Genomic DNA, 111527 nt, shown 5'->3' with positions numbered 1-111527 from the left:
GGTGCCGGGCGCCGCGAACGCAGCCCTGGGACGAGGGTGCACGCGGGCTGCGCCCGAGCCCCCGCGCGGCCCCGAGAATGAAGTCACCCGGCTTAAGGCAGCCCCGAGCTTTGTCTGTGCCAAGTCCGGCCGGACCTGCCCGGGGTCGGTGCCTCGTTTTGTGGCCGGGATCATGGACTTGGATTTATCGTTATTAATGATGATGATGATTATTAATTATTATTGTGGCTGTCTTTCTAGAAAGGAAACATGGATAGCTATCAATGTGGCATCCTTTCAAGAAATATTTTTAGGCAGATCTTGCGCGCTTGGAAGACTTTTAGACTCCCTAGCAGGGTCGAAAAAGAGTGTCACAGTTCACTGCATATTTTATCAGCACATCATGTGTGTGACAACTCATGCACAAAAGTTTGCACACGTTTCTTTGCATGTGGGATTGATTGCTTCATAGGCAGGCCCTAAAAGTTGGCTCGAGGGGAGGAAAGAAATGAGTATTGTACAGAATTTGCTGGAGGGCAGTCAGAATATCTTTGAATACGAGACCTTTTGGAGATGTGGGACGTTTATTTTGTAGTTGCCCTTGTGATCCAGGAGCACTTTTTATTGTTATTTAACACCTGTTTGCAAACAAGAAGTATTAAGAGTGGAGTAGTAAGGGTGATTCATCCTCTGTGCCAATATGAGATATATATATATATATATATATATATATAATTTTTCCCTCACTGGTGAATTTGTCGTCTTTTTGTGACTGTATACGTGGACAGGTTCTGCCTCTTATCATTTTCATATGGGTAGGTAGAATGTATTTGATACACTGCTGGTCACTGGGATACTTAATAAAGGCATGGGAATGATTTTGCTCCTGGGTAGAATAGATTCTTCAGTGAATATTTTGAAGAGTTTCCTTAACTGACTAATAATTATATTTGAATTGCTACTGTGGATTTCCAAGATTAATACAATTCCCCACATGTTTAGGGTAGACTGTTTTCTAGATCACTTGGGAAAAGGCATTTTCTTCTTTTTCCTGAAGATTACATGAGATTATTTCCAGGCACAAAGCATTTAAGAAAATGAATGGTGAGCATAGTTTTCCTTAGAATATGAAAATAGATAGTGTTTTTAAATAGCATTTCAGTCATGAGGTTGGCTTGCACATCTATTCATGAATGTTTTGTGTTTCTGCTTTCTCCTGCTCGTTGTCTGCATAGAGATCTTGGTCTTTTGTTAATAATGATGTTGGGAATAAAGTAAAAAACCAGTTCTTATGTATCATAGAGGTAACAACTCAAAGAAAAAGCACTTTGCAATCAGTGAGATAACTTTAGACACAATGGAATCACAACTGTTGAATTGCTTTTCTCAGGAAAAGGTCTTAGCTTTGTGTTAATTATTAGGGTGTTAGCCCCTATGAATAAAGTTTAAAGCAAGAGCAGCCTTTGATGCAGAAATGAATGGTGAGATGATGTCTTCGGCAGCAGATGTTTTGATGTGAAATTATTCATTTTAAGGCGCCTTCCATTAAGTGAAAATATGAATGAGTAGCATTCAGTTAATTACTATCATGATTCAATTAAAGCAGCGGATCGCAGGAGCACCGTTTCACCAAGGAAGTCAATTAAACAGTCGAGTATTTCATTAGCTACATTGGAAATTTTTCTTTCTTTCTTTTGAAAGTAGAGATTTACATTACAATGCAAGACTACAGTGGGGTAATATTTGAGCTTGTACATTTACACATAGTGAGCAGGGCCCATGGAGGGGACAGGGACTCAGGATCATAGCTATACAATATTTCCTTCAGCAAGTGCAATCCATGCTTACTATCTGGATGACTCTCATAGTAAGATAAAGATAGAAGCTAATGCATAAATGAGAAAGATATATATATATATATATATATATGTATATGTATTTTGTGTGTGTGTGTGTGTGTGTGTGTGGTACTCAGAGTCTTGCACTTGGCTAGGAAGGCACCTATCACAGGAGCCCTTTTTTCCTTTAGTTATTTTTCAGGACAGGTCTTGAGAGTTTTTGCCAGAACCAGCCACAGACTGTGATCTTCCTACCTATGTTTTTTGTGTAGTTGAAATCACAGGTTCGTGCCCTCATACCTGAGTTACTGACTGAGATAAGGTCTTGCTAACTTTGTTCTGAAATCATGAACTTTCTAATACCCACCTCCTGAGTAGCTGAGATTACAGACATAAGCTGCTGTGCTGGGCCCCAGGGAATGAGATTTCTGTACTCCCCTTGTACTTTTTTCCTTATTATCTCTCCTACTTAAGGTTTGTAATGACTGCTAAATGTGAAGTTCAGCATTCCTTAGCCTCTGAAAAGCCTGTCCTGTCTTTTAGAAACCAGCTCTCTCATTTAAACAGAAAATGTTGTGCATTGTTTTCTTCCTTAAAGTATTTAAAATCTATGTCTCACAAATTTCTTTGTAATGCTGTGGGAAAAGCTACAGTGCTTTAAAAAGTGGACCATAGCTATCCTTTTTATTTAAAAGAAGTATTTTATTTTTGTGGTGCTGGATGGAACCCCAGGGTAGGCACCTTGAGCTGCCCACCTGGCATCACATCCTTTACAACTGGGAAACTTTTCATCCAGAATCCCTTCAAACTCTGAATGGTAATTACTGTCTTCTATTTACATATGAGGTAACTAAGATTTTAAGAAATTTGATAACTTTGAGAAGTTGCACAGCCAGTAAAGGCTTTTGGTTTCCAGTATAAACTTATTTTTCTCCAATGAAGTTTTTCATATATCTTGAATAATTTTACCCTTTTCAAGTATACCACTCAGTGCGTCTAGGATATTCATACACTTGTGCAAACATTCCCCTGATCCAATTTCAGGACATTTTCATCACTGCCAAAGTAACCTCTCATACACACTAGCAGTCAGTGCCCAGTACCTCATCAACCTAGCCCCCAACAGCCACTAATCCGCTTTCTGGCATTTCTTGGAAATAGTCTTTTGTACCTGGCTCCTTTTAGGTAGCCTGTGTCCCCTTTTATTCATGTCAGAATGTCGTTCCTTGTTATGGCCAAATAGTATTCCACTGTGGGGATGCCTATTTATTCACCAGTTGGAAGGCATTTGGGTTTGTTGCACCGTTTGATTACTAGGAATAGTGCCGTGTCCATATATTTGTTTTTGTGTGGACATGTTTTCATTTCTTTTGAGCAGATACCCAGGAATAGAATTTCTAGGTCCTATGGTAACTCTGGGTTTAATGTGTTGAAGAACCAGTCTGAGTTTTTTGAAATGTAAATCTTCAGCTTTTTTTCCTTCTACCTTGCTAATGAAAAAGAAACAGAAGAAAGAGAGAAAGAAGTGAAGAACAAAGTGCTGCCACTTCATTTTTGCCAGACTTAAAGATACTTATATCAATCACAGCCAACCCAGTGACTTGGTGCAGACCTTATACTTAGCCCCATAGGTTGTAAGAGTTTAGCATTTAGAGAACTAGCAGGTAATCTCATCTCAGTGTTTGCTTTCTTAGTTAGGCCTTTGGGCTTTATTGCCAAAGTCCACCCAGGAACCCAGATGTCAAACCCGTAAATGTGGAGCTAGGTAGCTGAAGTAGGAGCCTCTACTCTGCTGCCCTGCTGCTCCAGGGCTTGTGGTCTGTCCTGTTGGTGTTGCTGGGAGGTTATTCAGCTTTTGCTTGAGCTGTTCCAAGATACTGGGAACGTATTACCTCCCTATGTAACCCATTCCTTCTCAGGACAGTGCAGACTGTCATTCCCTGTGGGCAGTCGAGCTCTGGCCCCAGGTTTGCTTCCTTGACTCCATAGAGAATGAGTTTAATCTCCTTTTCCGTATTACAAGGTGGTCACGTGTTTGGATGCACTTGTGATAGCTCTTTCACGGGTCTTTTAGCTAAGACATTTAAAAAGCAGCCATAAGTCTCCATAAGAGACAATTTTATCATCCTGGTTTGCAGCCTGGACATTTCTTTTTTTTGGTCTATTCACTTTTTAAACTTGAGGCACTGGATGTGATATTCAGGTACAGTTTTCAAACAGAGCAGGTTCTTTCACCTCCCCTTTTCTCTAGTCTATCCTTATAATGTGGCCTAAAATCATATTGGCTCTTTCACTTGTCATGTTTTATTACCTATTATTATTGTTATTATTTGTAGCAATAAGGTTTGATCACCTAAAATTGTTTTTTTTATCTGAATCGCCTAAAATTCTTGTATGTTTTATATGTATTAAGGCCATTTCCTTTCTTTTCTAATCTTTAATAACTCTGTGTGTGTGTGTGTGTGTGTGTGTGTGTGTGTGTGTATGTGTGTATACAGGAGCTTGAACTCAGAGCTTCATGCTGTCACTTGGTTTTCTCTCAAGGATATTAGTACCAGCCAAACAGCTGGATGGAGTATGGATCAGAAAAGAGAAGTACTATTTTGGTTTCTGGTGTTACAGTCTGTTCATACTATAAAACTAGTGCAAGCTTTAATCAGGGATAATATGGAAAATTGTACATTAAAGCGTTGTGCTCACTAGCAAGGAGTTCTCCTCAAGGACTTAGCATCTGTGGTTATCTTGTACTATTTAGAGAAAGTACTTTTGGGAAAAAATTAGTATTTATCTTCAAATGATTATTTATCTTTGAATAATTCATGGAGCATTCTCAGTATTAACAAAATGCCTTTAGAGACATTGCTAATGAAAAAGAAAAAGGTTGCTGCAAACCCTCCATGGCAGGTGATTGTTGCGGATGCCTCGCATCTCGGCCTCATGTCTTTCTGACTAGGAGGCAGCATACACAGTTCCCATTCTGTTGAAAGTAGTCCTTGTTTCCCCAGAGCCAGGGCTGCCAGTGGCCTTCCACTTCAGCAGTGGTAAATGCACATCTTCTATAGTTTGCTTTAAAGAAATAGCTTTTTGGAAGAGAACTATTTCTCTTCCAATTAATTAAGTACTAAGTTAATTATTAATTAGGGAAACACACTTCCAATGTTGTCGTGGCCTTTACTGGACAATAAGTAGGTGTGGAAAAGGACTAAGTACTTACTTGTTTCTTGATTATATTTAAACTCTATCTTGATTAGGGACCCTCCTGGTAGGGGCAGTCTGGCCTGTGGCGTGTGCTGTATCCAAAGGCAGGAGTGTGAGCCAGAGCCTGGGACCTGTCCACAGTGGGGGTCTAGCAGGAGCTGCCCTTCCCTGGCTCTGCAGTGAGAGAGGAGAGGGCGTTGATCATTTACCAGGTGTGGCAGTGATCCCCACCCCCCTCTCCATCCTACACCCTCTGCAGGGAGCCCCACTATCAGCAACCTCTCAGAGGCGAAGGGAACAGAGTTACTGAGGCCCCTGTGGTGAGGCCTGGTATGAAGAAGAGAGGGCTTCAAGGCTGATGCCTAGAGCTGGCGCAGGGCCATTGTAAATGTTAAATGCACAATTTCTTGTGGAAACAGTAGATTTGGCCTCCACCTCACACCTCAGTTGGCCCCAAGGATTCTAATCCGAAGTCTCTGGCCATGCTCCTCTGCTTTAGCTCCAACCCTGCTTGGTTTTCATCTAGGGTGCGGTTCAGATCAGAAGGCAGCCTCCGCCCTCAGGCTGGGCCCCATCCAGGCCCTTCCTTTGTTTTATCAGCATGGATGTGGGTACCACCGGGTACCAATGGCTGGCCCCTGTAATCCTAGCTACGCAGGAGGCTGAGATCTGAGGATCATGGTTTGAATCCAGTCTAGGCAGACAAATCAGTGAGACCCTTATCTTCAGTTAACCACCTAAAATCAGAAAGTGGGAGTGTGGTTTGAATGGTAGAGCACCAGCCTTGAGTAAAAAAAGTACACATACATACACACACACACACACAGAATGGGTACCCAGGACCCACAGGACCTGGTCTTTAGAAAGTGCTGTTAAAACAGTGCTGTTCTCACGGCTACTGAGTGACCACTGGACAAGAGGGCTGCGGTGGGTGCTGCTGGTAGAAGACCAGGGAATGGCTTCCTCAGGAGGCTGACCTGACCCATCTTCCACCACAGATGGGTGGAGCCAGAGAGGGGAGAAGGCAGCCCACGCCTCTGGAAGTGTGTGGGAAGCCAGGGTGGGAACTGAGCGGGAGCCAAAAGGCAAGGGGTAGAGCGCTGGTGGTGAGGCGAGGCCAGGGTGGGGTTGAGGGCCTGGGAGCAGCAATGTGTGGGGAGAACGTTGAAATAGAATGACTGGATCCGATTTTCTGTTTTTCTTTTCAGAGACTAGGACAGGGTCTATGGCTCAGGCTAGCCTTGGCCTCTAGGGTCCCAGCCATCCTCCTGTCTTAGCCTGGAACTGTAGCTGCCTGTCCTAGTGCTGTTCTGAAAGCCTTTACTCTCCAGTGGCAGGGCAGGCTGCAAGACGGAGTCAGAGGCCGCAGGGCAGAGGGGAGCGATGAGTTTCCGGAGAAGGTGAGCGCGAGCTTCCGGAGACACAGGGAGAACATGCCACCTGCACTTGGGCTCAGAGAAGGGAGAGGGAGGAATTGAGACAGGGCCTGGACTCTGGATCCTACAACCAAATAGAGCTGTGCTCACAGATGGGACATAGAGGATGGCGAGGGGAGGATGGGCTTAGTGTGGAGGGAAGGGCCTGTGGGCGTGCCTGTGAGGCGCAGAGCAGTGGGATGAAGGCTGTGGAGTCCAGAGGAGCTGCACTGGAGTCGACACATTTACTAGCCATCATTGAAGCTCCTGAGAGAGAGCAAGAGAGCTTGTCAGAACAGTCTGCAGCTCTCTCTCTTCCCCCTTTGGCACGCCAGGCTCTTCAGGATGTGGCTCTGCCTAGCGCTCCCAGCTCTTCAGCTTCATCCAGATGCAGTGTCCTACCTCCTCAGTAGGGCGAGACACCCTGCCTGACCATAAACTCCTTTCCCAGATCATCTTTGTATCTAAGTCAGTCACAGTGCCTGGCACGGGATGGGTTTCTTGGCGGATGTTCACTGAGTCAACTCAGGAACTATCTGTGTTGTCTTGTGATGCCTTCTAGACACATACAGGCTTGACACCTCCCATGGGACATATGGACTGGAGGAAGGACGGACACTCACACCACCCTCCTCAACATCTATGTATACAGTTATGCATTATGTATCACATGTTACATCTTCATATCAATGTGCTAGAACACGTGCATGCACTTGGCTTTCTCCCTCATCCAAGAACTGGTAGACTTAGGCATTCAGAAGACAAGTATTCTGGACCAGATTGCCTTATCACTAAGCCCCAAATTCTTGAATATAGGATGAGGCGATAAGCCCAGGAGCCAGGCTCTTACACTAACACACAGAAGGCCTCTAGATGGACACTTTGTTACTTGAATAATAAGTAGAAACATTTGCAGAAAGCATTTGGTGGTTTTGTAGTCTTCACACACATTAGTTTCAGCCAGTCGTTGACATGGTGAAGAAGTGTTTGGCAGTGCCAGCATTCTTAACAGTATAAAGTGATTTGACTTGTACACCCCCAAAGAAGTTATGTAAAAGAAGCTTACATTCTTTAAAAAATGTTTCAGGGCTGGGAAGGTGGCTCAGTGGTAGAGCGCTTGCCTTGCATGCATGAGGCCCTGGGTTCGATTCCTCAGCACCACATAAGCAAAAAAGAAAAAAGCCGGAAGTGGCGCTGTGGCTCAAGTAGTGGAGCGCTAGCCTTAAGCTGAAGAGCTGAGGGACAGCGCTCAGGCCCAGAGTTCAGGTCTCACGACCAGACCCAAAAAGAAAAAAGAAAGTTGTTTTAGTTGAGAAATGGTTGAAAGGAATTAGGGCTCATGTACACACACACACACACACACACACACACACACACACACACACACACACACACACACACGAGGAAGTCTTGAGCTTATAGATGCTCTACCATTTGAGTTACACATCCAGTCCTTTTTACTTTTGGTGCATTTTGAATAGAGTCTCATATTTATTCTAGTGCTGGCCTAGACTGCAATCTTCCTATTTATACTTCCTATGTAGCTGGGATGACAGGCATATATGGCACACCCATGCCTGTATGGTCTTTCAGACCTTTATTCAGCTGGCCTTCAACTGTAATCCTCCTGATCTCTGACTCTGGAGTAGCTAGGAGATGTGAGTTACTATGCCAGGTACATTATTGTATATTTTATTCCCCATTTATAGGCATTGTAAACATGGCAAAAATTGTTCAGGAACATGACTTAATGGTGATGCTGCATGTACAGTGGAGTCGCTTGTAATGCTTACCCTTCCCATGGGTAAACCACTCCCTGGACAGCAGGAGTGATAATGGAGATAATCATGTACTAGCGTGGCTTCACCAGATCATCCCTCAGAAAGCAACTAAGCAGAATTGCCCATACACCACTGCTCCCAAAGACTGACATCTGCTTGCTATGTCATTTCTTTGCTTTTCTTGAAAATAGTCTTTTATCTAGTGGTTACAGTTTAATTGTTAAAAAAAAAATAGGTGTTCAGATTGCATCTGGTACTTATTATGTCTAACAGCATAGGGTTATTTCCCAGCCAGAGCTTGTGCTGTTTTGAAGGTAGGGACCATGTCTCATTCATGTTTATCTCCTTGTTGCTGCAGTGTGTGTGTGTGTGTGTGTGTGTGTGTACAAGTGTGTGAGCATGTGTACTTATGTGCATCTCTGTATACACATATGTGAATATGCCTGATTGTATACATGCATGTGTGAGTATATTACATGGCACACAATGTGTGTGTGTGTGTGTGTGTGTCTTACAGTGAAGAAGAGAGGACCCTGCTGTTATGGGGTGCACACGAGGCCTTAGGCGTTGGTCTGAACATTTTCTGGATAGCCTCATTCCTCTTTGTGGCACTGCTTTGAAATGGGTGCTATGATGGTCTCCATTTTGGCTGATGGGGAAACAGAAACCTCAGATATTTAGCAGCTCAGTCAAGGTAGGTTTTTACATTTCAAAGCTGACATTTGAACCAAGTGTTCTGGCTCCAGTGTCTAGCCGTACTATACACTCAGTTACCTTGGTTGAAGGAAGATGAGTGAACAGACGAGGAAGATGACTCTGTGTGTGTGTGTGTGTGTGTGTGTGTGTGTGTGCGTGTGCGTGTGTGCCCCTGGCCTCTGGAAACAGCACACACGCTGCCAGTTCAGAGCTGATGTCCTTTCACCTGGATTGTCCCGGGGTCTTGGAACAAGTTTCTTTGTTGCTATGGTTAGGGGTGGTTTAGTGTGTCCCCCAAAGGTTCTGTGCTGAACTTGAGTCCCCCTTGTGAGATATTCAGAGGGGAGAGACCTCCTCTGATGGTGGTATTTAGAGAGAGACTGGGCCTCTGGGAGGAGACTGAGATTAGCCAAGGTCCTCAGCGTGGACCCATGACTGAGGCCTGCTGGCTTCATGAGAGGGAGGGAGTAGAAGGAACACACCCACACATTTGCACTTCCCATCTCTGCCACATAGTGCCCTGTGCTGCTCTGGGCTCAGCCAGCAAGGCCACACGCAGTCCTCTCCACCTTGTATCACCAGACTGAGATCCAGAAACTAACCTCTATTCTCTGTAACCCACCAAGTCTGTGGGTCTGAGACAACTGACTGCCTGCTTGCTTTCTAATCATACCATTTCCTTTTTTTTTTTTGGTCACGGGGCCTGAACTCTGGGCCTGGGCGCTGTCCCTCAGCTCCTCAGATCAAGACTAGCTCTCTATCACTTGAACCATAGCGCCACTTCCTGTTTTCTGGTGGTTCATTGGAGATAAGAGTTTTACAGATGTTCCTGCCTGGACTAGCTTTGAACCTTGATCCTCAGATCTCAGCCTCCTGAGTAGCTAGGATGACAGGTGTGAGCCACCTGTGCCCAGCTTTCCATGTTTTGTTTTGTATTTTAAGAACAGAGGCCTTCTTTATCATTGAAGAGCTCCAAGTCCCACAGATTTAGCCTTGCTTGGGGCCCAAGTCACAGCTTGGTGGTTCACCTCCCACCCACCTCACTGGCCGGGGAAAGTAGCAGCCTTTCCTCCTAGGGATCTTTGCATCCAGCCGCCTGGGCCTCATTGTGTCTGAAGGCACTGCTTCTCACGTCCTGTGCCCCCCTTCCCACCCCTCTTCACTAGCTGCCTTCTCAGCCTTTAGACTGAGCCTGCCTACACAGGAAGCTGTCCCCAGTGCACATGCCACTCAGCACAGTGGAGGCTGTGCTCTGAGGCCTCGGCCACTGCCACCCCAACCGTGGCCAGACCAGGAGTTGCTGGGAGACAGCACGCTGCTCATGCCACTCTGTGGCCAGGACCTGCTCGTTGGACAAGAGCATTCGTTTCAGAGTGGCTCTTCATGGGCAGCATTTCAGTCTATGGAGGAAATTTTAATACTCTGGGGCTGAGAGGTGAACCTCCTGGTATTGCATATGCTGACAACAACCAGCCAACCAGAAAACAAAAAAGAAATAAAGCCGGACGTCCTGGATTAGTGCACTCCCTCCGCCCCCCCACCCCCATGACCCAGTGTTGCTGACACTGTCCATTTCTCTGTTAACAGCTCAAGTTCTTCCACTTCTTCAGTGGCTTTATTCCATTTACTTTTTTGCTTTTCTCAGCAAGGGGAAAAATGTGTCATTGTGGCAAACACATGTGCTGTAGATTATAGCATGTTAACATTGTTTAAGTGTACAGTTGAGTGGCGTTGAAGATACTCATATCATTATCTGTCCACAGAACTGTTAGTGATCCCAAGTGGCGACTCTTCCCCATTAGATACCACTTCCCTCTTCTCACCTCCTCCAACTCCCGGCTGCCATTCTACTTTGGCTCTGAATATGTCTATTCTAGGGATCTCACATTAAGTGTGATCATACAGAATTTGACTTTTTGTGAGTGGCTTATATTTCTCTCTCAGAACCCCATTTCAAAAGATAGCTTTTGTGACATTCTAGAATCCAAAATTGAACATCTAACTTAAAGATTCAAAGCCCAGGGAAGAGTGAGATAGTTATATATGCACACAGGCTGTGAAGATGACTAACTCCCGCATGCCCACATACGCTGTAGCACCTGTGTTCAGCCTGTGTGAAAGATCAGAATCCCAACTCTGGATTCTGGTAGTAAAAAGTGTGTTCCTTCTACCAGGGTAAGGCCAATGTGATGCTATACTGCAGAAGGGACATACTGCTGGGTGCCAGTGGCTCACATCTGTAATCCCAGGTACTTAGGAGGCTGAGATCTGAGGTTCATGGTTCAAAGCCAACCTGGGCAGGAAAGTCTGTGAAACTCCTATCTCCAGTTAACCATCAGAAAATGGAAAGTGGGCCGGGTGCTGGTGGATCACGCCTATAATCCTAGCTACTCAGGAGGCTGAGATCTGAGGATTGTGGTTCAAAGCCAGCCCGGGCAGGAAAATCTTGTCTCCAATAAACCACCAGAAAACTGGAAGTGATGCTGTGGCTCAAGTGGTAGAGCACTTGCCTTGAGCTGAAGAGCTCAGGAACAGTGCTCAGGCCCAGGGTTCAAGCCCCACAACTGACCAAAAAAAAAAAAAAGGGACATACTCCCTCTTCCCCTCCATCCCCATCTGTCTGACAAGCAGAGGGGTGAGTAGTGTCTGGGCCTGTTCAGGAGGTGGGGGAAGGCAGGATGAGATTTGAGAGCTGTTAAGAGAAATGATGAAGGGCATATGTTTGCTACAGAAATTCCATGACATGTGCCTCTGGGCACCAGTAACATGCATTCTCTCCCAACTAGCTAAGAATCTAAGAAAGGAAACAGCAGATGCAGGACCCAGGACCTAGGGAGGATCTGGACTGGAGTCTTGGAATATCTCTGAGGTTTTTTTTTTTTCCTTTTTAAATTGCTTCTGCACATTTGGCACAATTCTCTAACATGAATGTCTGATTGGAGTGTTTCATTCCCAGGACCATTTAAAAAGATAAGCAGGCATAAGCTACACATGTCCAAAATGAATAAGTAATTCTGGAGAATTAGCACAAAAGATTACATGCATTTCTTTCAAGATCCTCAGCAACTTACCACAAATTACTTTTGCAGGGGTTGGGAGTGTGGGCTTTGGAGACAGAGGCAGATCTGGGTTCCAATTTTGGTTCTGCATTTGCTATGTGATGGTTAACCTGGCCTTGAGCTTCTCTGCTGGAAGGAGGGGATCTGGTTCTGAGGGTTGGATGAGGTGACTCTGTAGGCAGAAATGGTGGTACCTCAGATGTGTACATTTAAGGGGCATTGCATAGGGAGACTGTGACAGAAACTTTGCGGGTGTGTGTTGAGCCATTTGGTTAGAATGTAGCCCTCCATCCCTCCATGCAGAAGGTGCAACTCCAGAGAGGGGCACTTACCAGTTACCAAGCCTGATGTGGACTGGGCTGTGTTTCCAAGCCAAGAGGCACACACCCCTGAAAAGCGTAAGCCCATTCTCTCTTGCATGTGGTCAGCAAGAAGTGCTATGAATAGCTAGAATGTTCCTTGAAGGTAGGTACCACATTTTGCCTCTTTTTCTTTTTGGTAGTGCTAGGGATTGAATTTATTGTCTCATACTTGCTAGGCAGGTACTTTACCACTTGAGCCATGCTTCTAGCCCTTTCTGTCTTGTCTGTCTTTGAAGTTTTTATACCTGAGCCACTGTGGCTGTGATCCTCCTGCCTGTGCTTCCCTGAGTCATTGGGGATGACAGACACATGCCACTGTGCCCAGCCATTGGTTGAAGTGGAGTCTCACAAGTTTTCTTTTGCTCAGGCTAGCCTCAGAGCTCCATTTTCCATCTCTCCCTCCCAAGCAGCTGGAAGTACAGCCTGTGTTACTGCACCTACCTGCCTTTTTATTTCACTCCTTCCATCAGTCTGCATGTGGGTGCATTAAATGTTGTTGAATGCAAAAGCAATTTTGAATTTATACAGAGGACCACGCTGGCTTTATGTTATCATGAAAAATGCAGAGAGAACTTATAGATCTGAAAAGCTTTGCAGTCCTACCAAAACCATTTCTTCGTTGTGAGTAGTAGTAAAATGTCACACATTTGTCGGTGGTCATGCCTCTCGTTGCTATCGATTGGACTTTCCAGGATCCTGGATAATACATTTTTCCTGGAGAAAATAATAATCTCACAAGATTATTTAAGGATCCCCTAGCATTTTCTGAAATTATAGTTCTCCTTATCTTCTACTTAAATGTCTTATTTTCCAAGTTTCTATATTTTGACTTTGGTCTTCAGGCCACATCCTGGGTAAAGTGGCTTGCATTTTTTTTAATTACCTCAAATCCCAGTATGATGTATCTTAAAGAGGCAGCTGGGTCACTGCTGACTGTGCACTGTGGAATCCTGCTTCTGTCGCGTTCCATTCGGCTGAGCCATGCCCAGATGTGGGGTGCAGTGCTTAGGCCAGGACCCTGCTGGGCATCTGGGGAACCTGTTGGTACTCTACCTGTTTTCCAGGTCCCTCTCTAGCCTGAGGTTCATTAGACATCTTGAGATCCAAGAAACAGCTCCCGAGTCTGATACACAATCCTTTATTTACAATTCAAATTTGGAGACCTCTGAAAGCCAAAGTTTTTGGTAATTTATTTAGCCTGACTTGAAATTATTTGGTGGAGAAACAAAAATTTCCCTGAGTTGGAACTTTTAGTGATTTCTATTGATTTCTGATTTCTTTTAGGGTGATTGTTTTTATTTTTCTGTAGAGTTGTTTGTGGTGCTGGGGATAGAACCCAGAATCATTTTTTTTTCTGAACATGGTATAGAACCCAGAATCTTAATCATGCTAGACAAGTATTTCCCACTGAGCTGCACCTCAGCCACCACGTAGAGGTATTTTTGAATCTGGTTATAGGTAATGCCCTAAGCCCTTCTGGGGGTATTGATAGTATCTGGTGCATACACCATACTTTCATTCTAAAGTCTCAACTGAATCCAGGAACATTTTAGGACCCATGAATTCGAGGGAGGGCTTGCAGGCCGATATGTTCTGACAACCTCAGTCTTGAGCCCATGCCCAGTTCCTAGGGTGGCACCGGCTGGTACTTGGCACAGTCAGGTCTTCCACCGATGTCACCTGTGGACACTGGCTGAGACTGGGGTGGTGGTGTTCACATGGAAATCTGGCAAATAAGTGGGGGGTGTCCCTAGGGAACCATAGGTCCATCACACCACCACCCTATCATGGTGACCTTTTGAACGATCCAGGCAGACAGACTGCCAGTCTTGTCCTCAGGAAGTGAAGTTCAGGAAGGTCCTGTTGACTTTGCTAAATGCATTTGCTCTTTCCTTCCTTCCTGCTTGGTTCAGCAGGAATTTGTGTGTCCACGAGCAACAAAACCTGCCATGGGGCTTATGAAAAGTAAGGGATACTTCCTGTCTGCTTAGCATCTACACATACAGTTTTGCAGTTGTGTCAGCAGTCCAGCAGGCAGGGTGGTACTGGGCTTGTATACAGATGGGGAAACTGAGGCCTCAGTAATATTTCCAGATTTGTAGATTCCAGTACTCATGTGTTTCCCCTTCTGCCTTTGCAGCTCTCAGAATTGTTTGTTGATTCCAGTGCATTTTCTGCCTTCTAAGACATACCTTTCTTCATCATCCAGTCCAAATGAGGTGGTTTTTGGTTCTATACCCAGGGCAAACCATTTCACCTGGCTGAGCCACAGTTTTCTGGACCATAGAGAGAGGTTCCTAGTCCTTTCAAGTCTGAAGTGAAATAATCTAGGTTTTGTGAACTGAAAAGCTCTATCTGGTGATGAATGTTCAGATGTAGGGTTAATATACAATAAGTAATGTGTGTGTGTGTGTGTGTGTGTGTGTGTGTGTGTATGTGTGTGCATGCACACATGCACACACATGCATGCCAATCCTGGGGCTTGAACTCAGGGCCTGAGTACTGTTCCTGAGCTTTTTTTGCTCCAAGCTAGTGCTCTGCCACTTGAGCCCTAGATCCACTTGTGGCTTTTAGTGGTTAATTGGAGATAAGAATTTTGTAGACTTTCCTGCCCAAGCTGGCTTCGAGCTATGATTCTCAGATATCAGCCTCCTTAGTAGCTAGGATTACAGGTATGAGCCACTGATGCCTGACAGAATGTCTTTTAAAATTGCTAGAATAGTAGCTCTTAACTGTTCTTAACACACACACACACACACACACACACACACACACACACACAGAAAAGCCACCAATAAATATATGAGATATATAAGTTTGATATATTAGTTTGATTTACTCATTTCACATTGTGTAAATATATAAAAACATCACATTTTATCTCATAAGTAATTTGACAATTTAATTGACAATTATTACTTGTCAAAACAAAACAAGACTCCAAGCAGGGTGTTATATACCTGTAATCCTAGCTTCTTGGGAGGCAAAGGTAAGAGAATTACAGTCCAAGACCAGCTCTAGGCAAAAATTGAGTCCCTAATTGGCTAGGGATGTGGTTCTAGCCTCACCCTTCATACTACTAAAGAAAAAGAAAAAACAGCCATTGGATAACATGATGAGGTAGTAAAGTATTTCCCAAGTCTCTTTCTCTTCCTCCACAGCCAGATATTCTATGCAGGATCCTCTCAGTGTACTGAGTTCACTTCTTATGCAGATTGTTTTGGAAAATGCATCGTTAGGCGATTTATCATTATGCAAATACCACATAAACTAAGACAACTGCATGGGACCAGTGGCATAGATGGGGGTCTGTTGTTGGCCCAAAGATCGTTCCTTGTGTGGCACACGACAAGTTACCTCCATACTCTCTTATCTGACATGCTGAAGAGCACAGCTCCCATTGACTTCATTCATTCACTTCTGAGAACTCTGCATTGTTTAGTTTACTATGTGGAGCAGAAGTATTTGTTGCAATTCTGCAGTCATGAGAGATATTTGTGTAATATTGGCCATTAGGCCTGCTGGGATGGCTGGGTGCATGTGTAGTTGTGGGGTTCCCTCACTGCATCTGCCACTGTCCTTGGTATGTGGGGTCCTGACTGAGGACATTCACATGGCTGTGCCTTTGTGACACTCAAACAGGTGGTTATTGACTAAAGGAGGTCTGCCAGGGAGTGTTTTCTAACCCAGATCTAAAGATATCTGATGATTCTTTTGTGAATCATGTCTCAATTCCTTCCTCATAGGCTTTCACTGGAACGTATGGGGCCTTCTGGACAAGGCAACAGCACTGAGGGGTTTGCTAGAGTTTCTCCCTGCTATAAACCTCGCCGTGACCCCTCTGGGCTGCAGAATGCACCTCCCAGCGTGCCTTTGTCCTGTTCCCCTCCCCACACAATTGGCTCTACAGTTGGTCCCCTCCTCCCAGAGAGACTTGCAGTGTCAAGATTTAGGGGAGGCTTAAAGTGGGGGAGGGAAAGGGGTGCAGCCTGCTCTACAGGGTCGACAAAAGCTTCAAGGGTCAGGGAAATAATAGAAACCTTTGAACAGAGGCTCAGAATAGTTTGAGTTCCTAGTGTGCAGTATCGCAGTTACCAACTGCTTTGGTACAGTTCCCTTTCTGTTAGCTAAACATTCTAACATGGTTTTGCAAGCAAGTGGACAGATAAAGTGCTCCTAAGTACAGTAATTCTCTTTTCTGAGGCATTGCTAACGAGCAGAGAGTGGGCCAAGGGACTACAAACCACACGATTGCTAATGCGTCCTGCCAAGAAATCTGTTCCACACTCTGTCGGCTCCAGCTCCACGTCTTTCTTCTTGGGGCGGAGCCCTTTGGAAAGAGTAAAAGAGTACTCTCTTGGCCCAGACTTTTTGTTAGCTAGCTACCTTTCTGGAGGAAAAATGATTAATCTTGTTATCTTGAGCGAAAGGATTATGGGTAGGGCTGAACCAGTCTTGTGTTCTTTGAAATACCAGCCCTGTGATAATTCATTTCTCAACAGAGGGCAAAACAAAGCACTGCCTCATGCAGAAGAAAGGCTGGCTTCTGATTTAAGGGGAAAACAAAACAGCTGCTTAGCTTCTAAATCATAGTCTGCAAGGCAAAAATGTGGATGCTCTAACATAGAGAAAGCACATAAAAGTGGTGGTTACAGGAAGAGGTAATCTAACAAAAATAACTATTTTTAATTATTAAAACCATAGAGATATAAGAAGGCTGTCAGTTTTGCAGGTTGTTATACTTATCCAAATCAATAATAGTTATCAGTGATTCTGTCAATACAGTGGAGCTCAGGCTTGAGACAAATTGAATATTTATTTTTGTGACCTGGAAAATAGGATCCAAGAAACACGTTCATGTCTGCTATAGGGTTGGAGTCAGCTGCCAGAACATGCCTTGCCTGCCTGGGAGCCCTCCCCCAGCAATCCGGTACTTCACATTGCCTGCTGGGATCTAGTGGGGATGAAGACCCATCATTTACCTTCTTCAAGGTCCTGTGTTACAGCAGCCTCTTTGAGCTGACACTGCCCTTTCCCCAGATAGTAGAAGGATAGGGCAGGGAGAGCTGTCATCACCATAGAAACCTAAAGCTATGAAGATCCTAAAGAGATGCAGGACCAAAATTCATCTCAGAAAACAACTAAAATGAAAATTAGCACTATAAAGCATCTTAAAGCTGAGCCTTGGTTCATAACTATAATCTTAGCTACTCAGGAGGTTGAGATCTGAGGGCCATGATTCGAAGCCAGCTTGGACAAAAAGGTCTGTGAAACTCCTATCCTTCAAACAGTAAAAATCCAGAAGTGTGCCAAGTGCTGGGGCTCATGCCTATAATCCTAACTACTCAGGAGGCTGGAACCCGAGGATCAAGGTTCAGAGCCAACCTGGACAGAAAAGTTCATGAAACTTTATCTCCAGTTAAAAAAAAAAAAAAAGCTGGAAGTGGAGCTGTGGCTCAAGTGGTAGAGTGCTAGCTTTGAGCAAAAACACCCTCAAGGACAGCATCAAGGCCCTGAATTCAAGCCCCAGGACTGGCACAAAAAGAATTTTAAAAAGTCAGAGATGAAAGTGTGGTAGTGGGTCAAAACTTGATTGTAAAGACCAAGCAGGATTGCAAAGCCCTGAGTTCAAACTTCAGTACACACACATACACACACACACACACAATAAAGCATTTTTAAGTTAATAGGTCATAAACCACAGAAGAGGATGGATTGAATCATGGATTATGCTAAAGTAGTAGCTAAAGCTATGTACTGCGCTGACCATTCAGAGGCTTGCATCATGGTTCATCCGAGGTTGCTCAGGTTCCCCAGTACAGTGAATCCCACCCCAAGTGTATCAGCTTTCCCAGGTTACACACTGAATCCTCAATGCAGGAGGGTCATCATGCACATGTATCTCACTGGTCATTCTTCTTTAAAAACTAAACAAAATTATTAGTGGCCATTATTCTTGCAAAGACAGATGCCTGGCATCTGTGCCAAGGACTGTGCACAGGTAATCATTACTTAACCCCGGGATTCCTGGGTTCTACTGAGTCAGAACAGCTTGAGCCCTGAGAAGCAAGCAGACTGTCTCTATGAGGCATCCAGAGCCTATATTCAAACTGTTCTGATTCTAGAACTATGTAGAACTCAGCTTACAGCTTGAGCATTGCCCAGTCATTATGTTGTTGGTGAGCCTGAATGTTCCCTTGGCTAACCTGAGACAGTCAAGGCTTTTGTTTTTAGAACTGTACACCTTCAGATATAATAGTGATGTATCATCTTGTACTATGATTAGCACTGATTTGTTTTAGAGAAAATTGTAATTGATCTGTTTTCTTCTATAAACAATGGTTTCTTTTCACTTATCTTTGTTAAAATGGGGGGGGGTAAGTAGATAAAAGTTTGTTTAGATCGCTCTCTGTAGTATGTCCTGCAGTTTGATTGGCTGGCAGGGTTGGAGATTAGTAGAACAGCTCATCAGGGATCAGAGGAGGATAATTTCCAGTTGCTCTTTGTTGGGTTTTGAAAGCTAAGGGGATTTTTAGGGTGTTTGTGACATTTCTTCTTTATCCTGTTTATGATTTGAAAGACAATCACTTCAGTGCCTCTGGCATTGATTCTGCAATGAAACCTTCCAAGCTGAGCAGTTCATGCTTTGTGGGGAGGAGAGGGGGTTTGAGGAGACAGGGTCCTGATAACAGCTGAGGTTCCCAGCGCAGATGCTAAACCTTGTTCCTCATCCCAGCCTCCCCACTTTATTTCTCAGTCCCACCTTCCTTTGACTTACTCTGCCCTTTTCTTCAGGAAGATTGTTATTGATACCAATGGGGGCCTGGCAGGTTTGCCTGAGGGCAGGAAGATCCACTTACTCAGGTATGATGAACTTCCCACAAGGGTCTGTCTGCAGGCTGGCAGGCACTCTTTATGTTGTTGAAGATGAGGGAGATTTAGAGGCCACTTCCAGTTTTCTGGTAGTTAATTGGAGATAAGAGTACCCTGGACTTGCCTGCCTGAGCTGGCTTTGAATCGTGATCCTCAGATCTCAGTGTCCTGAGTAGTTAGGATTACAGGCGTGAGCCGCGAGTATCCGGCAACCAGACATATTTCTAACTGCTGAAGTGTACAGCCATTGCCCAAGAATGGGAAGAAGTCCATTACTGTCTAGGGTGGGGTGTGTGTGTGTGTGTGTGTGTGTGTGTGTGTGTGTGTGTGTGTGTGATGTGTATCTGGTTTATTTTTTAATTAATAATTTATTTTTTGGGGGGGGTCTGGTCGTGGGGCCTGAACTCTGGGCCTGGGCGCTGTCCCTCAGTTCTTCAGCTCAAGGCTAGCACTCTATCACTTGAGCCACAGCACCACTTCCGGCTTTTTTCTTTTTGCTTATGTGGTGCTAAGGAATCGAACCCAGGGCCTCAGGCATGCAAGGCAAGCGCTCTACCACTGAGCCATCTTCCCAGCCCTGGTTTATTTTTTAGACAGAGTCTTGCTGTGTAGTATAGTCTGGCCTTAGATTTGCTGTGCAGCCAGGCTGGCCCTGAATGGATGTCTCCACCTGTAGTACTGTGTATGGAAGGATCCATTCTGATGGAGAGACATGGCACTGTGATCTTTTCACTGCATACCCTTTGGTTCTTGGCCTGTGATCCATCTTGCATTTGAATGGCTTTTCCCCTATGAATGATTTTGTATCACAAGCTCTACAAGCTTTGGCCACTGGAGAAATGTGTATTTTCCCAGTCACACAGGTCTTCTGACACTGTAGCATGCATCATCAAACAGCCCCATGGCTGACAGCCCCAACAATGTTATTCAAACAGTTCTGAGCATGGAAGCTGTCACATGTATGGAGCAGACATGTTTTCCAGAGTGCTGATAGCTTTTTCTGGAGAGCTCATATTTTATCATTGACAGCAGACACTTGTTATTTTTCTTAAAGTGACAAATTCACTTCATTCATTGTTGAGAGAATGATCACAGAAGGTGCAAGTGTGGATAACCACAATTTGTCCATTATCTGTTTGCTTCAGTGACAGTGACGTCCCCAGAGAGAAAGCGTGCACAGTGTACTCCTCCGGCATAGCCTGGACTCAGTGACACGTGGCAGTGTTCATAAAGACACATGCTCAGGGTCTTAGCTGAAATCTAATTGATGCTCTTCCCGCTCCCTCAAAGGAATCTTGGCTGAACTTCCACTTTGAAGGCGAGGGCGGTAGAGAAGAGAGTGAGGACATGGCGTCCTGACCAACACTACCATCCACCACCACTTGGCACTATTGTATGAGCACCCACACCATGGTGCAGGGAATATAAGTTTGTATTATTACAAAGATGTCTTTGATCTCATGTACTTCCTAAACAAGTCTCAGGAACTGTCAGGGTCTGTGGACTGTATTTTTAAAACCACTGTTCTAGATATTAAAAACTGTTAGTCGTTTGACACACTCCCCGGGGGTGGCCTAATGCCAGGAAGCAGGTGAGATGATGAGGGCACTTGGACTTCAAGGAGGAATCGAGTAAACAGATGGTACAACCATGGCAAGCACAGGGATGCTGTGGACACAGCAAGGAACTTGCTGGGGGCTGTTTCTAGAAGGAAATGATTCCTGCTGAGCGTGCAAGGATGGAAGTACATGAGGCCAGGTAAAGAACCAGGTGAGAGTTACATGGAGCTGGAATGTTGAGGGAAAGGTTGTCTCCAGTGAAGATGTCCAGGGTGGACTGAGATGGGGGGGTGCAGGGAGGTGTGGCTGGGATTCCAGTAGTAGAGCTAGCAGTTCAGATGACGACTGAGATCGTGTGGATGAGGTGCCCAGGGGTGGGCATGGGGTGAGCCAGCCAAGCATAGCCACACCACTCACATAAGGAGATACCAAGACAGGTCAGTGGGATTCAGAGGAAGGACAGCTAAGACCTGGACCTTCCTGGTCCATCAGACCTCCAGAGGAGAGCAGAGGAACATGTAATGTTCGTAACTCTTCAACTAAGCATCTGGATGTGGTCCAGACATGCTTTTAAATGATAATATTAGACATGATACTTTATGAGCGATACATCCCATATTATAGATATTTTGTTCCTTCACTAACACAGATTTTAAATCTGTAAAGGGTGGTGAAAAATACCAATTAAGATTTATGTTTTCTTTTCCTACCAGAACATTTTCCTTTTAAGAAGAGGGTGGGCTGGAAGGGTGCCAGTAGCTCATGCCTGTAATCCTATTTAGGAAGCTGAGATCTGAGGGTGCCGGTTCAAAGCCATCCTAGGCAGCAAAGTCTGAGACTCATCTCCAGTTAACCACACACCAAAAAGAAAGCCAGAAGTGATGTTGTGGTTCAAGTGGTAGAGCACTAGCCGTGAGCAAAGCAGCTCAGGGAGAGCACCCAGGCCCTGAGTTCAAGACCTAGGATTACCGCCCCTCTTCCCCGCCCCCCGCCCCCCATACACACAAAGGGTGCATCTGCTGAGCCCAGTGGCTCTTACCTGTAATTGCAGCTATCCAGGAGGCTGATATTGGCAGTTTGCTTTCAAGGCCATCCTGGGCAAAAAGATCATGAGACCCATTTCAACCGATAAAAAGCTGGGTGTGGTGGTATGCACCCATCATCCTAGCATGACAGAAGTAGCGCAGTTCCGCCAGACAGGTAGAAATTTGAGACTCTATCTCAAAAATAACCAAACAAAAGGGCAGATATAAGGCCCTGAGTTCAAACCCCAGTGCTGTTAAAAAAAAAAACCAAAAGGTTGGCTCTTTTCTCTTTTCTCACAGTTCTCCAAATTTTAACTCTATCTGAACACCATATCTTTTTTGAGGGGGGTGAGGAGAGAAAGTAGGGGCTAACACACACCTTCATTTTATCAATATGCTCCTAGTTTGATGATTCCTGGCAATGCATTGTATGGTGAGTTGTCTGTCTGTATTCGTGTGGAGGAATCCTGAGAAGCCCGCCAACTTCTCACGTTGCAAGGTGTGGAGGAGACCTGTAGGAGGGCCCTACACAGCTGGGATCTTGGATGGTGGTGATTTTTTTCATCTTTTGTTTTTGCCATGCTGGGGTTTGAACTCAGGGGTCCACACTTGCTAGACAGGTAGGTATTCTACTCATTGAGCCATAACCCAGCCCCCTTTTTTTGCTTTAGTTATTTTTTAAGGTCTTGTGTTTTTGCACAGCTGCCTCAGACTGCAATCATGATCCTCCTTCCTGTGCCCCCCACATTGCTGAGAACAAATGTAGGCACCACCATGCCCCTCTTATTTGTTGAAACTTCCTGGCCTCAAACCTTGATCCTCCCAATCTCAGCTTTTTGAGTAGCTGGGATTATGAGCCACTATGGCCAGCTAAGATCTCGCTCTTAGATTGCAGAAAGAGGCCATGGAGGGTGACTAGGGCAGATCTTGACATGGCAGCACCTGCTTTCTGTTTTCTGTGTAAAGACAATTTGTAGAAAGTCAGTGCTCCACTTAGTTAGATAAACATGAGACCAGAGATACAAGGTAATTATTTTCTCATTGACCTGACCTGCTTTGAGCAAGCTAATTCCTAACCGCAGCTTATGTACCTTAACATCCGATAAGGACTGGGTCAAGTCAGAGGTGGGCTGTGCATCGCCGATTAGTCTCCATCAACAGTTGTGGCACAGTTCATGTCTAAGCAGTTGCCACGCAGTGAGCTGGAGCGGGTGGGTAACAAAGGCGGTGGCACGACCCACTGGTCCATGGCAAATTTCAGCAGTGATTGTTAGCAAGCCCACCCACCTTCCTGCAGTGGGATCATCTGCCTTAGACAGGGGCTGGGCGGTGATTGGCAGGGCTGTGGTAGCAGGGGAAGCCCAGGTAAGCTTTTAAATCTCCCCTGTGTTCACAGAGAGCTCATTAAATGTGAGTCTCAGCAATGCTGTGAACTTGGCTCATCATCTCTAGTGCTCCGGTTAGGGCGTCCAGTTCAGTGTTGAGTAGCTTGTTCTGGGTGGTAGAACTCAAGAGTGCCTCTGCTTACCGCAGCAGGCCTTCTGCTCCGGCAGGACGGACACACAGGCTCTCAACTCCAGTCTCCACCGTGTGACAAGAAAGGATGAAATGGAATAGGGCCAGATCTGAAAATCCTTTAGATTAAGATCTACAAGTGCATTCCTTTTTGCTAGTATGTGGGCTTTGTAATGTGCATCTGTGGCTAACCGCAGGCTGTTAGCAGCAAGAGTGTCTGCGGTCAGCATGGGAGAGTCCTCACCAGGTGGGGGCAGGGAGTCCAGCCGGTCCCAGCACAGCTTCCCTGCTGCCATGCTGTCGCTGCAGAGCCCTGAGTAATCAGACAGCCTGGTGCTCAGAAATGAGGGATCTGCTTGCTCTTTTCCGAACAAAGGCATTTAACTGCCTGTGAGGTGGTGGAGACTGATGGCCATAGAAGCTGTGCCCTTGAACTGGAGGATAGATGACCTGCATCCTCAGTACCTGCATCCTCAGTGCCGCTGGGACTCCTGTTCTGGGGGGGGAGGGTAAGGGGGAGGAGAGGGGTGTCTATTTATTTATTTTTGTAAGTTCCACCTTAAGGAGATCTTGCTCTGTTTATTTGTTTTGTTGTCTTCTGAGCCACACATCCAGCCCCCATGGCTCTGTGTTAATGGTGTTTTGAATATGAAATGGAGGAATTAAATATATGAGAACAAGCACATGGGGGGAGGGGCTGGTATCTGATGAACCATAATATTCCAACATTCCATTATTTGAACAATAGTAGTAATCCCTTATGCTTGTAATGTTTTCACAGCGCTCCACAGATACCGTTTGAATGGTAATCAGTTAGGGTTACAAATCTCCACTCTGAGGAAGTTGAGCCCTTAGCTAGAGGGTGTGGGGGGCGGTAAGAGGGGGATGAGGAAACAGATCTTCCCTCATCTCTTCCTTTGGTTTCTTTACTTCATATTCATTCATGTTTCTTCCCTAATCCCTCCCCAAACGTTAATCTCCCTCTCTCTCATTTTCTTTCTTAGCCTCTCTTGGGCTGGAACTTTCAAGACTAGTTAGTGTGGCACCTACATGTGTCTGTTTTGAATTAAAGTGCCACTCATCCTCCTGTACTGTCAGGAATGTCCCTCATGAATGGCCAGCTCCTTCTAGTGGTGGACTTGGGGTGAAAGCCCACCTGCTCCTTTCCTTCATTGTTTCTTTGGGCTGTGTTTCAAGCTGCTGGGACCCCTTTTTAGCCTTTTCTTATCTGAATAACTTTTCTTTTTGGCCCACTTCACCCCACCAGACATTCTGGTTGTCACAAGTCCAGTTCATCTCTGTTTTCTGGGTCCATGCTGGGCATCAGCGCTGGGGAGGTGTGGTTTCAGCAGAGCCATCTTCCTCCAGGAGCCAAGCAGGGCCATCCGCTTCCTAGTGTGTGCCTCTTCGTCCTGCTCCGGCCAGGGTAGGGTGGGGAGGCTGCTATAGGTAGGCTAGCCTTTAGGAGACTTCCAGCAGAATAGCATCTTATGCTGGTGCCAGTTCTGGCCAAAGCAGCAGTTCCCCCCTCCCTCATGCCCCCAGCATGGGTGATACCAACCTTGCCCTGGTCACACTGCAGCTGTGTCTATCAGAGCCAGTGACTTCTGCTGGAGTGCAGTACAGCCAGAGAGCTGCAGCCTGGCCTCACAGGACCTGGACTGGCCCTTGCAGGATCCTGGACATGGTATACCTCTCTGAGCTGGAGTTCCAGGGATTGAGATCGTCCACCCTGACCATTGTGTACATTGTAAGACAAATGAGCCAATGTGCGTGCAAAGGCTGGACTCAAAATCCCGGGAGGAGCATGGATTTACTTATTCCTCCCATATGCACTTATTGAGTGCCCTGGCAGTGAGGAAAACAAGCCACAGAGGCCCTTACATTGTGGAGGGCGACAGAGAACAAGTCAGCAAGTCAGCAAGACCCTGACCTTTAGTGACCAGTACTGAGGAAACTTCAAAGTAGCTGGGGGACATAGCTGCTCACATTTGCAGTCAGTAAGACAAGATCTGTGTAGTAGAGGCAGTTGGCCATCGTGCAATCCTGAGTATTCTTCTACTTAAACTGGAACCAGCCACCAGCTAGAAGCCTCTAAGAAGCTTCCTCTGACTGTCCCAGGCTAAGATGACAATAGCTGTGGTTGAAGGAGTAACTGTAAGGTGTCAAAGACTTCTCATACATGATCTGGAATCCTTCTCCTCTAGATATGAAGTGCCACCCTCTTGTAGTGCCAGGGATTGAACCCAGGGCCTTGTACATGTTAGGTAAGTGCACTGAGATACACCCCAGCCAGCCTTTTCCCTCCCTCCCTCTCTTTTTCCTTCCATCCCTCCCTCCCTCCCTCTTGCAAGGCAAGCGCTCTACCACTGAGCCACCTTCCCAGCCCTCTCCATTTTTTTTAATAATTTTTTTTCCCCAGCAGTACTAGAGGTTGAATTCAGGGCCTTGTGTGTGCTAGATAGGTGCGCTACCACTTGAGCCATGCTACCAGCTCTAATTCTGATAGCTTATTTTGATATAAGGTATCAGTTTTCTGCCTGGATCAGCTTGGACTGTGAATCTCCCATTTGTGCTTCCCAGGTTACTGTGCCGCATAGAGTCTTGTGATTTTTTTTCCCTTCTTTTGCTTTGACTAGCCTCTTGCTAGCCACTATGCCTGGCATTAAAACCCTGGGCTTGAACTGGAATTCTCCATTCTCAGCCTTCCAAATAGCTAGGATGACAGAGATGAGCTATGGTGCTCACTTGTGCCACTTTGCACAGCAGCAGAAGTGCCTGAGGCGCCAGGGGACGGGGAGAGCTGAAAGGTTCTCCTGGGCTGCATGGGGTCTGCTGGGCCCTCCTGTCACATGGAGCAGTATTGGGAGGCCAAGGTGGGACCGCTCCAGCCATCCCAACCACACTGCCCTGTGAGGGGGCTGTATCCTTATCAAGCCATTATTTATCTTTGTTAAACAGAGCACTTGAGGTGCGTGAGAGAGGAAGAAATGGTATCATCTGCTGTAGTCTGGGCCTCTGTTATGGGCCAAACACTGCGTGGTGTTCACCCAATTTTCTAAGCGTTGATTCTTGCCATTGTAAACCACAATATTCACAACCATGCACTGTAGCTTGAGCCTTCCCAATCCAAAAATCCAAACTACAACGTGCTCTGAAGTCTGAAACTTGTTGGGCACTCACATGATGCTCCGAAAGTTTGGGATTTCCTAACATTCTAGACTTCGGAATTTCAGGTTGGGAATATTCAAACATCCCCACATCTAAAAACAAGCAAACAAAACACCTCCAGACTCTAAAACATTCTTGATCCTAACTGTTTCAAATAAGGGCTGTTCAACCTATTCCCATTTGCATAGTGCACTATTTGTCATGGGTGCATTAGAAGTTGTATGTACATGGCATTTGTCCTCCCAGGAACATAAGAGGCAGCTGGTATGGTGCCTAAAGTGATCACGTCACCAATAACTCATAGATCCCAGGAATTGACCCCTGCCTGGCAGGCATCTCAATCAGTGCACTCTCTGTTTCACCTTGCTGCCTCTGAAGACCCACGACCCAGATGGTCTGGGTAACTCTCAGGAACCTGTGTGAGGTCCGGTTTTCTGAATCATGTTTGGCCCTTGGCAAGTAGAACACTGGAATGTGTAGCATGGAAAAGAGCTGCCGATGGCTGGGAAGGAAAGTGGAGCTTGTAGAGAGGTTGCCAGCCAGACCTCTACATGGCGTGCGTCACACCACTGTGGGCTCAGCTCCAGCTCTGATTAGATCGTGTCTACTGTGTGCCTGTGCAGTCAGGGTGTAGAGTGTGACCGTTATCTGGGAGATAGTCACCTGATATCAAGGTGGACAGATGCTCACTGCCTGGCACAGTTACATCCCACTTGTGTAAACAGATCCCAGTTGCCCTGTGCAGGTGAGCAGGTGCCGAAGCTAGCAGCTCAAGTTAAGATGGAAGCTCTTTTTTTTTTAAAGTCAAGAGGTAAATAAAATATACCATTGTTTTCAGACTATTAACAATACATTCAAAGTGAACATTTCAAAAGCCCTAAGATAAAATTCTATTTAGATAAGTTGTTAGAAGTGCAGAAACTAGAATTATTTCTCTATCATTTCTTCCTTCTTTCCTTTCTTCTCTTCTTCCTCCTCTTCCTTCTTTTTCTTCTCCTTTTCTCAGTACTAGGGCTTGAACTCAGGGCCTTGAGCTTGCTAAAACTAGTGCTCTTCCACTTGAGCCACACATCCAAGCTAAAGCTGTTCTATAGTAAGTGATTTGTGAAGCTTTCCTTTGTGCTGCAGTCCTAGTCCAATGTGGTCTTTGACAGGAGTCAGAGACAGTGTCTGGTCTTGTGCTGTGAATCGGTGACTTGTTGGTGTTAGTCTGTGTGGGTTAAAGCGAGCTCTGGGCTTTGTTGCTCAGGAGCTGATCCCTCAACCCAGCTGAACTGAAGTGTGCCATTGCTCATCAGCTCAACACCAGCTTCTGAACACTGGACAGGTTAAGGACATCAGATGGCCCCCACTGCTGCCCAGAGGTCTCCAGCAGAGCTGCTGAGATTTATTACCTGTAGGAATAGATGGGAGAAAATCCATTACAGCTCAATGACTCTGGCAGCATTTGCAAAGCACTAGGATTATTTCATCTGGGAAAATGTCAGCAAATCTCATCTACCCATCTATCTGTCCACTGAGGTCACAGTGATGCTGTTTTCAGTTGGACATTTTTAGAATTCAGGGACAAGCCAGTCTTGTCTTACTTATTCTTTGTGTTGTTATACAGTTCTGAATTGAAAATGCAAGGTTGCACTTCAGAAGCTGTGTAGCATTCACCACAGTACTATGCTGGCTCAAACTCATTAACAGGTACATGTGCCTTCTCTAAAAGCTATTCTTGGGGAACAATCCAGAAAGACCATATAAATGCATGATTCTAGCACTGGTGCAGTGGCTCACACTGCTTGGGAAGATACTGGCTGGATCAAAGTTTGAAGCTGACTTTGGCAAAAAGCGAGAGTTCCTCTCTATTAATAAGCTAGGTGTGGTGTTGTGTACCTGTGAGCCCAACTACCAGGAGGATGTGGGCTGACACCTCCAGGGAAAATGTACAAGGCCCTATCTGAAAAGTCACTGAAGTATAGAAGGTCTGGGGATATGGCACAGATAATCTAGCTTTTGCCTAGTAAGCACTAGGCAAACATCAAACATCAAAACTTAAAAAAAGAAAAGAAAAAGAAATAAGTTTCTGTAGTATGGATTCTTTTTGTGTTACCCAGTTTTCTGTCACTATGCCAAAATACCTGAAGTAATTATCTGATAAGGAGAAAAGGTTTGTTTGGGCTCATACTTTGGGGCTTCCAGTTAATAGTGACTAGCCTAGTTGCTTTGGGCCTATGGCTCACCACAGCATACCATGGTAAGAGCACATGGCTGAGCAAAATAGCCCGCCTTGGGACCAGAGGAGGAAAAGACTGGTGTCCCAAATGACTTTCAGACTTCATTGTTCTTTGCATGGGGCAAGGGGATCCCTCTTGACTGGTAGGGTCCAGTGGGAGTTAGGCTGCCATGCCTGGTAGCTGACAAGACTCCATGATGCTTACACTTTAGTTGAGAGATGTGGAGAATAAAGAAGCCAGAAAGATAATGATAATTCACAGTGCATGCTATGAAATAAGTCAGTGAGATAGAAAGTAACTACTTTTTATAAATAGGCTCTTGCTTTTTGCTCAGACGTAGAGTAATCCTATTTGTGCTTCCTGTAGAGCAGGGGTGACAGATGTGTGCCACTCTAGCAAGCTTTTGATTAATTGAGATGAGGCTTCCTGAACTTTTTGCCTGAGCTGGTCTCTCAACTCTGATTATCCCAATCTCAGGCTCCTGAGTAGCTGGGATTACAGCCGTGAACCACTATACCTGGCCAAATAAGGTTTAGGGAAGATTCTTTAAAGAACTTCAATTTAAGTTGAGAGCCGAAGAACATAAATTGGGTCCTTCAAGGAGCTGGTGAGAAAAGTACCATGCAAAGGCGGTAGCAGGCACCAAGCTCCAGGGCAGGAAGAGGCCTATATGGCTGCAGCTTGGGAATGAAGGTCAGAATGGCAAGGAGGGCCCTTGGAGCCTTGTAAGCCTGCTAAGCCGTTAGGAACTGGGGTTCTGGATAAGCAACCATGACTGCTCCAAGAGTGTGCTTGTCAAGCAGACATGCCCACTCAGTGCCCCGTCCTTCAGATCCAGACAGATGGGTCATGTGGCTTATGGTCATGTGACTGACCACGTGTCCATCAGCATTGCTGGAGTAAAAGCTGGAAAGCCAGCTGAGTGAATATGCAGGGCTGAGGTGTTCGAAGCATACACAGACAGCCCACTCACTTCTCAGGTTCTCTGCTGTGTTAGGGAAAAGGAAATAGGTTGACCCGCATGTGAAACAATCTAATGCCAATCAAGACCACAGTTGAAAACAAGAAGCATGGAGATGGAGAAGCAAAGACTCATAGTACGAAGAGTTGTAACCCTGGACAACAAATGATTTCATGTGATTCCGTGTACAAGCTGTTGCCTTTGGCTTGTGAATTGTGTTACGTTCAAGCCACATGTTAGCACTTGTTCCTAAATCTGCTCGTGTGATCCTTTCCTTCGGTTTAGATGACAGTGCGTCTGCCGCCAGCAGCATGGAGGTGTCAGACCGCATTGCTTCTCTGGAGCAGCGAGTCCAGATGCAAGAAGATGACATCCAACTGCTCAAGTCCGCGCTGGCTGACGTGGTTCGACGGCTGAACATCACAGAAGAGCAGCAGGCTGTACTTAACCGGAAGGGACCTACCAAAGGTAGGTGTTTGTGCAGCGTCATGGGCAGTACTGCTCTTACGGAAGATTCCTGCTCATCAGAATATACCACATATTAATACTGAGACACACCCCAAACTCAGAATCACAATTCAGCATCTTAGCCTGGCCAAAGGAATCCCACCAGGTAATGTTTTTTGATGTGATAGTACTGAACTGTGCTGCCCATGGGTATATATTTATAGGTGGTTTTTAAAAGTCCTTCGAATCACAGAATGGGACATCCAAATCAGCCACCAAGAATGCAGTTAAGATTCCCTGGGCAGATCTTGAGAGAGCTGGCAGAAGGCATGGTGCTTCTTCACATCCTCCATGGAGGCTGCTCCATCTAGAGCATTTTCTGGTAATTCTCATCTCTTCTGTGTCCTCAGCTTGTACTGTCATGGAGTGAGGTCCAGCAAACAGTCACTCGGATGCCATGTGGGAGGCCTTGGGTCTGGGCACAGTGGGGTGCCTGGCACTTCCTCTGCGGAGCTCAGAGTCCTGACGATGTTTCTAGCTAACTTACCTCTCCTGGCTGGTAAGCCACACAGGCTGTGCTTTCTGCTTCTTTTTCTTTTTCTTTTTATTCAGCAGCACTGAGGGATTTGAACTCAGGGACTTACATGCTTAATAGGCAAGCACTGTACCTCTTGAGCCACACACCTAGCCTTTTTTTCCAATAGAATCTCATGTTATTTTGCTCTGGTTGACCTGGGGCTATAATCCTCCCACCTTTGCCTCCCTTGTATCTGGGACCATAGGCTATGCCACCAGGCTTGGCTTAGAGTTGAAGAGAGATCTCACTAACTTTGTGCCTGGGCTGGCCTTAAACTTCTATCGCAAATGCTGTCTCTTCTTCATGAGTAGCTGGGATTACAGGTGTGAGCCAGTGTTCCTGGCCCCTTCTGTTTCTTTGAGGGCTTCTCTGCCATCCATGGGGACATAGCCCAACCCAGAGATCTCTACTAGTGGATTTCTGGCAAGTTAAGCCATTGTTTCAATCCCCAGAACTCTTCTGAGGATGAGGCATAAGAAATAATACTTGACTTAAGAAACTTCTTAGGGACCCTCTTAAAGTATTAGAAATGAAACACCTCATAAATCCCCGCCCACTCAGTATCAGTACCCTAATGTCTGCATTTGTGTGCAGTTCTCATGATTTGCTGGGACTCGTTTCTGGACTGTGCTTCATCTTGAGAGCAAAATCCCTCTGCTTGTCAAACATTCTGAGACTGAGGCCTGTCAATGTCCCTTAAAGAATGTCTTCCTTTTTATTTGGGTTTTCCTTAATCAAAAGAAGATGGTCTAATATCCTCTGATTAGCTCTTTCTCAAATCCTGGCTGGCTGTGTTTTCACACATCTGGAAGGAAGTGTCCTTCCTTATCCTTCCTTTAGAGGTGTGGGCAGTCCCATGTGAGATCCATGTGTTCTCTCGATGTCTGTATTTTGAAAAATTCTTTAAAGTAATCTTTTTCTCCTTTTATGTTACAAAGCAATTGGGGTATTTTAAAATAGAAACCAGGTTATTTTAGGTATTCTTGACCTACTCAGCATTCCAAAAGTAAATCTGATGACTACCATATCCCAAAGGGCACATTGGAAGTACTTGACTTCCACGAAGCTTCAGAGGTTTTTTTAAAATTTTATTTTATTTTATTGTAAAGGTGATTTACAGAGGGGTTACAGTTACAGAAGCAAGGTAAGGAGTACATTTCTTGTCAAACATTGTTAACCCCTTCCTCATTTTCCCCCACCTTCCCTTCCCCCTGGAGCTTTAGACTAAGTTGGGGAAAAGACAATATAAGTGGCATGAATTAATTTTAACAAAACTTCTGAGAGAAACAACATTTTCATAGTTTTAAAAATATTACTTTCAGGGGCTAGGAAGGTGGCTCAGTGGTAGAGTGCTTGCCTTGCATGTATGAGGCCCTGGGTTCAATTCCTCAGCACCACATAAGAAAAAAGAAAAAAGCCGGAAGTGGCGCTATTGCTCAAGTGATAAAGCGCTAGCCTTGAGTTGAAGAGCTGAGGGACAGCGCCCAGGCCCAGAGTTCAGGCCCCATGACCGGACCCCCCCCACCAAAAAAAATATTACTTTCAACTGGGAGAGATCAAGGAAAGGAATGTACTCCTTACCTAACTATAGGTCCTTTGTATATGACTTTTCTAATAACAATTTTTTTTGGGGGGGGGTCTGGTCGTAGGGCCTGAACTCTGGGCCTGGGCGCTGTCCCTCAGCTCTTCAGCTCAAGGCTAGCGCTCTACCACTTGAGTCACAGCGCTACTTCCAGCTTTTTTCTTTTTGCTTATGTGGTGCTGAGGAATTGAACCCAGGGCCTCATGCATGCAAGGCAAGTGCTCTACCACTGAGCCACCTTTCCAGCCCTCTAATAACAATTTAAAAAATTAAAAATATTCTTTTCCTAAATGAAAAAAAAAAAGCCTGGGGTCTGGAAGCAGGCTGGAGAATAGAAGATGATGAAGACTACAAGAAAGTGGGGGAGGGGCGTGGTGGCCCTACTGAGCACACCACGTTTCCTACTCTGTGCAACTGGTTGCCTGGTGCAGTAAATTGGGGTGCAGCAGATGAAGGTGGTGGGTAGCCCCTGTATCAGAAGCCCTGGGTGCTCTCTCTGAAGTTCACAAAGCTGCCCTGTGGGTCATGACGTCCTCCCCTCAGTCTGCATAGCTGGTACCCTGCTGTCAAGGATTAGCAGGGGATCTTCTAGACAAGATAGGTTTTAGGAGAGCCTCCTTTGGTTTTTAAAAGATCGCATCATGGCAGGTTAAAAATGCTTAGGTCAGAAGAATTTCAGATGTTTTTTGAAAGATTTTGGAATATTTGCATATACACAATGAGCTCTGTTGGGAATGATACCCCTAAATTCACTTAGGTTTCCTGTTACCTTATACACATAGCCTGAAGAGAATGATGTTGCTTCATGTCTGTTACTGTAATCAGTTCCTAAAGAGGAAAAGCTTTATTTTGGCCCATAATTTTGGAGGTTTCAGTCCATGATTGGAGAGCAGTGTTGGTTTAGACCAGAGATGAGGTAATACATCTGGGCACAGATCATGGCTGATCTGCTCAGCACATGGCTGGGAATTGGAAAAACAAAAGGAAGGGGCTGGGGCTCTATAGTTGTCTTCAAAGGTGTTTCCCCACTGACCAGCTTGATGCCTGTTGGTTTTGATGCCACCTCTTCATGTTTCTACCGTGTAGGCCTTTGGAGGAGATTCAAGTAACTGAAGCAACATTATACAATACTTTTTGCGGCCTGCATTTTTATTGCAACCTGTCATATGAAATCCAGTGTGGAATTTTCTACCCTATATCATGTCAGTTCTCAAAATAGTTTCAGGTTTTGAGCATCTGGAGCTTGGATCAGGAATGCTCAATCTGTTTTACTGGTATCACTTTATAATATTTTGGCTTTCTGTCCTGATATAGATTTCAAGCAGACTGGACACATAGCATCCTAATATTTAAATATTAATAGCTTATTCTCTACAAGTTTAGGGATCAGAAAATTAGGGTTCAGTGTTGGACTTTTAGGTGTATACCTTTGTGCCATGTGCCTAGTAAAGCAGTGATGCCTGTGCCCCAGGAATCAGACCCTGAGCCTTTCACCTGTGAGCACAGGGAGCTGTCCAAGTGTTTAGCACCTGATACATGGCTGTGACAGCCCCTGTTCACTCATTAGCACTGACTAGCTTCAGTACTTTCTGTGAGTCCACCGACAATCATTTGGATCAAATGAGCAGTTTGTTTCTCAGACGTACTCACTTGGAAGATCTGTCCCTTGATATTTGTACAAAAGACAGTGGCTGGCCCCAAAAGTCAAAGTAGCATATGAAGCCAGGTGCCTGTGGCTCACGCCTGTAATCCTTGCTACTTAGGAGGCTGAGATCTGAGGATCACATTTCAAAGCCAGTCCATTAGACTCTTACCTATCCAAAAAGCCTGTAGTGTATCTATGGCTCAAGTGGTAGCAAAAGCTTAGGTACAGTGCTGAGTTCAAGCCCCAGGACTGTCATGCACACCCAAACACATGCACACACAAGTGCATGTAATTAAACAGGAAGTTGCTCAGAGGTACGCAGAGAAAAGAGATGTTTTAGTCAGCAAGCAATGGTTCTGTTCTGTGTCGCAAATGGGAATTGAGAGCATTGTCTCTGATCTGAAGCACCACATAAACTCATCTTCATCTGAATGTGAGCACAGGATATGTTGATGGATCCCTCTCATAGCCTTCCTCATTGCTCTATGTCTGTAACATATAGCTGCTGGCACACACAACAGAGACTCACCCATAAGACAGGCTGGAGATTCAGGAGCAATCGCTGTTTCTGCTGTGACTTCCATCACCCATAGCACAGAAGATGAAGCTACATTTTCAGGGATCATTCAGAGAATTCTGGGAGAGTACATGTCTACCAGTGGCAACTATGCAAGTGTCATAGGATCCACTGCAGGCTGGTCAGGAACCAAGAATGACCAAATACACTGCTGAAAGGAGTCACTGGCTGGTAGGTTTGAAGCTTTGACAGTACTGGGCTGCTGTGAACCTTCAGATAAACATCTCTTCACTGGGAGAGATATAATGGAAGTTTTCTCAAAAATGAAATTGCTAAAAAAATAAAATCTGAATTTGCTCCACAAGGGCTAAAAAGTTTGTTAAATAGTTAAATAGTTTGACTTACAGGGACAAATTGTTCAGTTGAAGAATTGACCTACAGGGACAGTTCATTCAATTGATCCAATAATTCTTTCCCAGGACAGTACTTATTGAAAAAAGATGTCATGACTTCTGATCTTTGACCTATTTTTATCATTCTTTGTGCCACTTAACTAGGATAACAGTGACTACTGGTCTCAGGAAGGTGCTTTACCAGCAGACTGCGTTCCTGGCTCCCTGAGTCAGGCCATGATGGCCGCACCCTTGGACACACAGTCCATTCAGAGCAGGTGACATTCTGCATGCTCTCCCTCCTCGGCAGTGTATTCTAGCTCCTGATTGATCAGCTTGAACTAATTATCCAGCTGTTTGTTACCAGCAACTACTGCTGGTAAAGTAAACCCAGTAAATACTGGGTTCAGTATTTACTCCATCTCCGTGTCAGCTCTCCAGGTTTTGCTTTCTCCTTTTTCTTCTTCCTGTGGGAGTTTTTTTTTTTGTTTGTTTTGTTTTGTTTCAATTAAGACGCATCTAACAGAAGAACCTCAGCCTGCAAAGTTAGCTTTCCTCGTGCTGAGCTTATGTTTGGATTCAGCAATTTGTCATGTTGCAGTTGTGCTGAATTTGGGTTTCCAGACAGCAGAGGAAAGAGAATCGAACAGTTTATGGAGACACATGTTCCTAAAATTCCTGCTAAAGGTGAAGCTCTTCCAGATGTGATTGGAGCAAGGCCATACCCAGAGCTAGCAGAGTACAATGCACAAGATCTCTTTTAGGGGTACATTATGGCTATAAACACAGACAAATTCTTGGTGAAGGGGTTTACCATGGAGACAGATGGGATAGAAACAGTAGAGGGTGGCAAGCAGCTGGGGCAAGGTCAGAAAAGTGTGATATTTCCACACAGTTAAATCCTATATTGTCATTAAAAATGTTTGTGTTGCAGCCAGACATGGTGGCTTACACCTGTAGTCCCAGTACTTGGAGGCCAATGGGAGGATCATGTGTTTTAGGACAGCCTGGGCTACTTAGTAAGACCCTGGTTCCCCACCCCCGACTCCCTACAAAAAAGCAAAGTTTGTTACCAGTAACCAGAGAAAACATATTTATGTATTGCAAGGACATGAAACTATATACTAGCATTTCAACTAAAGAATAGTATATGCAAACAAGACTGGGATGAAATATACCAAAGGTCAGACAGATTTTTTTTCTAAAATATGATTATAACTTGCTTCTTTTTTATACTTTTAGTTTGTTTCTAAAAATTTTGTGGTATGTATTCCTTTGTAAGCAGGAGGAATCACTGCTTTTTTTTTTTCCTGCCTGTACCAGCACTTAAACTTTGGGGGCCTCAAGATTTCTCTCGCTTGCTCCTGGTGGTACTCTACCACTTGAGCCACACTTCCAGTCCAGCTTATAGCTGATCAAATGGGAATAGAGTCTGGGGACTTTTTGGTCCAGGCTGGCTTTATTTTGTGACTTCCTAGGTCTTAGCCTCCTGTCATAAATCACTTCTGTCTTACTATTGAATCTGAAGTCAACAGTAGGGGCCAATGTAAGGAGACTGAGGCCCACTCCAGCGAGACCTCAGGAGGAAGAGCAGGTGTGGTTTGTGGTTTATTTAATCACAAGTCTGTTTTGTGCATATCCAATTTCATTGCAGTGCTAAAATATTTTTTTAATTCTCAAAGTGATGTACAGAGGGGTTACAGTTACATAAGTAAGGAAATAAGTACATTTCTTGTCAAACTTGTTACCTACCCCTTCCCTCATTTTTTTCCCACTTTCCCTCCCCCAACACTCTCCCCAGTGCTGCAATATTTGCATGTAAAATATAGATTAATATCAATCATTCTTTCATGTAGTTGGCATTATCCATTTTATGATGTGGTAATCTGTAAGTAGTTCAGATTTCTTATTCTAAATTTGACTTCATCATTTAGGCTGCAATTAGGAGCTTGTCTGAATACTTTTTTTATTGGTCCTATACATGAATGGATCCATTAATTATATATAAATGGCCATATTTAGAAGTATATTTATAGGTTTATATAGTCCTAGAGAATAATTACATATCAAGAATTATATTAACTTTATAGATGATTATATTAATAACTTCATGAATTAATAGATGAGAAAATTACTAAGTAGAACCAAAGTCTTCTGTTAGAGATCATTAAGCAAGTGAGCCCTGTCATTCCAAGACATGGAAGCCCTGTGACCTCCTCTGTCTGCCCCCACAGCCTGTCCCTGGGTGGCTGCAGAGTGGCTGTGAGGAGCCTGTGTTAGCTTAACACCTCTCCCCATCCTCACAGTAACACGCACAGCCACCATCTGTCACCACCGCTCATCAGCCGGCCAAGTGCTGGATTCAGTGGCTTTGCTCTGTCACCTTGTGCCATGACTCTATGTTCCATGTAGCAGGTACAATTATGCCACCTTACTGATCAGGAAGCAATCTGCAGGAGGCCAACTACTTCACCCCAAGTTTCACAGCTGTCTGAGACAGACCTGGGACCTACCCAAGGCCCTGGCTGAACTAGAACTCTTTCTGCCATCCCATCTGTTTCTCTGTGCATGAGTCTTAGCAATATTGCTTAAATTAGAATCATTCCGATCAAGCCCAAGTGTTTTCTAAAAATCTTTGTAGTAAAGGTGATAAACGGGGGTGGGGGGTGGGGGGACTACAGTTACATAAGTAAGGTAATGAGTACATTTCTTTATAAACACTGTTACCCCTCCCTCATTTTCTCCCGCTTACTCCTCCCTACTCCCTCCCCGAAGTTGTATAAGATCATATATAATGAAGTGTATCGAAGTGAACTCCAAGAATTGGAAACAAGAGGTTCTTATTATGTTATATATGCAGTTATTTCTACTTTTTCTGTTTTAGTTTTCTGTACCCTTTGTCTTGTATATAAATTTATCTGATCCATGGAAGGGAAAGGGAATGACAGAAACAGCAGGACAAAGGATGAACTACTGTGACAATGATACTCACTGGACACTTAAGTTGGAGGCCAAATAGTTAAATGAGTAGATGTATGACTTGTTTTCCCTCAAGGTTTAATTGGATTTGTAACATATTCCAAATAGAATAGCTCATGACAATGCCCCCTTGTACAGAGTATTGAACGGAGCATGAGGTCTCCTTGCAGATTTTATTAGATAGGTATAACTAACTAAAACTTTTAAGTTTGTTTGCCCACAGTGAGATGAGTGAATAATGATAACGCCCCCTCCATTGCTCCACTACGAGGGAAATGGCTTTCTTCCTCTCTCTATCTCCTGCTCTCTCTTCTCATCCCCCTCAAACTGTTGAGTTACAGAAAAAGCACTTCTCTCTTTTGCTGTTTCAGGCAGAACACACCGATGTCATCTGTTTTTCTCATTGCTCTCCCCTGTTAGATGGGTATTTTTCATGATTTATGGGAAAGGTTTAGTAGGTGGTTTTAGCCTTTCAGAGATTAAGAAAGATTATTTTGCCAGGTGCCAGTAGCTCACACTTGTAGTCCTAGCTATTAAGATCTCAGGAAGCTGAGATCTGAGGATTGGGGTTTGAGGCCAGCCTAAGCAAGAAAGTCTGTGAGATTCTTATCTCCAGTTAGCTATTAAAAAAAATTTATATGTTTTAAGACAAATCCATGACATCACATCATTTTATTCAGAAATAATTATATGTTTCTAAGGTAAAAGGACTTTTAAATAAAAGGACAAAATACCATTATTCTTACATTTTTCCTGCTGGTGCTGGTGGCTCATACCTGTAATCTTAACTATGCAGGAGGCTGAGAGCTGAGGATCACGGTTCAAAGCCAGCCCCGGCAGGAAAGTCTATGAGACTCTTATCTCAAGGTAACCACCAGAAAACCAGAAGTGGAGCTGTGGCTCAAAGTGGTAGAGCACTAGCCTGAGCAAAAGAGCTCAGAAACAGTGCCCAGGTCCTAAGTTTAAGCCCCATGACCAACCGAACAACAAAAATTCTTATCATCATCAGATATCAAGTCAGCATTCAGACTCCCTAACTGCCTAAATTAATTATTTGTATTTTCCTTTGTGCCAGCACCAGGGGTTGCACTCAACTTTCTTTCTTTTCTTTTTTTTGGGGGTGGGGGTCCGGTCGCGGCAAGCAAGCACTCATACTTGAGCCATACCTCCAAGTCCAGTGCTTTACTGGTTATTAGAGATGGAGTCTCACGGGCTTTTGTTTTTTTGGCTGTGCTGACTTCAAACTGCGACCCGCCAGGCCTCAGCCTCCTGAGTAGCTAGCATTACAGGCATGGCCACCAGCATCTGGAGCTAGTGCCTTTTTTTTTTTTTTGCCAGTACTAGGGCTTGAAGTCTGAGCTTTGTTGCTGAGGGCTAGTGCTCTACCACTTGATCCACAATTCCACTTCCAGCTTTTTTGGGTTAAATTGGAGATAAGAGTCTCATAGTGTTTCCTGCTCAAGCTGGCTTTGAACTGTGATCCTTAGATCTTAACCTCTTGAGTAGCTAGGATTTTTGGCATGAGCCACCAGCACCTGGTGATATATTACTTTCAATAGCAGTTTTATTGGGCTAAAATTCACATATTTTACCCTTTTACTTTTTTAAATTAACTTTTTACTTGTGAAAATACTGTACAGAGGGGTTATAGTTACATGAGCAAGGTAATGAGTACATTTCTTATCTAGCATTGTTGCTGCCTCCTATGTTTTTCCCCTACCAGCCTTTCCCTCCTGCCTCCTCAGCTACACTCCCCCCACCTCACTCCCCAAAATTGGAAAGTTCATTTTTTGACATAGCATCTTGTACATCTCATTGTTGCAGTGGGTCAATCTGTATCAATCTGTATCCCAAAAAACAATTTGTTTTTTCCCTTCTCCTCTCCAAATTATACCAACATCAAATACAGTAAAAACAGGGGTTATACCATGGGGGAGGGATGTACAAAGCAACAAAAAAAATCACATGGTACCTTATAAATACATTAGAAATAATAGCTAGGAAGATAAAAACCACTTGTGTCCCCATCTTGGGGTTCATTTCGCTTAACATCATATTATCTGACCTTTTCTTTTGGGTCCGGTCATGGGGTCTGAACTCTGGGCCTGGGCGCTGTCCCTCAGCTCTTCAGCTCAAGACTAGCGCTCCACCACTTGAGCCACAATGCCACTTCTGGCTTTATTCTGCTTATGTGGTGCTGAGGAATCGAACCCAGGGCCTTATGCATGTGAGGCAAGCACATTACCACTGAGCCAACTTTTCAGCCCCATATCTGACCTTTTCTGAAGCTTGTCCCAGACATATACTAGTCAATGCAAATAAGGGAAACCATGGGGCCTCTGTTTCTTTGGGCCTGGCTTACTTTACTTAATATAATTTTTTCCAAGTCTTTCCATTTCCTAACAATGGGGCGATGTCATTCTTTCTGATGGAGGCATAGAATTCGATGTGTATACCACATTTTCTTGATCCATTCATCTATGGATGAATGGGTTGGTTCCATATCTTAGCTATGACAAATAATGCTGCAATAAACATAGTTGTGCTGGTAGCTTTAATATGGCCTTGTTTGTGATCATTTGGGTAAATGCCCAAAAGTAGGATTGCTGGGTCATAGGGGAGCTCTATGTAGAGTCTTTTGAGGAACCTCCATACTACTTTCCAAAGGGGTTGAACAAGTTTACACTCCTACCAACAATGCAATAGGTTTCCCTTCTGGCCACATCCCCTCCAGCATCTGTTGTTATTAGAGTTCTTGATTCTAGCCATTCTAACTGGGGTGAGGTGGAATCTCAATGTTGTTTTGATTTGTATTTCATTTGTGGCTAGAGAGGTTGAGCATTTCTTCATGTGTCTATTGCCCATTCTTACTTCCTCTTCAGAAAAGTTTCTCTTTAAGTATTTAGCCCACTTATTTATCGGGCAGTTGTTTCTTTGAGGATTTGTTGTTTGGGGGATTTTTTTGAGTTCCAAGTATATTTTAGATATGAGACCCTTGTCCGTTGTATGGCTAGTGAAGTTCTTCTCCCAATCCGTGAGCTTTCTATTGATCTTGCTAGCTATGTCCTTTGCCATGCAGAAACTCTGCTGCTTCATGCAATCCCATTTGTCTAACCTTTCTTTGATTTGTTGTGTTTCTGGGTCTCTATTAAGAAAATTTTGGCCTGTGCCAAGGAGACCTAGGGTTTCTCCTATTCTGTCCTGTAATGTTTTCAGGGTGTATGCTTTGGGTTTTAATATGCTACCAATTTTATAAAATCATTACCATTCTTCAATTGTAGAAAATTTTTATCACCCAAAAAGAAACCCTGTACCCATTCACAATCATTTTTGATGCTTTCTTCCCACTCTGTCCCATCCCACCCCTCCCCCAATCCCCAGGCCTTGGCAACCACTAATCCACTTTGAGTCTCTGTGGATTTGCTGCCCCAGCTGTGTTCTGTGAGGACTCCTGCAACACATGGCCTTACTTCTCCATCTTCCTTCATTAGCATAATTGTTTCCCAGGGGCATCCATGTTGTAGCATGCATAACTTCTTTTTATGTCTAAGTAATATTCTGCTACATGCAACATCTTGTTTATTCAGTTATTGGTTGCTGGGCAATAGGTTGCTAGTAAATTACTTTGTGAAGTCAGTTCACTTACCCATTTTTCTGCAAATATTTCTATCATATGGAACTCTTTTTTGTTTGATTGTTTTGTGCTAGTACTGGGACTTGAATTCTGGGCCTTGCACTCTTCCTCAGCCTTTTCTGTTCAAAGCTGGTGCTTCACCACTTGAACCACAGCTTCACTGCCAGCTTTTTGGTGGTTAATTGGAGATGAGACGCTCATGGAATTTCCTACATGTACTGACCTGCAATCCTCAAATCTCAGCTTCCTGAGAAGCTGGAATTCCAGAGCCTGGCTGGAATTCTTAACATTACAGGATTCTTGCACTACTAGACCCAAGCTGTAAAATATAAATGAAAACATTACATGATGGACAGATCATCTGCCTGTTGGACAGTATATTACAACTTTAGCATTTTGATTATTTTCTTTTTTGACAGTACTGGCGTTTGAATTTAGGGCCTCACATTTGCTAAAAAAGTGTTCCACCATTTGACCTACATCTCCAGCCTTTTTTTTCTTTTTTAGTGACTTTTCAAATAGTTATGTGTTTATGCCTAGGCTAAGCCTCAGACTGATCCTCCTACCTACACCCTGCCACACTGGAACCACACTATACCTGGTTTATGGATTGAGATGGAGTCTCACTAACTTTTTTGCTTGTGCTGGCCTTCAACCTCGATTATTGGGATCTCTGACTCTCAAATGGCTGGGATTACAGGCAGATTGATAGCTGTTTTTTTTTTGTTGTTGTTTAAAGTTTTAAAGGAAGTATTAGGGTTTCTAGCCTGCTATAGATCTTCATACTTCTAGTACAATAGGTACAAGGTGACTGACACCGTCTGCTGCCCTGTGCCTTATCCTGGAGGCCACATGGTGATACAGGGGCTCATCCTCGAAGAAAGTTGGACTGTTATTTGCTCAACCAGCCCTGAGCGGCCTTTTCTGCGGCATGTGGCTTCATGTATCAGGCATTTTGTACTTTTCCAGGATAGGACAGGTTCCTCAGGGGTTTGAGTCCTCATCCTGCACCCCATTTGCTGCCTCCCATTGCCTGGGAAGAGGTACAAGAAGTGTCAGTCCAGGGAGAGGATATATATCAAGGTTTTCTAACTCTCCTGGTGTGGTTGCAGCTATGGGCTCTGCCTTGGGTCCCCCACTCTTCCTGACTGTAACTTAAATGCTGCATTCCATTCTTTTCACATAATACTCAATCTCACTCTGATGTCCAAAAGGAAGCATTTTACCAGAGTATATGCAGCACAAGATATTAGCCACACTTTCCTGGTGCCTCCTTTGTGCCAGGCACTTCCCTTCCTCATTCCCAGCCCTCACAACAACCTGCAAGGTGGCATTGTCTTCTTATTGTAGAAAGAAGCTGGGGAGTGAGCTGGGCCGAGGCCCTCCTCCACTCCATGGTTAAGCCAAGGTCCCAGTAAGCCCAGTCCTGTCTGCCTCAGGAGCATTTTCTGCCCCTGAATCCTAGGGTTCCAGCTTTCTTGCTGGCCCTCCACTAAGGACACTCTTGACCGAACATTTATCATGCTCCTTTTTTCTGCGGAGTTCTCCTTCTCTGTTTTACCTTGAAGAACAATTAAAATGTTACTTGAAAAAAGAAAAACTCTTTCATTCACCAGAGTACCATCTGGAAGCTAGGGATTCATTCATTCTTCTCTACTCCCAAAGAGTAGGAACCTCCACTAGTGTGGTTTCTCTTCTTTGCTTTATCTTTTTTTTTTTTTGTCGGTGGTGGGGCTTGAACTCTGGGCCTGGGCGCTGTCCCTCAGCTCTTCAGCTCAAGGCGAGCGCTCTACCACTTGAGCTACAGCGCCACTTCCAGCTTTCTGGTGGTTTATTGGAGATAGGAGTCTCATGGTCTCTCCTGCCCGGGCTGGCTTTGAACCACGATCCTCAGATCTCAGCCTCCTGAGTAGCTAGGATTACAGGCGTGAGCCACCAGCGCCCGGCTCTCTTCTTTGCTTAAAGGAGCATTTGTCTGAAAATTATTCACTACAGCCATTCTTTCTTCCTGCCATCCTACTGATCCATGATGGGCACTCAGTCGGAATGAACACTGAAAAGTCAGCTTTCTGGCACTGTAACAAAATACGTGAGATAATCAGCTTAAAAGGAGGAGATGATTATTGGAAGGTATGTTTTCAGAAGTTCTGGTTCATGATTGCTTGACCCTGTTGCTTTGGATCTGTGGCAGCATGGGAGCACATGGTGGAGGAGGCCTGGTCACCTCATAGAGGCTAGGAAGCAAGAGAGTGTACAGGAGACCAGAGTCACAGCATCCTCTTTAAGGGCCTGCCCTGAATGACCTACCTGCCTTCTCTCAGGAGCTACCTCTCAGTCCTGCTGCAGGCAAGGGACCAAGCCTTCAGCACTCAGGCCTTTGGAGAGGAATTCATGTCCAAATCACGGCAGACACTAGGAGGTCTTTTTGCTTCTCCCAAAGCCAAATTTGGTTGGCTTTTAGTGGCTAATAGTTTTTTAATATGGTAAGATGAGGAAAACATGGCTGAATGTCATGTGCACATCAGTGCTTACTAAGTTGTGGGAGCTGCAGGTGCTGCAGCTGTTAAAGAAGCCAGTGGTAATAAAACTTCAAGGGTTCCATCCAGATGGGAGTACTAGACAAAATTAGACCTTGACAAAGTGCGGATCTTTCCAGCTTCTTCATTCAAAGAGTGGTCCTCGTGTACCTTACCCTTCCTCCCTTCTCCCCCTCCACCCTCGCTTCCCTTCATGGGTTCTCAGCAGGATTTCAATAGTCTGTCTGCTTTTGATGCTACTCTGGTGTGTGTGTGTGTGTGTGTGTGTGTGTGTGTGTGTGTGTGTCAGAGAGAGACAGACAGAAGCAGACACAGACACAGTGAGACAGAGACAGAGACAGAGATACTAGGCAAATACTACTGAGCCACATCCTCAGCTTGACTCTATTATGTTTTAATATAAAATTTATTATACACTCTGGGAAAGCCTGCTGCATGTGCTTAACTTTTCTTACATCAACTTTTTAAATCCCATTTCCACCTGTAGGAGAAGGACAATAATCAGATTATGAGACTGGATTTTGAAGCTGTAACTTAAGAATTAACAACTTAGTCATGACCTTGAAAGGACAAAATAATGTCTCTTAGAAGCAAGGTTTGTATTACCGAAATCTAATGAGCCCATTTCTCAGTCATTCTATGGAAGGGCATGGTGTTTGCACATAGCCATTCCCATGCTTCCATGGGCTTTAGTCTCCTGCTGCTCAGGCCAGCAGGTTCCTCAGCCTCCTCTTCCCTTAGGATTGAGAGATGGGGATTGGAAAGAAGCGGGAGGGAGAGAAATCAGAGTTTTTCTGCCTTTGGCAGAAGGAGCCCTTGGCCCCTTCTACATGAGTCCTTCAGCTTGGCCTGTCCCTGTATTGAAAGTCCATACTGCTCCTAAAGCCTGTGTTTCTTCCAAGGTCACACACCTGCCCCCACCCCTACCCCCTCTGCCCGTCAGGGTTGAGAATGTGACAGTGTCCTGCTAAGGGACAGAGCCCAGTCTGGGCTTTGGAGCTGGATATGGAGTCCATTCCAGCTGGAGTATGTGAATGGAGGAGGTGTGGCTCTAACAGGATGGTGTGAGTAGTTCTCATGAACAGTAGTATATAACCAGGCAATGCAGACTCTCTTAGTATATAATCAAGAAATGCATGGGCTGGGAAGGTGGCTCAGTGGTAGAGTGCTTGCCTGGCATGCATGAGGCCCTGGATTCGATTCCTCAGCACCACATAAGCAAAAAGAAAAAAGCGGGAAGTGGCGCTGTGGCTCATGTGGTAAAGTGCTAGCCTTGAGTTGAAGAGCTGAGGGACAGCGCCCAGGCCCAGAGTTCAGGCCCCACGACAGGACCCAAAAAAATTAAAAGAAAAAAGAAAAAGAAAAAAGAAATGTAGACTCTCAGGCCCTCCTTGGCCTAGATTCAGGGGGATTGGCCCCTGATCCTTAATGCACCCTCTATGTACATTCTAGGCACACATACATCTGAAAAAAATCTCAGAGGCCTGGACACCCATGGCTCATGTCTATAATCCTAGCTAGTCAGGAGGCTGAGATCTGAGGATTGCTGTTTGAAACTAGCATGGGCAAGAAAGTTTGTGAGACTCCTATCTCCAATTAACCACCAAAAAGCTGGAAGTGGAGCTATGGCTCAAGTGGTAGAGCGCTAGCCTTGAGCAAAAATGCTCAGGGACAGCACACAGGCCCTGAGTTCAAGCCCCTAGACTGACTTGAGAAGGTGGAGAGAGGAAGGGAGAGAGGGGGGTGGAGGGAGGGAGGAAAAATAAAATTGGATGGAGAGAATGAGATCAAAGCACAACAGTAACTGGCAAAATGGAGTGTTGGCGCCACAGACTTGGAAGATGAGGATGCAGCCCCCACCCCCACCACTGCTCCTCAAGACCTTGTGGCAAAATGAAAGTTGAACCAGGCATGTTAATGCCAATCAGATCAGATACAGTGTGTTTCACAGTGTTAGCACTCTGCCTAACCCAAGTGTTTGAAAGCTGCTGCTAGCTTTATTTCAGCTATTACATTGCTGCCCTGGTGCTCTGTAGCAGGTGCAGCAGGCTACCCAAGCCAGTGGGGTTTGTTGATGGAAGACAAGAGCATTAGAGATTTGTCTGGACAGAGTCAAGAGAAGCAGATGGCAGAACTGCAGTACTAGGTGCCAGGAAGCCACCAGGAACTGGAGAGATGGTACAGCAAGAATGGAGGCTGTGCACCGGTGGCACATGCCTGTAATCCTAGCTACTCAAGAGGCTGAGATCTGAGGATTGTGGTTCCAAGCCAGCCTGGGCAACAAAGTCTGTGAGACTCTTATCACTAATAAACCACTTAGAAAACTGGAGGTGGCACTGTGGCTCAAGTGGTAGAGTGCTAGCCTTGAGCTGAAGAGCTGAGGGATAGCACCTAGGCCCAGAGTTCAAGACCCACAACTGACCAAAAACAAAACAAAACAAAACAACAAAAGGAAGAGTACCCATGCTTACTGGGCCTTTTACCAGTAGAGACTCATTCTCTACCAATTCCAGAGACCTAAATCCCCAAGCCAGTGTCACTGGGCCAAAAATCAAGGTGTCCACAGGGCCAGCTCCACACATGCTCATGGAAGCCTGCTCTGAGACTGGCTCCCTGCTGCTAGTAGTTTTTGCATGAGGACACACTCATTGGAGTTAGAGATCATAGAATCCATTTGGTCTCATCTAATTCCTTCCTTTATTATACCTTCAAAGACCCAATTTCCAAATAAAGTCACATTCTGAGGTTTTAAGTAGAACCTGACGCCACCCCCACCCCCTATCTGTAACCTCTTCTCTTACAGTGAGAACCTGGCCGCTGCCTTCCTCTTCCCATACTTTGCTGCTCTGTCCCAATAGTGAACTGTGGCCTCTGCTTTGCTAACCCATCTTATGATCACAAAACTGCTTCCTCCTGTCTTTTTCTACAGTCTTACCTGTTACAGAGGTTCCTCTCCCCCACAGTTCCCCTCGCCTCCTCTCAGAGGTGAGAAGGGGTGTCATGTATTTGTGACACAATTAGATTCTGTGTGTGTGTGTTTGTGTGTGTGTGTATGTGTATTTGTATCTGTATCTATCTGTATTTGTATCCGTATCTGTATGTGTATCTGTATCTGTAATGGGGCTTGAACTTTGGGCCTGGGTGCTGCTCCCAAGAGCTTTTATACTCAAGGCTAATGCTACCACTTTGAGTAACAGATTCACTTCCAGCTTTTTGTGGTTAATTGGAGATAAGAGGCTCACAGATTTTTACTGCCTGAGCTGGCTTCAACCCATGACCTTTAAGTCTCAAACTCCTGAGTACCTAGTCTTAGTTGCGAGACACTGGCAGTTATATTCGTAAGAGATTCACTAGATTCTAACTGGCAGTTAGATTTGTGAGGGGAGGGGGAGGGAGAGAGAAATTGTGTGTGTGTGTCTGTGCGTGCGCGTGCGCGCGCCAGTCCTGGGGCTTGAACTCTGGGCCTGGGTGCTGTCCCTGGGTGCTGTCTTTTGCTCAAAGCTAGTGCTCCACAGCATTAGCTAGCCTTGACTAGTGAGCCACAGCCCTACTTCTGGCTTTTTCTGAGTAGTTAATTGGAGATGAGAGTCTCATGGACTGCCTGGGCTGGCTTTGAACTGCAATCCTCAGATCTCAGCCTCCTGAGTAGCTACTAGGATTATAGGCGTGAGCCACCAGTGCTTGGTTTAGATTCTTTGTTTTGTTTTTTTTTTTGGGTCCGGTCATGGGGCCTGAACTCTGGGCCTGGGCGCTGTCCCTCAGCTCTTCAGCTCAAGGCTAGCGCTCTACCACTTGAGCCACAGTGCCACTTCCGGCTTTTTTCTTTTTGCTTATGTGGTACTGAGGAATGGAACCCAGGGCCTCTGGCATGCAAGGCATGCACTCTACCACTGAGCCACCTTCCCAGCCCCCTAGATTCTTTTTCACGATCTGAATTCCTTCATGGGGTTCTCCATCTTCAACTGGTCTTTCTTCATAGACATTGAAGGTCACTCTTGCGCCGGGCGCTGGTGGCTCACACCTGTAATCCTAGCTACTCAGGAGGCTGAGATCTGAGGATCGCGGTTCAAAGCCAGCCCAGGCAGGAGAGACCGTGAGACTCCTATCTCCAATAAACCACCAGAAAGCTGGAAGTGGCGCTGTAGCTCAAGTGGTAGAGCACTAGCCTTGAGCTGAAGAGCTGAGGGACAGCGCCCAGGCCCAGAGTTCCAGCCCCATGACTGACAAAAAAAAAAAAGGTCACTCTTGCATGAAGGTCTCTGGGCTTTGACTATTACCCTGTTCTGTGTCCACCACACTGTATGCTATCGGTGTTTCCCACACTTCACCTACTCAGCCCTCCCCCAGCCTCTGGCAACACAACCATCATCTGTCTCCCATCTTTATATTACCTTCCATCTTTAGATTCTGCATTCTAGATTGTCCTGTAAGTAGAGCCACTCACACATGCAGCCTTCCTTCCCTCACATAGCAATGTGGACTTAAGACTCATCTGTGGGTTTTTTTTATATCACTGCTTTATATCACTTTAATCACTTTCTATCATATGGTGCCCTGTGTGGATGGACCAGATCATTTATCTAGTTACCTATTATGGGATATGCTGGTTGATTCCAGTTCTTGACAATCACAAATAGAGCTGCTGTAGATATTTACATGCAGGCTTTGTAGACGTTCATTTTTCAGAGCGTTTGAGTAATACCCAGTGTCAGCCTGATTACTGGATCATATAGTAAGGCTATTTAGTTTTGTAAGTAACTGCCAAAGTGGCTGTCTCACATCTTGTTCCCAGCAGCAGAGAGCACTGGTGTTTGTCTTTTGGATTTTCGCCATCTACATCCAATAGGTATACAATGAGACTTCTCATTGTTGCTTTTATTCACATTTCCCTAAATGACAGAGAATGGTGGAGCATCTTTTCATGTGCTTATTTGCCATCTGTGTGTCTTCTCTGGTGAGATTCTTTTCAGATCTTTTGGCCACTTTTTTTCTTTTCTTACTGTTGAAGTATAAGAGTTCCTTTTATGTTCCCACATAAATCATTTATCAGATATAAGTTTGTAAACAACATTTCCCCCCAATCTATGACTTGAATATTCATCCTCTCAAGTTGCTACTGCAAAATATAAAGGTACTTTTTGAACCCACACGATTTATTTTTCATGTGTGGAACATATTTTCAGTATTGTATTTGAAAATTTATCATCAAACCCAAGGATATTTGCTACTAAAAATTTTACAGTTTTGCTGTTTTCACTGATTTTGAGCTAATTTTTATGCTGGGTATATGGCTAGTGTCTAGATCCATTGTTTGAGCACCATTTGTTGAAAGATCATCTTTTCTTCCCTGCTGGCTGAAAGGTCATCTTTTTCTCCCCTGCTAGCAATTAAAATTGACATCTCGCACTAGACATACTGGCTCATGGCTGTAATCCCAGATATGTATAAGGTAGCGATGGGAGGATCACAATTCAAGGCCAACTAGGGCAAAAAAAGTTAATGGAACCTATATCAGAAACAAACCAAGCACAATTTACATGTTTGTAATCCCACTACTCAGGAGGTAAGGGTAGAAGGTTCATAATCTAAGGCTGATTCCTTGGAACAAGTGGGTGAAAAATAAACCAAAGGCGAAGAGTTGAAGGGGTGACTCAAATGGTAGAGTTCTGATTTTTTCTTGTGCTTGTCTTACAGCAAGACCACTGGTGCAGACCCTGCCTCTAAGAACCACTGTCAACAATGGCACTGTGTTACCAAAGAAACCCAGTGGCTCCCTACCATCCCCATCCGGGTCCAGGAAAGAAATAACCATACCGGCAACCAAAAGGTAGACTTTTGAAGCACCTCTGTATTGAAAAGGCTCTGTCCTTTCCTGACATTCCACACTGTTTCATCTGAGTTAAAACATAAAATTCAGCCTCTGGTGTGTTGTGGTCAAAAGAATGCTATGCACTTAATTCTTCTTGCTTTAGATTTAACTGAATTGTCTGTAAAATCTCATTGGCTAGAGCCATCCTGTACAATTTCGTATTTTTACTTAAAGGTTCTCTTTCTAAAAACAAATGGGCTCATAGCCTAGGAAGAAAGAGCATGTTTTACCCTTGTCCATACATAGAACATAGCAAAATTCAAATTACCATAGCAGCCTTAAATTTGTTTCTATAAAATTTAGGCAAGCCCACACTTCTACATTATACCTAAGGGCTGTAGATGCTGGTTGTCTGCCAAGTAGATTGCAGTGTGTTCTTCACTTTGCAATGATTATTTATAATTATTTATAATTTATAATTGTCATATTAAAATACTGTATCTCATTGCCAGTGTGAAGTATTAGGCTATAGAAAACCAAAGGCCTGATGGTAATGGAGTGTAGCTAGCCTGGAACAAATCCCTCTGTAGCCTACTCAATGGGAATGCCCTAAAATGCAGAATTTGTGGAGTTCATTGACATGTCAGTGATCCTATGAACACAGAGATGTGGGTGCTCTGAGGGTATCCATGGGCTCACAGACGTCAGTGCTGCTGTAATTTAGAGTAGAAATCAGCCAGCCATCTTTTTATGCCCCTCCATTTCCTTCCGACTCTTGTGTTGAGGTCTCACCTCACCTGCAAGCTGTGAACTGCAGCCTGTTGGGGCTCAGCAGGTTGGTGGTGGATGTTTGCAATAGGTCTTTTGTGAAATATTTTGTCCTGGAGAAGCATGAGGTCTGTGTCCCACTATGTCTCGCTCACAGGAAACTTGGAGCTGCTTATGTCTGACCTGTGTCTAGTTTTTCCCTGACCCAGAGCGCTGCTCTTTGGAGCAGGGTTAACCCAGAAAAAAAAAGTTAGGTTTATGCTCCCTTTCAGGTGACACACAAGAGGTGACCTCAATGACACCGAAGCATTTTATCCCTCACAGGTCTGTGAAAGAAGAGGGAGCCCCCAGGGCTGACACAGGGTGCTCATCCAGCAGTCAGGTGCAGGGGAGAACTCTGCTTTTATTAGGACTCATGACATCATTTTCTAGGCTCTCTTGGGGGGGTTATGGATTGGCTAATTTAGAGAAAGCATGTAGGAAATGGAAAACTCTTCTGCACAAGTCTGGTGCCAGCCACTTGGGTCCTTCATGGGTGGAAGCTTTAGAGTAGTACATTTTTGGATCAGTGAGATGAAGAATAAATGGGCCATCTTGTAAAGGAGAGAGGATGGTTTAACTAGGCCAAAAGTGATGAGGTATGGCTAGGTTTCTAATAAATCATGTCAAGCCGAAGAATGGATGTGGAGGCTGCACATATTAAACGGTTACAACATCTTCAAATACGTATTGTTTGTACAGAATGGACTGTCCTGGCCAAGTAGATACTCCTCTGAGTTTCATCACATGGAATTTCATGGTTCATTTTTTTGTGATTTTAAGAAAATTTGTCTCATAGTGCCTTTTAGATTTTTCAAAACACAATTCTTGGCCTCATTTTACAAGTGTTTATCGTAATCAGAATCATTTGTACGTATAGCCAACACAAAATGACCTTTTGAATTCTAACTGGCAGCAATAAACAAGACTTATTTATCTAGATGTAAAGATAACAAGATTGACTTTTTTCTTTAAGATTCGGGCTTCCATCTGTTATTTTTATTGTGGTGAAAATGTATACCATTTCATCTACTGTCTTAACCATTTCAAAGTATATTCAGTTTCACAGTGTTAAATACATTCAAATTGTTGTTCAACAGATCTCTAGAACTTCTCAACTTGCAAAGCTGGAATCCTGTACCCATTTAACAATTCCCCTCCCCTCTCTTCTCTTCATAGCTCTTGGCAGATTCTTCTTCCCATTTTTTTTTTTTACGGTTTTTTGACTGCTTTAGATAATTCATAGGAGAGGATCCTGTCCTGTGTTCTCCAATGGCTCCATTTGCATGCATGTGTGTGTGTGTGTGTGTGTGTGTGTGTGTCACTTTTTTTTTTTACCCCATTCATCTGTTGATGGACACTGCGTTATTTTATATTTTGGCTACTGTGAATAATACTACAATGAACATGGTATACAACTGCTAGTTTGATGAAGTTTTTTTTTTCCTTGAAATAGGTTGAATTCGGTCAAATGCTTTGTCTGCATCCCTTGAGATGATCATGTGGTGTTTTTTCTGCTAATGTGATATACTATATCATTAGATTTTCATAAGTTAGAGCCATCATTGCATTCCAAGTATAAATCTTACTTCGTTATGTTACAGTCTTTTTAATGCACTGATGAATTCAGTGTGATATTTTGCAGAGGATTTTTTTCATCAGTATTCATCAAGGATATTGTTCTTTAGTTTTCTCGTAGTATCTTTGTCTGGTTTTGGTATCAGGATAATGCTGGCCTCATAGAATGAATTTGGAACGGTTCCTTCTCCAAATCTTTAGCAGAGTTTGAAGATTCGTATTAATCTTTCACTAAGTGTTTGATGAAATTCCTCAGCGAAGCCATCTGCTCTTGGGCTTTTCTTGCTGGAATATTGTCGAGGCTTCCATCTCTTTACTAACTGTAAGTCTGTTTGGTTCATATATTTTTATTTCTTTATGTTTCAGTGTTGTTAGGTTATATGTTTCTAGGATTTTATTCATTTCTTTCATGTTATCCAGTTTGTTGGCATATGATTTTTCATAGTAGTATCTTATAATCTTTTTTATTTCTGTGGCATCAATTGTAACCTACCCTCTTTCAGTTCTAATTTTAATTGCTTAAATCTTCTCCCTCCTCTTTTTTTTTTCTTTTTTTGGTGATACTGGGGTTTGAACTCAGAGCCTTGTATTTATAAGGCAGGTGTCTACCGCTTGAACCACACCTCTAGCCCTCAGATTTGTTGATTTTTTTTTCCCCGGTGGTGGGGCCTGAACTCTGGGCCTAAGCACTGTCCCTCAGCTCTTCAGCTCAAGGCTACACTCTACCAATTGAGCCACAGCACCACTACCAGCTTTTTCTGCTTATGTGGTGCTGAGGAATCGAACCCAGGGCCTCACGCATGCAAGGCAAGCACTCTACCACTGAGCCACCTTCCCAACCCAGATTGTTGATCTTGAAAGCAACAATTTTTAGCTTATCTAGTTCCTTCTTTATACTAACTCTTGTTTTCATTAGTTCTTTTTCTAGTTCTTTGAGGCATGATTTTGGTGACAAATTTGTGATCTTTCTTTATATGCAAGCCTTTATATCATAAACTTCCTGCATTTCCCACCTGGGTTAGTGGGGAGGCTCTCTGCATCCTGCAGATGTTATTTATTATGTTTTTATTTTCATTCCTTTCTAGGTATTTTCTAAAATTTCCTTCAAATTTTGCCTTTAAGCATTACTGGATGCTGCCCCTGAGCTCTTTAGCTCAAGGCGAGTACTCTACCACTTGAGCCATAGCACTACTTCTGGTTTTCTGGTGGTTTATTGGAGATAAGTGTCTCACAGACTTTCCTTCTCTGGGCTGGCTTTGAACCATGATCCTCAGATCTCAGTCTCCTGAGTAGCTAGGATTACAGGTGTGAGCCACCTTTGCCCACCCTAAGCATTGTGTTTTAAAGAATGAGTTGTTTAATTCAACAATGACTTTTTATGATAGCAAATGGTTACTGAAGGATTGAGATTTTTCTCTCCCTTTATTCTTAGAGACAATTGAAATTTTTAGTACATATTTTTATATATTTGGAATTTATATAAATATAAAGTAATAACATGATATTTTATAATATAAATTATAGAAAATATTTTTTTCGGATCAAAAGGACAAAAAGAAAAAGAAAATGTAGATACAATTCCCAGCCCCCCTTTACTCGCTTCTTCACAGGAACATAGTGGGTTATTCTTGTTCTCTTTTGAAAAAAAATAAAAGAGATTTTGTAAAAGTCTCTAAATTAAATTCAAAGTAACAATGATATGCGATAGTGACCATGTTTGTGGCTTAGAACTCTTAGGATTCATTTACATGATCTCTAGAATTCCTGGAAGATTATGTTTTGAGTGCTTATATTTGAGATGCTTATTTAGAGTAGAATAGTTCCTGGGACCCAGTTCTCTTTTTTTTTTTTTGTCGGTGGTGGGGCTTGAACTCTGGGCCTGGGTGCTGTCCCTCAGCTCTTCAGCTCAAGGCGAGCGCTCTACCACTTGAGCTACAGCGCCACTTCCGGTTTTCTGGTGGTTTATTGGAGATAGGAGTCTCACGGTCTTTCCTGCCTGGGCTGGCTTTGAACCGAGATCCTCAGATCTCAGCTTCCTGAGTAGCTAGGATTACAGGTGTGAGCCACCAGTGCCCGGCTTGGGACCCAGTTTTCTGAAACTGCCAGCAGGAATAAAGAATCTAACTTATGGGAATAAGACCAGAGGCATTAGTGGGTGCTGTGGCTGCTCTCTGAGTCACTGACATACTTTGATTGAAAACATATTCTAAAAACCAGATCCTCAAAACAACCTGGAGAGGGAGGTATTATTATCACTGTTTCTCCAGTGAGAAAAACTGAGGCTCAGAGAGGTCCAGAGGTCCCCATGGCTAGAGAGTAAGAATGTCTCTACCCAAGTCTGTGTCTCCAGGGCTCAGCCCCTCTGTCTAGGCTAAGTGCAATGACCTGCAGTCCAGCTGTGACACCTACTCATGAAGATGCTTTGGAAGGCTCCTGTCTTTATATCCTTCCTGTCTGTTACTGCTTGGAGACAGGAATGACTGAGCTAAAGTTTGCGGCAAGTGGCCAATCTGAGAGACAGAACTGTCCACTAGAAAGAGCTGCAGGGGCCAGACTCCCAGGAGAATAAGCAGGCTGGTGCCAGAGCATTTCAGCCCAACGTGAGGGCTCCTGTGTTGTCTCAGGAGTATTGCCTTAGCAGTATTGTATTGCAAGGAAGAAAAATTGTGGCTGGTAGCCATGTGGTAATCTATGTGTGCAAGTGTATGAATTTCAATGTAAATAGTAAGAAACATTCAAAGAAACATCCAAAAGCCTCTGTAGGCTTTCCTTTTAAATATGGAGAAAATTTTTACCTGCTCAGCTATTGTCAGCACAAACATGCCAACTTGAAGTGTGTGCTTCTCTGGACAGAGTGTCCAGAGCTGTGGGTGGTGATGCTGGCTTCCCTAGGCTTCTGTGGCTGTGGGCTGGAAGCAGCCACTGTGACTGCATAGAGAAGTCCCTGTCAATCTCTCATTAGGAGAAAATTTTGACAGCAGAAAGAAGCAAGCAGGGCCTTCTGAATATTAGGATTCAAGCAGCTTCCAAGTCATTGCAAATATGTTTGCAATCATGATAGAAATTTTCTGTAATCAGAGTTCCAAATGAACCGAGTTGGGGCATCTGTGATGTGTACAGGGTGTATGTTTGTTTTCTTTTCTCTGGGGCTTTTCAGCCTGGTGCTTAAGAACAAAATGCCCATTGGACATAGTCCAGCGCCCAGCGGTTGTGCTTTGTCTTGCCAATTAAGACTTCGATCGGGACTGGGGCTTCTTTTGGAATCTTTGGGGAAAGCTTTGTTTCCATTAGTCAAAGGAAAAAAGGCAGAAAATCTAGGGAAGACACTGGGGGTCATACCTTGTTCTGTGGACCGGCAGCTGACAATAGAACGTTCCCACTGGCTCAAGGAAGAAACAATTGCTCATTCTCTCTGCTTCTAAGTAGAGCATTACAATGGCAGAAAGCTGTGATTGTGGAGATGAAAAGAATAAAAGTGGTACAGAAAGCATTAGTTTAACAGTGCTCCATGCTCAATGTGAGATACAATGGTAAAATAGCTATTGCTTTCAAGCTAACAGCCAACAGCTCTTTGGAAAAATAGTTCTGCTTGTTAGAAGGATAGTGTTTTTAACTGCTTGGGAATCAGTATAGATACATGCATGACGAGGAGAAAAATTTTGATTTCAGTTGATTTTAAAAACTATATTCCTAACATATTTGTTATTCAGATCCATTGCAATATAGGTGCTAAATAGAGTCTAATTTGAGTCTGTTCTCAGTAGCAAAATAGAGATGGGAAATACTATCCTGTGGAGAAGACTGATTGGTGTCCACTCTTAGCAGAAGTCACCCAGGTAGTTGGCTTCAAAGGATAGGGAAAAAAAATTTCTTTTCTGAATCTTTAGGATTGTCAGCCTTCCTGGGAGGGAACTTGCATTTTGCCCCTTGGCCATGAAGGTATTTTTTTTTTTAACAGTGATAGACATGGAATTTCTTTACTCAATTGTTGAAATGTGTTCTCAAATTAAATGTCTCAAGATTTGCAGGACAGAAAGCCAAGTTGGTCCTGGGCCTCTATTGAGCAGCACCTCACATAAATGTGTTGAGTTAGTGGTTGTTTTAATATAGTGTTTGTCACTCTCACTGTTATAACAAGTGAAATCATCAATAAATCTTAGGTCGTACAACAAAGTTACCTGTCAGTTTTCTATTACAACAGCAAAACTCTGGGATCTTTTTTGGAAAACCATTTCTTGACTCCAGATTACCTGATGAAAGAAAGATGTAATTGTCGCTTCTTCTGCTTAGAGCAATTATCTAATCATAAAAAGATTGTCACCAGTCTCCCTGCAGACATTTTCTTATGTCTGAAATGTAAATTGGCAAGAGTTCTTGAATGCATATGTAATGAAATGTAAATAACCATTTTATCCTCAGAATTTAGAAGGTTTGGGGGTGGGTGTCAGGGAGAGAGAGCTGGGAAAGGAAGGGAAAAAAATGAAGTCATGTGACTGTGCACCCACAACACCTGACCTGCCTTTCATGCTGAGAGGTGTCCTGAGTTGTTCTGTGCCTGTCACAAGCCAGTGCCCTACCTCTTCCCCAAAGTTGCATCCAGAGAGAACACAACATCTTTGCTATTCTAGGCGGCGTCCTGGGGTGGGTCCACAGCCCTGCTCTCTCTGCCTGCCCTCTGCTACAAACGCCTTGTTTTCAAGCCTGTATTTTCTGCCCTCCACTTGAGTCCTAGCAAATCCTCTTTAATTTGAAAGAGCTCTGGGTTCTCAAAAGAAAATGTCTTAACATAGAGACATCTTATAGTAAGATTTCTGAAGTTTAACATTTTGATGCAAATATGGGTATGGCAAACGTCTTGAAAGGGCTGGCATGGATTATACTCAAGATGGCTTTCCACTTGGATATGTGCATCCTGTAATTTACTGAAGCTTAGCAAAATCCCTTCCCACACTCTCACAGTGGCACTGTGTCTATCCTGTTCCTATTCATTTTATAGATTAAACAGGACCGTGAGTCTTCTCAAGGCAGGCAGACAGAACAGATCAATACCATGGCAAGGGGCACTAAGGGGTTTTGTTTTTGTTTTTGTTTTCTTTTTTTGGACGGTCATGGGGCTTGAACTCTGAGCCTTGACTCCATCCCTCAGCTCTTCAGCTCAAGGCAAGCACTCTACCACTTGAGCCACCATACCACTTCTGATTTTCTGGTGATTAATTGGAAATAAGAGTCTCACAGACTTTCTTGCCTGGGCTGGCTTTGAACTATGATCCTCAGATCTCAGCCTTCTGAGTAGTTAGGATTACAGGCGTGAGCCACTGGCACCCGGTTCTAAGGTGGGTTTTGTAACCCATATGCTCCTTCTGTCCTTTCCTCTCCTACATCAGACACAGGAGCCGAAAGGTCTTACTCGGCCCCTAACAAGCAATCCTGCTTTAAGTCAGGTAACTGTGTTCAATATCCATATGCAGAGAGCCTGTGGATCCTCCAAACCCAGTATCCCTCGGGGGTTTAGCGGTTGCTGGAGGTCTTGGAGAGGTGGTCAGTAGGGAAGATGTAGGATAGAACCATGAGCCATTTGCCAGACATCACAGTTGTTGCATATCTATGAATTTGTTTCTATGAAATGATGATAGTGCTATTTTTGCGGAAGATGTATGAGGTTTAAATGAGATAATACATGTGAAATGCAGAGTACTAGGTATGTGGTGACTATTGTGACTGCTGCTATTTCCATCACCGATACCCATTACCTCCTCCAGTACTGGTTTGAGTGTTAGTCATCAGAAAGTTGGCTTGTGTTTGCCTTGATTGACTAGCCCTCAGGTTTTTCCTGCTTTAACAGGTGTTTTATACAATGCTTCACATTGCCGTGAACTTGCTATGAACTCCCACAAGGTCACCACAGAGGTGACTCTCTTGGCTGCTTTCTGCCACTGCACAGTCTCCCAGGGCCCCATCAGCTGTTGGCAGCGGGGAGCCTGGGAGCCTGGGTTAGGTGGTTGGCGGAGTATGAGCTTGCTGAGCTACAATAAGTGCATGATTTTCATCACTGGGAGGTCTTGAACTGCAGGCACAAAGCATTTTTAGGTTTTTAGATTGCAGTCCCAAATTTCAGAAATGTCATGTTGCTCTAAGATGTATAATTTTCGTGTCCCCAAATTGAATATTCTAAAAAAGCCCCGCTCTGACCTTTGGGTGTGTCCGTGCAGATTCTAGCTGGAGGGTTCTGGTGCTGTAGATTCAAAGCTTGCTCCGTTACCAGAGAACCTGGCAGAAATGTCTTAAAATAATCACAGTCATGCTCATTTTATTTACATGTGCCCACTCAGAGAATGAGGTGGTTTGTCATAAAAGTCAGCATAATAGCATTTAAAAAAAAAGGCAAGAAGTAATGACTTGCTCACTTAGAAGCCACAAGAGCTCAGGAAGGGCACACTAAGGAGGAAAAGAGTCCTGGGAAGGTCAGCAAGGGGCAGGGGCAGGTTATGGGCGGGGCTACCTGTGCCAGGATCTCCTGGGATTGAATGAGATGGAACTCAGCTCTGTGGCAGGACCCTGCCATTCTTGGTCCCTCGGCTCTTGCGCACTTCTTACTGGAATCTGTTCCTGGTCTTTCCTGCCTGTCTTTCCCCCACGGAGAGTGTCCCCGCTGTGCCCAGCACAGTCCTGTCCCTTCTTCTGTGGTGCTGTGCTCAGGCGCTGTGCATGCTCTGCCCTCTGCATGTTCTCCTGGCATCTCTGCTACCTCCAACATCAAAGCAGCCTCTCAACCCATGTCTTCAAAATTAGTTTCTCTGGGCACTTTCCATCCTCCTCTGCTCTTCCTTGCTGCCTCATCAGTGGCTCAGAGACCCCCCCCCCACACACACACACACTGGCCACCCCTGAGACAGCCCTGCCCTGAGCCATCCCAGAAATGGCAGACTGGTTTGTTCTGCTTACACTTCAGCTCCATGTGTCCAGCCAGACCTCCTCCCAGGACTCCACACTCCCCCTCCCTCTCTGCTTCCTTCAGAGAAGCAGGTTGACCCAGAGAGACCCTTTAATTGCTTATCCATTTATCTCAGCCTTGCCTTTACTGAATCTCCATGGAGCTTCTTTGAACCTCTGTAAATTATATATATATATATTATATGCTATATATATATATATATATATATATACACAAAAAAAATGATGAATGAGATGTGAAAAATGGGCTGCGATGGAGACAAGTTTACAGTGATACTTGAATGTCTGGTTGCATGCATCCGATAGCAATCTGTGGACATGGAAGTGTACTTGTCCCAGCCTGGGAGCAGGAGGCTAATATCAGCCATGAGCACAGCCAGGCTGGGGCGAGAGCTCTCTTCTGGACTGCAGTCTGCTGTCCCCTGGCTGTGTCCGCTCCCTGGGGGCTCCTTTATGAGGGCACTAACCACATGTGTGAGGGCTCCACTCACCCACCTGAGCCACTCACCTCTGAAGGCACCACCTCCACGTACTTGACTGAACCACTGGGGTACAGGGGTAAGGCTCCAAGGATGCAAACCGTGTGTGTGCTGTGCACTCTCGGAGGAGGCTGCTCAGTCCTCAGGGCTCCCTAGCTCCACTCAAGTCTGTGGGTTTCTGTAGATCACATCCCCTTTCCTAGACTGGTTCTCTCTGAGCAGTCAAAACACTTTTTCCCCTTCATTTGCTCTTCCCAGGCTTCCATCGCTCTAGTCTCTTTGATTCTGCAGAACAAGTTGAGTGCTTACATGGTAGCAACACTAAACGAAGGCATTTTACAAATGGTAGACTATTTCTGTCACTACCTGGTGCATCTGGCTTGTGTTTGTCCCAGGTGTTCCGTTAGGCCAGAGTTCTCCAATATTAGCAGCGTTGGCATTTGAGTCTGCACAGTTCTTTGTGATGGGGCTGTTCTGAGCATTGTGGGAAATTTAGCACATCCTTAGTCTCTTCCCACCAGGTGCCAGTAGGAGCCCTTCACATAGCTGTAACAAACAGGAACACCTCCACACATTGCTAGATACCTCAGGTGGCAGCTCCACCCTTGCATGAACATCACTGGTCTACACCGAGGCATCATCAAGGACAGAATCACCTTCTTTTAATCCACTCCCATAGTGTGTGGGAATCTTAGGGTTCATTTTTGACTGTGGTTTTGAACTGGGCTTGCTGCCTCAGTCACAAAGACAGTGAGCAGAGGCATTGATGCCAAGTGATGCTCTGAGAGCTTTTCCATCTCTGTAGTGTGGATTTCAACTATCCACATGCAAGTATATATCCTATACATATACACCCATGTATAAATATGTATGTATCTCTATACGTGTGTGTATATATCTACATATATATATATATATATATATATATATACACACACACACATATATATATAGTGGTGGTGCTCCTGAGGTTTTGAACTTAGGGCTTTATACTTGCTAGGCAGGTACTCTTCTGCCTGAGCCATGGCCCCAGCCTTTTTTGCTGCAGTTATTTTTGGGATAAAGTTTTATGCTTTTGTCTGGGTCCAACTTAACATTATCTTATTTATATCCTATATTATCCTGCATAGTTGTGATGACAGGTGGGAACCCCTCTGCTTAGCTTATTGATTGAGATGGGGTCTCTACCTCACAAGGAGCTGGGATTACAGGTGGGAACCAATGCGCCAGCCTCCCATGTATGTGTCTTTACACTTGGCACTACAATAGCATCCACGATATGAAGAATATTAGGGTCACCCACATCTCCCTCTCATCAGCATCAAGCGGACCAGCTCTTCTGAACGAGTGTCTCCTGGGGGTCGGAGGGAGAACTCCGGAGACTCCAAAGGAAGCCGGAACCGTACAGGCTCCACCAGCAGCTCCTCGAGTGGCAAGAAGAACAGCGAGAGGTAAGACTGCCCCTTGGTTGGGGCCACTGCCCAGAGGTCCTCTTATGCTGGTCTCTGGGGCTAGTCAGACCCTTGTACAAGGACAAGCCGCAGCTCTCGTTTGAGCACCAGGTCTTCTCCTAGGGTGCTGTGGGTGAATGAAGCAGAGCACTCCTGCTCCAATGCAGTGTTGTTCAGACTCCCTGCACACTGGTGTGGGCAGAACTGAGTGTACGGAACCCAGGAATGCCTGTGAGTTCCCGGGAACACCCCTTAGATCTCCAGTAAACCCCCTACAACTACCCTGGAATTACTCTTAGTGGATGTTTTCCGCTTGTCAGCAGTGTTTGCTAAGACAGAATGGGCCAGAGGTGGTGGTTTTATAATTTGTCAGAGTCTGTTGTTAGTAATGACCCCAGAAGCATGGGCCATTTTTTCCTTCTGGTTCTCTGACCTTCACTTACTTCTAACTTTGTAGGTTTTTAATGAGGCTAGTTTATGATAGATTTATGATACCCATGAACATCTAACCATAACATTTTAGTCAGGAAAGCTGCTTTGCACACTTGGCCAGCCTGTTTTAAGAGCGGCCACAAGCAGGGCGCCGATGGCTCATGTCTGTAATCCTAGCTACTCAGGAGGCTGAGATCTAGGATCACCGTTCAAAGCTAGCCCAGGCTGGAAAGTCCATGAGACTCTTATCTCCAATGAACCACCAGAAAACCAGAAGTGGCATTGTGGCTCAAGTGGTAGACCACTTGCCTTGAGCTAAAGAGCTGAGGAACAGCACCCAGGCATAGAGTTCAAGCCCCACTACCGACAAAAAAATAAAAGTGGTCCCAAGCTGGAGTCAGTTTTTCAGGGTGGATCTGATCTGTGTTTTTTGGTGTGTTTCTGACTAACACACACTGGATTTTTACTTCTATGATTTTGGTATTGTGTTCAGCAAAGCCCAAGACGGAATTTCAGAGGCTAACCATGTTTCTCCTCCAGTGTGTTTGTAAGAGGAAGGCTTAGTCAGAGCAAAGCCAGCTGCAAACCACAGCCTGTCAAGGTTCCGAGTCTGTAAATGAGTCATCATTCAGTCCCACAGAGACCTAAACGCTCTTTCAGGTTTGTTCCTAAAGGGATCTTTGGTGGGAAAAAAACACAGATGCTCTTCATTGTGTGGAGGGTCAGGTCCACAGCCAGTAGACAATTCAGAACCACTGACGTGGGCGCCGACTTCTTCTCACTGAGCCGATTAGTACTGCTTATGGAAGTTAGGCTAACTGGGTGATAATACTGTGGAAGAGAGGCCAGGTGGCCACTGTGGCCGCAGGGGGTGTCGTGGGGGGAGGGGTGCGATGGGATTCTCACAAGGCTTCAGATTTAGAGTGAACGCAGAGTTGACCTACAATATCTAGATACATCTTGGCAGTTCTTATAAACTTGGCTTCTCCTTGGCACATCTGAATCTTATTAAGCATTTCCAGGAAGAATCTGCATTGTGTAAACTCCAGATCTGTTTTATCTTCTAAATCCTATGGCTTTGGTTAATGTGCTGGGTAAATATTTCCATAATAGATACTTACAAAGGGATTTTTGAAAAGCACCACAGCAGGGATTTTGGAAATGAGGGACTGGGAAAGTTTACTAATCATTTTCTAAAAATAATCCAGACAATTGAAAGTATCCATCCAAAGATTAATATTTAGGGGTTGGAGGCATGGCTCAGGTGACAGGAAACCTGCCAGTGAGTAAAAGCATCCAATACCAAGTTTAAGTCCCAGTCTTGGACAAAACAGTGACAGTGAGCCCTCCCTCACATTGGGACTGGGAATGGTAGAAGTGGGCAGGTCTCCTTCTGGCCGAGTGTTGCAGATCCCCTGTGTTTCTTGTAGGCCCAGGAAATTAGCAGCGAGGAGTGGCTTGGGAACCAGGGATGGTGTGGCATCCAGACCATCCAGCTGGCCTGCCCTGTTCCTCCAGTTTCCTCCCATCCCCAAGTGAGCAGCCCCTATCCTGGGCTTACTGACCTCGCCCAAGAGGAGCTGAAGTCTCTGTAAGGAGGCCTATCAGGTGGGACAGAGAAGGATGACTATCTGCAGTGGGCTCCTCCCCGTGCCCACCCACAGTGTTCCTTCATCCTCCCTCTGGCTGTCTTTGGGTCCTGTAGATAGCCAGACCAAATGGAAAGGGTACTGAAAGATCTGAACTGAGAACCAGTTCCGACCTTACTTCAGGCCTTGGTTTTTCCTCTGTGAAATCAGGATGTTATAGCTCAGTCCCTTGAGTCACTTGAAGAAGTTAACTTGGAGGAAAGCACCCACTGAGTGCTTCTCCATGGTAAATGGTCATCCTTGCTGTGTTGGCTGTTGGGGAAAGTGAGGTGTGAAGAGCACAGCTTCCTGCAGTTCTTGCTATGTTTTCCTCATGTGTAAGCTTGGAGAGTTTGATGACATCTGAAGTAAATTTTTTTTAATCTACATGTTCGATTACATTTGCATAAGTGATACAGTCTTGTGATTACAGACCGATTTTGACAAAATCTAACCATAGTTAGGGGGAAATAAAGCATGATCCATCCTGTGATTCTCCCACCAGCCAGCCAAGTACCAACAGTGTCCAGGGCCAATTCTCTCCCCACTCCCTCCCCCTGCTCCACCTCATCCCATCCCATAGCTAGAGGCCCTGGGCCTCAGGCATCAGAGGGCCACTAGCACGCACCTGGCCTGCTGTGAGAAGACGCAGACCACATGCACATGCAGTACTTTGAGTCACACCAGTGACAGCTCATTAGTGACAAGGTGCATGTGTCCTGCACGTGTACAGGGCTGCTGTGGCACTAGACACTTCTGCATGAAGTAGAAAAAGATTCCCTTTATGCAAGAACAGTTATTCCCCATCAGCGTATGTATTTCTCAACAAGAACAAGTAAAGCAAATGTAAAGCTATTTGGTATGCACTGTGTGAACCTTACCATTGAACAGAAAGTGTTTTAATCATTCACATTTTTTCAAAACACAGGCCTTTATTTCAAAATAATTACATTTTGCTTTCACAGACATTATAATCTTCATGCTCCTGTATTTTTATATTCTCTAGATCCCATATTCTTCTTGCTTCTATATTTCATCTTCTTTAAAAATAATCACAGAAGCCAGGCACCAGTGGCTTGCACCTGTAATTCTAGCTACCGAGGAGAAGGTAGCAAAGTGGGAAGCGCAAGGGCAGGGCATGGAAAATGCATCCTTCTGTGATACTAGCCTCACAATCAGCTGCTTTCCTTTCCGTAGGACTTGACACCAAAAAGTGAGAAAATCAAATGCAGTGAGAAAGTGCATCCAGAAAGATAGCCAGTGAACTAGAGCAAAGATAATCAAGCTTCATCTCTGAGACTGGGAGGTGCAGGCAGAGTGGTGACCATGGAGGAATGATAGCCTTACCCTGCAGAACAGGGTGAAGGGGTCCCAGCTGGGGGACCCCTCTTCCTGACCCCCACCCTGAGGTGGGCATCCCCACCACAGGGTGACTCCTGTGAACCTGGCTTCCTTCTCCCCCCCCCCACCAGCACCCTTCTGTGCGAAGTGGCAGGACAACCCCTCTCCCCTACATTTCTTCTCTCTGTACCTGCAGCCATTTGCACAGTGATGGACACACAGGCTCCTTATGCATTTGTTGAATGAAAGGCAGGTTGTTACATAAAAACCAGAGCCATTTAAGAACTAGGTCAAGAGCGCCATCTACAGGTAAGTGATTTGAACACCACACTTCAGATTTAGAAACATTTTTAGTGCAGGGCAAGTCAGGTGACATGAAATAAGTTTTTTTTTTCCTGAAAAGATCATTTCACACCTTAAGCCATGGAACCCTTTGCCTCTTAAATTTTAAATACTCAGTGCTGACATAAGTTGTTCCAAGTTTGTAACCCTTAGGTAAGGGGCACAGAGGTGCTTACATGTCCAGAGAGGAAGTGGGAAGAAGTATTTATTAATAACGGTGTACTGGGCACTTGGCTGTGTGTCAGGCCGTCCTGCCAACACTGTGCAGGGGTTCTGTCACCGCTTTGTAGGTTATGGAGGTGAATGAAGCTTTTTGTCTGAGCCCTCCTGTCTCTCATAAAATCTGCAGCACCCCCTGCCGTGCTAAAGTGGTATTGGCCGGTAGGGTGTGAAGCTGTAGTTTATGTCCCCATTGGTCTCCAGAGACTTCTAGGGTTTTTTTTTTTTTGTTTTGTTTTGTTTTGTTTTTGTTTTTGGGTCCAGTCATGGGGCCTGAACTCTGGGCCTGGGCACTGTCCCTCAGCTCTTCAGCTCAAGGCTAGCACTCTACTACTTGAGCCACAGTGCCACTTCGGGCTTTTTGCTTATGTGGTGCTGAGGAATCGAACCCAGGGCCTCAAGCATGCAAGGCAAGAGCTCTACCGCTGAGCCACCTTCCCCGCCCCTCTCCAGAGACTTCTAAAGGCGTTTGTTAAATGGTTCCTACATGACCTTTCCCTGGGCAAATGTTGTTTACACAGCATGGCATTTTCACTTCCTGTGGACATTTTCTTCCCTCAAATGCAATCATTTTTGTTTTAGTTGAGAACTAAAGTTTTCATAGAGTGAAAAGGCCAAGGAAAGAACGTGTTTAACTTTAGGATGAGTTTCTCCTCCATTTAGCTTGCTGGTGGCTGTGATGTGTCACCCCCAATACCTGGTCCAGGCCCACAGCACCCTTCAGGAGCACGGCTCACCCAGGGGAGGGTGCACAGTGAACTCCCTGCAGAAGTAGCTGCACTGGCCTCTGGACAGCTGTCTGCAGACTCCATCCATAATGTGGCCAGTGGGAGTTAGCATGTGAAAAGGCAGACAGCGCCCCCCAGAGGCCTAGTGTCCATTGCCACTGAGATCTCAGCATAGGGTGTGTGGTGCCGTCCTGGTGTCCACTGCACTGCCCCAGGCCAGCCTTGCACTTGAAAGGTGGCTTTCTTGGACCAAATGGCCAGGCCCCACCTGACCCAGGGAGCACTGCTGCCTCCTCCCAGACCTTAGGCTGTCTCCTCCCAGGGCACAGCCCCTCTAGCTCTGTGCAGCACTGCACATCTGGAGTGGCCACCAGAGGAACCAAGAGGTGAGGAGGTCATCAGGCTGGAAGCCCCTCTCCTGGCTTCTTCTCCAGGCCTCCAGGGGTGGGTAGTTTCTTCAAGCCTAGTGTTTAGTCTTCTGCCCCAGGACAGGACCAGGCTTTGTCCTGAGCTGATGGGGAGGGCAAGGTAGCTGACATTAGGAAGAGTCATCGGAGCCAATTACACAGCCCATGGGCAGGCCATCACCCCCATCCTGAGTTAAATGGTAGCTGGCTCGAAAGGCTTGCTTTCCATGTAGATGACTGATTCTGGAGGGTGAGTACACAGGGCTTGGTTCTAGCTAATTAACTTGCTTTAATGAGAGGCCATGATGGTTTTGGCATTGAGTTGTCATCCTGGTGCACCCTGCCCACCAGGAGTTGAGAAGAGCCTTGTCATGTCTCAGGTTCATGTGCATGGGTAGAAATTGCATCTCCTCAGGTACTCTTAGCTTTCAGGAAAGATGATGGAGTGATAGCAGGGAAAATGAAGTCTGAAGTCAACATAATACATATATAGTGTATATATAGTATGTGTATATGTATATACACTGTGTATATACTATATACACGCTATATACTACATTTCTTAAGACACTTGAAATTTTTTTAAGTAGAAGTAGAGCAGCAGAACGTTTTCCAAGCACAGCATACCCAAAAGTGACTTCAGACTTGAAGGGACACGGGCCCCTGGTTCCATCTGACACTTGCCAGGTGACGGTTGCTGGTTCATATGCATGCTCCCTTTTGTTCATCCCATAAAACTAAAAGCATGACTCGGGAGGCTGAGATCTGAGGATCGCTGTTCAAAGCCAGCCTGGGCAAGAAAGTCTGAGACTCTTATATCCAATAAACCACCAAAAAAATGGAAGTTGCTATGGCTCAAGTGGTAGAGCGCTTGCCTGGAGCTGAAGAGCTGAGGGACAGCGTCCAGACCCAGAGTTCAAGACCCATGACCGACCAAAAAAAAAAAAAAAAACTAAACTAAAAGCATGAAACAGACAGCATGTCTCAGGACAGACTTGCACAGAGCTGAGCAGAGAAGGGCGCCATGGAACAAGAATAGGAAGAAAGCAGCCTCAGCGACAAAGCCATTCAAGGCTGAGAGAAGGCTGGTGAGACAGGCCAGAATGCCCCCGTCACAGGGCCATCTCCCCTCCCCTACTACTGCAGACCCTCAAGAAGCATACATGGCGACCAGGAATGGAGCAGGGCAACCAGGAAAGATGCCTTAGGCCTCTGTTTCCAGAAAGCTTTAGCCCTCCAGACTCTGCCCTGAGAGCTGAGGGAGGAATGAGGCAAATGTGAGAGCACCCAGGGAGAAAGACCCCGTGTGCACGTCAGCCCCACATGCCCCAGGCACTGAGAACAAACATAGCAGACTGCAGAGCAAAGATGCTGCCCTTGCAGACTTACCACCCCATGGAGAAACACAGTTAAGGAGAAAGTGAAAAGTGGAGCAGACCAGGAGGAGGGCGCAGGGCCTGGTGGAAGGTATGTAGACACACAGGAGTCTGAGGGAGCAGTGCAGGCAGTGGCTGTGAACACAGACTGAGCAGCACTGGCAAGTCTTCTGCAGGGCCAGTGTCCAGGAGGAGGGACAGGGAGCTGAAATACCAGCTGGGTTCACAGAACAGCAGAGTGAGCACAGAGGCTGAAACTTGGTAGCCAAGGGGGCCATAAAGGGAGAGGGCCCTGTGGAGCTTTCCTGGAGCCTCAGGTCAGTGGAAACCTGGGCTTTTACAGATTGTCAGTGACCATAGTTCAAGCTTTCAAACTACTCTGCCAGTAGCAGAATCCGGCTAAACAGAGGGAGGATCACTTTGCAGTCCCCACTGTCTATGTGCGTGGGATTCCTGAGACATCAAGGCTATCAATGCATGCCATTATTTATGCCATTGCCCAGTAAAGGGTAATTTCTAGTCAGGGCATTTTTCATTGTGTTTCAAGTTAAATTTTAAGGAGAAAGTAAGTAATATTAGAAACATCTGTTCAGTCTTTTTTTTTTTTTTTTTTTGCTGGTCGTGGGGCTTGAACTCTGGGCCTGGGCGCTGTCCCTCAGCTCTTCAGCTCAAGGCTAGTGCTCTACCCCCTGAGCCACAGTGCCACTTCTGGCTTTTTTCTTTTTGCTTATGTGGTGCTGAGGAATCAAACCCAGGGCCTCAGGCATGCAAGGCAAGCACTCTACCACTGAGCCACCTTCCCAGCCCCCTTAGTCTATTTTTTAAAAATATGCAAACATTAAAAAAAAAAGTCTATGCCTCTAGCTGCACTTCAGGAGCAGGGATGAAAATGCCCTTCTGTGCAGCGCATGTTCATTTCATGTCTCATTCCATATCTCAAAGCACAGGAAAACAGGCAGTGCAGGGGGAGCAGCACTAACTTTGGAGTTCTCCCTCGTTGGAATACAGGTAGTGGCTCATACTTTCTGCCCTTCCTGAACATCTGTTCCTGTATGTTGTTATAACAAAATGTCTGAGGCTGGGTATTTTGTAAAAAAAGAAAAAAGAAGAAGAAGAAGAAGAAAAAGTAGTTAATTTGGGGTACTGAAAAGTCCAGGATCTGGCAGCCACATCTGGTGGGGGCTCCTTCTGCGTCATTATGTGACAGGTGGTTTTACATAGCCAGAGGATGTGTAGAAGAGGCCAAAGTACTGGGGTGACCTTGCTTTAAAATAGCTTTTTGTGATGTGTGCTAACCGTGGGGCTTGAACTCAGGGACAAGGCCTTGGCTCTGTCCCTGAGATATTTTTTTTTCCTCAAAGCTAGTACTCTGCCACTTGAGCTACAGCTCCACTTCAGACTTTTGGTGGTTAACTGGAGATAAGAGTCTCGTGAACTTTCCTGCCTGGGCTGGCTTCAACCCCAGTCTTCAGTTTTCAGCTTCCTGAGCAGCTAGGATTATAGACATGAGCCACTGGTTCATTAGTCCATTCTTAAGGAGGCTAATACATTTCTGAGAGAACTGACTCACTCCCAAGAATCTGAACCCAGTTTTTAGTCTGGACCATTTTGTTTCTGTGTGCTTCTTTTGCAGTGTAATTTCCTTTGTTTTCTCACTCATGTATGTGTCATTTGTGTAGCAAGCAGGTGCCCAGCAGCTGCAGCTCATGGCTTATGGCATTGTAAGCTGCAAGATGAAATACCTCAGGCAGTCTTTAAACTCTGTTTTTGGTTTATATTCACAGCAAACCCAAGGAGCCTGTATTCAGCGCGGGTAAGTCTAATTTGATTCCTGTATGGGCACCCCTCACTTCACTCACTTGCTGGCTTTAGTAAATGGCTACATCTAGGTGTCACTAAGGGACAGATAAGAAGTAGCCACCCAAAGGCCAGCCCTTGGCACTTCAGGGTATGGGGACTGAATGGTAACCAGCCGCTTGGTGCGGGGGGGAGGGAGGGGGTCACATGGCTCAGATCACAGCAAGACTGCCCCATCCCTGTCCCTTCTGAGACCCATATGGGACCCATCAGTGAGGGCTGCCCTGGGTGTCCACTAACTCAGCTCTGCCTCCACAAGTGCACGTCTAATGGAAAGTTCCTGGTGCACTAGGTTGTATAACTTTATATACAAGTAGCTTTTTTGTTTCCTGCCTATCATTTTCTAATGTGCAAACTAATAGTTCATAGATACCTTTCCATATATATGTATCCATACATATATATATATATATATATGGATATATTTGTTTTGTTTCTGGCAATAGTAGGGTCTGAACTCAGGGCCTCATGCTTGCTAAGCAGGTGCTCTGCCACACTGCTAGCCTTTCCTGTGTGTTTTTGTAGCACACTTTATAATAAAGTGGATGCTGGTGTTTTTCTAACCAGGTTAACTTTATTTTAAAGTGTATTTTATAATGTGAAAAAATTTGCAAGTGTGTAAATGGTTACATGCACTTAATTGTCCCATATCTTGCCCTTAAATTTTAAAGTAACCATAGAAGATGCAGTTTTATATTTATCCGCATGTGCGTTAGTTAATTTCACTTTCAGGAAGCATGAAAATACTCACTGCGAATGTAATAGCTGCAAGCTAGCAGACCTGTACCCCATGCACACTTGTGAGAATTGCTGAAATGTCCAGTGGTCCTGGAGGAGGCAGGGGCAGGGCAGCCCATGGCCCGCCTGCTGGTTAGTGAGCGCCCAAAGCCACACTGCGGTACCCACCGTCTCTTTATCTAGCCCTTCTGTCTCTGTCTCCGAAATCGCAAGGGAAGCGCCGCGTGACCCACTGCAAAGGTAGGCAGCATTTCCAAGCCCATAGCTCTCTAGCAAGGCTGCCAGCCCAGCTCCAGAGACCGTTTTCATACAAGCAAACCCTTCCTTGTGTGGAAATGGTCCTGTGAGGCCAGCCCACTCCCATTTGTTTGATAAGAGCATCCCTGAGCTTTGACTTGGATGAGCTTTCATGCGTGGCTATGATCTGGATCCTGATTATCGGCTGATCATAGGAATTCCTAAAAATCCTGAAGAGAGCTATAGGGCAGCCCTGGGTGTCCACTGTTTAGCATGTGTCCTGCACTACTGGCCTGTCCCTACTAAGTGCCTTTGAGTTTGGTGAGTGTGTGTTGTTCTCCTAACAATAGCCATGCTCCTCCCACCCCCATGCTGTATTGTGATCTGAGCTGTAGAATGTCTGAGTCATCTGCACAAAGCCACACAGGGGTAAATTCTGTGCCATTTTGACCTAGTCAGTAATGTAACACTGCACATGGCCTCAGAGAGCAGTCTCAGCAGCACACAGCCAGCAGGGCCTTCATATGCACCGACACTGTGCAACCACAGTGGACTGTGTGTGTCCCACCGACATGGCACTATGCAGACTTCATTCCCAACCTTCATTCAGGGAGTGCTCAGCAGGACTGGCTCACATTTTACAAAGAGGGTGGTGGGTCCAATCACTTCTCAGTGAACTTTGAACTCTGCTGCTTCTCTTTTCAGTAAGTTTGCCTGCTGGGTGCTTTCTAGTGTTCATTTGGAGTAATCAGCCAAAATGCTGAGATTTGAGTAGGGGATTCGAGATGGGTGAGGATTCTGAAGAGAACAGCATGAGCAGAGACTTGGAGGCAGAAGAAGGGCATTACAGAGCAGAGAGACACTTTAGCCAGAGAGAATCCTTGTGGGGATTTGCGGCAGAGGAGGCTGCATGAGGTAAAGAGCCCAGCAGAGCGGGTCTGCCTGCTTGGCCCAGCAAGTAAGACTAGGAGGAGATGTGTGTTGTTCTCCTAACATGCATAAAAGCAGTATGGCTTTGTGGACTTTGATGGGTTTGAGCCAAGATGGTTAGGGAACAGTAGGAGGGCCTGCAGTGATGGTCACGCCTGGACTGGAGCCAGTGCACCAAGGGGGACAGAGTCCACAGGAGAACGTCAAACAGGAGCTTCAGTATGTCATGATTGGCGTGGCATCTGCAGGGATGAGCATTCAGGGCTTTCGCTTTGTCAAGCTTAATTAAATGCAGAACAAGAAGGTGTTACATGTATGCGTCTAAGATCTGAAGTGCATGCCCACAGTTATATAACATTGGGCCTTCTAAATACTGTTGCATGTGGCATTGTTTAAAAATCCTTAGGAATAAGACTTACAAAACTGACTCATAATTATGGTCCTGATGGTACCGTGATTACACCATGAGTTTTCCTCACCATTTCCTCTGTGAGTGCTTTCCTACCAAGTTCTGTTCAGCCACGACTGGTTCTGAAGGACATGTTCCTTTGATCTACAGCAAGCTCAGGATGCAGAGTCTGATGCTGACCAGAATCATCAGGAGCTCATGAGATGGTCACTTTGCTCCTACCCTATCCTGGACACTAGTCAGAACACCCAAGCTGGATTTGTTTTAAGGTCCAGAGGTTGCCCCAGATCAACATATTAGTGTTCTCCACTTTGTCCCTATAATTTATTAATAAGTATCCAAAGTTATTTCAATAAAACTACTTCCTTTTAAGAAATTCTGCTTCCCAAGTTCTCTTTCTCCCTCTCCCTACCCCCTTCCTCTTCCTCTTCCTCTTCCTCTTCTCTTCCCCCTCATCCCTCCTTCCAGCTCTTATCTCTCCTCCCTCCTGCTCTTTTTCCCTCCTCCTTCTCTTTTCTTTTCCCTCCTCCTTTTTCTTCCTCCCTCTCCCTCCTTCTCCTTCCCACTCCTTCTCCCTTTCTCTCCTAGATCTGCTTTGTCTTTCCATCTCTAGTTTCTGTGAGCATTTTCCTTCTTTTGACACATCTTACGTGTACTGCTACTGATTTTGTGTTCTTCTGTTGAAAGACTATGGCCAATGTAAAATATTCATCGATATGTTTTTGCACTTTAACATAACAAACCAATATAAATGTTGAAATATATTCTATAAACTTTGATAGTGAGATTATTTATACATTGAACTCAATAAAAAAAGCAGTGAATTCCTTGTGTTATTGTAATTCTTGATGTGGCCCTCCTCCTCATAAAGTGTACCACACTAAAATCTCCTGGGAAATAATTGTTAGAACCCAGTTCCTATCTTCCATAATTCCTTCGATAGTTCATGTACTTCAGCATGCAGGGAGAATGCGTTTTGTTTTGATGTCCCCAGGGTTGCCACTTAGAAATGTGGTGGTGGTGAAGCTTTCCTGTGTGCACTGGTAGGCCGGAGGGAACTCCACACTTGTTTTCAGTTGTGTGGGGCACTGGGGTGTCCTATTTGACATCTTTGTTCTTTCTGTAGAAGAAGGCTATGTAAAAATGTTCCTTCGTGGACGCCCTGTCACCATGTACATGCCCAAAGATCATGTGGATTCATACAATTTGGAAGCAAAAGCAGAACTGCCAACCAAGAGGCTTAAGCTGGAGTGGGTGTATCCTTTATTCGCTGGCCAGGTCTCACACCAGGATGTCAGTGGCAGAATGCTCAAAGTCTTGTAAAATTAGACTCTGCTACTCAACCACATCCATCACTTCCTGAAAATAAATATGAAGATGTTATTGATGGTACACATGAATCTTGTATGTGTGGGGGTGGGGAGAGAAGAGGGAGAGAGTGTACTGGGGCTTGAACTCAGGGCCTTATACTCTTGCTTAGTTTTTTCCATTTAAGGCTGACACTCTACCACTTGAACCACATCTCCACTTGGTTGTTGTTTTTTTTTATGTTTAATTAGAGATTTGAGGCTTGAAGACTTCCCTGCCTGAAGCTGACTTTAAACCAGGATCCTCAGATCTCAGTCTCCTGAGTAGCAAGCATTACAGGTGTGAGCCACAAATACCTACCTTGCATCAACCTGTATTTTGTTTTTGTTTTGTTTTGTGTGTATGAGAGAGAGGGACAGAGGGAGAGACAGACAGACAGACCAGGACTCCAACTCAGCACCTTACACTTTGCTCATTGGCTGCCACTCTACCAGCTGAGCTACGCCTCTAACCATGAATCTTTTTTTGGCGCAAAGAAAATGTATTTACTCATTTAGGACCTGAATGTCAATATAGAATAGTTAGTTTAAAATAGAGAAATAAGCTTAGCAAAAATAACCCAAGGATTTAGGTAAGATTTAAGTTCCAAGAATGAAAGAAGAGCCCCTGACTTTAACAGAACGATCTATCTTGGTATATTGGATAGGAAAGCCAGGAATGCTCATATTTACCAGGAAACAGAAGCAAAAATGCCATAAAATCCTGAGTTTATAAATGGGAAAATGGAAATAACAAAAATCAAAACTAAACCAAGGTAACAACAAGTCTTTAGACTCAAAGAGAGGGAGATACCCTGAAAGAAAGAGTAGAATCCTTTCCTTAAACCAACTAGGCACTTGGTCAGTCTCAGGAGCCCAAGTTCAAGGTCACCACTGAATGGCCGAGAGCTACAGAGAAAGGTAAACACCCAAAGAAATGGCATCAAGTAGATACGGAAGATGAATATGACCTTCCTCTCTAAAAAAGGAAAAAAATTGATAAAAAGCAAGGCACTAAAATCTAAATCTATTATTATAGATGGTGGCTCCAGGGGAAATTTGGAAAAATGAATTTCTAGGGAAAATAGCTGAGAAAAGAATTGGGGGAGGAGGCAATTAAATGGTGAATTTTCTTCCCTCTATTTAATTCATTTATTACTGAACTTTAGAGGGAGGCCTACAGATTCCCCTCCCTGTCTAAACAGATTTTAAGGCAGATAGGAATGATATCACCTTTACCTTTAATCAAACGTTTCTGGAATCCTCTGTGCAGTTTGTTTCAGCCACATGGAGTTCAGCCCTTTCTTAGTCAGTTATGATCTCTTAAGTTGCTATATCAAATCAGGAAAATGTACAAACACTTTTATTTAGCCACCTTGTTTCTTCAGAAGATATAAAACAGTGAAACTTGCTCCAAATATATGGAATCAGGGGCTAGATTGTTTTTTACACCAAAGCTCAAGTGCTCCTTTGCCCTTTAGTTTTCAACATTTAGAAGTACAGATATGCTAAAATTTTAACAAGGTTATGTTTGCGTGTCATTTTTGCTCATTGCCTGTACTCTTTGTGAGTACTTGTATTATGGTAGGGATTTTTTTTTTGTTTGATTTTGGGCAGTACTGGAGTTTGAATTCAAGGTCTCGAGCTGGCTAGGTAGGCAGGCACTTGCTGCTTGAGCTACCCACCCCACCCTGTGGCTTTAGTTATTTTTCGTATAGAGTCTCATATTTTTGCCCAGACTAGCCTCAACCAAGATCCTCCTATTTAGGCCTCCCAGAGAGCTGACATGACAGTTGCCCTCCCCGTGCCTAGTATTATTGGTTGGGATGGGGTCTTGTGAACTGGTCTTGAACTGCAACACTTCAGATCTCTGCCTCCCAGATGGCCGTGATTACGGGTGTCAGCCACCATGTCCGGAAATACTTTTTTAAAGGACATTTTAAAATTAAATGATTTGGTTCCTAGCTTATAATTAAAAGTAATTAAATTATTGATTGACTCAGTAACTCTCTGAAAAGAAAACTAAATCTTTGTATTCAAGCCAGGTATAATGGCACACTCTTATAATCCCAGCACTTAAGGCTAAAGCAGGATGATCATCATGTGTTCAGAGGCTACATAGCAACTACAAGGCCAGCCTCTGCCACATAGCAGGGCACTCTCTCAAAAACAAGCCAAGAGCCAGGGATATAGCTCAACAAGTGTTTACCTAGCATGTGCAAGGCCCTAGATTCCTTCTCTACCAACAACCCCCCCCAAAAAAAAATCTATGTTCATTATCACATCACCATTTCCATCTTGAATGCATGCATAGGGAAGAGGTTTGGGTGGGGGCTTAACTATATTGGGCACTGAGTATTTGCAATTTAACATTATTTAAATCTGTGAAACTGATGGGAATAGTCATAGAGTACTTGATTGCCTATTGAATTAAGCTATTGACTTGTCAGCCCTTCAAGGGAAAGTTTTTGTCTTGACTTACACAAAGCTATGGGTACCGGGGCCGAGACTGTCGTAATAACCTGTACTTGCTCCCTACCGGGGAGACCGTGTACTTCATCGCGTCGGTGGTGGTGCTGTATAATGTGGAGGAACAGCTGCAGAGGCATTATGCAGGCCATAATGACGATGTCAAGTGGTGAGTCCTCAAAACATGGGGTTGCTGCTACACAGGGGAGTGTGGTTAGCCTGGGAGGTCAGCGTGGGACATAAGCCAAGACAAGTGTCCAGGTCTGAGAAAGTCAGGCCTCTGGGCAGAGCTCCTCGTGTTCGCCGTGCTGTGGGCTGGCTCCCTGGCTCACAGACCCCTTTCGTGCTTAGCTTTCTGTCCTGACAAGACTATCTGAACAAAGAGCTCTCACAGACCCCCACATGGAAGCCTTCCTAACAGCACAAACTAAAGGCTTAGAGTTGGGTCTGTATTGGGGTTTTTTGTTCATTTTGTTTTAATGATGCTGGATTTGAATTTGGGACTTTGTATTTCCTAGGTAGGTGCTCTGTCACTTGTATGAATCTGCCAAACCTTTTCGAGTGGGCTATTTTAAAGACAGGGAAGGAAAAACTGGGAGAAAGAACAAGGGAAGAGGTGACACTGTCCAAAAAGAAATGTACTCTTTACCTAACTTTATTCTGTAATCCTTGTATTCTTCATGTTTATAATAAAAAATTTTTTAGCCGGACGCTGGTGGCTCACGCCTGTAATCCTAGCTACTCAGGAGGCTGAGATCTGAGGATGGAGGTTCAAAGCCAGCCCAGGCAGGAAATTCCATGAGACTCTTATCTCCAGTAAACCACTAGAAAACCAGAAGTGGTGCTGTGGCTCAAGTGGTAGAGTGTTAGCCTTGAGCTGAAGAGCACAGGGACAGCGCCCAAGCCCAGAGTTCAAGCGCCCTGACTGACAAATATAATTTTTCTTTTAAAGATAGGGTCTCGCTTTGTATAGTGGCCTGTGAGCCTCCTATTTGTGCTTCCTCATGTCCACTGGGGTGGCAGGTGTCCACAACTGTTCCCAGTCATTGGTCAAGGTGGAGTGTCATGAACTTTTGTGCCTGGGTCTGAACTTGAGCCCACATTCCTGATCTCTGCCTCCCAAGTAGTTAGCATTACAGACTTGAACCACTGCACTGGCTCTGCACTTTAAAAAATAAAATAAAATAATATTTTGCTTCATGTTTATGGCTGAGTCTGCTATGCTCATAATTCATTCATGACCTAACGAAAGATCTTGTCCTGGGTCCCTAGTCAATGATAAAAATCCTTCCTACAGAAGACTTGGTATCTTTATTATTTATCATACTCAAAATGATTTGGTTTTGGTCAATACTGAGATTGAGGGCCTCATGCTTCCCCGTTGGGTACTTTACCCTTGAACCATATCTCCAGTGATGTTTTGCATGTTAATGGGTGTTGATGGTCTTGAACTTAGGACCTGGATTCTGTCCCTTACCCCTCTCCGTCAAAGCTGGCATAGCTCCACTTCTGCATTTTTGCTTTGGAGATAAGTTTCACTGACCTTCCTGCCCAGGCTGTCTCTGAACCACACTCCTCCGCTACTCTTTTTGAGTAGCTAGGATTACGTGTGTGAACTATCAGCACCAAGCTTAGTACTGGTTATTTGTAAGATAGGTTCTTGCTTTCTGAACCAAAACCCACCTATCTGAGGTATCCCACAGTTACTGGGATCACAGGTGTGCACCACTGCGCCCAGCTTCCTTCTACCAAAATAGAATCTCACAGACTTTTCTGCTCAGGCTGTTCTGGAGCCATACTCTTTCCAGTCTCAGCTTCCCACATAGTTTAGGATGATGACTGTACTGCCATGCTCAGCTACAGTTTGAGGGGTCCTTTGGGCTGGCCTAGAATATGAATCCTCTGATTCTCAGCCTCCCAAGTAGCTAGGATTACTGAGCATGAGCCATCAGGATTTGAAGCCCTACTTTGAAATTATTTCCTAATAAAGACTTTACACTAATTAAGTGGTCCTGAGAGTTAAATGCTGTTTTTTCTGGCAGTGGGTGCCTTAGGTTTGGAAATTCTCTGGAAGAGATAAGAGAATTGAGATGAAATGAAATGACATTCATTGCCTAAGGATATTTGGTGTTTAATGAATCTGCTTCAGTGAGACTATAAACAGCTAGGCATTCTGAGTTTCTTACATTTCCATTTTTAACTAGATTATAGTTTACAGCATAGATGCCTTATAATGTCCTTTTCTCAGCCTGGCAGTTCACCCTGACAGGATTACTATAGCAACAGGACAAGTCGCAGGCACATCTAAGGATGGAAAGGTGAGTTGCATATTTTTCCTATTTTTATAAGGAGCTAGCAACAGAACAGTTCCCTGGAAACATGTTGCTAACCAGTCAGCCCGCTTAGGTGCCATTACAGCATCTGGAAACTTCTCACTAGGAGTTCTCAGCAACCTTACAGAGCCTTTGAGCTCACCGCAATTCCAGTACATTTTAAAAGAGCATTGTTGTCTCTTCATAATTCACTAGTTCTTAAAATATCCACATATTTTAAGCATTAAAACATAAAGGCTCTATTAAATGTGTAGAATTTAAAAAATCATGATAATACTGGGCACCAGTAGCTCACGCCTATAATACTAGCTACTCAGGAGGCTGAGATCTGAGGATGGTGGTTCAAAGCCAGCCCAGACAGAAAAGTCCAAGGCACTCTTATCTCCAAAAAACTACATGCAAAAAATCTGGAAATGAAATTCTGGCTTGATTGATAGAGCTCTATCCTTAAGCAAAACGAGCTCAGGGACAGTGCCCAGGCCCTGAGTTCGAGCCCCAGAGATTGGCACACACATATAAAGATAATCACTTGCGACCGGTGCTCCCTCAGTTGTGAATGCCCTGTGGTCATGGCGTAGTCTGTGGGGTTTGTGCCCGTGGGCTAAACTCAAAAGCTCTCTAAGGTTTCCACACAGATTTTGTAAGTATTTCATCAAGGCTTGAAATATATTTTTTAAACAATGGCAAGATTTTATGGAATCTAACAAATAGAGAACAACTCAAAACTGGCTTCAAGTTCCTTATATATTACAGTCTTGTGGTTGCCATGGCTTGTTTGTTGTTGTTTTTCTTTTTCCCAGGACCAGGGTTTGAACTCAGGGTCTTGCACTTGCTTAGCTTGTTTGCTTAGTTGGTATTTTACCACTTGAACCATGGTTTCAGTCCAACATTTTGCTGGTTATTGTTACATACGGCTCCTCACAGACTTCTGCCTAGGCTGGTTCAAACTGTAATTCTCAGATCTCAGCCTCTTGAGTAGCTAAAATTACAGGCATAAGCCTTCAGCACCTGACTGATGTCAATTTTTTTATACCTTGTTATTATGTGATGTATTACATGAGACTAATCACAATAAGTATGTTAATTTTTATCAACATATTTTCTCCTAGAAAACATAAATGCTACCTATTTAAGAAAATGCTTTAATAACATTGAATTTTGAATACTAACCTTATGCTACTTTTCATTAAAATTCTACACTTGAAAAGAACACAAGTAATGGAAATCAGACTACTGTTATGTAAATTTGCATAAATGGAACAGATGTTCAATTTTTTTTTAATGTTACACAGCCTTGAAAAGTTCTTTAAAATTAGTATAGTACACCATTTGTTCTGACCTCTAGTGGCTTAAAAGTGTGTTTCAGCTTCTGACATTGAATTTGAATCAGAACTTTAGAACTAGAAAGAATGTTGTAACTATCTGAGCTAATCCCTTCAACTTAACCATGGAGAAAGCCTGTGGCCAAGTGAGAGTGTGGACACCCAGCTACTTGGAAACAAGGCCTAACTAGATCACCCTTGGTAATGCCTGCATGGCCTTGTGTCTTGGTATTGTTTCATGGCAGCGAATCTGCAATTGCTCAGATTTGTTTGTTTGATTGTTTGATTCGACTTAATTGTTTGTTTGGCTGATTGTCTTACTGGGACTTGAATTCAGGGGTCCCACACTCACTCAGCGTGTTTGTTCAGCTAGTGCTCTACCATTTGAGATATGCCTCCATCACAGCAGTCTGCTGGTTAATTAGCGATGGAGTCTTGAATAGTTTCTGCCCAAGTTGGCTTTGAGCCGCATTCTTCCAGGCCTCAAGCTCCTGAGTAGCTAGGATTACAAGTGTGAGCCACCAGTGCCCCACCTCCTTATATGTATTGTTAATTTTAGCACTTCTGAAATTCAGCTACCTGGAGATGTACAAATAGTGTCAGTTATTCTGGTGCAGTCAGAGATGGGTTAGTCAAAATTTATAACTTGATAGAGCTGTCCTAATGGCTCAACTGGCCACAGGACCCAGGGCCTCCCGAAGGCACTGAAAATGGTTTATTTACATTCAGAAACACACTTCTCAAATGTGAAGAAGAAACCTTTTGTTTTGAAGTTGTGTGTCCAAGTAATCTTGCAGCTTCAAGGTAAAAATCGATTTGCCACAACTGATGACTATGTTTTTTGAACCAGCAATTACCCCCACACGTCCGCATCTGGGATTCAGTGACGCTGAACACTCTGCATGTCATCGGAATAGGCTTTTTTGATCGAGCTGTCACCTGCATTGCATTCTCCAAGTCCGTAAGTGTCAGCCGGAAGGGTGGGCACAGAGAGGAGACAGTCCTCTCAAGGTTGAGGGACTGTAGACTGTACCTCAGAGGGACCTCTGAAGTTCAAGCCCCTGCCCAGGAACCCTCATCAGGGACACACACTTCCCACCAAACCTTTGCAGCTTCTGAGCTTGAAGAGAAAAAAGCCCCCACCCAGGAGACTGGCTTTCCCTTTCCTTACAGCAGCTCACCTGCTCTGCCTTTGAACTTTACCCCTTCCCAAGGCAGCTCCACTGTGGCCTTGCCATCCTGATCAGGCCGCTGGTTGTGTGTCCACAAGCAGGGGTTGAAGTGGTCTTCCAGCCTTCCTTAGGATGTGCACAGATTCCATTGCTCCATCAGTTCAGAGACGCAGTCACACGCCTCACACGATCCCATTCCCATGGGCATGACACTCACACTACATGTTACATAATTCATGCCCCCTGGCTTCACACCAATGACCATCCTGCAGGAGCTCTGTCCTCTCCTGACAGCAGACCCTGGCGGTGCCTGTTGCAGGTACTGTCTCCTCTGGAAGGAGGGGTGTGAGCCCTCTTGGGGTAGTGAAAAGCTGCCCTTTGACCCCTCTCACTCCCACCCTGGTTTCTCATTGTCCCACACTCACCTGATCTCTGGTCAAGGAAGCTGGTCTCCAAAATAGTCTAACTAAAGTTGAGGGCCTCTGTTAAAAGTAAAGTTGATATTTGTGTTTCATCCTGCCCATCCAGTTTTATTCTCAAATGTAGTCTTCTGTGAATTACTGTTTCTCCCTAGAACGGAGGAAGCAGTCTCTGTGCTGTGGATGACTCCAATGAACACGTGCTGTCTGTGTGGGACTGGCAGAGAGAAGAAAGACTGGCCGATGTGAAGGTCTTGCTCAAGCTTTCTGTTGGGCTACTTCCCCTAGAGTCTGTAGCCTCCTCCCCACATGTGCCAGGATCTCCCAGCCTGGAGATTGTCCCAACTTGGACAATGACCACTGCCCTTCTTATAGGATCCCATACCCAAACACCTGTCCTTTTCTTCTTTCCTACTACCCTTGAATTCATTTGATCATTTATTTGTTCAATCTCTCTCCCTCCCTCTTTTTGTTCCTCCCTCTTTCTGTTCCTCCCTCCCTCTCTAACTGGGGCTCGAACTCAGGGCCTTGCATTTTCTCTTGTCTTTACTTTTCTGCCCCAATTGAACCTTGATCCACGGATCTCAGCCTCCTGAGTAGCTAGGATTCCAGGCATGAGCCACCAATGCCCAACTTATTTACTTTTTCTTTCAGTCATTCAACAAAGCCAAGTGCTTGGTGTGTGCTGGTGTAGCATGGTGCAGCAAGGCACTAGAGTTGGGCAGTGGGTGAGGTGTACCTCTGCACTGGGAGAGCAGGTAGATACCAGTCCCCTGAGGTCGAAGCTGAACAGGTTCAGGAAGGACTAGTGAGAGCCAGATCCGGAATCACTCCAGGGATTTCTCTGGCAGTGCATGGTCCCTTTCAGCTCTTTCACCACTTCCAATGCACTTACACAAAATGTCACAAAACTTCCTTATGTTGTTCTCCTGTTAAGGTAATCACTGAAAAAAATCATGATTGGATTCCTATTTTTATCAAACTGAGTTCAGATTTTTCATCTTGGCACCCGTCAACCTTAGATAACCTTAGTTCACTAACAGGAATACCTCTAACCTTATCTATCTAACATGAAGGTTGACAACAGATTACCTCTCTTACCTAACGTTGGGGTTGCCAGCAACCTAAGTGTGGAGCTTTCTCTTTGCATGTCTGAGATCAGAGCTGCATTCTAATCAGGCATGCTTCCTATCATGCTGTAGTCCTGCCTTCTGATGTTTCCATTGGGGATTGAAATTGTACTTGCTGCCCTTGCTAGTGGGAAGTCACCAGAGGCAAGTTATTTTCCAAGTTCAAGGACACAGAACTGAATTACTAGGTGGAAGCAACTGTCAGAATGAAATTCAGCAGAGCGGGGTGCAGGACATGGGTCGGGAGATGCTGAAGTGCTGAAGAGCCAGCTCCAGCACTCTGGATCCTGGGACTGGGACCCTGAGACACAAATAGTAGGGACTCCTATGGAGACAGAGCAGCCAGTAAGCTGGGAACGAAGGAACTGTAAAAATCCAGACTCCTGGTGATTCCAGGCACCAGATGCAGAAGAGGCCTGGAGAGCCACACATGCTAGGTGACCCCATCACTCAGCCAGGCGAAGCATCCAGTGTGGTGTTCTGAAGTGCCCGCTGCTCCTGGGCTGATGTGTTCTGTGATTGTGGCCTCAAGTTCATAGCCAATGAGGCAGACAGACACTAGGAAAAGCTGAGAGTCAGCTAGCTTAACTTACTACAAGATGAAATCAATGGGGGAAAAATGAAGATGTCTAGACTTAGCTTGAATGAACCTATTTATTTGTGATCCTGATTTTATTTCTTTTTAATATATGCATCTTAAAGAGATTTAAAGCCTTTGGTTCTTTTTCTTCTTAAAGTGTTCCAATGAAGCGGTGTTTGCTGCAGATTTCCATCCCACAGACACCAATATCATAGTTACCTGTGGAAAGTCACATCTCTACTTTTGGACACTAGAAGGAAACTCCCTTATTAAGAAGCAAGGATTATTTGAGGTAAACACAGGCTTCCTGCATGAAACATGCAATCAGCTAGGTTTTAAGGGAGCATCAATCCATCTTAACATTCTTTTTCATGGCCAGTGTGGAGTCAGATGTGAAGGTGCAGTGATAAAGATCATCCACTAGGACCTCTCAGCAACTGAAAAGCCCTATGTGTCTCTGGATCTCACTGTGAAAATGGATGGCTCAGGCCAGGGAAAGGATGCAGCCCAGGGGAACAGAGCCTCCCCCATAGGGCTGGTGACTGACTGACTGGAGTGCAGAGAAGGCAGGTGTTTGCTGCAGAGATCAGAGACACTCTGCTTGGGTCTGGCCATTTGAGGGCCTCATGAGATTACTAGGGGCTTCTTCCGATGGGCTAGTTGAGAGGTCCCTCCCTTCTTCCAGTTTGGGAGAGCTCTTTATTCTGCAGTCATGACAGAGTACTCCATCTCTGATCTCCTCCAACACCCCCATCTCCCTTTAAACTGTCTACAACTTTAAGATTCCTCAGCCATTTGGAGTTACCAAAAATTTCTCTCTCTTAGAGCAGTTAAGCGCATCCTCTATATTATGTAATAGTATATAAAAAAATGAAAGGCCTATAGTGGCTAAGAAGCTGACATGATCTAGATAGAGTTACTTACTTCGGTTCTAGCTTTTATTAATGTCTAGATTATATTTACATGTTTAATCACTACATTCTACAGAAACAAGAAAAGCCAAAGTTCGTCCTGTGTGTGACATTTTCTGAAAATGGTGACACCATTACTGGAGATTCCAGTGGCAACATCTTAGTTTGGGGAAAAGGTAACAAGTAATTTTCCTAAAGCTGATTTTTTTTGCTTATGTTTTAGGTCAGACATCAAAGATTATTTCTATAAAAATTGTCAATATAATATACATGATTACTGTTAAGTGTGTGTGTGTGTGTGTGTGTGTGTGTGTGTGTGTGTGTGTGGTTTTCATGAAACTGGAAAAGAAGGAAACTAGGAAATCAACTTTGAATATATCATCCTAAAATGCTCTTTAAAAGATACTATGAGTTGGGGTCTGGTGCTTCACACCTGTAATCCTAGCTACAGGAAGCTGACATCTGAAGATGGTGGTTCAAAGCCAGCCCAGGCAGGAAAGTCTGTGAGACTCTTACTTCCAATTAAATCACAGAAAAAGTGCTGGAAGTGGCACTGTAGCTGGAGTGGTAGAGTGCTAGCCTTGAGCAAAAAGAGATTAAGAGCAGTGCCCAGGCCCAGAGTTCAAGCCTCAGGACCAGAAAAAAAAATTACAATGGAATCAATAACTCTATTAGGAGAGCTATTAACAAATATAATGATGAAATAACCCATGCACATTTAGCTATAGATTACTTAGGTAATCTTTCTGATCCACATAGCATTTGGCAGACAGTCATAGAGGGCCGCAAATAGAGCCAGTGACTCAGATCCGGATCCTTGCTGTGGGTGGCCACAGCATGGGAAGGAGTCGTCACTTGCGGTATGTGTGTTCAGTCCCATCTAGTGTGCACTCCTGTGTGCTTTCTAACTTAGGAAGTTATATCCTCGCTGTCCTCAAGGATCTTTGAGTTGAATCTGGGATGACAATGGAGACAAACCCACAGATGTAATTTCAGAATAGCAAGGTGACTTTGTTGGAGACCCACTGCCCCTGGTGCTTTCTCCAGTTTGTTTAATCCTTAGAACAGTCCTGTGGGATCAACAGTAGCCCTATCCACTTTATCTAAGGACACAGCTTGTGGGGTGTAGGGTGCCCCTGTGAAAACTGAGTCCATGTTCTCAGCCATGTTGAGCTCCCAGCATACCTTGCTTTGTGTTGGTCTCCTCAGTGAGACAGTAATCAAACCTGAGTCCTTCACAGGCTCCTATTAAGATGACATTCTAACTGACCATGTCACCTTTAAAACAAAAATGCAAAGAGATTTAAAAGAGGATAGAGGGGAACCTTTTGATGTGCCAATCATGGTTTTCTCACTGTGTTCAGGTACAAATCGAATAAGCTACGCTGTCCAAGGGGCCCACGATGGGGGCATCTTTGCACTTTGTATGTTAAGGGATGGCACACTGGTGTCGGGAGGAGGGAAGGACCGGAAGCTCATTTCTTGGAATGGAAACTATCAAAAACTTCATAAAACCGAGGTAAGTTGCAGGCACACTGCTACAGAATTTCTTTTTGAACCTTCCACTCTTATCCTAAGCAGTCTCCTTATGGGTTTGGAATCTTTAGTTTATAGGTTTTTTTGGGGGGGGCAGGGCGGTTAGTCATGGGGCTTGAACTCTGGGCTTGGGCGCTGTCCCTGCACTCTTCAGCTCAAGGCAAGCGCTCTATCGCTTGAGCCACAGCGCCATTTCTGGTTTTCTAGTGATTTATTGAAGGAAGATCAAAGTCTCATGGACTTTCCTGCCTGGGCTGGCTTTGAACCGCGATCCTCAGATCTCAACCGAATGAATAGCTAGAATTACAGGCGTGAGCCACTGGCACCCAGCTAGTTTATAGTTTTGAAAATTGTTCACATGGAATCATGTGAGGACTGCCTTAAAATCTTTATTAAAATCATAGAAATAATTTAAGTTCTAGGTAAAATGAAATTATGAAGCTTTGAGGATATAAAATCCTTTACATAGAGAATTTTTTGTCTAACAAGTCCATTTTGCTTTATTTACTTCCTGTATCTTAGTGATTACACTTCATAAATACATACCCCATTGTTTTGCTGTACCATGATTTAGATCATTTTAAACTACTGGCTTGTTATATTGTTAAGGACCAAAGGCTTGTTTTTGTAAGTAAAGTAGCAATTTTGGTATTTTTTAAATTAACTATCATGTTTATTTATTCAGTCTTACATGGTATTATTAAGAAAAGATGTTGGGGCTGGGAAGGTGGCTCAGTGGTAGAGCGCTTGCCTTGCATGCATGAGGCTCTGGGTTCGATTCCTCAGCACCACATAAACAGAAAAAAGCCAGAAGTGGCACTGTGGCTCAAGTGGTAGAGCTCTAGCCTTGAGCTGAAGAGCTGAGGGACAGTGCCCAGGCCCAGAGTTCAGGCCCCACGACCGGACCCAAAAAAAAGAAAAAAAAAGATGTTATAGACCTGAATGGTTGACAGAATTAAACATTCTTTTGCATAAATGAATTATGATATTTATATTTCTAAGCTGCATATATTCATTATAAATTTTTTTGAGCCAGTACCAGGACTTGAACTGGAGCTTGCTTATAGCTGGCATTTTATCACTTGAGTTGTACCTCCAGTCTGGTATTTTACTAGTTTATTGGAGAATGGATCTTGAGACATTTCTGCTGAGGCTGGCCTGAAACACAGTCCTCCAGCTCTCAGCCCCCTGAGTAGCTAAGATTGCAGATGTGAACCACCAGCAGCCATCTTAGAATGATCTTATACTAGAGAGCCAGACGCCGGTGGCTCACGCCTGTAATCCTAGCTACTCAGGAGGCTGAGATCTGAGGATCGTGGTTCAAAGCCAGTTTATCTCCAATAAACCACTAAAAAAACAGAAGTGGTGCTGTGGTTCAAGTGGTAGAGCACCGCCTTGAGCTGAAGAGCTGAGGGACAGCGCCCAGGCCCAGAGTTCAAACCCCACAACCAAAAAAAAAAGAATGTTTTTATACTAGAATCAATTTTAATTTTAGCCATATTTAGATTCAGCATTAAACTTTTTTCTTTCTTTTTGCTAATTGCCAGCAGGTTACTTTGCAGATACAGTATTACTTGTTGAACTGTTGTTCCTGGCTCTCTGCTTAGTGTGTGGTTCAGCTGAGGGCCAACAAGTTCTCCACACTCTGGCTACTTGGAGATGCACTTCACCTCCTGGCTTCCTAGTGAGCAGCCCTCCTTGTGTTGGAGCCAGCAGCAAGAAACTTTCTATTTCTCCCCCCCCCCATCTCTGGGCTTTTTCTCCCCATTCCAGAAAATTGTGAACAGATTACAAATTATCCATCTGAAGGGTGATGCTCTTCATCCCTAGCTTAGAATGGACACATTATGTGATTTTTTTTCAGCTTCTAAATTAGATCCAACCAATCTATTTGCACCACAGGGCAATGTGGCAGTGGTATTGATTATCCCCTTTGGTAAAGGAAGGCTTTCATCACAGATTGCAATCATTTCCCCTTTCATGGAGATTTTAATTGTGATAACTTTGATTGACATTTTAGCAAATGTGCTGTGAACTGCTAGTCACAGATATTCCTGTGTGACATTGTAACTGCAAAGGAAGTATCAAGGCCTTGTGATTTCTCAGAGGATGTCACTCACCATGTGACTCATCTTCCCTACATGATAGCCATCATTTTTCTTTTCTTTCCATCTTCTTTTTTTTTTTTTTTTTTTTGTCGGTCGTGGGGCTTGAACTCTGGGCCTGGGCTCTGTCCCTCAGCTCTCCAGCTCAAGGTGAGCGCTCTACCACTTGACCTACAGCGCCACTTCCGGTTTTCTGGTGGTTTATTGGAGATAGGAGTCTCACGGTCTTTCCTGCCCGGGCTGGCTTTGAACCGCGATCCTCAGATCTCAGCCTCCTGAGTAGCTAGGATTACAGGCGTGAGCCACCAGCGCCCGGCTCCATCTTCTTTCCTTTCCTTCTTCCCTTTCTCCTCCTCCCTCCTTTCTTTCTTTCTTTCTTTCTCTCATTCTTCCTTTCTCCCTCTCTCCTTCGTTCCCTTCTTCTTTCCTTCCTTTTTTCCTTCCTTTCTTCCTTCTTTTCTTTCCTTCTTTTCTTTCTTTTTAAGTCAAGATCTCACTACGTAGCCTAAGCTGGCCTCAAATTCACCATCCCCCCGCCTCAGCCTAATAAGTGCTGGGATGATAGTCACGTCCCATCATGTCCAGCTCAGTGATCACCTTTACTCAGTGCTAAAATACACACAAAATGATAGAGACTGTGTAGGAGCTCAGACCAATGCCAGCCTCCAGTGGTTCTTGTACTGAGAGGACATAATCTCTTCAGCAAATTGTTCTCGACAGGTGCATTTTGAATTTTTCTTTCTTAACAGATTATTCATGTTTATCGACATGAACAGTGGCTTTCAAAAACAAACAGAATGATGTTGCCAATGTCTTACATTCTAAAGTTGGAGGAGATTTTTAGAAATTCTTCTTCTTTTTTTTTTTTTTTGTCCGTCGTGGGGCTTGAACTCTGGGCCTGGGTGCTGTCCCTCAGCTCTTCAGCTCAAGGCTAGTGCTCTACTAAATTCTTATTATTCTTATCCAGATTTTTATCTGCTACAGTATCAGAAGTCCTCCTAGTGGACCAACCAGTCATATTCCTTATATCTCATTTAGCGGAGTTCTTTTTTTAAAAAAAGAAGAAGAAAGGAGATATAAAAAAAAGGATTCCACTTTTGCTGATTCTTTTAAAGATATATAAGACATTTGTAGTTTGAAAAATAGAGCAGAGTGTTTGTCTAATGTGCAAGGGGCCCTGTTCAATCCTCAGCATACATACATACACACACACACACACACACACACACACACACACACACACACACGGGCACAAAAAAGTAAGGTTTGGGTATTTGATCATTGGCTCAGCAGCTAGCTCTGGTATCATAGTTCTATCTTCATCTCCTCATATGTACATATAAAACTGTTACAAGAGCTATCAGTGACACATATACAAGTACTTTAAATGCTTGCTTAATGAAACCTTAAATCTTTCTTTATGACTCTTTCCAATGCAGATTCCTGAGCAGTTCGGCCCAATACGGACAGTGGCTGAGGGGAAAGGTGACATTATCTTGATAGGTACAACTAGAAACTTTGTCCTACAGGGGACCCTGTCAGGAGACTTTGCACCCATCACTCAGGTAGGTCCAGCTTAGCAGGTACCAGGCACCTTCACTTAGTATTAAATGAGGTTATAAGCAAGCACTAGGAGGGATCACTCTGAAGTATCACATTCAGGTGACCCTTCCTCCACTTCTGAGTCATAGTTGCTGCTGTGACTAGGCTGGGGAGAATGAGGACCATGGGGAAGGTGCAGAGCAATGGCCATGTGTCCGTGGTGCTTGACATGACTGCGGGATCTCAGGGAGCTCCCATGTCTTGGTTCTTTGTAGGGTCACACTGATGAGCTCTGGGGACTGGCAATCCATGCCTCCAAACCTCAGTTCTTGACTTGCGGACACGACAAGCACGCCACTCTTTGGGATGCTGTGGGTCACCGGCCTGTCTGGGATAAAATCATAGAGGTGAACATGCATGTTACATTTCCATTTCTCTTGCAAAAATTCTGCTGGAACATGTTCATTTTTTTTTGCATGAAGTTAATAGTGATGTGAAACTATCCCAAAGCAACATGTTGTTCAATTTATGTTTAGAATCGCATTATTCTGAACATTGCCTCAAGTGTTCTCATCCATGTGGTGTTTTGACTGTTCAGTTTTTCAAGAGCAAGTTAGCCTTTCCAAATCAATGGTCCAGGTTCCTGAGTGCAGTCTTAAATGGCTCAAGTGCTAAGGAATTCATGTTAAGAGCCTGCATTCCATTTACAGTGTACCTTAACCAGAATTTACAAGCTGTACTGAAAACATACACAGCAGTTTATCTCAATATTTTGAGGTTGATGGTTTGTCACGCGCCAAACACAGAATGTGTATTGTCCCTGGCAGATTGAAGGGTTTTTGTTGTTGTTGTTCTGATTGTATTCATTACCAGAAGTTAGAGAGCAGCAGAGCCAGTGCTTATGGCCAGGTCAGGTTGAGTCTCAAACCCAGCCAGTGAACAAGCATCCTGCTGCAGGGAGCCAGAAGTGCATCCTCTATGGCCCATACTGATGACAGGCACACTCCACTGGGGGTGGTGCAGAGCCCAGCACCATCCCTCATCTCCTGCAGAGTTGCCAACACATCCCAAGTGCTGGGTCCAAGGTCAGCTCTCAGAAGAGATGCCAGCAGTGAGATGGAGAGGCTGAGGGGACGGTGCGGGGGGGGGTACACTGCAGTGATGGTAGAGGAGAGCGGCCTTCTGCAGTGTCACCCCATGGGTCCTTTGAAAGTTATGACACTTCTTCCAGCTCCCTGGCCCTCAGTAGGCCGCTAACAACTCTGGTTGACGTAAGAGTAGAGCCAGGATTAGAAGCTCGAGCTCCAGCCAGGAAGCCCCCTGGCTCCCAGTTCCTCTGTCCACTGGCCATGGAACCTAGGACAGGAAGGAACACTTCACCTCTCTGGACTTCAGCGTCTTCACCTCACCTAGGTGAACTGTACATAAAAGTGCTTTGTAAACTGTAGCGCTTCAAGTGAAAGTGAACTCTCTGCCATCAGCAGTGGCCCTGAGCTTACTTATAGCTGCACATTAGATGATGAGTCAGGGGCTGAAGTTCCTGCCCGGTCTTGTGGTTCTCATTTACTCATTCATCTAGGGGCCTTCTATTTCCATCCCTGGGCTCTTGGTGATGGCTAATGGCCACGCTTCCAGCCAGATCCAGCATGCCATTTGACAGGCTTACCACCAGAGGCCAGCAAGGGCACTGGGCACCCAACCAGGGCTTAGTGGAAAGAGCCTTTACCCATTTACCTCTCATCCAGTGAGATGAGATGGGAATGGAGAGAAGACAAAGACAAAAAATTCTGAAAATTTTAGTGTTATTAGAGGGTAACATACATCCATGCAGGAAAATATGTTCCTGTATGGGGAAAAAGGAGAGACTGAAAAACAGAGCCATGTTGCCTGAGATGGAACAGCCGTGTGGGTGGGTATTATGCTGTAGTATTGTATCTGGCCCTCAATTTACACTTCCTTTAAAATATTTTAGGATCCAGCTCAGTCTTCTGGTTTTCATCCTTCAGGGTCTGTGGTTGCGGTCGGGACACTGACTGGGAGGTAAGCCCCAGAGCACAGCCTGTGCTTTCACAGAGATGGAGAGGAGCTTGCTGGCCGTTTCCCCAGGGACAGGGATCAGTGCTGGGCTCCATCTGCCCAGCTTCTAATGCCTTATAGGAATTAAGTCAAGTGCCCAGTCTCAAATCCCGCCCCCTGCTGGTTGCTCACTTAGCATTCACAGAGTGTCTGGACCCTTCACACAGGAGGACCCTTACTGCCCTTGAAATGCCCCTGCCCCTCCTCTGGACCTGCCCCCTCCCTGGGCCAGAATTCAGGGACAATTGGGGAGGGGCTCATTCCTAGAACATAGGTGGTTCCCCTGGCTACAGGCTCCCAACACAAGGCAAAAACCACATCACAGTGGCGAGAGCAGGAGAGCCCCGTACCACAGTCAATATGCTGTTCCTTTCTTTAGGACATGCTGATGTATGAGGACTTTTCTTTGAGTAAACCTGAGAATGAGCTTTCTCCTTAGCAAATCCAGAGTATTTATCTAGCTCTTATGACTGTTTTTAAGTCTTACATTATTGTAATAGCCTTCTTTCATTTCCCCACAAAACAGCTTACTTGCTTTTTCTTTTTATCTTGTGTTTACAATAGGTGGTTTGTGTTTGATACAGAAACAAAAGACTTGGTCACTGTCCACACGGATGGGAATGAGCAGCTCTCTGTAATGCGCTACTCACCAGGTTAGAATACAGGCTAGTCCCTACTGCAGTTCCAAGGAATGGTACAGTTCCCTATGGATACCTTTAAAGAAACAGTTTCACAGCCCTCCTTCGAGTGTAACTTAAAATTTTATGTGCATGTAATTGTGATGCCTAGGGACTCTTTTTCTTCTTTTGGGTCACTATGGTTCTGCTGTGGTTTGGGGGCTTTGTCAGAGCTTGAACCCAGAGCCTGGGTGCTATCCCTTAGATTTATTTTTCCCCCCAAGGCTGGGACACTACCACTTGAGCCATACCTCCACTTCCTAGAAAGCATGTTTCAGCTCCTGCTCATGTGAGCAGGGCCCTTAGGGACTGTGTTTCCATTTCTTCTGTTACACTAATGAGTACCCCTGGAGATGAAAGGGCTCTTTCTACCTAGAGCCCTGCTTCCTATGCTTCTGAGCCATAAACCTGGCTGGGTGGGGTAATAGTGGGAGCTTTGGGCTGGGCCAGGCACCCACCTTTGGATTCAGTACTCTCTGCCTTCGTCAGCTGACTTTGTCAAACCACACACAAGTTATTGGGAGGCTCCACTGAAAATGGAGGTGCATGGGAGATTTAGTGTTATCAGCAAGCTCAGCAGTAGAGGCCCAGAAACAACACCTGCCTCAGACCCTTGGGAGTGGCCCAGTCCTCAGTACTGCACTCATGCTAACAGTAGATGTAGGGACTATAGCACATCGCTCTGATGGAAAGTAGTGGCAGTATGAGCTTCAGGGGGCACCCAGCTTCATCTAGACATAGGCTATGTCATCATAGATTCCTGACTTTTCAGAATCACACTTTAGACCCAAGGAAAGAAAAGGTCTTGGATGAAAAATAACTAAAAGCACAAAGAACAAGGGGCATGGGTCATGGTACAAGTGATAAAAAGCCTGCCTAGCAAACTTGAGGCCCTGAGTTCAATCCCCAGTACCTTCCATTGAAAACACATACACACACACACACATACACACACACACACACATACACACACACACACACACATACACACACACACACACACGAAAATGTTGAGTTATGGGGCTGGGAAGGTGGCTCAGTGGTAGAGCACTTGCCTTGCATGCGAGAGGCCCTGGGTTCGATTCCTCAGCACCACATAAGTAAAAAGCCGGAAGTGGCGCTGTGGCTCAAGTGGTAGAGCGCTAGCCTTGAGCTGAAGAGCTGAGGGATAGTGCCTAGGCCCAGAGTTCAGGCCCCACGACTGGACCCAAAAAAAATTTTTAAAAAGAAAATGTTGAGTTACAGAAGCAAGAACTAACTTTCCCAATCTTTCTCCTTTCTGTGAGGGCTAGAGAGGTCAGGTTTCAGTGACCTGCATCTAGCCTGTGACTGAAGGAGCAGGTAGCTAAATTACTGGAACATGCTAGGAAGCAGGCAGCAGGCTCAGTCCCCAGGGCTACAAGACAATTGCCCCCAGTGGGTAGGGACCCCTTGGCACAATCAAGAGCCACAGCCAAGAGGATTTCTATGAACTATATATCTGTCTCAGTCACATCGTACCAACTGTTCTTATTCATGAAGTATTTTGTAGAAGATGGTCTTATAGTAGCTAATTAATAATTACTATCATGTGAGTATTTGTGAACCCATAGTCAACTCCTGATCATTAGCAATATGAGCCCCTCATAAGTTCCTTACATATAGAAGTACAGTCACAGTGATACTCACACTTTTTTTATTGTCGGTCATTGGGCTTGAACTCTGGGCCTGGGCACTGTCCCTCAGCTCTTCAGCTCAAGGCTAGTGCTCTACCACTTGAGCACAGCGCCACTTCTGGTTTTCTGGTAGTTTATTGGAGATAAGAGTCTCATGGACTTTCCTGCCCGGGCTGGCTTTGAACCGTGATCCTCAGATCTCAGCCTCCTGAGTAGCTAGGATGACAGGTGTGAGCCACCAGGCCCAGCTACTCACCCTTTTTTTAACGGTGGTACTAGGGTTTGAAATCAGGGCCTTGTGCTTCCTAAGCAGATGATCTGCCACTTGAACTATCGCCCCAACTTTCGGGGGGAGGGGGACTTTTACTATTTTTCTGGCGGGGTTTTTGATTTTTCTTCCCCAGCCTCAGACTGTGATCCTCCTGTCCACATCTCCCATGTATCTGGTAGCAGGCATATGCCACCATGGCCAGCTTGCTTGTTGTGAAGGGGGTCTTGCTCTTTTTCCAGGCCAGTCTGGAACTGTGATCCTCCCAATCTCATTTCTCCCATCTAGCTGTAATGACAGGCGCATTCCTCACCCACTTAGTAGAGATGGGGTCTTGAAAATGTCTTGCCCAGGCTAGCCTTAAACTGTGACCCTCACAGTCTCTACCTCCTGAGTAGCTAAGGTGACAGGTGGGAGCCAGTGGCATTCACTAAAAATAGATTTTTAAAGTGAGGGATTATGCTATGACGTGGATTTTTTTCTTACATAACGTTTTGCCTCAAAAATACTGAATGGCTCCTTTATGAAAAGGCCTCATTACTTTAAGGTGGAGAGGTTCTCTGAGACCACTTTGCCAGGGAGAGCACAGCCCACCCCTAACACCCCACCAGACAGGCTTTCAGCAGTTTTGCTCCCCGGGCTGTGTTAGGGGTCATGGAACTGAGTGACAAACTGCTCAGACCCCAATTCCAGTGCCAAGGCTGGCAACCTGGGTGGCCCTGGGCTCCTAAAGGATGGAGTTAGTAACCTCTACCTCAGAAGGTTGACAGGAGTACTAAAGAAGCTAACACAGGAGGAGCTGGAGCAGTACCGAGTGCCTGGTGACAGTGTGGAAACTAAGTGCTGTCGCTTAGGTGTGATGGTTAGCAGGAGGGCTTCCCGGGTGGGGTGGGGGATACTGGAATACTGCCCACATCATCTGTCACTGGCCTCTGGAGCTTTGCATCCTCCTGTTTACATTGTCTTCAGAACTCCTGATTTGACTCCTCATTTGGGCCAACACCCCCAGGTGACCTGGTCTAAGCCAACGTTTCCTGCCCGCTCCAGGCACGCATCTCCTGTAGGATTCCACCTGTGGGGGAAAAACAACCTACTGAGTATGCCAGTAGTACTTGTGCGAGGGAGTTTATAGGTAGGGGTGCAGTGGATCCTCTCCATGGGACTGGCACTCAGTGAGAGTGGGGACTCACCCACAGCCCCAGGTGAGGTGCAGAGACCGCTGCTCCTGCCATGTTCCTGCCTCCACACGGCTTCGGCTGTCAGTTATCACTCCTGGTGTTTTCTCCTTTGTCCTTCCTTCTGCGCCCTTCCTCCCATCATGCTGGCATCCTGGACTGGTCTCCAGGCCCTGTTCCCTTCCCTAGAGATGAGCTTGGTTGTAATTGGCCAGCCGTAGGCAGACTGTGCTTTTCTCATGAGCTCTGCACCCCCCCATTTCATCAGCCACATCCTGAAACCTGTTTTTTGTTTTGTTGTTGTTATTTTATACTGGTTCTTGAGGCAAAGCTTCTGGTTTTTTAGTGGTTAATTGGTGATCAGAGTTTCATGGACTTTCCTGCCTAGGCTGGCTTTGAATCACCATCTTCAGATCTCAGCCTCCTGAGTAGTTAGGATTATAGGTATGAGCTATGGCACCCAGATCTTTGTTTCTTTCTTTGGCTGTGATGTGTCAACATTTTGTGGGTTTTTTTAATTTTTAAATTAGCTTTAAGTAGTTGTATAAAGGGGTTTCAATTTAATAGGTCAGTTTATTAGTACAACACATCCTAATCCATGCTACCTCTTCTATCATCCTCCCTTGTTCAAGAGAGCTTCAGGAATGGTATAAAACTCATTTGAAAGCAGTTTTTGGTCTTTGAAAGAATTCCTTCATCAACCTATTTTGTCTAAATCTGTGGTAGCAGCTTGCATTTAGCCTTGTGATCAATGAAATGCCTATTTTTTAACATTTGAATATCTGCCCTGTTTCTACAGATGGGAATTTCTTAGCCATAGGCTCCCACGACAACTGCATCTATATCTATGGTGTTGGCGACAACGGGAGGAAATACACTCGGGTTGGCAAATGCTCTGTACGTTTTCCATGTTTCATTATGTCAGAGAAGTGACGTCGGGAATTTAGGAGGCAAGTGAAAGTCACACGGGGTTTTTCTTTCTCAGGGTCATTCCAGCTTCATCACCCACCTGGACTGGTCTGTGAACTCCCAGTTCCTTGTGTCGAATTCCGGGGACTATGAAATCCTTTACTGTAAGTAACAGCCCACCCACATCAGCCCAGATCGCACGGGACGTGCACTCTGAGACTTGGATGGACCTCTGGAGGGCTCGAGCACAGGGGTCAGCTCTGGCCTGTGTTTCTTCCTCTTACCTCCTGGGGCCAAGATACCAGGTTCCGGCCGCCTATGGGCTCCAGAGAGAAGGACAGGGATCTACCTAGAGAAGGAAGCCCTGGGAGAGAAGCTGGGGGGGGAGGCGGGGGAGAAGATTCTGGTCAGGTATGAGACAGGGGTGATATCTGGCCCTGGCCTAGCAAGAATAGCCCCATGAAGGAACCACCTGGAGAAGGCAGAACCCATGAAGTACCCCCCTCTCTGAAGGGACCCCCTTCCTTCTCCTGGGCCAGTCTCTCTGCCCCAGTGGGGCCTTGACACCCTCTGTGTGAAACAGAGGGAAACCACTGGGCACAAGAAAGTCCTGCGTTCCACCCGCTGGAAGTTACTAGAGTGCAGTTTCCAGTTCCGGTCCCCTTTTACAAATAAGGCAATGGGGTGAGATAGGGCAGGGGCTGAGAGCTACTCTTCCCTAGGCATGAGGAAGCAGCATGTACCAGGACAGAGTCTCAGGGGAGGAGGGACTCCCTGGTCTCCCTCTCCTCCCTCTCCAGGTCCTGCCTGACGCAGCACAGAAGCAGGCTGATGGTTTTCAGATTTGGTGTTGGGCCTCATCCTGTATGAGGGAAATGAGCAGGTTCCCCAGGAGGCCTGGGCAGTTGTGCCACTGGTTTCCACATGTTTCCATTCCTGACTGAGCTGAAGGAGCTGAGGGCTCTTCAGGCAGAACAGCCTGCGCCCGGAGGCAGGGCAGGGCTCAGGCCCTGGGTAAGCATACCAAACAGTACCGGCCAGGCCTAGGAACCAGATCTGTCATAGACGAGAAAAGCCAGACTGTGGGGAACAGACCCAAGAGAAGAGAAGGGAAGAAAACAAGCAAGAGGCCTCTGCTGAGACCAGGACTTGGACTTCATTCTGGGGGATACTAGCAGCTAAACCCATGGAAGGACAGGGGGTCCCTCCCCACATTGGTCATGGCTTGGGACCCAGCCTGGCCCAGGAGAGAGCTGGGGTCTTGGCTGAGATGTCACCAGGCTATCTGCTCTTTCCAGGGGTTCCCTCTGCTTGTAAGCAAGTCGTGAGCGTGGAGACCACGAGAGACATCGAGTGGGCCACCTACACCTGTACTTTGGGATTCCACGTGTTTGGTATGTCTTCTGTAGGTCTCACAGGTTAGAACAGAATTACCTACTTAGTGAGCATTATCATCACCACTCCTCAAACCACTCTGCCCTGCCTATATTCAAAGATGTATTCCTGAGCTAGGGCCAGGTAGGTCAAGCCGTGGCCAGTTGAGAACTGGAGAAGTGGCCTTAACCTTTCTAATTTTCTAGAACTTTCTACATCAGGTTGTGCCAGACATTTCTGGCTGGACGATAGGCATTCCATTAATTTATGACTTGTCAGGGTTATTTTACTTTGAAATTCTTAAAATATTTCATTCCCTTTAAAATTCACAATCACCCTATGTTCTAGCAATATCACTTTGGGGCATGTATCTGATGGAATGTAAGTCAGGATCAAGAGGCACTTGTACACCCACGTACACTGAATTACTATTCACCATTGCCACAGCTCAGATGCCCTACCACTGATGAGTGGATCCAGATAGTGTAGTATAGATAGATAGGTAGGTAGATAGATAGATAGATAGGCAGGCATACAATGGAATATAATTCAGCCATAAGGAAAACTAAAAGCATGTCACCTTCAGGAAAATGGATAGATCTGGAAATACCATATAGGTGAAGTAAGCCAGGTTCAGAAGGACAAATATCACACATTTTGTTATATGTGGATGCTAGATCTAAGACATAAATGTATACAGAAACACACATATGATATATATATATATATGAACAATTTGACTAAATTATGTAAGTTACCATTGCACGTATAAATTACTGTTGTGAAACCCCTTTGAACAATTAATATGCACTTTAACAAAAAATGCATATTAGCAAGGTGAAATATGTCTTGTCTGGTGTATGTGCCAATGGGAAGAGATGAATGAGAGGGGGAAGACGGCAAATATAGTCATAATCCTTGACGACATACATGTGTGAAAATGGCACAAAGAAACTTGCAGAGACTGTTTGGGGAAGTAGTGGAGGGAAAAGGGAGAATGGCAGGGGCAACTGATTGAAATGTACTTTATAAATTAATTGACATGTTAAAATGAAATCCCCTTGTACAACTGATTAATGCTAATATTTCTTTAAATTTGGCTTGGGAATAGATTCATAAGCAGCCTGAGACAAATTGCCACAGTCTAGGAGAAAAGGAAAAGGCAGAATTTGTAATCACTTTATGACCTACCACAAGTGAGTGGGTTGGGACAAATTCACCAGTCTCCGTGCTGGCTTTTTATCACTGTTGGGTATCAAATGCTAAGACCGCCTAGGCTCTTTTCAGACCCGTCAGGCAAGAAACTCGTGTACTGCCGTGTTTCTCATATCCAAGTCAGGGCTTCTGGAGGGCAGCCAGGATGAGCTGGACAGGGAGCCATGAGAGTTTGGTTGCTGCAGCCCAGGGCTCTCCTGGCCTTGATTCTGAAGCCTGAACAGCAGGAAGCTTTCTTTTTCTGCCCCCATGCTCTGCGGCCCTGTGTGCCTGAGATTTCCCGCCCTGGCTGTGCTCTGTTTTAGGAGTTTGGCCCGAAGGCTCTGATGGAACTGACATCAATGCTGTCTGTCGGGCCCATGAGAAAAAACTGCTGTCGACAGGAGATGACTTTGGCAAAGTGCACCTCTTCTCCTACCCCTGTTCACAGTTCCGGGTAAAGACCCCATCTTCTCACTAATCCCATCCCTCACCTAGCACACACTTATGGTCTGACCTTCTTGCAAAATAAAATGGAATGGGCTGAGCATGAAAGCTGCCATGTGTAAATGCCCAAATGACCCTACCAACCACTGCTCTGACGCTTCCCAGGCTGCCCGCTGCCCTGGGAAAACCTTTGAAACCCTTGGCATCTGGCACCCCTGCCTTGGCAGCTTCAAAGCCTTCTCCCCTATCTTCACCCCCAACCCTGGCTCCCTCTGCTCTAGCCCTGCTGGGCTGAGCCCACCCTGATACTTACCCCATCCTTCCTGAACCGCCCTGATCTGACCCTCCTTCAGCCAGCAGACCCTCACCTCAGCCCCAGCAGCTGGCCAGTCGTGCCCTTGGGCCGACCCTGGGCCTAGCACAGCCTTCTGGTATTGAATGTACCCTGGCCAAGAGCTGTGATTTGCTTGTGTTGGTTCTTCCTGTGTCCTGCACACAGAACAAGTACACAGGTGCCAGCTGCTAAGTGACAGGAAGGATGCTGATCTAGAATCTGATCACATTCTGCTTTGAGTGTGCTTTATATAAGCTGTCCTCTGCATCATATTCTTCCAGGCTCCAAGCCACGTCTATGGAGGACACAGTAGCCACGTCACCAACGTTGACTTCCTCTGTGAAGACAGCCACCTCATCTCCACGGGCGGGAAAGACACAAGCATCATGCAGTGGCGGGTCATTTAGTCCCTACCAGAGCCCTGGGAGCAGATCCTGCCTGAGAAGACACAGACTCACGTTCCGCTTGGTCACTGTGATTTCTGTTTTGTCTAAAAATTCTTACAAACCTCAGGAAAATTATCCCTCTGCCAGTTACCTTAGCTTAGGGGGCGAATGAGTGTCACGCCGGAGAAGTTGTTCCGTTTCCACTTTGGTTGTATAGTATGTGTATGCATAGATATAGGAAGCGTCCCAAGGTGCCCATGCAGTGGAATCGACAGAAGGGACTGGTGTATCCTTAGCAACTTTTCTATGAACTCTTCAAAACTGGTCACAGAATGCCTTTTCCAATATTGTATATAGTCTTCACTGTCTACCACCAAGCTGGTTAAATCATATATTTATGATAATAATAAGGTACTAGACCCTGATTGCTGTTGACTAATTGGTCCCAAAAGGATAAATCCCTTGAGAAGACATGGAATAACTGATTTGCACAGCTGAATCAGGAACTCAAAGGATGAAACTTTCTTTGGTTATATTTTCTAAGTTTTCATATGAAATTCTCCCTTTGGGAGGCTGGCAAGAAATGGGTTGTATACTTCTGGTGTTAGCAGACTCCAGGTTAAGAACTCTCACAGAGGGTGTGCAGGCCCTTCTATGTTCCCAGCAGACTGTCCTGCACCTCCATGAATTGTAACCCCTCTGTCCCTGGTCACATGCCCCGATTCCTGTCTGGATCATTAGCCACCTTCCTGTGTATATTAATGGCATGATATGGTTATTGTTCTCTGTATAGGATGTTAGCAACTCAGTACATACCTATGGCTAGGCGTCACTGTTTAGGCTATGGACATTGTACGTTTGTACTTGACGACCAAGTAGACCAAGTGGAGAAGCAATCTGTCCAGTGTCTGAGCAGCCTGCAGAGGGAGACGTCTCAGGAGGCCCCGGGAACAGAGGGCCCCCGGGAACAGTGCATAGATGGCTCTCAGCAGTATGGAAGAAGACTATTCTGATAACTAGGACATAAGTGGTATAAATTCATCAACAAGGCCTTACCCATGTGTGACAGGTTGAATATTGTTTACATTGGGGAATGTATCTTGGATTTTTAAATAGAAGAGTAATTATCAGACTTGAGAACAAATATTAAGATTTTTGACTCCTTCTAGGTAAGTAAATGATTGAATTACCTGAATACTCCAGCACTGGTTGAGTGTGACATCCGGAAACACCTCACCAACGCACAGGGCACCAGGAAACAACTGAACTAAAGAGGAACCTGTTTGTATGTATCCTTATCAAATATATTCTATAATGAAATAAACTCTCAAAGGTGGATTTCTTACTGACCTGTATCCTTGAAAGTATATAAATTAAAAGCTTTGGAATGGGATATGATTCACACTATATTGTTTTATATCCAGATTGTTTTCTTACCTGGGTCCTTTGCAGTGAAACCATGTATTTTGATATGGTGTGAACAACTGTAAAGAATTTGCCTTAATTCCCACACCTAGTTGTTAGTATGTAAATACTACCAAATAATCATTTTGTTTGTGTTTGTTTTTTGAGACAACGTAGCCCAGGCTGACCTGGAACTCTCTATCCTCCTGCCTCCCCTCCTGAGGTCTGGGATTGCAAAAATAATCATCTGTAAATTAATAACTGAAGGAACAGTTTGATAATGAGAAGGGAAATGGATCTACTGTTGACTTGTATGTCAAAAAGAAAGATAATAGATGTTCACACACTAATATACACATGTATAATATGCTATTATATATAGTTTTTATTACTATGAAGATGGAAATAGCAGTTTGTACCTCCTAGATGTCTGTGAAAACAGACTTTTTTTTATTGAGGGGGGTAGTTGGTCCTGGGGCCAACTCATGGCCTGGGTGCTGTCCTTTAGCTTTTTTGCTCAAGGCTATCACTACCATTTGAGCTACACTCCACTTCTGGCTTTTTCCTGATTAATTGGAGATGAGTCTCAGACTTTCGTGCTTGGACTGGCTTTGAACTGTGATCCTCAGATCTCAGCCTCCTGAATAGCTAGGATTATAGGCATAAGCCACTGGCACCTGGTAACAGTACTGTTTTTGAAATGGTCCACGGTTAACCTTACGCAAAGCTTTTGTTTGCTTAATTACTCAATAGCATGGCAAGCAATAACCAGGAACTATCACTCACTCCCTCCAAAGCCTAGAAACTTTGAGATTCTTCTGGAACAAGAGGTAGCTGCTGGCTTCTATGGCTGGTCCTTTTCCTCCCAGCGCCTGTAGCCACATCAGATCCTAACCTGCCTTCTCAGCCACACCTGCGATGAGGAAAATTAATACGAGATATGTTTATTAGCATAAGAAAATTTCTCAGTGCAAAAAGATCCTCATGGAATTTTTTAAAAACATGTACTGGGGTTTGAACTCAAGGCTTCACATTTGCTACCACTTGAGCATACCCTCACTTCATTTTTTTTTGTAATATTGGGGTTTGAACTTAGGGCTTCACAGTTGCTGGGCAGGTGTTTAACCACTGAGCCATCCGTCCATCCCCATAACCTGCTAATTGGTTGAGATAGGGTCCCACTAACTTTTTACCAGGGCTGGCTTCAAACCAGGATCCTCTTGATCTTCACATCCTAAGTAGCTGGGGTTGCAGCTGGGGTGTACTACTGCATCCAGCCCTCTGGATATTTTTTTAATTTACCTTGTTAACCTTTGTGTTTATGAGATGACTTTGGCCTGTTTGTTAAGACCAAGGACCGAGGGAACTCAGCTTCCCCAGCAAAGCCCAGGATAGACACAGCACATACTTCAAAGCTTGTGGGTACTTGGCTCTGCTTCTTACAGTTTGAGACCAGGCACCAGTGGCGTATGCCTGTGATCCTAGCCACTTAGGATTCTGGGATCTAAGGATTGAGATTTGAAGCCAGACATTAAACTCAACCCTTGTAACACTCTTGACTTTCCAGGATGAGAGGGGTCTGCCCACGGGAGACATGACGCCTGATTTCCATGTGTACTGCCTCTGCCCTGCCCAGCTGCCATCCCTGCTGACCTGGCTACAGCCACGCTAGCCTTTCTCTTGGTGTCATCCCAACCGTCACGCTCCTGTTTGTACAAATTAGTAACTCCTATAAAAAGAACTCCTTCATGTGCCCAAGGCCTGTTCGGTGGGTTCCGGCACTCTCTGCTTCCTCTCCTGAGCATCACCCTGTCACTGTCGCATACTTTGTCACCATCACTCTCCACATGCTCTCAGCCATCCCCTTGGCCAACCCCCATCACTTTCACAACACAGCTTCAAAGTCACTTCCTCCAGGAAGCCTTCTCTGGGTGCCAAGGTTTGGTTCTGACCCTCCTATGTGTCCCCACTGCCAATGAACTCCCTTCATCGCTTTGAATAAATATCAGTGGTGGATCATGCTTGTAATCCTAGCTAGTCAGGAGGCTGAGTTCTGAGGATCATGGTTTAAGGCCAGGCCAGGTAGAAAAGTCTATGAGACTCTTACCAACAATTAACACCCTCCCCCCAAAAAGCGGAGCTGTGGTTCAAGTGGTAGATAGCTAGCTTTGAGCAAAGAAGCTCACAGACATCTCCCAGGCTCTGAGTTCACACTTCAGGACTGACACCAAAAAAAAACCAAAATTATGGTAGTGATTTGGTAGGCTTTTTCTTTTTTAGCAAATGACTCTCTTCCTTTTTAAGTGTCTTCCTGATGGAAGGCATATGAAGCTATTTTTACCCAAAGGCTATAAGCCTCATCATTCTGGAAGGGGAAAGCTGGGCGTGTGCGAGGAAGCTGTCTGCCAGCCTTAGCTTCACAGCCCCATCAGCCCCTGCGGCCTCGCCTAGTTCTAGGTCATTCGGAAAAAGCAAGTTTAAATTATGTTCCAAATTAAGCAGTGGTTTTGTAAAAGGAGGAAATGCATACACCCGCTCACATACATTTCTATCTACATTTGAGGGCTAAATTAGAACTTGCACATCTTTCCAATTCTAATAAACTAGAACGTTACCAAAGCAAAGCCAAAGACCTCTGGCTGGAGAATGTCATGAAAAGGTCAGGACCGAGGGTGGCTTGGGAGTTGGGGCTCATTAGACTTTCCAACTGTCCACACCTTGTGCTGCTTGGCTTCCTGCACCAAACTGACTGGGCTCAGGGATGCCCAGACTGCTGGTGAACTCTGACTCCTGTGTGTGCCTATAAGGATGTTTCTAAAAGAGATTAACATTAGGATTGGTGTGATGAATAAAAAGGATCTGCCTCACCAGTGTAGGGGGCACCATCCAATACCTGAACAGAACAGAGGCAGCCAACACAAGTTCTTAGTGGCACTCACCTGTGATCCTAGCCGCTCTGGAGGCTGAGCTCTGGAGGATCACAGTTCAAGGCCAGCCTGAGCAGGAAAGTTCACTAGACTAAAAAGCAGGGCTGGCAGCTCAGCCCAAGTGGTAGAGTGCCTGTCTAGCAAGTACAAGCCCCTATGTTAAAATCCCAGTGCCTCAAAAAAAGAATCACAGATGTGGAGGGGCCATCTGTTCTCTACAGCCCACCAACATCAAGGCTTCTGGTGCTTGTAGGACCTGTACCATCAGCTCCCCAGTTCCTGCTGGGGAGCTTTGCCACCTGCTATCCTCAACTTCCAACTTGCAAAGACCAGACCATGAAATTTCTCAGCCTCTATAATCACATGTGCCAATTCCTCACAGATCTCTTGACACGTGCTTTGTGGCATTACTGTGATTTGAACTCAGGACCTCACACTCACTTGGTTTGCTTGCTAGGCTGGCACTCTACTACTGGAGACATTATCTTGGCCCTGGTTATTTTAGAAATGGAGTTTCACCAACTTTTCTGCTCAGGCTGGCTTCAAACCAAGATCCTTCAGATGTCAGCTTCCTGAGCAGCTCTCTCTCTCTCTCTCTCTCTCTCTCTATATATATATATATATATGATTTATATATAATATATATATAAGATTTATATATAAGAGATATATTTATATATAAATATATAAGATTTATATATAAGATATATTTATATATAAATATATAAGATTTATATAGAAGATATATATTTATATAAGGTTTATATATAAGATATATATTTATTAGCCAGTCCTCTGAAGGACTGACTAATACAAGCTATAAAGCCTTTTTTTTTTTTTTTTTTTTTTTAGCCGGGCGCTGGTGGCTCACGCCTGTCATCCTAGCTACTCAGGAGGCTGAGATCTGAGGATCACGGTTCAAAGCCAGCCCGGGCAGGAAAGACCGTGAGATTCCTATCTCCAATAAACCACCAGAAAACCGGAAGTGGCGCTGTAGCTCAAGGCTTTTTTTTTTTTTTTTGGATCCGGTCGTGGGGCCTGATCTCTGGGCCTGGGTGCTGTCCTTCAGCTCTTCAGCTCAAGGCTAGCGCTCTACCACTTGAGCCACAGTGCCACTTCCAGCTTTTTTCTTTTTGCTTATATGGTGCTGAGGAATCGAACCCAGGGCCTCAGGTATGCAAGGCAAGCGCTCTACCACTGAGCCACCTTCCCAGCCCAAGGCTTTTTTTTTTTGGTGGTGGGGCTTGAACTCTGGGCCTGGGCGCTGTCCCTCAGCTCTTCAGCTCAAGGCGAGCGCTCTACCACTTGAGCCACAGCGCCACTTCTGGCTTTTTGTTTTTTGCTTTAAGTGGTGCTGAGGAATTGAACCCAGGGCCTCAGGCATGCAAGGCAAGGGCTCTACCACTGAGCCACCTTCCCAGACCCCCTATAAAGCCTTTTTTCAGATAAAAATCCTACAGGAAAATCCACCTCATACTATGGCTTTGCTAAGCCATCCGAAGGGAGAGGTGACCCAGAGCCACTTGCTCTGCGCTCTGGGTTCTTCACCATCCTTTCTGAGACCCTGCCTGCCTCCAGGTGCAGCCGTTGGGCACCTTGCTTGCTATAGGAGAGGCTTTGCTGTAGTTTGACTATGTCCCCCCAAAAGTATGGTTGGGAAGCCTAATGTCCGATGCAACAGTGTGGGACTTTTGCGAGGTGCTTAGGCCACAGAGCTCCACCTTCACAAATAGTTTAATGATGATTTTAAATGGGCCAAAGGCTGTGGGCACTGGTGGCTATGCCTGTAATCCTAGCTACTCAGGAGTCTGAGGGCTAAGAATTGCAGTTTGAAGCCAGCCCTGGTAGGAAAGTCCGTGAGACTCTTACCACCAATAAACAAGAAAAAAGCTGGGCATGGTAGAGCATCGGCCTTAAGTGAAAAAGCCAAGTGAGAGCTTAAGGCCCTGAGTTCAACACACACACACACACACACACACACACACACAGCCCTGAATTCAAGCCACACACACACACACACACAGCGCTGAAGGTTATAAGCTGAATCCTTTGCTCTCGTGTATATGTGCTATCTTGGCCTTTTGCCTTTGCCATGGAACGAAGCTCTAGCCTTTCAACCTTAGACATTCCAGCCTCCAGAACCATAAGAAATAAGTTCTTTTTCAATTTATACAATCTATGGCTTCCTGTTAATACCACCACAAAATGAATTAAGACAGCTGATCCCAACAGATCCCATAGACTCCTAGGAGTCTATGTCCTTTCCAGTGAGCTCAGAGGGTGGCCCCACTGGGCTCACGCCTAGAAAGGCAAAGTACCCCACCTTTGGAAGTGTTTCCAATGCTCCCAGCCAATTGTGATGCCCCAGTTTGGGGATATGCTTACCAGGAGTCCCTGGGGAAAGCCTCCCAGTTACTACTCCATTTCTGCTGGTTCACAACTGCCTTGGAGATTGACAGCCAAGGGAACTCAGACCCCAGTGGGACTGGGAGGCCAGGGCTTTGTCAGCACAATTTAGAGGACTTCAAGAGTTTAGAGTCTGCAATTGCCTTACAATGAGACACAGTCTTCTAGCTAAGTGATTCTAGAGGGGCCATGGCAAAAGGAAGCAATGATTCAAAAGTTAGGAGAGTCCAGAGGGCATTGTGCTTTCATACATTGTATCAAAGAAATTTAAATTAATGGAAAGTAGTGAAAAGGAGAGGGGGGAACATCCATCTAAAATAAGACGGTCATGCTTTTCCATAAAGAACAGAGAGTATTTTGAGGGTTTTGAGGGCCTTTTAGTCTCTGTTGCAACATCTCCTCTTGACCTTGAGCTTGAAGGTTGTCACAGGAACTATGTAAGTAAATATATGTGGTGTGTCCCAGAGAAACTTTATTTATGAAAAGAAGGTTTTGGCTGGATTTCATCTAGTAATCTGGTTAGTCTGACTTGGACTTACTGTAAACTCTCCTAAGGAGATCCAAATTTACCAAAGGACCAAGAAGAAGAGCACCTCTCGGGGCTGAATTCCTTCTCTAGTGATAGACATATGTTTTCAGGTTCGTGGAACTGAGTTTGCAAAGGGACTTGATGAGGATTAGGAAGAATGCTCAGTGTCGGGGACTTCACCCTGGGTTCTCCAGAAGGGCCCCAGCATGCAGGTTGGACTCCAGAACGCTGTCCTCAGCAGAGTCAGGGATTCCTCCTTTAAATGATAAGCATCAATGAGACCCTGGATCAGCAGATCTCTTCACAGGCGATGCAGTGAGAGACGGACATATTTTTTGAGGACACAGATCTATTCATGCAGAACTTAAGGGACATGGTTGTCACCACTGATTGCATCTGGAAAGATTTATCTGGACTTCTCACACTGTTGTTCTTCTGATGAGGAGTGTTATATTTGGGAGACTGCCCAAGAGTTTGCAGTTCAGCAAGCTATGAGTGGCAGGTTTCCCGTTGGAGCAGCTGCAGTATCCCACACCGAGCCTCTCTCGAATTGCCAATTAAATCAGGGTGACCATGACAGTCATAAACCAAGGGGTCCAGCTGTTAGCAATGACCCAGTGCTCCCAGGAGAGAGCATGAGGTTAACTTTGACAAGATAAAAAGAGTACCTCAGAGCTAAACAAAAACTTGGTTCTCTTAAGGGAGAGACTTTTTGAAGCTCTTAGAAAGTGTTCTAATGTAATATCCTGGGGACCCATTTCATTCCTCAGTCAGGAAACAAAAATCAAGGAAAAACACTATTTTTAGCTGGCCTCAAAGACAATTTGACGCCTCCAGGTCACCAGGCTAGCTCTACAGAATACAGTAGACAAAGACTCCTACTATAGCTGGGTGCCAATGGCTTATGCTTATAATTCCATCTACTTAGGAGGCTAAGATCTGAAGATCAGAGTTCAAGGCCAGCCAGGGCAAGAAAGTCTTACCTCCAATTAACCAGAAAATCAGAAATGGAGCTGTGGCTTAAATGGTAGAACACCATCCTTGAGTGAAAAAGCTGAGGGACAGCACTCAGACCCTGAGTTCAAGCCTCAGTACTGGCACAAAAAAAATTTTTTTTAACTACAATTGCCAACAACCAAGAAATTAGACCAAAATGTCCTTGAGGATAACAGCTTAAGGCACTGTACCCCACCTGTAAATGAAAGAGGTACTGAAAAATGGATCGCCCCAGATTTGAATGTTAGTATCAAGCTTGAAGGGCGCTTGAAGGTCATATCTGACTGAAGCTGCCAAAGAACCCTCTGCAACCTCTTCTCCAACTATCCCCATCTCAGGATCCCTGAGTGGCTGAGGATATGTCTGATAAGCCTTTGCAGGCCCCTCCATGGAGAGTCACTAATAGGGTTACATGATTCCTGTCATCTAGAGACATTCTTTCACATGACCAAGGGATTCTCATCTGGGCACTATCAAATAAGTGACTCATGTCTGCTCTCTATGTCAAACTTACAAGCAGGGTCAATCCTGTACATTTGTATTCTACTTTAGTATTTAGAGAAAAGGATCTTTTCCAGGAGAAAACTGACAACTATACTTATTCAGGTTCCTCCTTGTCAGGAATATAAATATCTTTGGTGTATACTGATACCTTTGTAAGATGAGTCAACTTTCCTGACCTGCACTCAAAGGGCTATAAAGGCTAACTAGCTACTCAAAGAAACTGAGCTGGGGCCTGCACTGGTAGCTCAAGCATAATCCTAACTACCCAGGAGACTGAGATCTGACTGAGCATCTTGGTTTTAGTCAGCACAAGTAGCAAACAAATCTGAGACTTCTGTTTTTGTTGTTGGCCATGGGGCTTTAATTTGGGGCCTGAGTACTGTCTGTGAGATCTTTTACTCAAGGCTAGTGCTCTACCACATTGAGCCACAGCACCACTTCCCATTTCCTGGCAGTTAATTGGAGATAAGAGTCTCATGGATTTTCCTGTCCTGGCTGACTTTGAACGGTGATCCTCGGATCTCAGCCTCCTGAGTAGCTAGTATTACAGGTGTGAGCCACCAGCGCCTGGTGGGAGAGGCTGCTTCTTGCTGTGTGACACAGGTGAGGAAATCACCAGGCCAGCACCCAGCCACATCACAGAGGGCTGGGCAGGCAGAGCTTGAGCTTAAAGTGCTGATTTTATGCACTGGCTCCCAACTACCCTGCAAGGTCCAATGGGGCCCCTCACCCAGAGAGCCACCTCCCCTGCCCCTGCCCTCTTCCCTGCCCCTGCCCTTGTACCTTCCTGCAGCAGAGCCAACTGCAGCCTGGGGCCCACAAGGACCTCCCTCTGTGGTGCCCAGACCTGTGCACAATACTTCTGATCTCAGTGTCTGACACTTCCTGTGACTCAGCTTTGGGCAGGGGAGTAGGGGAGGCATGGCAGACACACTGCCTGGCTAAATCAGAGACTCAACCCCAACTAACCATCAAAACTCCAAAGTGGAGGTGTGGCTTGAATTGCAGAGTGCCAGCCTTGAGCAGAAAAATTCTGGGAGCTAAAGAGTAGGGCTCTGAGTTCAAGCCCTAGTATTGGCATTAAAAGAAAAAAAAGTATTTGCCAGTGTGGCTTCTTGGGACCCTGTGGATAGAGGTTGGATGTGACGCTCTTTAAGGCATCTTCAGGCCTGCTCTCTATCTGATTCTGTGACTGTTGCAGGGTGATAGTTAACAGGCACTATCACCTCTGCTTTTGCTACTTAAGGGAAATCTAGTGAGTGGTGAGGAATCATTGTTGAATACAAGGACTGGTAGCCTTCAGAAATACATAAATCTGGCTGGGAATGTGGCTTAGCAGTCGGAGTGCTTGCCTAGATTACTCAGCACCACATAAACAGAAAAAGCTGCAAATGGCACTGTAGCTCAAGTGGTAGAGCACTAGCCTTGAGTAAAAGAAGCTCTGGGACAGTGCCCAGGTCCTGAGTTCAAGTCCCAGGATTGGCAGAACAAAAACAAAAAATGCATAAATCATTCCGAAGACACTTGTTTCAAAAATGTTAACTTTCATACGTATTTTCTTTTTATCAGAAGAAGACAAACACGAACTAATCTATTTCCAAGAAGCAATACCTTTATTCATTAAGTGAATGCTAAAAAGGTTGTGTTTGGAAATAATGGACTGTTAGGGAAAGGGAAAGGAAAGTCAAGAATGCAGGTGCTAGAGAAGAGTGGAAAAGACCCTTCTCAGGAGTCTGAGTGCTGATATGGGCACCAACTACAAAATGGTCTTCTCACAAATGGGAGTGCAGAGACATGGAGCCTCTGCCTCTCCAGCTATCCTGGGACTGTTAGACCAAGATTAGTATCCATTCATGGTGACATGGGGCACAGGAGAGGCAGAGCAGTGTCTGTCCAGAAACTTTCTAAGCTCTGACTGCAGCTCATGGAACCTTCTGAAGAGCGAACATCAGATACCGGAAGAGACTGAAGATTTACAGTAATTCATGGAAAATATAGAGAGAGGAGTGTGACCAGGCTTGGTGGCACACATCTAGCTACTTGGGAAGCTAAAATGGGGAGGATTAGAGTTTAAGGCTAGCCCAGGCAAAAGATTCCTGAGAGTCCCTCGATTTAATAGCTGGGCATGATGGCATATCCTTGTTACCCCATCTAGCAGGAAGCTGAGATCAGGATAAAGGTTACAGGCTTTAACCTTTAATTTTCTGATTATTATTATAAAGGTGATCTGCAGAGGGGTTATAGTTATAAAAGTCAGGTAAAGAGTACATTTCTTTTTGGACAACGTAGTCCCTTCCCTCCCTCTCTCCAGTTTTCCCTCCCATCCCCACCCACAATTTGTATAGTACATTTTCAGTATAGAGGCTGTGAGTTCCCTTGCTGCATTTACTTACTCTTTGTCCCTCCATTTCTGTGCCTCCCCTTACACTCAAAAGGATTTGTCTTAATAAAAGAAGCTGCACAGCGGTGTGTGCCTCAGTAATAGCAGGAAGAGTAAATAAGAAGACTGAGGTCCAGGTACTGGTATGGGCAAGAACAGTGGACCCTATCTTTTAAAAAAAGAAAAAAAGAAAGCAAAGAAAAAGGGCTGGAGACAGCAGTGGATCTTTGGCTAAGTTAGCAGGAGCCCTGAGGTCAAGCTCCAACATTGCCAAGAAATAAGGCAGGCAGGAAGGAAGGAAGGAAGGAAGGAAAGGAGCGAGGGAGGGAGGGGAGAGGAGGGGAAGGGAAAGAGGTGGTTTGCCCCTCAGCTTTGGTGTTACTGCTTCACAGCAAATCTGTCATCAACATTTTCCTATTATCCTCTTCCAGCCACAGGGTGATAACTTGTTAGAAGGTGGAGTGAGGAAATGCCTTATCCGGAGATCAGAGTAGGTGATTCGTTGAAAGGTTATCATTAAGCATAATAAAGGTCTACATTCAGGGGTCTTTACACAGGACTTTGCTGTGCACCAACCCTGCCTCTGATCGTCGGGGATCAGAGTTAACTTCTGGGATGCAAAAAGACTAATCTTGATCCTGAGAAGAGAGAAACAAATGAGGTTAGGGCCGTTACCAGGACAATAGGAGATTAAGATACCTTGTCAACTTTGAGGAGTTGCAGCTCAGACTGGAATGTGGGAAAACCGGACTGGATTTCTAAGCCAGAAGGCAGGGCGGTAGATCCTCACGGAGATCAGGCCCCTAAGAATGACGCTCAACTTCGGCAAAACCACGTAAAAATCACACCATTTCTTTTCCATCTGGACTAGGACTCAGATGGCAACCTGTTTTTGCCCTCCTAGTACTTGCCAGTCACGGTATATGCTCAGGTTAACCTTATTTTAAATAGGTAGCTCGTATTTCAATGTTACAAAGACAGAAGTAAGGGAGGTATTAGTGGCAATATTGAGAAAACATTACCAACTCTGTCTACTTACAGGTCGGGAGTGAGACCCGGGAGAAGGGGTGGAATTTCCAGAAGCAGTGAGGATCACTTTCTATTTTACTTTTTGCCAGTCCTGGGGCTTAAACTCAGGGCCCGAGCACGGAGTTCTCTTCGTGGTCAAGGCTAACGCTCTACCCTTTGAGCCACAGCACCACTTCCGGCTTTTTCTGAGCAATTTTTTATTATTGGAAATAAAAGTCTCACGGACTTTCCTGCCCGGGCTGGCTTCGAACCCTGATCCTCAGGTCTCAGCCTCCTGAGTAGCTAGGAGCCACCGGCGCCCAGCTGATC

General features: G+C 45.0%; 1 protein-coding gene across 1 annotated transcript; it reads left to right on the top strand.

The window, feature by feature from the left end:
• Positions 1-29944: 29944 nt before the first annotated feature.
• Positions 29945-100544, top strand: Eml1 (echinoderm microtubule associated protein like 1). The gene is made up of 21 exons (XM_013017354.1): positions 29945-30122; positions 49659-49791; positions 60908-61039; positions 69297-69325; positions 72810-72939; positions 75518-75667; positions 77747-77816; positions 80004-80114; positions 80900-80995; positions 82612-82746; positions 83442-83541; positions 84730-84884; positions 88446-88571; positions 88824-88955; positions 90521-90588; positions 91189-91277; positions 95199-95296; positions 95385-95472; positions 96607-96702; positions 98203-98333; positions 98939-100544. Exons 1-21 carry the CDS (start codon positions 29966-29968, stop codon positions 99062-99064), a joined length of 2352 nt encoding a protein of 783 aa, XP_012872808.1. The 5' UTR covers positions 29945-29965; the 3' UTR covers positions 99065-100544.
• Positions 100545-111527: the final 10983 nt, after the last annotated feature.

This window comes from Dipodomys ordii, unplaced genomic scaffold, assembly GCF_000151885.1.
Source record: "Dipodomys ordii isolate 6190 unplaced genomic scaffold, Dord_2.0 Scaffold2, whole genome shotgun sequence".
Taxonomy (NCBI): domain Eukaryota; kingdom Metazoa; phylum Chordata; class Mammalia; order Rodentia; family Heteromyidae; genus Dipodomys; species Dipodomys ordii.
The sequence above is the reverse complement of the archived record's forward strand: the minus strand, read 5'-3'. Positions and strand labels throughout refer to the sequence as shown.

Bases quoted from the DNA above. Each gene is read 5' to 3' on its own strand.
- Eml1 (XM_013017354.1), top strand. From the start codon at position 29,966: ATGGAGGTGTCAGACCGCATTGCTTCTCTGGAGCAGCGAGTCCAGATG. The intron at 95,473-96,606 runs GTAAGTAACAGC...TGCTCTTTCCAG, and splicing joins GGACTATGAAATCCTTTACT to GGGTTCCCTCTGCTTGTAAG. The intron at 98,334-98,938 runs GTAAAGACCCCA...ATATTCTTCCAG, and splicing joins ACCCCTGTTCACAGTTCCGG to GCTCCAAGCCACGTCTATGG.